General features: G+C 38.2%; 3 protein-coding genes and 1 pseudogene across 7 annotated transcripts in view; 2 read left to right on the forward strand and 2 right to left on the reverse strand.

Moving 5' to 3' along the window:
- Positions 1–9,675: 9,675 nt before the first annotated feature.
- Positions 9,676–95,567, reverse strand: NCK1 (NCK adaptor protein 1). Of its 5 annotated transcripts, none has more exons than XM_043595328.1 (4): positions 95,403–95,567; positions 29,689–29,932; positions 12,579–13,291; positions 9,676–10,598 (listed from the first exon to the last, which is right to left on the reverse strand). In XM_043595328.1, the coding sequence occupies exons 2-4, from the start codon at positions 29,912–29,914 to the stop codon at positions 10,404–10,406; spliced, it is 1,134 nt and encodes a 377-aa protein (XP_043451263.1). In that variant the 5' UTR covers positions 29,915–29,932; positions 95,403–95,567; the 3' UTR covers positions 9,676–10,403. The 5 variants fall into 5 exon arrangements, with proteins under 5 accessions (XP_043451263.1, XP_043451264.1, XP_043451265.1 ...); XM_043595329.1 differs by having other exon boundaries at positions 95,438–95,563; XM_043595330.1 differs by having other exon boundaries at positions 95,353–95,550.
- LOC122491953 lies at positions 50,666–51,148 on the forward strand (annotated as a pseudogene).
- On the forward strand, positions 58,584–59,933 carry LOC122491950 (tripartite motif-containing protein 77-like). The gene is given in 4 exon segments (XM_043595327.1): positions 58,584–58,605; positions 58,608–59,015; positions 59,018–59,908; positions 59,911–59,933. Coding segments are annotated over 4 exon segments (1,344 nt in total).
- Positions 95,568–101,297: 5,730 nt separating the features above from the next.
- Positions 101,298–144,179, reverse strand: part of SLC35G2 (solute carrier family 35 member G2) — a 46,906-nt gene continuing 4,024 nt past the window's right edge. The window contains exon 2 of the mRNA XM_043595333.1: positions 101,298–102,742. Coding sequence (XP_043451268.1) covers positions 101,486–102,724 — 1,239 coding nt within the window. The 5' untranslated portion in view covers positions 102,725–102,742 and the 3' untranslated portion in view covers positions 101,298–101,485. The remainder of the gene's footprint in view (positions 102,743–144,179) is intronic.

The raw sequence follows: 144,179 nt of genomic DNA on the forward strand, positions 1-144,179 counted from the left end.
TATAAATCTTTTCATCTTGTAAAACTGAAACTCTGTATCTTCCTTCCCCTTAGCCCCTGGCCACCACCACTATACTTTCTGCCTTTATGATTTAGACTACACTAAGTATCTCATATAAATAGAATCATGCAATGACTTGTCTTTCTGTAACTGACTTACTTCACTTAGCATAATGTCATCTAGGTTCACCCATATTGTAGCATATTGCAGAATTTCCTTCTTTTTTAAGGCTAACTCATATTCCATTGTATGTATATACCACAGTTTGTTTATGCATTCATTCACCCATCAGTGGACATTTGAGTTGCTTCCACCTTTTAGCTATTGTGAATACGCTGTTATGAATATGGGTATAGAAACATCTCTTTGAGACCCTGCTTTCAATTCTTCTGGGTGCTGTATCTTTTTATACTGTGTGATGTATACATTAGTGGGAGAACACGGATTTTAGAGTGCCGCAGATTTTGTTTCCAGTCTCAGAACTTATTTGCAATATAACCTTAAGAAAGTTAATCACTTATTCTTTCAACAAACATTCACTAAGGGCCTACTGTATACTAGATCTGGGAATTCAATAGTTCCTGCCCTAAACCAAAAACTTACAAACTAGTGAGGAAGATAGGTATGGAACAAATAATAAATCAATATTGAAGATGAAGTGACAGAAATATAGGAGCATTAAGGTAAAATATCTAACCTAGCCTGGGGGATTAGAGAAGTCATCCTGAAGGAAGTGACTTTTAAGCCGAGTAATAAATGCTGAAAAAAATTAGTGAGGCATGGTGTACTTAGGAAACTACAAGAAGTTTCATTCAAATAGAGAGCAGCAAGGCTGGGTAATGGGGCTCAAAGGCAGACAGAACCAGGATTCCAGACAGCTTTGAATGCCTTGTTGAAAGGTTAGAGTTCATTCTGAGAGCAATGAAGGTCAAAGGAGGGATTAAAAGCTCAAATCTGACCATGTTATTCCCTGCATTTGAGCTTTAAAAAGTTTATGACTGGAGTGGAGAAAACAAACAATAGAAGGGGCCAAACTGGAGGCAAAAGGACAAGGAGTAAACTATGTTGGTCAATGAGATGAGAGATGTTGTTGGCTTCCATTAGGTTTTCCTAGGTCTGTAGACAGAAGTGACTAAATTAAAAAGATGAAGGAGGTAGAACTGACAGCTGTCAGATTTAGAATGGATTAGGAGGGTGGAGAGGGAGAACATGACTTTCAAGTTCTAGGTTTGAGTAACTGGGTGGATGACAGCACCTCAATTGAAATAATGGAAAGGAGGAGGGAGAGGTGGTTTAAAGCCAGGCAGGGTTGAGGGTGGTACAGTAAAAGGTTGCATGTGTTAAGCTTGATACACTGCAACTTGAGATGCTTATGGGGCAGCTGAAGTCTAAGTATGTTAACGATCTTTGTCTCAAGTCTATGGGGGTGTCAAGGGTATGGCGCCATTTCCCCTACCTTCAGCATTCCAGTGGTAGCTGAGACCAGGAAGTGGGTGAGAACATTCAAGGAGAGTATGTAGATTAAGGAGACATGTGGATGTGCTCCTGGAGAAGAGTCACATATAAGAACCAGCACAAGAAAAAAGAAACAGGGAGAAAAAATAGGTCACAGAAATAGCCCTGGAACAAACTATGGTCCTGGAAATGATGAAGGATGGAGAAATTAAGGGGGAGTGCAGAAGCGTCACTGAATTGATCGTTGAAAAATGTCCCCTGGATTTAGCACCAGGAAGGCTATTGTAATCTCACTAAGAGGAGTTTCAGTGGAGAGCCTGGATCAGAAGATAGTTGTAGGTTGAGAAGTGGATGGGAAAAGTAGTACTCCTTTGATGTGAAGGGGAAGAAAGCAACTCCATAAGCCTCATGTTCTCATTAACACAATAGACAATATTTTACATAGTAGTTGTGGGATTAAAGAATACAGACAAAACAAATTAGCCCAGTGCCAGGAAATCAGTAGTCTTCACAAAGCTGTATTAACCATTTGTAATATTAATAATGTTAACAATAAACACAGGGGTGGCTGGCTGGCTTAGTCAGTGGCAGATGTGACTCTTGATCTCAGGGTTGTTGGTTCGAGCCCCACATTGGGTGATTACTTAAAAATAAAATCTTTAAAAAAATACAGTAAATAGTTTACTCTAATTAAACTAGCCCTTTGGTTAGCTCTGCTAGCTAGCCCTTTCCAGCTCCCCATCTTATGGTTTGGCCCCTGGATCAGCAAAGAAAGGCTTCCAGTTCAAGATCTCTATTAGAGGGTAGTAGTTAAAAGAATGGGCTCTAGAGACACAATCGATTGGCATCTGGGATCTGCCACTTACTAGCTGTTTTTTAGGCAAGTCATCTAAACAGTCTGTTTTAGCGTCCTCAATTATAATAGTACCTAATTCCTAGCACTGTTGTGAGGACTAAGTGAGATGGTACACTTAGAATGGAGTATAGCAAAGTAAGTCTACAGTAAATATTATATACATATATATATATATATATATATATGTATGTATTTTACTACATCATGGTCAAGAACACTTGGTGGATACTCTCCTCGATCCCAGCAATGTGAGTCAGTGGCCACATCTGTGTCCTGACCTCTGGTCACCAGCTGATTGTACAGTCTCTCACTGCTCTCCTGGCATCTGATACTGGTTCCCTTTGCCTTTGGGTCTGGACACACCCCAACTTGGGAGTGCTTCATATACGCTGGCCTCACCACCTGTCCCCAGTTTTATCTTTGTTCTCCCAGTCCTGGTTTCCTAATTCCTCTATCCTAAATCCCCTTCTGCCCACAATCTCCATGTGTTAAAAGCTAACAATAAAAGTCAACGTGTACTGGGTATCTACTATGTGCTGGGAATTTCCACAACGTGTACTGGGTATCTACTATGTGCTTAAAGACTTTCCACAACCATAAACATTTCCATGTTTTATACAACAGACTTGCGAGGTAAGATTTGATTTCCAACTTTTCAGATTAGGACAGAGGGCTCAGAGAAATGTATTTACTGTATATCAGAGAGCCTGTCAGGGATGGAGACAGGAATTCCAACCAAGGTTTGCCTTAACTCCACGTCCCCATCATTCACCTTACTGTCCTGTAATGTGTTTGAGGAGCACAGTGTGGTGAGTGATCCCAGAGATTAGCAATGGTTTTAGGGAATAGACAAATCTCAATAGGGAATCCTAAGGATCTACCAATTTAGATTTGGGTCAGAGAGATGCATTCAGTTTAGCATTCCAGCTGGGAGAATGGCATGAGCCAGGCCCAGGGATTGAAAAGTTGCAGGGAATACAGGAGAAAGGAAAGGAAAAGGTAAGTAAACAGAAAATGAGACAGAAAAACACTTATTTACTTATGCTGTGAGGGAAGGAGAGTTATTCATCAGACTTTGGGTCTTAGGATAGTTAAGCACTGTGAGTCCCTGTTAAGATGCCTGTCTGCCATGCTGACAAGGCAGTATTGCCTACAAATCCTTCACAAGCCACTGCAAGGAGAGTCTCTGTCTTGGGCTCAGCACACTCAAGGGCCACTGAGGGCTAATGCTACCTGCCTGCCACAGCTTTTGAATGACAGTCTCTTGTCAGGACCGGTTCATGACTCAAGGAACTCAGACCATCCACCTCTGCTTGAGCCTGCCATTAGCGAGGACTTCTGGAGGGCTGTGCTTCACCTAGTTCTTATCCTAGCCTAGACTAGATATCCCCACTCTGATCTTGCCTTTCCTCTTCAGACTTTGAGGTACTTCTTTCTATTCCTTCTCATTAGCTGGTTGTGGTCTCTTGTCTATGCAACATGCCCAAGCCAAACTATCCTTTAACCTGTTTCCTGCACTTCTCAGGTTAATGTCTACTGCTTTCCAGAGTTGAAGGATCATCTAGGTCTGAAAACGAACTGCTGGAAAAACAAAACTATTTCCTACCATAAGCAAGTACAGTCTAGAAATAGGAATTTTTTTGTTACACTATTTGCCACTCAACTATTTGATATTTAATTATGGAAGAAAAGGAAAGGAGATAAGTTTTTATGGAAAGGTAGAGAGGCAGTGGGCAGGGATTAGGAGGTTGATGGTCAAAGAAGAGATCTCTAAAAGCCCTCTGAGTCCTGTAGGGCAGGGACTAGAATGAAGCAAGGGGCAGTAGGGTGCAAAATTTGAAGCACTCGCTGTTAAGGTTGTGCAAGGTAGGTCCTGGTGCCCTGGCATAGACTGCATGATCAATTACTTCATTCCAAAAACCATTCCTTGACCTTCTTGGCACAGAGTAGTTCCCTTCCCTTTTCCGGGATTTCTAAGTATCTAAGTCCTGTGTTTTTAGTACATCTAACATTTAGTTCTAATCCAGTCTCAATTTTTTTAAGTTTATTTATTTTTGAGAGAAAGAGTGGGAGAAAGGCAGAGTGAGAGAGAAAGAGAAAATCCCAAGCAGGCTCTGCACTGTCAGTGTGGAGCCTGCTGTGGGATTCGAACTCAAGAATAGTGACATCGTGGGGCACGTGGGCGGCTCAGTCGGTTAGGCATCTGACTTCGGTCACTCATGATCTCAGGATGTGTGAGTTCGAGCCTGTCAGGCTCTGTGCGGACAGCTCCAAGCCTGGAGCCTGCTTCGGATTCTGTGTCTCCGTCTCTCTCAAAATTACACATTAAAAATTTTACAAAAAAAAAGAAGTGAGCATCGTCATACAATTTTCAAATGATTATGGTTACTGTATTTTCACTCAACCACTGGTATAACCCCAGTGAGTTGTCAATGATTCTATTAAGTGGAGCACACTATGCTCGAAGGTCAATTTTTTTTAAAAAATGTTTATTTTTAAGAGAAAGCGCAAGCATGAGTGGAGGAGGGGCAGAGAGAAAGGGGGACAAAGGATCCGAAGCGGGCTCTGCGCAGAGCCTGATGCAAGGCTCAAACTCATGAACGGTGAAATCGTGACCAGAGCTGAAGTCGGACATTCAACCAATTTAGCCATCCAGGTGCCCTAAAGGTCAATTTTTTTTAATTAGAGGCTTCCTTTAATCACCCTATGTAAATTAACACCTCACTCTTACTCTCAACCCCCACAACCTGATGATCTATTCTTTCTTTAGAGCACTTCTCCATCAGGCATCACTAGAAAGGTAAGTTTTATGACAACTTTTAGACAACTTTGTCTATTTTCTTCACTATAACATTGCTAGCTCAGAACTCTTGATACTTAAGCATTCAAATATTTGTGGTGAGTTGGTTAGATGGATGGATAAATATCTCCAAAAGCTAAACACTGACACACAATCATACACAGATGTAACGGTTCAAAAATTATTTTTTTCATCTTGGCACCAAGTGATTAGCATATGCCCCAAGGAAATCAGTATTTGTTTTCCGTAACATCCTCGTTATCTATAATCTAGAAAACATATCAAAACAAGTAAAATTTGGCATTACACTCTCCTAGAAACAACAGGCTTGAATATTCAGGGATTACAAATTTCTTCCAAAGAATTCAAGAAAATCAATTAATAATCATTCCTTCAAAATAGAGAACACGTCAGTGTTATTCTGGAACCCACCCGTCCCCATAATTTCTCAAAGGCTATCTGCAACTTTTCCAGATACAAATTTTTGTAGAGCCAGCCCAGAAATTTATTTAAACCAACTAGATATCTTTACCTTAGATGTCCATTTTGTCTATTTATGTTTTCCTACTTCAGTCATTATGATTCCAAAAGGTACCAGAAAACATGAAATAAAGGAAATTGGCTACTCTTTTTATCTTCTGTGGTTATAACTACAAACAAAATTAGCAACATTACAAAATGCTGAGTCCAGCTTTACCTAGTTTTAAAAACAGCTTAAAAAGTAATTTGAGAGAAACATTTAAAAACAAGTCAGACCGGTAGGTAAATTAAATGTGCTATGCCACTGTAGGCAACAGGCCAATTCTGAAATATTTGATAATGAAAGTGTTCTGGCCAACAAACATTTTTAAAAGGGCACTTTGGCTTAAAACATTTACCTCTATGAACACGGCCAATTATAATTGAAACTCCTTCTGTCCTTCAAAATCTCACAATTTCATTTTAGGTTCTACTCCTTAAACAAAAAAGTCTTGGCAAACGGTGTACACTTTCAGATCAAAAGAACATCTCGTTAGTAAACTAGAAAAATGTATTTCGGTTCCTTGGTCACTTGGTTTAGGTCCTGTAACAACAAGAAATTAGGGTGTGGAATATGCATAGCATACTGGTCTGCACGTGTTTAGAAGATGAGAGAGTTGAATCAGATAAACTTGCTGAACCAATAGAACCAGCTTATGAGAACACAGAAGCTTCCTACTTGCCCAGAGTAGAATCAAATAATGGTTTTCCCTAGCAGTAATGTTGTATTTTTTTAAAAAGTCCACTGGATGCTCTTCAGAACATAAAATGAAGATGTCATTTCTCTTGTATCAAATGTCCTTTAAGGAAGAAATGACTACAGTTTTAAACCATGATATTAAAGATGAGTAAGTTAAAGCATGTTGTAATACTACATTTCTAATTTATTTGGACATTGCATCTGAGGTGTTTCTGGAAAATGTTTCCAGATTCTAAACCAAAAAAATCCATGTTACAGGAAAGATAGGGTCTAACAAAAACTACATTTGGAAACATGAACGGGGGTGGGGGGGGTAAAGGTTGGGAAGTAGATTATTAGAGTTTTTTGGGGGGGGTTGTTTTTTACCATGTACATCAGTAAACATAAGGGGACCATTCACATTAGGTTCTATCCAATAGTCACCTTGTGGGAATTCAACTCTAGGATTGCCAGCTTATTATTCAAGGTAAACCAGAATTCTGAATTTTATGTGAAATTCCCCAATTTTTAAATGTTAACAATGACTTTTTAAAGCACTGTGTGGGCTGTATTCCTATTTGGCTGTACCCTGAACAGGGCACCTGCCCAAGATGTGGGAAAGGGGTAGTGATGAAATTTGGGACTTTTCAACAAGGAAAAAGGCTGGGCTTGCATTGAGGGGCAGGGGAAAGAGGTTTCCTAATTCTCACAAAAGTACTTAAGCTGACAGTAGTGCCCCTACTTCTTTGCAATCTCTGGATTAGATGACAGAATGAGAGCATTAAAGCTGGAGATAATTTATGTGCCACAGATCTAGAAGGATGGTCTTTTCCTAACAACCCAAGTTACTCATCTGCTAGGCCTTTTTCTTCTTCCAGCAATAGCAATGGATTAGTCTTCCTGTTTTCAGTGATACACCTGTGACACTGTCTTGAATTATGCTACGCACCTGTGTTACTGTTCATAGTAAAAGATACATTATATGTGTTCATATATATCCAGCTGAATCCTAACAACTTATGACCAATTAACAGCTACTGCAAAAAGCTATTCATTATTGAACTTATATAAAGTTCTGAAATAAGTTCTTCCAGGATTTTGGAGAAGTTATTTATAGAAGTGGGTTGGGCAGGGTTATGTGTGTGTGTTATCTGTGTTTAAATTGATGGCCAAGTGTCTCCTTCTATGTGGAAGAAAATTTCTGTAATACTGCTCTTCCCAGAACTCTCCTTAGTCTAAAGCAAGCACACAGAGGGCAGTGTGGTATGATACAGGATGTACCAGGCTGGGAATAAGGAAACCTGGTTTCCAATAAAGTCCTGCTACTAGCTAGCTATGTACATGTTTTCTAAGGTTTTTTTCCTTCTTCTTAAAATTGCTCCAAATAAAATTCACGCTTATAAAAATAGCCACTGATGTAAAGACCGGTTTAAGACTTTTAAAAAACTGATAAAAACATTTAAGTACAAAATTCCACAGTTCCCAGTGAGGTTTTCATCCCATAATAACAAGAGCACACGATAGATATTATTGGCTCATCATCTCCCTGGCATTTGCAGGCCACCTGGTGCAAATCCACCTGGTCTTGAGAAACTATAGGACTTGAAAGAAGAAAAATGTGGCAACAGCAAAAGAAAAGATGAATGATGATACCTTTTGTATCTGTGTGGAATAGGTTTTCTCTTGTCTGCTTTAACAAATGGGAAGAGTTATACAGCCTGCTCTGCCTGCCTCACCTACTGGATGCTGTTCAAGCTCTGTTTTGTTGAACAATCAGATGCCCAACTCTGATGAGCTGAAGATGAGTAAACGCAGTGCTTGTTAACATGGTCACAGGGGCTATCTGGGAACTCTCTAGTTATTATAAATCTAACTGTGGCACAGAAATGTGCAATCTACTTCCACTGTTACTCCATTCCTAGCTGCTTTCTCAAAATCCTTAACATAACCTCAGCAGAGTTTGCTATAAATAGTTGGTGACTGTGATACAAAGTATTAATTGATTTAAAAAAAAAAAAAAGACTGGGGGAAAATGGAGAAAAAGAAAGCATTGTCAAATGTTTAAAATTAAATAAAAAGTTGTTTACTACCTAGTCATATTTATAACCACTTTAAAACTATTCTCAACTTCAAGTGATTTTATAGCAAAAAAGGTATGTATACATGACTTTTATTTCCATTACACTTGTCCACTATTAATCTTAATAAAAAAGGGAGACTGACAAAGATAATGAAATATGAACTGAAAAGCTTTTAAAAGCAGATGTGATGAAAATGAAATATTGTACATCCATGTCTTAATTATATTTGCAGACTCCTGTTACTTAGTGGGAAAAGCCAGGGCTGCCACCCAGTGGCAATGTAAGTCTTTAAATGATTTTAAGAATTAAAGAATAAAAAATATTTAAAATAATTTTAAAAACACAAAACCAGAAACCTCATGAATTGGACAACTTCAATTTTAACATCAGTAATTTTGTTGTATGAAATGCTTATCTAGAACATACTGAAGAACAGAAACATTTATTTGCTTAGGCAGCACTGGGGAGTTTTTGAAAATATCATATGATTTCCTAGTAAGTTATATGGCTTTAGTAAGCATTTTAATTAAAATACTGAAGGTTAGGGGGCGCCTGGGTGGCGCAGTCGGTTAAGCGTCCGACTTCAGCCAGGTCACGATCTCGCGGTCTGCGAGTTCGAGCCCCACGTCAGGCTCTGGGCTGATGGCTCAGAGCCTGGAGCCTGTTTCCGATTCTGTGTCTCCCTCTCTCTCTGCCCCTCCCCCATTCATGCTCTGTCTCTCTCTGTCCCAAAAATAAATAAACGTTGAAAAAAAAAATTTAAAAAAAATACTGAAGGTTACTTTGCCTAAATTTAAATTCCAGAATTAATAATGCAGGGTTGGGGAGCTAAGACCACAAAATACAGCTGTTTTCTTTCTTCTGTGACCTGCAGAAGTAGATTCAATACTCCAGAGTAGTCTCCCAAAACTTCTGCTTGTTAGTAAACAAAAACCTAATAGAAATCCCTGCAAAAGTAAGATTTTAAAAATAACTTTCTCTAACCATTTGGCACATTCCATTTTTTCCTCAGGTATAATCAATTTTAGTATCTCAGTCGACAAAACTCAAAGCTAAAAGGAGGAAATGAAAATAGTAGAAATACCATGCCTGGTAATTACTGATGTTCAGAGGTGGGAAGAAACCAAGTAACTCACTGCCTCCTATTTTCCCAACATTTGGCCACAGCTTTTTTTCACACTGACATAGATATCAACATACCCCAAAACAAGATGCCTTGGTAAAATAACAACAGAGAAAGAATAATATAACACTAAAGCATCCACTTAGAGTTTGAAAAGCTAAATATCTCAGACACTGTTTTATTCTCCTGAATAACCAGTTAAGAAAGAAGCACCCCCTCAAAAAATCTTAGAAATTCAGATTTTTGTTTCCAATAGCTGTAAATTAAAAGTATACAAGACATATTTTCTAACCTATATCCCATTTGTTTTGCTTTACAATGAAGACAATAATTTTTTTTAAATGGGAGACACAACATACTTGATATTTACAATGGCTTACAACAAATACCTGAAAATAATTTCTATTTTCCATTTATTATTGCTATTTAGTCACAGAAAAGATCAACATTCTCCATGAAATTTATTTTAGCATATGCCATATAATGATATAATAATTTCATATGAAGAGAAACCACTGCGGAAATGACTAACATGGTCCCTTACAGGGAAATAAAGGAAAAAAAAAACCCAATAAATTCTTCCATATAAAGACTTCTGATCTGCATCATTTTCTCAAAATATAAAACCTTAATATTAGAAGCAAAAAGAAAAACAGCAAAGAAAACAATAAAAAAGAAGACCAAGGATAAGGAATTGCTTTGTGCAGATGCTTTGCATATGTAGTATATATGTATGGGCTGAGTTATAATAAAAATACTTATGTATTATAGTCATTCTCATGTAGAGTTAGAAAGCAATTTCCAATCAAGCATGACTGGACTGACATTTTCTCAGTCTTCAATTACGTGACGAATTATAGCTGTGTAGCAGTCACTTCTGGTCAGTATTATCATGACAAATGCTTGATAAGATACAGTTTTTCTCCTTGTTCACTTGTAAAAATTGGTGCCTTTTTGTAATGTTCTACAAGTTCTTCCATGGTGCTGAATTTACGCTGCCCAATACAGTAGACAGTCTCTTTTAGTTGAACTTTAAAATGCTTGTTTTTCCCTTGTGCTTTTAGTGATACAGAGAAATCATTTGGCTAAAAGAAAAAAACAGGTAGGGTAAACATTATGAAAGACATCTATTACCATTTTTATATTAAACTAATAATAGCTAAAATCTGAGCACTTACTAAGGCTCTAATTAAATTATTTACATAGATTATCTCCTTTACAACTTCTAACAAACCTATTTTAGAGATGACAAAATTGAGACCAAGAGAAACTAAAAATCATCCATCTAGTTAATAAGAGAGCAGGATTCAAACTCAAGCAGACTCCAAAGTCTCTTAAATAATATGCTCTAACACCCACCAGCAAATCCTTTAGTTTAACATCTGGGACACAAGAGCTAGCTTTTCTCCTATCAGACTATTGGAGCAACACATGAGAAAACGTGGGCTAATAGTAGCTATCCTACAGACTGAGATAATGCTCTGAATTCTCAGACAGTAAGACACTAATGAGAAATCATAAACTCAAATGCCTACAAGGGGAAAAAGACATGTAAACAAGTCAGAGTGGACAGACAAGGAGGAACAACAGTCCATGGCCAATCCAAAGGCCAATCCACTTAGCTGTGATTGCTGCTTTATAGGAATATAGGCAAAGTTGGCAGGCCCTCCAATTTCAAAAGGAAGTCTGTCATCTGAATTTTTATAATAAATCTCAATATTTAAATACAAATTCAAATGTTTAAAAATATTGCTCAGGTCAAAGAAAATATGCCTTTTTGAGACCTTTACTTTAAAAATTCTACTGGTAAAATGGTGTATTTTGGCTAATATCCGTGCTCAATTACCCACCACAAGAAAATACATAGTATTCTGCAATCAAGCTACTTTCTGAGTTTTTTTGTTTGTTTGGTTTTTTTAACCTAGCACTTTCCTGAACAGTCTAAAAGCCTCCATTTATATAGTTACTGCCAAAGTTTCGAACAGTGGGCTTCCTGGAAATACCCTATTCGTATGGTTACTCTTACTACCTGCTCTAGGGTCGCTCCCTTCCTAACCCCTATTACCCACTGCTTGTCCTAGAAAGCAGGACCAGGTCAGGCATCTAACAGAAAACAAATCCCACCACTCTTCCCTATCATCAATCCTGCTCTTCCTGAGGGGTTACATTTCCTGAACTTTATATCAAGCAGTTCAATTAGCCTTGATTTCTCCCTCTTCTTTCCTCCCTCCCTCTTAAATATAGACACATCATATGAGTGTGCACACACTCACACCAGACAGGTTTTCTTCTGACTTTCAGTCTTTTGCACAATCACACCTTCACCTCTGTACAACCAGATACACAGAAACAAAGCCAATATTAATGATTTGAAAAGTGGAAAAGTAGTGGTATCCTTTTAAAAGGAAAAATAAAGACCATTTTAAACGGAAATAAGTATCATCAAATTTCTAATACCCTAACCAAGAGCCCATATAGCTATTTTCTTTCAATTTTTGTGGTTTTATAGTTTTACTGTTTTACTAGTGCTAGAATAAAAATATCTTTTATTGCAAATGCATTTCAAATACATTGAGTATTAAAATAGGTTTTTCAGGTAAATAATAAGTGTATTCCAACTTCCAAACAACCAATTTATGAAGAAACTTAAATCTCAATTGTTTTAATTTATGGATTTTCTTTACTAGAAGGATGACAGTGCATCCAATATGCAATTTAAGACGTTTTCCCAGTTTAGTCTACTGCATTGCTTTACTCTGAATGAAGAATCCAGGGTTCAACTTTCTCCATTTTTCAGTTTAATGCGACAGAAGGTATTTCAGAAATGCAAGACCAACAGACTTAAATAAGGCCGAATAATCCAGTGAGGTATCACTGCTGGGGTATATTTTATTCAAAATAAGGTTGGAAACAACACTGACTTTAGCTTTGGAACATGTTAAGTTTATGTCCCAACTTACTGCCTGGCTAATTTTAGGGAAGCAACTGAACCTCTCCAATTTTCTATTTATTTATTTTTTACTACTCAGAGCTCTATTTCCATTTACCTTTGAAAACCAACTTACCGAAGATTCACTATCACGAATGAGGAAATCACCTTCATGCCCTCTTTCATTTAATGCCATTTCTGCTTGATGCCTGGTGACCTTCCCATAATACCATGGATTGCCAGCAAATTTTCCAGTGAGTGAAGGCCTAATGTAATCACATTGCGGAGGTGATGGTTCCAAACCTGAGGTTAATGGATTATTCTGCATAATGGTAACATAGTTTTTTGGCACCAGACCAACCATTCCATTGATCTTCCTGCATTTCCACCATTCAGGGTCATTTTCAGGTTTTTCAATAACATCCATTACATCTCCTTTCTCAAAATTAAGTTCTTCATCATTGGATGAACTGAATGGGTAAAGAGCCTGTACCACATGCAACACTTGCCCAGTATTTAGGTTATTGACAACTGCTGCTAATTTCTCTGACAGGGAACCCACATGGTCACCCAAAGGACTGTCGCCTTCCTCAGTTACATAGTTTGAAGGGAACCATCCAACGTGTCCATTGTAGCTACCCCGCCACCACCCATCACTGCATTTCTCCATGACAATAACCTTTGTCCCTTTTATCAATGATAATTCATCTTCTCTCTCTGCCATGTAGTTAAATTTCACATAAGCAGGCATATTGAGGTCATAGAGGCGTTCCCCTGGGTCAACAAAGCTTTCATCAGCAGGAGATGCAGAATCTGGCACACTAGGTTTTCTTTTCACTTTTCCAATGCCTGTTGATATAAAAAAGAGTAATAAGAGATTATAAGACAATGATAACCGAAAAACCCAATTCATTCATTATTAAAAAATATCCTCAACTCTGTAGTTCTTTTAAGCCTTTAAAGTTAGATAACAAATTTCTTTCTTCTTTTTTTCCCCTTTCTTTTTACATCTCCATGACTTGTTTATAACTGGAGGTTTGTACCTTCTGACTTTCTTCATAAATTCTCTTTTCATAACCAAACATGTAAATGCAGTTATTGTATGACAGTTTACCTTCTCATCTTTTCTCTCACCAAAGGTGCTGAGATAATTGTGTAACATAATGACAGTTTTCCTAAATTAACAAGAATTCTTCCAAATGTAAATATAGATTATTTCTCTCACATCTACAACATAAGTAATGAAGGCTCCACCAAACCCATATTATTGTTTTATTTTATTAACCTTGATTCTACAATTAGCTGTACTGAAATAGAACAACAAATTACAACTTGATATGCAATATAAAATTGTAGTTATGTCTGGGTACTCCTTCAATTTGCTTTCTTAGTTCCCAGACCCATGTTTCCCTATTTACCTCATTATGTTTATTTTAAAATAATATATTATTTACTTGTTTGTTTCCTTCACACTATTCACAAGTATGCTCCTCAAGGACAGATTTTTTTTTTACTTTGTTCACAAATATCACACCAAGAATCTTAGAAAATGTTTAGTACATGGTAGATGCCTAATATGTATTTGTTGAAAGAAGTGGGAAAAGCACCAAAGAATATTATCACCCTAAATAAATGCTACATCAACTTTGGTCATGCATTTTCACTGCTGATCATTTCTTACACATAATTTTGTGTTGTGTTTTTACTGACAGAACTGAGGCATTTAAAAAGTTTCTCAAACCTTCTATTTTAGAACTCTTTATTACCCTCTTTTTCTTCATGCAAGTTTTCAACCTCCGATCCTTCTGGGTTCTTAAATACCATTGTTCCTGATGCTTTTGGGACTCTTGACCATCCTTGCTTTCCTCCTTCTTATTCCCTTCTACTGTCTAAAATCAAACTCAGACCACTTCTATTCCAAAATAAAGTTACTTCAACTCTGCTACTCCTCTTGAACTACACCATTCTTTAAAGAGGTGTCTCCCTGGGGTGCCCGGATAGCGCAGTTAGATTAAGCGCCACGACTTCGGTTCAGGTCATGATTTCGCCATTCGTGGATTCAAGCCCCATGTCGGGCTCTGTGCTGACAGCTCAGAGCCTAGAACCTGCTTCAGATTCTGTGTCTCCCTCTCTCTCTGCCCCTGCCCCTGCTCGCACTCTGTCTCTCTCTCAAAAAAGAAAGAAACATTTAAAAAAAAACTGTTAAAAAGGTGTTTTTTCCTTCAACTTAAAAAAAATTTTTTTAATGTTTATTTTTGAGACAGAGACAGAACACAGGCAGGGGAAGGGCAGAGAGAGGCAGGGAGACACAGAATCCAAAGCAGGCTCCAGACTTTGAGCTGTCAGCACAGGACTGACACAGGGCTCGATCCCAGGAACCATGAGATCATGACCTGAGCTGAAGTTGGATGCTTAACTGACTGAGCCACCCAGGTCCCCCTCCTTCAACTTCTTCACCACTCAAGCACTCATTCCCTAACTCCTTATGATCTGGTCCTTTAATCTTTACCATTCTACAAAATCCACTCATTAAACCATTCTTAGAAAAACTGTGTCATTTCTTTATTGCCAAATCAGTACCTTTTAGAGTCCTCATTCTTTTCAAACTCTTTATGTGGCAACCAAGATCACAGATTACTCTCTCTACTGTTGTCTCTTTTAACTTCCCTAAAAGCCTCCTGCATTCCCTAGTGACTAAATATTCTTGTGTGCATCTGTCTGGGCTCCTCTAAACCTTGTTATAAAATTGCATCACACTTGTTTCTTGAAGACAGAAAACTAGAAAACTAGATCTTAGTACCTTTGTATCTCCAGTGCCCACACTAGTAATAGGAACAAAGTGAATGTTTGCTGAATGAAAAAGTGAATGATTCCTTATAGTTGAAAAGTGTTTCCCAAGATACAGTGCCTGGACTTCCACTCTACTTCAAAGAAATCTTATACTTTCATCTTCCATAACTTCTATATAGAAAGCTCCAAGGTCTCTTTGCAGTTTTAAGCTCTTTCTGGAATTCAAGCACTACAATTCAGACATTGCTATACCTCTACCAGATTGTACTCTTAGCACCTCAAGTACAACACTCTTTTCCAAATGAAACTAGCCTCTCCCATAACCATAAATCAACTCCCTCCCTCCCAACTTCCTTACTTGTGGTATTCATGATATCATCCTGAAAAATCCTCACATCAGAGATTTCTGACAGAATAGGGAATTAATTCTAGGGCTCCATCCATCCAAAAAACTAATTAATGAGCTGGCAGATACTGTCAGAATAAACTTTTGCAGTACTCTGGAATCTAGTAAAAAAAAAAAAAAAAACCTTAGAAAAACCTTACAAAAACTAGGGCAAGGAGCAGTGAAAAAAGCTGCTGCTCTGAAGTAAGAGAATGCTGTGGCATTTCAAATTGCCTGCCCACAATGGCTTTGAGGACAGCAACTGGCACTTCTAATGCCAGAGGGAGCTTATTCTCAAAGAATTGTGATTGTGAGTTTCAACCTGTCTGGCAGCCATGTGAAGGACTGGCACAATGGCTTGCCTTGGTTTCACTGGACCTGGAACATTCCCATTCTTTTACTGAAATCATTTAATTGATGCAGCACGTTGGGGTAAGGGACAACGACCAGGATAAGGAACAGACAGACTGAAGGAAGGAAAAGACAGAACAGCACCTTCAGAGACCACACACGACAAAGAATACAGAGTTTACAAAAACAGTTTAGGGAAGTCACTAAACAAGCAAACAACAATGCACAATTAGAAGCAACATCAAACCTTAGGAAGGGGGTAGAATCTGATACTAGAAAACTGTCAACCAAGAATTCTATAATTAGCAAAACTGCCCTTTAGAAATGGAGGAAAAATTAAGACACTCCTACATAAACAAAAATTGAAGGAGTTTGTTACACTAGACTTGTGCTACAAGAAATGTTAAATAAAGTCCTCCAGGCTAAAATGAAAAGACACTGAAAAGTAACCTGAAGCCATATGAGGAAATAAAGAACAACAGTAAAGGTAGCTCCATTCATAAATATAAAAGCCAGTAGTATTAGACTTTTGACTTGTACATCCTTTTTTCCTATATGATTTAAGATACAAATGTAGAGGGGCGCCTGAGTGGCGCAGTCGGTTAAGCGTCCGACTTCAGCCGGGTCACGATCTTGCGGTCCGTGAGTTCGAGCCCCGCGTCGGGCTCTGGGCTGATGGCTCAGAGCCTGGAGCCTGTTTCCGATTCTGTGTCTCCCTCTCTCTCTGCCCTTCCCCCGTTCATGCTCTGTCTCTCTCTGTCCCAAAAATAAATAAACGTTGAAAAAAAAAATTTAAAAAAAGATACAAATGTAGAAAACAGTAATTTCAAATCTAGGTAAATGGGCACCCAATGTATAAAAATGGAACTACAAAGGAATAGTTTTGCATACCAGCTAAATTTCCATTAATTCAAACTTGACTGCTAAAAAGTTAAGATGTTAATGGTAATCCTCACGGTAATCACTAAGGAAATACTAAAACATATATAGAAAAGAAATGAGAAGGGAAAATGGTACATCAGAAAAAAAAATCAATTACAAAACAAGACAGTAATACAGGAAATGAGGAGAGAAAAGGCCTAAGACCTGTAGAAAATAAAGAGCAAAACAGCAGAAGGCCTTCCTTATGGGTAATTACTTTAAACATAAATGAATTAAAATACTGGATTAAAGGCACAGACACTGGCAGAATGGATTTAAAAATAAGATCCAACTCTATGCTGTCTATAAGCACTCACTTTAGATCCAGAGATACAGACAGGTTGGAAAATGAAAGGATGGAAAAAGATGGTCCATGACAGTGGTAACCAAAAGAGAGCTGGGGTGGCACAGCTGTCTGTTAGTATCAGACAACACAGACCTCAAGACAAAAGTTGTTACAGAAGATGAAGACAGACATTATATATTGATAAAAGGGTCAATCCATCAAGAAAACATAGTCATTACAAATATTATACACGCCTAACAAGAGAACCCCAAGACATATAAAGCAAAAACTGACAGAATTAAAGAAAGAAACTGACAATTCTACAATATAGAGACTTTTTTAAAAGCACAAGAATGCAAAAATCATGGCACTAAACCGACTGCATCAAGGACACTTATTTACAATATGAGAGCTGAAACAAAAAAGGCAGAGCATCACCTTGTTCAACCTCAGCTGACAACATGTGCATCAGGCAACTCAAAATTTCTGCCACTCTGCACAAGTCCACAAAGGCATCACAACTATCGATTTGAGGGCTTATAAATAAGTTTTAACAAGGAGCCCAATTCACAACTATGGAATTTGCAAAAACAGGGTTAATCTAGACTAGCAAACAATATAGCAGCATATTAACAGAAGTGTACATCATGATAAAGGGTAATTTGTCCCAGGAATGTAAGAGTAGTTCAACATATGAAAATCAACATTATATACTACATTAATACAACAGAGGGAAAAAACCCACATGATCATCTCAACTGATACAGAAAAAGCAATGGATAAAATCTAACATCCTTTCACGATAAAGAGTATCAGCAAACTAGGAATATAAGGCAATTTCCTCAACATCATAAAGGGCATCTATTTAAAAAAAACCTACACTTAACAACACACTCAATGGTAAAAGACTGAAAGCTAAGATCAAGAACAAGACATGGATGCCCTTTCACCCACCTCTATTCAACACTGTACTAGAAGTGCTAGCCAGGGCAATTAGGCAAGAGAATGAAATAAAAGACATCCAAACCAGAAAGGAAGAAGTAAAATCATCTTTATTTGCAGATGACGTAACCATATACAGAGAATATCCTAAAAAAATCCACACACAAAAAATGTTACATTAAACAAATTTAGCAGAGTTGCAAGATACACAAAAACCAGTTGTATTTCTGTACAGCAGCAGTGAACAATCTGAAGAGGAAATTGAGGAAACAATTCCATTTATAATAGCATTAAGAATAAAATACATAAGTTAAATTTATTAATCAAGGAGATACAACACCAGTATACTGAACACTACAAAGTACTGCTGAAAGAAATTAGACTAAAAAAATGGTAAGACATTCTGTATTATGGACTTGAAGGCTTAATAGTTTTACATGGCAATAACTAACCAAAGTGATCCACAGCTTCCATGTAATTCTTACCAAAGTTCCAATACTTTTTACAGAAATGAAAATGCTGATTCTAAAATTCATATGGAATTGCAAGGGACACCAAATAACCAAAACAATCTTTAAAAATGAAAATAAAACAGAAGGATTCACACTTCCCAATTTCAAAACTTACTACTCAGCCAAAGTATTCAAAACAGTATGGTACTGGCACAAAAGGACAGACATATAGACCAACAGAATAGATCTGAGAGTCCTGAGATAAATTCCTACATCTGTGGTCAACTAATTTTCAACAAGGGTGCCAAGACCATTTATGGGGGAAAGAATAGTCTCTTTAACAAATGGTACAAGGAGAAATGGATATCTACATGCTAAAGAATGAAGTTAGACTCCTATTTCACAAACAAAAATTAACTCAAAATGGATAAAATACTCAAATATAAGAGTTAAAACTTTAAAATCCTCCAAAGAAAACACAGAGGAAAATCTTCATGACCTGTGTATTAGCAATGAATTCTTAGATTTGACCCAAAAGCATAAGCAATAAAAAATAAATAAATAGGGCACCTGGGTGGCCCAGTTGTTAAGCATCCTACTTCGGCTCAGGTCATGATCTCACAGTTCATGAGTTCGAGTTTCACATCGGGTGAGCATGAGCCCCGCTTTGGGTAAAGCATGAGCCCCAGGTGAGCCCCATTTCTCTCTCTCTCTGCCCCTTGCTCACTTGTGCTCTCTTTCTTAAATAAACAAATAAATAAATAAATATTACAGTCTATATCCAGAACATCTAAAGAACTTAGAACCTAGAAACAAAAAGAACCTATTTCGACAATGGACAAAACACTTGAAGAAACATTTCCCCAACAAAGATATACAAATGCCCAAAAAGCACATGAAAAGATGTTCAACATCATTAGTCATTAGGGAAATACAAATCAAAACCAAAATGAAATACCACTTCACACCTATTAGGATAGCTATAACCAAACCAAACCAACAAAAAAGGAAAATAACAAGTGTTGGTGAGGATATGGGAAAACTGGAACCCTTCTTACACTGTTGATCAAAGTGTAAAATGTTACAACTGCTGTGGAAAACAACGTAATGGTTCTTCACAATGTTAAAAACATAATTACCATATGATCCAGTAATTCCACTCCTAGGTATATACTCAAAAGAACTGAAAACAGATATTCCAATACTTGTACGCAAATGTTCATAGCTTCCCTATACACAATAACCAAAAGGTAGAAACAACCCAAGTGTCCATCAACAGATTAATGGATAAACAAAACACAGTACATACCCATTTAATGGAATATTATTCAGCCATAAAAGGAATGAAGCACTGATATATGCTACAACAGATAAATCTCAAAAACAGAAGGCCAAGTGAAAGAAACTAGACACAAGATAACATATTTTATGATTCCATTTACATGAAATAGCCAGAATGTAAATCCAGATAGACAGCAAGCAGATTATCAATTACCATGGGATAAAGAGATAGGGTAATGGGTAGTGACCGCTTAATGGGAATGGGTTTTGGGGGGGGGGGGGGGTCATAAAAATGGTTTGGAACTAGATATGATGGTTGCACAACACACTTTAAAAAGATTCATTTTGTTATATGATTTATACCTCATACAAATTTTCTTTCTTAAAAAGATTCCTGCATCAAATCCTTATTCCCTTTCTGCCAACACTTTCTATTCCCACTATTTGCACACTATTTCAGGCCCATTTTGTTGTGCTTGAGTCTTCAATACCCTCTAAACTAGTTTTCTTACTAATCCAATCTGTCCCACTTCTACCCATCATCCATATAACTGTAAGTATAGTTGCAATCAGATGATATTATTGCTCAAAAGCCAACAGTGGCTCCTCATACCTATCAAATTAAGAGAAATACTCTTCCTAGAATCTATAGCCCTCTCCAGAATGTCCTCACCCTTCCTTTCTAGGCTTATGGTATAGAGTAATGAAAACAGCATCGACTTTATATGAGCCTTTGGGTTCAAATCCCAGCTATACCACTTACTGTGGAAACTTGAGCAAATGATTTCATTTTTCTGAGTTTAGAAATGGAGAAAACACTACTTACCATGATAGTGTTGTAAGAAGTGAATAAAATATGGTAAAGTAAGAGCACAGTACAGATATAAATGTTAAATAAAAGATTCTTCCCATAATGCCCTGCAATTATCCTGTATCTTTCTTCTCTACCCAGTTCTCCCAGCACCATTTGCTAAAGAGACGGTCTTTTTTCCACTGGATCCTCTTTCCTGCTTTGTCAAAGATCAGTTGGCCATTCATTTGTAGGTCCAATTCTGGGTTCTCTATTCTGTTCTACTGGTCTATGTGTCTGTTTTTGTGCCAATACCATACTGTCTTGATGATTACAGCTTTGTGTAGTAAAGGCTAAAGTCTGGGATTGTGATGCTGCTGCTTTGGTTTTCTTTTTCAGTATTACTTTGGCTATTCAGGGTCTTTTGTGGGTCCATATGAATTTTAGGAATGTTTGTTCTAGCTTTGATAAACTATCCTAAATCTTAATAAAAAAATGGGTCACTTAAGTCCCCTGAATAAATAACATTTCAATCTTCCTTTGCCTTATTTGCTAGTTTCTTCCCAAAACCTTATTAAAACATCTCCCTATCAAAAACTTACCCATTCAAGAAGTGCCATTTCAAATTATTTTATTCATTTCCCATGTTATGTTTTCCAACATACTTCATTTCCCACCATCATCCGCCAATGATGTAAGCTCTCCTTTTTAAAGCACCCAGCACCCTGTACTTCTGAGGTACTTGTATGACAAGCATACAAGTCTTTTAAGCTCATCTACTAGAGTCATCAGCTTCCAGAAAGGAGCATTCCATGTCTCACTAATCTTCTGCATTTCCTATGCTATTTAGAACTGTGTGCATACCAGATACTCAATAAACGTTTGCTACATTGATTAAAATTGAAGAGTGATATAAATCCAAATTTTAAACTTGAAGCTAAAGGCTAGTTTCAAAATGATTTTTTTTTAATTCTGAAAAAGATGTCTAAGACTAATTATACACTGTCAAAAAAAGAATGAAGAATTTTTGGACAGACTCATGGAAAACACTGAAAACAACCTATTTTAATCTCAGAGGCCAGAAATATTTCAGGGAAAAAAACATAAGCTTAGAATATTTGTTTTTCTATGCAACACAAAACCCTCTGTCTCTCTTGTGAGCATTTCTTCAACCTCACACTAATGCTACAGGCATATAAGCTCCTCAGTACCCAAAAAAACTCATGCTCTTGAAAGACTCTGAGCCTTTGCCCACAATGTATTTTATTTCAAACACTTGCCACCCTCATTCCTCAAGACTCAAACAAGGTATCTTCTTCTCACTGGAGATTTTCCCTATCTCCCCAAAACAGAACAGATATATTTCTCCTTTGTGGCATTACTGCTCTTTGTAAATATTTTTACCACAATGTTCAACCCTCTGTATACCCATATTTATTTCTTTGAGATCAAAACACCATGTTTTTAATCACCTATTTCCACTGTCTGGCCCATATTAAGTGTTCCATTAATGTTCATCATGGGAATGACTGACAAATGTATGTATAATCAAAAGCTTGCCTTTTCCACCCTCTGCTTCCAACTCTTTGGGAAGAACCTGTTTATTATTGCCCTCTCTCTCTATTTGCTAAAAAATGGTCCTTCCGATTTCTTGTTAACAATGAGAAAATGCATGGAAAAGTACTTTACAAAATTATACAAACGTAAAATATCAGTTTCTCTTAATTTCTCAACTATGTTATAATCAGCAATAATGAGATCATTCCACAATAAGCAAGCTCCCTCAGATCAAGGTATTACCTTTTCTAAATTCTTCTCAACTTCATAGTTAGTCCTCCACAATCCTCCTAATCTTAGTCTCTTTTGTGTCAAATCCTACTAATCCATTGCTTATCTGACTCTAATTCTTCCTCTACTCTTTAGTCATAATGGGTACAACCAGGAAAAGTCTAAGGAAACCCTAAATTTAAATTTTAGTCCTGCTATTTACTGGTCAATTTGATCTTGGTCAAGTTATTTAATTTTCTTTAAACTCCAGTTTCCTGGTTTGTGAAATGGTGGTGTGTGGTAAATACCTACTGCATAAATTAAAAAAAAAATTTTTTTTTTAAGTTTATATGTAAAGCACTCAGCACAGTGCATAGCACATAGCAGGCACTCCATTAATCAATAGTAGTTATTACTCCTAGTGCTTCTGGCACTTAATTTTTCAAAAACACTTATATATTTATTATTGCATTTTATAGCTAGACCTGGCCAGAGTTGGAAGGGAATGCTCAGGTCTCAGCACTGAGGATGTGCACAATTCTGAGGCAGTCATTTTTGATGTGGGAAACAAAGGCAGAAGGAAATGGCAGATAAAATTAAATTTCCTTATAACCTGCAGCCTACTGACAAATACTTGAGGCTGGCAGAGTAAAAAACATTTCTCCAGGAACTCCCTAATATCTTAACGTTAATGCTTTGCTAAAGAGAAGAACAATGCTAGCTTGACAAAAAAAAAAAAACAAAACAAAAACCCTAGGCCTCCAGTATCCTTTGAGTCTTCTTTAGCAGAAGAAAATCTCTTTGGAAACGCCCTTTTGACTTTACCTCCCCCAACTCCCAAGTATATAACCAGTCACGGTCCCAGGGCAGCTCTTTCTGCCCACAGGTCCAGTCCCCGTGCTTTAATAAGACCACCTTTTTGCACTAAAGACGTCTTCAAGAGAACTTTCTTGGCCATCAGCTCCAAACCCTGCCACCACTCCAAAACTTTATCAATTTTTATCATTAGCTTTTTAAAAAATAAAACCACAAGTATTAGTATAGCTTCCAATCTTCCCCTCACTCTTACCCACTGGTCTTACTTCTTTCCTCCTATAGTACTGTTTCTTGACCAAAACAATGTATTATTAACAAAGTTTTTAAGAATCTAATTTTTAAGAATCTAGTTGAGCACTGTGAATATTCCAGTCACATGACAACTGTCCTCTTCCTAAGGCAAATCTTTGTACCCATAACTACGTTTATGTAACCTGGTTTGCAGATCCTTGATACTGCAATACTGGATGCCAGTATTTGGAAGCATCTAAGTTTTCTCAATACCACAGTTCAAGTATGTATCTATCCAAAGTGGACAACTATGTCACATGTTTTATTTGGCCAGCACACACACACATGAAGTAGCTATTTGCATCCTTTCACTTGAACTGCAAAGATCTGAATTAATGTTATCATGAACTGCATTGAAATTCTTTAGCACCCACATTATCACAGCAGCTCTTGATGTGTCTTTTACTGATATAAAATCCTGCCAAGCCAGGTTCTCAGCAATCGTTTTAATTCCCTGTAAAATTTTTACATTGGGGAGCCTGGGTGGCTCAGTCAAGTTGGACATCCAACTTCGGATCATGATCTCACGAGCTTATGGGTTCGAGCCCCGTGTCAGGCTCTGTGTTGACAGCTTAGAGCCTAGAGCTTGCTTCGAATTCTGGGTCTCCGTCTCTCTCTGCCCCTGTCCCATTCATGCACTGTCTGTCTGTCTCTCTCTCAAAAATAAACATTAAAAACAATTTTAAGTAACTAAAAATTTTAAATTAATTCAAATTAATTAGAATTTTACATTAATGTCTGTCCTGATTCACCTTGTTTATTTCTCAGTTTTTACCTTTCAAACATATCTGAACCCAATGTATTATTTTTCCAGCATTAGCTCTTCTTTATTTTAAGCATGTCACTTTTCCTCCATCTAAATCACTGACTAAATAAATGTTCAATAAAAGGAAGCCGAAGAAAGTACTACTGATCCTTCTAATTCTTTAAGGAACTATATAGTTCTGTTCTTACGTTCCTACTTCTTCAAAACTAGTTCTCTTTCCCTCATGGATTTTCCCCTGATTTCTATCACATGTAAAACTCATCAGTGGTTTACCAGGATTATAAGACTTTCGGAATTAGAAGGGACTTCCCAGGATCATCTAGTCTTGCCTAACTCTCTCCTTCACAAATAAGGAATAAGAAATCAGGGAAGTTTAGTTATATACCTTCAACCACATGGCTAAGTAAGGGGTACATCTGGGAGCATAACTAGGGAATTCTAAATACATATAAATGGTGTTCTTTTCATTACAAGTTTATCTGACAGAGAGAGAGAAAAAAGTGCATGTGCCCACGAGCAGGGAAGGGACAGAGAGAGATGGAGAGAGAGATTGAGAGAGAGAGAGACTGAGAGAGAGAGAGGGAGAGGGAGAGAGAGAGAGGGAGAGAGAGAGAGGGAGAGAGAGAGAGGGAGAGAGAGGGAGAGAGAGAAAGAATCCTAAGCAGGCTCCACACTATCAGTACAAAACCCAACTTGGGGCTCAATCCCATGAACTGTGAGATCATGACCTGAGCTTAAATCAAGAGTCCAATGCTTAACCAACTGAGCTGCCCAAGCACTTTTCCCATTAAAGGTTTTTATTTAAATTTTTGTATTTTTATCTGTTCATTTCATCTATATGAAATAAAATAAATTATTGTTTTTGATTATTCTGTTTTACCTAAAATCCTGAGCCCTCTTTTTTTATTCTAGCCACCACACAAAGATACACTGTATCTTCTACTGCAAAGCAAAATAAATTCAAGCCTTGGCTTGCTGCAGGTAATGAGAAAAGGAATACCTTGGTTATAAACCCTGACCCTCAGTCTACAAACATATTTAAGATTATCAACTTTCTAAGACAAAAGAGTAAATGATAATGTTATTATTGAATTGATGGTATATAATGAATCACCATCTTAATGATACAATATATTCTTTTTATACCATTTCTATAGTTGATTTATGGTCAACATCATTTACAACCAAACTGAGACATGAAATCCACTGTATTATCAATATTAAATAACCACTACCATCTACCTCCTCACCATATAAGTTCCATGAGAGTCAGTATTAGTTTTTCATTCTATAATTTTTATCTGGCTTGCAGTTGGCTCTCAAGAAAAATATGTTGATAAATGAATGAATAAATTAATAAGCTTTCTAAAAGGAAAACTAATCCAAAAAGTGGATCTAAAAATGTATTAACTTCCCAAAAAGTAAACAAAGGAGATCTATTCCAGAAGGATTCACTTGGCCACCAAAGTTAACTGAAGAAACAAATGAGTCTTAATAGTACAATTACAGTATTCTTTTCAACAAAGTACTTGCTCCTTTTCCATATTGCCCTTTCCCTGAAATCTCTCAACAGGTTACTCTTTGTTTCCCTAGATTCCTTATGCATAAGAAACTTCTACAACAACTCCTCTGTTCATTTTTCTAGAAACACCAAGCAAATGTTCAAAGAGATCAAATCAAGTTCACTATCGTAAGATCATAAAAAGGCCATCAGCAAATATACACATTAGGCTCTTATAAGTTAGTATTAGTATTACTTTATAAAATGAACTCAAAAACAATCCCAATAATTCACCATGCTTTTCAGTATTTTCATTTTCTTTGGATGCAGCTGCTCTCCAACTCATTTCAAAATATAAAATCTCACATTTACCAAAATAGCAGCTTCTAGCAATCTTACATTGATTAAATCAAAACATTCCTTTTATTGCTGCTTTATTCAATATTATTTTCTACACTGTTTCTCTAAAATCTAGGTAAAAAGTACTAAAACAATATTATGTTAATTCAAATATTGAGACTGAAGGAACTTGCTCACCTAATCCGTTCTTTTCTTCACATTTTTAATATGCTTACAATTTAACACTTCAAATGTCTATGCTAAGTTCAAAGTTACCAAATTAAAACTGCAAACTCATTTATATCCTTTTCCTACTTATAATTTAAACATTGGAACTAAAGCATTTTAAAACTATTTTACTTATCAAGTCAAAACTAATATTTTATGAAGTATCACCATTTAGCTTATGTATCATAGACAATACAAAGCACCAGCCTATTATATAAATGCACCTGGTTCTCTCCATACAGTTTTTCTTTAAATTCACTAAAGTGAAATATCTAACTCAAAAACTACAAGAAAAGTATGGATTTAATAAACAGATGAACTTACTGAAAAAATCTTTAAAGACGTTTAACCAATCCATTTTGAATAAAAATCCCGTGTTCTCTTTTGTCAGTCTGTTAACACAGCTCAGGATAATTTCAGTGAGCTTCCTGGTCTGTTCTGCAACACTGAAACTCCCCACACCCAATCCATGTGACTTGGCCCACACCCAGGGAATAGAAAGCCTTTCTGAGGCTTCTCTCCTTCCAAAACTCTTTCCCCTCTGAACTAAAACAGAACCTGTAAAACAAGTATATCATCATGGCCACAAATGTTACCTTATTATTCAGCCTTATTTTGGAAGAAGGTTTAAAGCATGTATTTTCAGTAGTTGAAAATATATTCATGCATTCACGCTTTCCTTTGTTTTCTCCTTTTCTTTCTTAACTTTCAAACAAAGTCTCCACCAGCATAATCATTGTCAAACAAAACCATTAACTACATGGGACATTTAAGTTACCAGAAAGGGGGTTAGAAATACAAAGAGAAGGCAATCTGATACAAAAGGTGGATATACATCATTATATAGGAGAACTAAAAATCATTACAATAAAACAAATGCTTTCAAGGACCCTGCAATATAGGCAGCAATAAATGTAATATAGTAATAAAGTTAACAGAGATATCCTAGAACTTAAAGTCTTGCCAAAATTATCTTAATAATATCAGAAAATAGTATACAAGGTTTCCCAGGAGTGTTAACAAATAATAAAAATTCTATCTAGTTAGGCTTTTTATATACATATATAAAATTGTTTTTTTTTTTTTTTTTAATGTCTATTTATTGAGAGAGAGAGAGCATGAGCAGGGAAGGGGCAGAGAGAGAGAGGAAGAGAGAGAATCCCATGCAAGCTCCACACTGTCAGCACAGAGCCCCATGCAGGACTGGAACTCATGAAACAGGAGATCATGATCTGAACTGAAATCAAGAATCGGACACTCAACAGACTGAGCCACCCAGGTGCCCCTATCTAGTTGGGCTTTATAAATTTATATGCAATAGTATCTAAAAGTGGGATATTTTTCTTCTTTGCTCTATGATATTAAGGTTTTTTGCAATCTTTTGTTTACACATTTGCTCTAGTCCCAGGATACCAGTATCCTTTAAAAAGGAACAAAAAAGTCTATCTAGGTGTAGCCCTAGTCCTTTCTGTGTCTTCATCACTATGAGGCATACTTTCTTGATAGAAGTTACCTTAATTTTCCCCAATACTTCTGATCTACATGCTTTAAGTAAGTGTCCAATATTTACAAAATCAGAAGTATTCCTGATTCTAACTCTGGTGTCTTCAGCTAGTCAAGGAAAGTCTTCTGATTTGTCTTCCACTTAAAAAACGAATACTAAAAACTAATAAGGGTGCCTGGGTGGCTCAGTCAGTTGAGTGTCTGACTCTTGATTTCTGCTCAAGTCATGATCTCATGGTTCCTGAGTTCCAGCCCCACATGGGGCTCTGCGCATGGGATCAAGCCCTGTACTGGGCTCTGCACAGAGTGTGGAGCCTGCTTGAGACTGACTCCCCACCACCACCCCCCGCCCCTCTCTTTCACTCCCCGCCCCTGCTTGTGCTCTCTAAAATTAAAAAAAAACCCTTAATTAAAAAAAAAACTAATAATAATGGTCTCATTTGTAAAACCTTAAAATCATAATAAAAGGTAACCTCAGATACACAGTTAAAAGTTACAGTGAAAATTCAGATTAATAACTCGTTATTAAACTACCTTTAGAATACTGGAAATGTTATTATCACACAAACCAATATTCTAACATTTTATATTTACTTTGAGTTATACTATATTTTAGTTTTTGCTATTTGTCTTCTATTGCTGATAACTGAAAGAACACTCTAGTCTAGAATAACAATGTTTAACAAGAAATAAAATACAAAGCAGTCAATAATATTTCATATTTGTTAATCATGCCACATTATTCCCAAAGTATCTCTGCAAGGAAAAATTTTACTTTCTCTTCTACATATAGACAAAGAACCACTAAGTAACAGCATGTTTGCCTGAATACCAAAAATGAAATTCTGTCCCTCCCAATTCCTTCCTGTCAGCCAAGGAGAGTTTAAATTAAAAGAAAAAAGAGGCCAGTCCTCATCTGTGCATATTTCCTTCCTATCAGCTCAGCCAAGCCCAGTGTGAAATGGGTTCCATTATCTCTGGTCCTAATGGAGGGCTAGTAAAAACAAACTACAGTTAGAGGCAAAAAAGAAAAACAAAATAGGAAAGACATCAGTTTGGTATATGCTAATCTACAGTAATGATTCACAATTTAAAACTCTCATCAAATGGAAGAATAAAATGATGGTTTGTTTTTGAGAGCAAAATTCAAAATGTAAGCTATTAAAGGTTAAAATACAGCAATATGCCAAGTTAAATAAGTTGCCTTAACGCCATGGAAGCAATTCTAAATCTCCCTCATTTATCCTTGTCTCACTTAAATGCAGAATCTACTTACACTCCAACAGGCACTCATGGTTCAAGGAGTACAGGCTAGAAGTCAGTTCTGCTAGAAGTCAGTTCTGCTATTTAGCACCACTCTGGTTTGGCCCTTGAACATCAGCTAGATTTATAGAAAATACCCATTAACACTTATGACCTTTAACAGTCTTCTGACTTGAATACCTGCTACAAGCCAAACTTACCTGGCCTTCCTGAAATTCTAGTCCTGGTCTTCTCTAGTCAATTCTGCCCAATGCTGCCAAAATTCTGTACAAAAAACCAAGCTCTAGCATCCATTTAAAAGAAAGTATTGTTGGGGTGCCTGGGTGGCTCAGTCAGTTAAGCATCTGACTTAGGCTCATGTCATGATCTCGCTCATGGTTTGTGAGTTCAAGCCTCGCGTTGGGCTCTGTGCTGACAGCTCGGAGCCTGGAGCCTGCTTCAGATTCTGTGTCTCCCTCTCTCTCTGTCCCTCCCCCGTTCATGCTCTTGTCTCTCTCTCAAAAATAAATACAAATTAAAAGAAACTATTAAAAAAAAAAAAGTATTGTTGGTGTTTTAATACAAAATAACTTACCTAAGGTATCCTTTAGGTTTTTTACAATAGATGCTTTCCGAGCACTGTTTTTCCTTTCCACATAGTTAGAAGGCACAAAACCCGTTTTATTCATGGAGTTTCGAACTCGCCACCAGGATTTAGAGTCATCCAGAAGCCATAATCTCTCATTCTTCTTAATGTCCAGCTCTTGTTCTTGTTGGGCCACATAATCAAATTTGGCTATTACCACCACTTCTTCTGCCATCTTTCAGCAGCTTCAGCACTGTAACCACATAGAAAACATTTTTTATGAGGTTTAATTAATTAGTAGTAGTATACATGCTTTTCAAATGAGATACACCAAAACCCTAGAGCCCTGAAAGGATTAAAGGAAAAATACGAAAAAACACACAAAAAAACAGGCAATACTAATACTAATCAAAACAAAACTAGTGTAGCTATATTAATAACACACAAAAGGACTTTAAGGCAAACCATTACCAGTAATAAAGAAGTTCACACTACAAAAACTAGTTCAATACATAATACAAGATGTTATGAAATATATTTAACAGCTAAACTTATATGTACCTATTAACATAGTTCCAAAATAGATTGATAGAACCACAGGAAAAGTAGACAACTCCATTATCACAGAGGACAATTTTTAACATACTTATCTCAGTATAAATCAAGGAGACAAAAAAAATTAGTAAGGCTAGGTAAGAACTGACATCAAGGGGTGGCTGGGTGGCTCAGTGGTTAAGCACCAGACTCTTGATTTCAGCTCAGGTCACAATCTCACAGCTTGTGGGATGGAGCCCCGTGAGGGGATCCATGCTTGATAGCGCAGGGCCTGCTTCCTATTCTCTCTCTCCCTCTGCCTCTTCCCTGCTTGCACATGTGCACTGTCTCTCTCTCTCTCAAAATAAATAAACTTAAAAAAAAAAAAAAACTGACAGCAAAACCATTAATCTGATCTAATAAACATACACATATATTACTTCCAAAGATAATACAAATGGAATAAACATACAAATTGATCAAATGTTAGGCAATAGAGAAAGTCCCAGTAACTTTCAAGTACTTGGTATCCTACAACCATATTCTCTGACAACCATAACAAAAAGAGCTTTTTAAAAACCTCCTGTTTGGTGGGAACCCTCTTGCACTGTTGGTGGGAATGCAAATTGGTGCAGCCGCTCTGGAAAGCAGTGTGGAGGTTCCTCAGAAAATTAAAAATAGACCTACCCTATGACCCAGCAATAGCACTGCTAGGAATTTACCCAAGGGATACAGGAGTACTGATGCATAGGGCCACTTGTACCCCAATGTTTACAGCAGCACTCTCAACAATAGCCAAATTGTGGAAAGAGCCTAAATGTCCATCAACTGATGAATGGATAAAGAAATTGTGGTTTATATACACAATGGAATACTACGTGGCAATGAGAAAGAATGAAATATGGCCTTTTGTAGCAACGTGGATGGAACTGGAGAGTGTGATGCTAAGTGAAATAAGCCATACAGAGAAAGACAGATACTATATGGTTTCACTCTTATGTGGATCCTGAGAAACTTAACAGAAACCCATGGGGGAGGGGAAGGAAAAAAAAAAAAAAGAAGTTAGAGTGGGAGAGAGCCAAAGCATAAGAGACTGTTAAAAACTGAGAACAAACTGAGGGTTGATGGGGGGTGGGAGGGTGGGGAGGGTGGGTGATGGGTATTGAGGAGGGCACCTTTTGGGATGAGCACTGGGTGTTGTATGGAAACCAATTTGACAATAAATTTCATATATTGAAAAAAATAAAATAAATAAAGCTAAAAAAATAATAAATAAAAAATAAAAACCTCCTGTTTGGAAACTTCTAAAACTTTATGAGTCAAAGAAGAAATTATAATAGAATTGTGAAAATATTTAGAGAAGTAAAGTAATAAAAAGACTATATAGCCAATCTGTGGGATGCAGCAAAAGGACTATATATAGAGAAATCCTAGTTGTAAATAGTTACATCAGAAAAATCAGAAAACTTTAAATTTTTTTTTTCAACGTTTTTTATTTTTGGGACAGAGAGAGACAGAGCATGAACGGGGGAGGGGCAGAGAGAGAGGGAGACACAGAATCGGAAACAGGCTCCAGGCTCCGAGCCATCAGCCCAGAGCCTGACGCGGGGCTCGAACTCACCGACCGTGAGATCGTGACCTGGCTGAAGTCGGACGCTTAACCGACTGCGCCACCCAGGCGCCCCTGGAAAACTTTAAATTAATGAACTGAGCATCTGTCTTAAGCAGTTAGAAAAGTAAAATATAAAGTAGAAAAAATGAAGTAATACAAATAAAAGTAGAATTTAATGAAACAGAAAACAATGATGTAGGAGAAAGGCTCAATAGAATACAAAGGTAGTTCTTTGCCATGACTAAAAATGGACATAGTTTGGCAAGACTGATAAATGAATAAAGGAAAAACATACCCAAATACCAAGAATGAAAAGGGAGTCCTAATTATGGATGCTTCAGACATTCAAAACACCTGGCAATACTATAAGCAACTTTATTAATAAATCTGAAAACTAAAATGTGCAAATTTATAGAAAAATAAAAACTAAAAAGGTACTAGCATTCAATCTTAGTCATTAAGAAACCTTCCCATAATGAACATCCTGATGTTCATTAAAACCACACAGTTTTATAGGCAAGTTCTATTAAAATACAAGGAATTGTAATTCCAATGTACACAAACTCTTTCAGAAAAAAGAAAGGAAATTTACAAGTCTAACTCACTCTTGAACTTACTAGTTCAGCTCCCTACTTTCTTCAGAGAGATCATCATACATAAAAAGCTATCTCTGGCTTAGCAAGCAAATAAATTCAGCTTTTGGGTTTGGATATTGAATAGCATTCTCCTTTCTCAACAATGAAGCAAGTTGTTCAATGTTCTCAAAGAAATGCATTTTAATCTAGAATTCAACATTCACTAGCATTCAAGTGTAGATAGTTTTGTGTTTTTAAGGTAGATACTTTTTGGGGGGCAATGCAAGGCCTCAAAACCTACCATATATTCTTTGGAAAGAATGACTCAAGTATGTAAAGCAGTGAAATAACTAATAATGCTAAAATAAGAGGATGATGTAGTATTAAAAAAACAATGAACAGGGAGAAATCAGAAAAATCAACTTGTATTCCTGCAACTTTTCTGTATGAAATTACTTCACTTCCAAATAAGTTACAACCAAGTCTAAATAATTACTAGCACATGATGCAAAATATACAGCAATGAGTGATAAATTTTCTGAGGCAATAAAAAGCAGAGGATTTTTTTTTTTTTTTGGGCATACTTAAGCACTGACTCTGATTCCTTCCCTGTGGGAACCTGCATGTGCGCACGCGCGCGCACACACACACATACACACACCCTTATAATTAATCTATAAATTTAATGAAATTTAATTGTAGGTCCCAGTGGAATTTATTTTGAAATGTGACAAACCAAGTTTAAAATTTACTTAGAAGAGTAATCATATAAAACCGGCAAATGATATTTTATTAAATTTAAGATTTGGTGTGATGGCGCTGTAGGTTGTATACCCAGAACTTTCTCATTTCCTCACAATATCTCAATTATCCTTCTAATTGTCACCTCACTATTATTGTTTTAGCCATGCAATTGGGGAGGACTGACTCTAGCTTCAAAGCTGTATTTGGGTTAATCAAAGTCATTCCTTCCCATCAAAAGGATAATAAATAAGGGAATTCTATAAACACTCCACACACATAAATTTGACAACTTAGAGGAAATGGACCAATTCTTCAAAAAATACAAATTATCAAAACACACTCATTATGAACTATATAATTTGAGTAGCCCCATAACTATTCAGGAAATTAAATTCATAATATAAAAACTTTACCCCCCAAAAGAAATCTTCAGGTCCAGATGACTTCACTCAAGAAATCTACCAATTATTTAAAAAACTTACACCAGTTCTACATTATCTCTTCTAGGAAATAGTAGAGAGAGAAATATTTCCCAATTTATCTTTGAAGTTGGTATTACCCTGATGTCAAAACTAGACAACAACAGTATGAAAAAATGACCAACCAATATCCCTCATTAATATAGATGCAAATATCCTTAAAAAATATATAAGCAAGTGGAATTCAGCAGTATATAAAAAGAATTAATATGCCATGATCCAGTAGGGTTTTTTTCCAGGGATACAAAGCTGGTTCAATATTCAAATATTAAACAGTATAATTCACATTAACAAGCCAAGAAAAATCATATGAGTATATTACTCAATGCAGAAAAAGCATCTGACAAATTCAATACCCATGATAAAAGTTCTCAGAAAAACAGAAATAGAAGGGAACTTCCTCAACTTGATATATGGGATCTACAAAAAACCTACAGCTAACAACATACTTAATGGTTAAAGACAGATATCTTCCTCCTACAATCAAGAACAAGGTAAAGATATCCACTCTCACTACTCTTATTCAACAAAGTGTTGCAAGTTTTAGCCAGTTCAGCAAGGCAAGTAAAGGATATAAACAACACACAGATCAGAAAAGAAGAAATAAAACTCTCCTTATCTGCAGAGGACATGACTGATAACACAGATTCTAAGAAAGCTACCCAAAAAACCCCAAAAAAACAAAAACAAAAAAACTCCATCCCAGTACTAACTAGTGAATTCAGCAAGGTCCAAGGACACGAGATCAACATGCAAAAATCAACTGTATTTCTATATTCTATGAAGGAACACATGGACACCAAAATTAAAAATGCAATACCATTGGGGCGCCTGGGTGGCTCAGTCAGTTGAGCTTCAGATTTCGGCTCAGGTCATGATCTCACGGTCTGTGAGTTTGAGCCCCGCGTTGGGCTCTGTGCTGACAGCTCAGAGCCTGAAGCCTGCTTCAGATTCTGTCTCCCCCTCTCTCTCTCTGACCCTGCCCCATTCATGCTCTGTCTCTGTCTCAAAAATAAACATTAAAAAAAATTTTTTTTTAATGTGATACCATTTATAATTACTAAAAATGGGAAAAAATGAAAGCGGTACAAAGCTAATAAAACATGAAGGAGACTATATGTTGAAAACTACAAAATGCAGATGAAAGAAATTAAAGAAAATCTAAAAGTGTTTTTGAAATGGAAGACACAGAGTAAGGACACTAATTTTCCCCAAATTGATACACAGGTTTACATTATTCTTATCAAAGTCCCAGCAAAATTTTTTTGCTTATATACACAGTATTATTCTATAATTTGGATGGAAGGGCAAAATAACTATAATAAGCTAAAACATTTCTTTAAGTCAATATAAAATGATTTGGGGAAACTTATTATATAGATATAATAGTCAAGTTGTATAATATCAGCAAAGAAATAGACACGTATAACAATGGAAAAGAGAGCCCAGAAACAGACCCATAACAAATATGCCCAGCTGGATTTTGATCAGGTATAAAAAGTAATTCACTGGCTGCGGAATGGGGTTTTCTCAACAAATGTTGCTAAAGCAAAAGAACATTAATAGCCACCACCCAACCCCTGGCAAAAAAGTACAACACCTAATCTCACATTTTATACAAACACTAACTCAAAATGAATGACAACCTTAGATGTAAAACTATGAAATTTTAAGAAAAATATATCAGGATACAGAGCTAGGCAAAGAGTTTTTAGACTTGACACCACAAGCAAGATCCATAGAAGGAAAAACTCAATAATAGAAAAACAGAGGTAGAAAATGAACAAAAGACATGAAGAGACATTCACTGAAGAAGATATATAGATGGCAAATAAGGACATAAAAAGATGTTCATCATCATTAGCTCTTAAGAAAATGCAAATTAAAACCACATTGAAATGTCACACACACCTACCAGAATGGCTAAATTAGAACAGTAACAATACCAAATGTTGATAAAGATATGTTGAAACTGAATCACTCATACACTGCTGATGAGAATATGTTAAATGATATAGATGCTCTGAAAAACAGCTTGGCAGCTTCTTGTAAAATAAAACATGCAACTGCCACACAACCAAGCAACTATACTCCAGGGCATTTATCCCAAAGAAATGAAGTCTTACATTCACACAAAAACTTTTACCTAAATACAAAACAACTTTATTTGTAATAGCCCCAAATGGTAAACCACTCAGATGTCCTTCAACAAGAGAATGGTTAAATAAACTGTGGTACATTCCATACCATGGAATATAATTCAGCAATAAAAAGGGGAAAAAAATAACTGATATATGCAATAACCTGAATGTAACTCCAGGGAATTATGCTGAGTGACCAAAAAAACCCCCAAATTAACAAAAACCAAAACCCAAAAAACACCAATCCCAAAGTTACACACTGTGTAACTCCACTTATAGGATATTCTTGAAATGACAAATCTATAGCAATGGTGAAGAGATTAATGATTGCCTAGGGTTAAGAAGGGAATGGGAATTGGGAGGGAAGTGGGGTGGTTTTAAAAGAGCAACATCAGGGATTCTTGTGATGAAAATGTGTATCTTGACTATATAAATATTCATATCTTGAATGTTATACTGTACTATACTTTTGCCAGATGTCACCATTGGGAGAAACTAAGTAAAGGAGACACTGGATCTCTCAGTAAGTTGTAAGATTTCTTATGACTGCATATGGATCTATAATTATCTCAAAATTAAAAGTTAAAAATAAAATACATTGATTAGAGATAAAAAAGCAAAACAAAAAATATAGAAATAATATTTTCACACTCCTGATGTAAGGAAGTCTTTTATTACCATGATTCCAGTATTAGAAACTACAAAACGAAATTTAAACTTTTTTACAGCAAAGGACAGTACCTACTGCTGCTGTAACAGATTATCATAAACTTAGTGACTTAAATTACCTTACAGCTCTGGAGGTCAGAAGTATGAAATGGGTCTTATGAGCTAAAATCAAAGTGTCAGCAGAGTTGTGTTCTTTCTGGTGGCTGCAGGGGAAAATGTACTCCTTGCCATTTCCAGCTTCTAGAAGCTGCCTGCATTCCTTGGCTCATGACTGCACCACTCTGATCTTTAGTGTGATCCTCACATCTATTTTGCTCACTTTAACCTTTCTGCCTCCCTCTCATAAAGACCTTTATAATTTACAGTGGCCCCATAAAGGTAATCCAAAATAATCTCCCCATCTCAAAATCCTTAACATATGCAAAGTCTCTTTAACTATATAAGGTGACATATTCGCAGGTTCTGGACATTAGAATGTGTACATCTTTCAGGAGCCTTTATTCTACCTACCACCAACATCAAAAAACAAAGTTAAGAAACTAAGTTTAAAAACTGGCAAAGAACAGGGGCACCTGGGTGGCTCAGTTGGTTAAGCATCTGACTTCAGCTCAGGTCATGATCTCACAGTTTGTGAGTTCGAGCCCCGCGTCAGGCTCTGAGCTGTCAGCACAGAGCCTGAAGCCTACTTTGGATTCTGTGTTTCCCTCTCTCTCTCTGCCCCTGCTCCTTCACCACTCATACTCTGTCTCTCTCTCTCTCAAAAATAAACAATTTTTTTTAATTGGCAAAGAACAAAAAAGCAATTATGGAAAAGAAAGGAGTCAAAAAGTACTGTAAAAGATCCACTTGAATGTCCTCATATAAAGAAATGAAAACTAAAATTGAGGCATTAGTCTTTACCTATCAGAGTAACAGAAAATAGCCCAAGTTTATTCAAAGCTCCCCCGAATGTACAAAATATGCCTTCTACTACTTACTGGAATTGTAACTAAAAATTGATATAAAGGTTGTATCTTTTAATTATGGACATTTTCAACACATACATAGTAAGGAATAGTATAACGAACCCCCCACCTATCACCCAACTTCAATTATCAATATTCTGCCTTTGTGGTTTATTTATCCCCCCAATTTTTGGTGGGAGTGTGGAAATCCTATGATCTCACCTATAAGTACTAAGAGATAACACATACCCCATGAAAATTAGCAACTAATCAAGGGGCTTTTACCTTTTCTGCCATGGGCCTTCACCCCATAGCAAAAAGAAAGTTAAGTCTAGTAAAACCTATTACTCTTACTCAGAATAAGGTTTTAAATGCATAAAAATACAGAAGATTGCAAATACAATAAACTATATTGAAATTCAGCTATCAACATTTTTTTAACACTTGTGCCGTTAAAAATATAAGTGCTTCTTTATTAAGTTTAAAAGCACCTCCAACAATTCTTTCATTTCATTCAGTTTTGCTAAGTGTATTTTATATAAAAAAAAAAATTTATAGTTGGTTTGAACCAGGATCTAAACTAAGTCTGTATACTGCACTTTGGTTAATGTTTTAAATCTCCTTAATCTATATAACACAATTCTCTTTCCCCACTATTTCCATGCCATTTATTTGTTGAAGAAGCTGGCTTCATTTGTTCTAGAGCACTTCCCACATTGTGGATTTGACTGAGGTGCATCCTCATGGTGTTCCTTTATCTTCCCTATCTCCTATAAATTGGTAATTTTATCTAGAGGCTTTACTCCCCTGACCCACCCCAGGTTCTATTATTGTTTTTGTAGGAATACTTCAGAGATACTCATGTGTACTTATTGGCATAAAACTGGAGGCACCCTATATCTGGTTGATGTTTAAAATGAATGGTGGATTCATAATATCAAACTGATTCACCTATCATCAAGCTCCCCATCAAACCTTCACCTAATGGTTTTATCAGCCATTGATGATCACTGCCCAGATCTACTATCTCCAAAATGATGATTTGCTAGCTCAACCTGCTTTAGGAAACTGTGAATGTTTTACTAAGAACATTTATGATTACGCTAATACACAGACCCTAACAGGAAAGACAGAATATATGCTTCTGTGTGGTTAGAACACCAACTGGATATAGCAGGAATATCTGCCCTTTATCTTTGACATAAATCTTTCCAGTCATGTATCTTTTTAACTTGGTTATTACATTTTAGGTACAAAAGTTTTCAAGAAAAACTTCACAATAATTGTCAAAATTTTAAATGCACATTTCTTTGAATCAGCAACTACATACTACAGGAAAAAATAATGCAAGTATTTAAAGTTATGTAGAATGTTTGCTGTTTCACTGCTATGAAAAATAAGGAATGAAATGTACACCAAGGGGCACCTGGCTGGCTCAGTCAGAAAAGCATGCAACTCTGGATCCTGGAATTGTAAATTTGAGCCTCACGTTATGTGTAGAGATTGCTTAAGGATAAAATCTTTAGGGGAGCCTGGCTGGCTCAGTTGGTTGGGTATCTGACTTCGGCTCAGGTCATGATCTCACAGTCCTTGAGTTCGAGCCCCACGTGGGGTGGTGTTGACAGGTCTGAGTCTGGAGCCTGCTTCAGATTCTGTCTCCCTCTCTCTCTGCCCCTCCCCCACTCACGCTCTCAAAAATATATAAAAACATTTTAAAAAATTAAAAAAATAAAATAAAATAAAACCTTAAAAAAAAAAAAAGAAATGCACACCAAGAGTGTCTAAATTATAAAGTACTGGTATGGTAAAATGGCCAATAAATATTAAGTAAAAATGCAAATTCCAAAATAAGAGGATTATAATCTACTTTGAAAAAAATTCCAATTACAGATGTTTGTATAGGCATTAAAAAGTTCTGGGAGGGGGAGGCCTGGATGCCCTTAGTCAGTTGAGCATTTTGGCTCAGGTCATGAATCTCGCTGTTTATAAATTTGAGCCCTACATCGGGCTCTCTGCTGTCAGTTTAGAGCCTGTTCCAGATCCTACGTCCCCTCTCTCTGCCCCTCCCCTGCTCATGAGCCTGTGTGCTCTCTCTCTTCCTCTCTCTCTCTCAAAAATAAACAAAAAACAAAAGTTCTGGGAGGATATATTGCAAGCTGTAAAAGTGATAGCCTCAATCAGTGAGTGGTAAGGTGGGTAAAACTTAGTCCGTACGCCACAGATCTGTGTGGTTTGAATACATATTACTTTATTTTTTCATGTTTTATTTATTTTTAAAGGAGAGAGTGCAAGCGGGGGAGGGGCAGAGAGACATGGGGACAGAGGATCCAAAACAGGCTCTGTGCTGACAGCAGCAAGCCTGATGTGGGGCTCAAACTCTCAAGCCGTGAGATTATGACCTGAACCAAAGTCAGAGGCTCAACCAACTGACCCACCCAGGCACTCCTACTTTATTTATTTATTTTTTAATGTACTATAAAAGATAAAACTAATGGAAAACTACCTAATAGGAACTGGCAGCCAAAATACAAAGTAGGGGTGAGGAAAATTGGGAAAAGTATGACAGAAAAAGAAATGTAAGAGAAATAAGGGTATGAAGTAAATTTGCTTTATAGTAGAACCACAACTAACACCTAAATAATTATAACATAAAGCAAAATAAAACAAAAACAAAAAAAGAAAACAGACAAAAACAAACAAAAAAAAACACTAATAAGTTAAATTTCCTCTGAAGATCATTTCTTCAGTTAGGTAAGAGTTAATTTGAATTTAGAATCCAGACAGTAGGAAAAACGATGTATCTTTAAATATGACAAAACATCGGGATAGCTAGTGAGGCCAACTGAAAAAGCAAAGTAATGCTTCCTATCTCATGTGTACCCTGAGGCATAAACTAAGAGTAGAATGGGTAGAAACATTTGCACTATTTTAACAGCCATTTCTCTCTTGATCTCTTTTAGCCAAGCTTAGTTCAAATCATATAAATTGAATATAATGTGAAAACAGGGAGTAAATTCACAAACCACATTTACCAAACTAAATGTTTCACTGGAGAAGAGGCTGTTTCTCAATTAGAGGCCTTTCGTGGGGCACCTGAAGTTGGCTTGGGCACTAACTCTCATTAATTTCGGCTCAGGGCATGAGCTCACAGTTCATGAGATCCAGCCCTGTGTCAGGCTCTGTGCTGACAATGCAGAGCCTGTGTGGGATTCTCTTTCTGCCCCTCCCCTGCTCACATGTGCTCTCTCAAAATAAATAAATAAACTTAAAAAAAAAAAAATAGGAGCACCTGGGTGGCTCAGTCAGTTGAGCATCCGTCTTTGGCTCAGATCATGACCTCGCTGTCCGTGAGTTCAAGTCCCACATTGGGCTCTGTGCTGACAGCTTGGAGCCTGGAGCTTGTTTCAGATTCTGTGTCTCCCTCTCTCTCTCTGTCCCTCCCCCACTCATGCTCTGTCTCTCTCTCTCTCTCTCTCTCTCTGTTAAAAATAAACATTAAAAAAAATTTTTTTAAGTAAATACGTGGGTGAATATAGTAAGATTATTTTTTATCTTCTAAATTCTTTAAAACATGCATGGCTCTTGAGAAGGAATATTATAATACCATCATGGGGGTTCATATGTATAATTCATATGATAATTATTATATAAAGTGGGAAGGGCAACGGGACCTATTTGGTTGTAAGGTCTTATGGTCTTTTTTTCCCCCCCCCCCCCCAGGGAACATTTTGCTTTTTATTTTATTTTTTTTTTTTTCAATATATAAAATTTATTGTCAAATTGGTTTCCATACAACACCCAGTGCTCATCCCAAAGGGTGCCCTCCTCAATACCCATCATCCAGTGAGGTCTTATGTTCTATTTGAAGTGGTAAAATATAAATTCTAGATATAATATGAAAAGTCAAGTATACATAGAATATTATAATCTTTAGGGCAATCACTAAAAAAATTGGACAAAGATATAACCAAAAACCAATAGATACAATAAAATGGATACTAAGAAAGAATTCAAATAATCCAAAAGAAGACAAGAAAAACCTCCACAGTAAACAAATAATTAAACACAAATATATCAATAATTACACTAAATGGTCTTACACTAATTAAAAGACAGAGAGGTAGTTAGATTCAATTAATAAAAGACTATTAGAACCCCATTTTAAACATGATAGCATAAAAGTAAAAGATCATGCAAACAGGAATCAAAAGAAAGGTAAAGCTGCTATATAAATATCTGACAAAGTAGATTTCTGAACAAGAAAAATTACTGGGTATAGAAACAAGAGATAATGAGAAAAAGGTCAATTCACCAAAATGACACAACAATTTTAAATGTATATATACTTAACAGAATTGCAAAATACATAAAGCAAAAATTATTAAAACTGAAAGAAGTAAACAAATCCACTATTCTTGGAAACTACAACTACTCTCAGTAATTCACGGAACATGTATAATAAAAGCAGCAAAAAAAAAAAAAAAAAGATTTAAACAATATCATCAACAAAGAGAATCTAACTGACTTACATAACACTATACTTAACAGCAACATAAACATCTTTTCAAGGGCACATGGAATATTCACCAAGACAGATCATATTCTGGACACTAAAATAAACCTTAATGATTGTAAAAAGAATTGATATTGTACAGCATACATTCTATGACCATGACAGAATTAAACTAGAAACCAGTGACAGAAAGATAACTGGAAAATCTCTAAGTATTTGGAAATTAAATACTACACTTCTAAACAATTCATGTTATCAAAGAGGAAAACTCAAAGGAAATTAGTAAATATTTTGAACTAAAAACAAAACACAACATATAAAAATTTTTTTGGTGCAGCTAATAAAGTACTTACAAAGAAAGTTATAGTATTGTCATTAATAAAATGTTAGAAAACAAGTCCCAAATCAATAATGTAAGTTTCTGCCTTAAAAAACTAGAAAAAGAGCATGTTAAACCCAGAGGAAACAAAAAGACATAATAAAGACCAGAAATCAGTGAGACTGTAATAGAAACTAGAGAAAAACCATTGAAACCAAAAGATGTTCTCTGAAAACATCAACAAAATTGATTAACTCTCTAGCAAGAATGACCAAAAAGACAAATTACCCATGTAATGAAACATAAATGAAAGAAACCTAAAACTAAAAACATAATGAAATACTGTTGCTATGGTCTGAATGTTTGTGTCTCCCCAAAATTAATGTTGAAATCTTAACCTCCATAAGGTGATAGTTACTATGAAGCAGGGCCTTTGGGAGGTGATTAGGCCCTAAGGATAGAGCTCTCACGAATGGGATTAGTACTTTTATAAAAGAAATCCAATACAACTCCCTAACCCCTTCTACCATGTGAGGATACAAGAAGCTTGCAACAAGGAGGAGGGACTCACCTGACCATGCTGGCACCCTGATCTCAGACTTCCAGCTTCCAGACCTGCAAGCAGTAAGTTTCTGCTGTTTATAAGCCACCCGGCCTACCGTATTTTGTTATTATCAGCCCAAACATAATGATACAGAAACTGGTACCAAGAATTGAGGGTACAGCTGTAACAAATACTTAAAGATGTGGGAGTGGCTTTCAAACTGGATAATGGACAGAAACTGGAAGTACAGGCTAGAAAAATTCTACATTGCCATGAAGAGACCATTGAGGGTAAATTCTTCTGAAGGCTCAGAAGTGGGAGACATGTAGGGAAAGCCTCAATCCTTTTAAGAGAATCCCTAAGTGGTCATGAACAGAATGTTGACTGAAATACAGTGTTAAAAAAGAGACAACGGGGGCACCTGGGTGGCTCAGTTGGTTGAGCTCAGGTTATGATCTCGCAGTTCATGTGTTCAAGCCCTGCGTCGAGCTCTGTGCTGACAGCTCAGAGCCTAGAGCCTGCTTCGGATTCTGTGTCTCCCTCCCTCTGCCCCTTCCCAGCTCATGCTCTGTCTCTGTCTCTCAAAAAAGAATAAACATTAAAAAAAAAAAAAAAAAAAAAGGGAGACAATAGACCAAAAATGGAGTCCCTCATACTAAGCCCCTTGTCAGAAAACTAAGACTCAATACCTAGCATAATTGCAGTTTCAGTCTCTCCCAGAAATGTAACCTTTAACCAGTCGATCTGAAATTACCTGGTCAGCACCAGTGAGGTACCCTTCCATCCTCCACCCTACCCAGCACCCTTCCATCCTCCACAGGAAGGTGGCCTCTTTGCTAGAAACGTCCTTTTCCTGCCTTTCTCTACCAATAAAAGGCTTTAATTTTGTACAGCTCTTTGGAGTTCCTTTCTATCTGCTAGATGAGATGCTGCCCAATTCATGCATCATCAAATAAAGTCAGTAAGATCTTTACATTTACCCAGTCGAATTTGTTTTTTTAACAACAGTAAAGGCCAATCTGTAACATCTCAGACAGAAATAAGGTAAAAGTTATTGGAAACTGGAGGAAAGGAGATCTCTGTTAGAAGATGGTAAGGCGCTTGGCTGAACTGTATTCACATCCTAGTGTTTTGTGGAAGGGTAGAACTTGTGAGGATGAAACTGGCTATGTGACTGAGGCCATTTCTATGCAAAGTGTTGAAACTGTGGCTTGGTTTCACTTGAGTGCTTACAGTAAAACATGAGAAGAAAAATATCTTAAAGATATAACTGTTAATCAAAAGGGAAGTTAATTTAAAAGGTAGAAATTCTCAGTCTGCTGTACTGCCAAAAAAAAAAAAAAAAAAAGAAGAAGAGAACGAGCGAGAGAGAGAAAACACATTCAGAACAGAACACTACGAGTGTGGCAAGAGATTCTTTGATAGGGATTTGTAAAGGTGTGAACATGGGATTCAACCAGCCACCCCAGCAGGAAATAGCCAATATGAACTGGAAGGAGACAAAGATGAAAAAAGACTGTCAGTGTTCTTAGATTTAATAGGATGCAACATACAGATATGCCACTGCAAATGTGAGATACTCTTCAAGACAAGGGAAGAAGGACCCAAAAGGTGATTCAGAGATCATTAAGGCCACCTCCCCCAACTCAAAAAAGAAGGCCATTACCTGGGTTTCAACAGGCTGGAAGACTGCCAGCCCGAAGTCATGGAGGCCAGGCCAGTAGAGCCATTGGCATGTTATTCCTTAAGGAGCACTGTGCCTCAGGCTGTGCCCAGAAAAGCCATGGACAAAAATATTTAAAAATTTAACATTTTTAATGGTGAAAATATTTGAACAGATACTTCACCAAAGAAGACAGAGGTTTCCCCCACTACCTGAAAGTACAGCATTCCTATGAAACTTTTCACAAGCAAAAATGACATACAATGTATCCCCTTCTTTCTGAAAGTTCAAGTCACACCATTTTGCTTTTACTAAAGAATATCTCACGTACTAAGCGCCTGTTTTTGACAACCAAAAGAAATCCAAAGAGGATTTTCGCTTTTACAGAAAGTCATTACCATACTAATGTAGGTCTTTAAGTGGCATAATGTGAACTTTTGGAAAGAGGGGATAGTGTACAAGGATGACATATAAACTCATATGAAGATCCTCTGCATCATTAGTCATTACAGAAATGCAAATTAAAACCACAAAATGATATCATGACACAGCAAATTAAATGGCTTAAAAAGATAAGGGAGGTAATAGGAAAGGAAGAGAGGGGAAGGGAAGGAGGGGACATACAGAAGGAGAGGGGGGGTGGGAGGAGAGGGGAGAGGGGAGAGGGGAGAGGGGAGGGGGGGAGAGGGGAGGGGAGGGGAGGGGAGGGGAGGGGAGGGGAGGGGAGGAGAGGAGAGGAGAGGAGAGGAGAGGAGAGGAGAGGAGAGGAAACACAACAGTACCAGGTGTCAATAAGGATGCAGAGCAATGGGAACTCACACATTGCGCTTGTGGGGATGCAAAACAGTATAGCCACCTAAAGGGTAACAGTTTGGCAGCTTCTTAAAAAGTTAAACATAGATTAACCATATACAATGTCCTTGAAACAGACTCAAAAGGCTACGTATGACATCCTGGACTACAAAGCGTGAGGGGGTGGGGCGCCTGGGTGGCTCAGTCGGTTAAGCTTCTGACTTCAGCTCAGGTCATGATCTCACGGTTCCTGGGTTCAGGCCCCGCACTGAACAAGGCTTTGTGCTGACAATTCAGAGCCTGGAGCCTGCTTCAGATTCTGTGTCTCCCTCTTTCTCTACCCCTCCCCTGTTCGGTCTCTGTCTCTGTCTCTCAAAAATAAATGTTAAAAAATTTTTTAAATATATTAACAAAAAAAAGCATGAGGGGGTGAAAAACTGTTCTGTATTTAGATTGTGGCAGTGATTATATAACTGTGTCAAATCTCAACCACACTCTAAAAAAAGTGTGAATCTTCCTGAATGTAAACTAAAATATTTGGCAGAAAATATTCACTGCTCAGTCTGATACTTTAAATGGACTTGTTTATATTCACATATGATTCTGTATCATCATGCAATATACATTCACTAAGTTTTGCAGATCTTCAAATGCTGACATTTTATTATAAAATATCATTGCATTCATACAGCCTCTAGAATCTCCAGAGTAAAAATGGAAATTAACATCTCTGTATAATGAAAATAGTCTGGTCTTGTAGACTCTTTAAAAGGTATGTTAGGAACCTCTAGAGAATTGCTAATCTAAATATAGTAATAATAACATCAGGCCAAACACCTAAAAATATATTCTTCCCCCACCTACTTTTATATTTTATACATTTATTGGGTATATTTATATATTAATGACACTAAGTCTGTCAAATCATGTTACCAATCATATTGTGTGTGATATGTAAACTATGAGGAAGAGTACAGTTTGCTATGTATATAGGCCATGATAAATATGACCATTTTTGGCAAGGCAATTGTTACATTCTGAGAAGTATGGAATTAGCAAGTGATAGAAAAAAATTCTAAAAAGAAATCTCTCATGCTAATACCAATGCAATTTTAGACTCTCTTATAGTTTAACACATAACTTGACAATTTCCTGTTTCTGATAAAAATCAGCAGAGTGACAATACCCAAGTGACTAACTCCGGAAGTTTGGTTGGGTTACAGATCTTTCAGTAAACAATGAAGGGGGAAAAAAAAATCCCCAAATACCTAACTTCAATATGCTGTAAGTAATGCAAAAAGACAAAGCAATTCATAAAATGATTTTATTCTATTCAATGTTTTAAGCCCTGCTATCTTGTCAAGTAATTTTGATTGTTAAACACTCTTACAATGAAACAACACAGGTAAGAATCCCATCATGGGGAAAATAAAAGATTACAGGCTAGTCTGAAATAAAGGCTCTTAAAAAAAAAAAAAAATCAGGACTTTTTCTTTTTAAACAGGTCAAATAAAATGCCACCTTATTCTGTTTAGTTTTGCAAATATCACTTTGAACATATCCCCAATAGAAGCAAACAAAAAAAAAAAAACCCACAGGCAATAGTTCTGTGCATACCAAAATTAATTCAACAAATATTTACTAAGTAGTTTTTACAGACTAACAGGACACTGAGCTAATAAGGCCTGAGAGTAAAGAAAGGTATATCAAGCAAAACATGTTCTCAAAATAATCAACTGTAATTCTATTTTTCAACAACTTATTTAATGCTTTACTACTCCCTCAGCTATCACAAAATTTTACTTATTACTCTGAATTATAAGCTGTATCAAGATCACCTTAAGAACATATCACCATTTTACACTCTGAAGAATATTACATTTTATATAATCTAAAGAAGAAACCATTATACATTACCACTAAAGTAAAAGGAATAATCTTGCTAATATTACTAAATGATAAGTAATTGTGGTATAAATCACCAATTATGAAAAAAAGTAACATAATGAAGAATTTACTGGCATAATTAATACAACAAATGTAAACACATTAACTGATTTAATCCTTATTGTACTACATGGCAATTAAACCTAAATGGGTTGATAATCAACTATACTCATGTTTTTAATATGCATTTTTTAAACTGTGATACATATGATGGGCTGAATTTTTTCCCCTCCAAAATTCAGATGCTGAAATCCTATCCTCTAGTACCTCAGAATGTGACTGTATTTGGAGATAAGGTCTTTAAAGAGGTAATTAAGGTAAAACGAGGTCATTAGGGTAGCTCCTAATCCAGTAGGACTGGTGTCATTATAAGAAGAGCTGATTACCAGGGCACCTGGGTGGCTCAGTCGGTTGGGCATCCGACTCTGGCTTAGGTCATGGTCTCATGGTTCGTCCGACTCTGGCTTAGGTCATGATCTCAAGGTTCGTGAGTTCCAGCCCCACGTCGGGCTCTGTGCTGACAGCTCGGAGCCTGGAGTTCGCTTTGGATTCTGTGTCTCCCTCTCGCTCTCTCTGCCCCTCCCCCACTTGTGCTCTGTCTCTGTCTCCCAAAAATGAATAAATGTAAAAAAAAAAATTTTTTTTAGAAGAGCTGATTAGGACACACACTATGCAAAGACCATATGAAGACACAGAGAAGACAACCATCTACAAGCCAGAGAGAGGCCCTCAGAAGAAACCAATCCTGATGACAACTTGATCTTAGACTCTAGCATCCAGAATTTTGAGACAATAAACTTCTGTTAAGCCACCAATTTGTGATACTCTGAAGGGCAGCCCTAGCTAACTGATACAATACACATAAAATTTATCATCTGAACCATTTTTAAGTGTCCAGTTCAGTGGCATTAAGTACGTTCATCATGTTGCACAATTATCACCACTATCCATCTCAAGAACAATTTTGATCTTGCAAAACTGAAATTCTATACACTTTAAATCATAAGTCCCCTATACAGCCAAACTACCAAGTAAAATTAAGTGTAAGAATAACAGTCATTTTCAGACAACCATTCTCATAAAATTTAATTCCAATTTACACTGACTTAGGAAACAACCAGACAATGTGTTCCAGCAAAACAAAGGAGTAAAGCAAGAAAAAAGAAGACACAGAATCTAGGAAGCAGGAAAAGCAATGAATAAAGGCAAAAGGAATTTCCAAAATGCTAGCAAAAGTAAATTAAGATCAGAAGCAGATCTAGAATAAACAGTCCAAATTGGAGGATTCCAAAAAAAGAAAAAAAACTGGTAAAATTATCTGACAGATTAGGCTATTTATAGAACTGTTGGAATATGGGAGGGCTTAGCTATAAGTTCAAAGACAACAAAGAAAATTTTAAATGTAAACCATATAAATTTCTTATAAATTAAAAAAATTACACAAGAAGTAAAATTTAATCATAGCAGATGGGTCAGCTATAAACAATATGTATGTGTTTTATATAGTCATAATGATGAAAATCCCGAATATGAATATACAATTTTAACTAAGACAATAAGGCTAAGAAAGGTTAAGAAAATAAATGGGGGCACCTGGCTGGCTCAGTAGGTACAGCATGGGACTCATGATCTCAAAATTGTGATTTCGAGCCCTAGCTGGGTACAGAGATTGCTAAATAAATAAATAAATAACCTCATTAACCTTAACAGAAAATCAGTAGGTGTCTAAAATTAATCCATCAGGAGATAAAACAATTACATGTTTTTTATTTATCAAAGTAATAAATGAATATAGTTTAAAATGTCAAATAGTACTATAAGGCCTCTAACAAAAGTTAACAGTCCTTTGTTCTCCTCCTTTTTCCTCCTGCTGGTCTCAAGAAGTCATCACTTTCAACTTTTTACGCTGTTGCTTCTAAAAGAGCTCAAAAAATTTTAAAGTGATTACTTCTTGAGGCAAGGGGGTAGAAAAAGGAGAGCAAAGGTCTGCTATTTTTGTTACTAGGCCTTTTAGCACTATTTGACATTTTAATTTTTTTTATATTTATTCATTTAAAAAAATTTTTTAATGTTTATTCATTTTTGAAAGACCGTGAGAGACAGTGCAAACAGGGGTGGCGCAGAGAGAGAGGGGGACGCAGAATCCGAAGCAGACTCCAGGCTCTTGGCTATCAGCACAGAACCCGATGGGGGGCTCGAACTCACGAACTGTGAGATCATGACCTGAGCTGAAGTCGGACACTTAACCGACTGAGCCACCCAGGCACCCCAATGTTTACTCATTTTCAAGAGAGAGAGAGAGAGAGAGAGAGAGAGAGAGAGAGAGAGAGAGAAGTGCAAGGTGGGGGAGGAGCAGAGAGAGGGAGACACAGAATCCAAAGCAGGCTCTATCTAGTCTCTGAGCTGTCGGCACAGAGACCGACACGGGACTCAAACCCATGAATGAGAGATCATGACCTGAGCCAAAGTCAGATGCTTAACCGACTGAGCCACCCAGGTGCCCCAGCACTGTCTGACATTTTCATCTATGTTCATATATTACTTTGATAATTAAGAAAAAATTAGAAAACCTCACTGATCCGTTAAAAATCAAACTTAAGTCAACCAAAATGGTGAATAGCTAGCTAGCTGACATTCAAGCTGTACGAGCATCCATTTTCTCTTCTTTTCATAGTAGTGTTTCAGCTTCCTTCTGAGACCCTATCCTCTCCATCCCTGCCCCCATCCACCAATTCTATTTTGACATTCTTTAGGTGGAGTTCCAACCCAGGGGTAGTATATGCAATCAAGCACAGCTAATCAGAATATTAAATCCCCTTATTTCCTGTGACTAGTGAAGAATGGGCTTAAAACAAGTTGTTCATTCAGAAAGTTTCTTAGGATGTCTACATAGGTTACTGGGAAAGCACTCTCTCTTTTCCCAACAGACTTAAACCTGAAAGCAGAGTAAATGTCACTATACAGAACCTGACAATGAAGCTGAGAGGTGCACAGAGATTAGATTCTATTTTTTGAGCCCCCAATTCTAATTATTCCTCAACCCAGAATCTATCCCTGGATATTTCACTTCATAAACCAAAATTACTTTTCTGTTAAAACAAACAAATAGGGCCAATATACGATAACGAGCACCTGAACTGAAAGAAAAAATAGAGTATCAAATTTGGTTTTTTGAAGTTTGTTTGTTTACATAATCTCTACACCCAGCGAGGGGCATGACTCACAACCCCAAGATCAAGAATGCATGCTTTCAACTGAGCCAGACCGGCATCCCTAGAGTGTCAAATTTAAAGGAAAAAAGGCACACTCTGTAAGAAAGACTTCAGAAGTAAGAAAAATGCAAAAGCAAGGATAAAATAAACTAAATGGAGATTAAGAAAACCCTAATAACAAGTACAGACATTCCCAAATTTAACAACTCTGTGTGTGTGTTACGTGTAAACACTCTGGACCAGGTTTAATGAAGGCTAACACTGGACTCTTTCATTGCCTGATTGCTGCCTCATAGCTCGCATGCATGCTCCCAGAAAGGGCCTGTCCCAGTTGGCTCTGCCTTATCGCCACAGCGTCCCCACCTGGCTGAAGTTGATGTCTGCCGACGTGAAGGAACAGATCTACAAACTGGCCAAGAAGGTCCTGACTCCCTCATAAATCAGTGTAATCCTGAGAGAGACTCATATGGTGTTGCACAAGTACATTTTGTGACAAGCAATAAAATTTTGAGAATTCTGAAGTCCAAAGGACTTGCTCCTGATGTTCCTGAGGATCTCGACCATTTGATTCAGAAAGCTGTTCGAAAGAATCTTGAGAGGAACAGAAAAGGATGTTAAATTCCCACTGATTCTGATCGAGAGCTGTCTTCACTAGTTGGCTTGATATATTATAAGACCAAAGGAGTCCTCTCCCCGCAATTGGAAATACGACTCACCCACAGCCTCTGCCCTGGTTGCATAAATTTGACTATGTACTCACGCAATAAAATCATTCTCTAACTAGAAAAAAAAACTAACACTGAAAACGATGTGGATCTTATGAACAACCAAACCCCTGATTTAACCAAGCTTTCACCTGTCTATTATTTATCTTTTCAAGGCTCTACTATGTGCAAGACACAGTATGAGCTATCCAGCTTACAAAGATAAGTCTGTCCTGAAAGAGCTTACAAGCTAGTGGAAAAAGTTCTATTTCTTGCCAATACTACTTCATCTGTAATGCTGACTTACATTAAACTTATTCTGCTCACATGAGCATCACAAACTATGCCAACTGCATTTGTAAACTGGGTCTAATGTACTGCGAATGTTTATATACATTTAGATACACCTTTGACTAAGCCAGTAAAACCACCTGTCTTCACTTCTGGTTTCCAGATTCCACCAATTTTAAAGTGTAATATAAAAACAAATGGTCTGCCTTTAACTCCAAAGGCCTTAAGAACAAAAAGTATAATGGTCCTAAGGAGGCAAGCTAGGTACCAGTATAAAAAAGACAGATCCAGAGAAGCAGCATAACAACTTTATACCCACTAGTTCTAAGACAAAAGCCGTGCATTCTGGTTTTATTCTCTTCCCATAAGTTAATGCCAAAAAGGGAGCCACTAATATTTGGAGAATGGGGGCGCCTGGGTGGCACAGTCGGTTAAGCGTCCGACTTCAGCTCAGGTCACGATCTTGCAGTCCATGAGTTCGAGCCCCGTGTCAGGCTCTGGGCTGATGGCTCAGAGCCTGGAGCCTGCTTCCGATTCTGTGTCTCCTTCTCTCTCTGCCCCTCCCCCCTTTCATGCTCTGTCTCTCTCTGTCTCAAAAATAAATAAACGTTAAAAAAAAATTTTTTTTTTAAATATTTGGAGAACGGTTTTTCTACTCACTTGTGCCATCAACTGTGGAGGTTCTGCGAAAAACAAATAATCTTCCTGAGACACCGAAGTAGTGATTTCATTCAGTCTAGACTGCCTCTAACCTCTAAGTGCTGGGGAGAAAGACCCTCATAAACAAACCTGTCCTTTACCTAAGGGGAATGGAGCTCCACTAGGTGACTGCACCCTCAAAAATAAAATGGCAGTCAGAAACTAGAGAACAAAGGTCATGATAATAAAAGTAGATTTAGGTTAATCTCTTACATCTTTGTCACTATTATCTCTAAATTGATTCCATATTTGGCTATGTGGGCTGTAAAAGAAAAGGAATGAGAGGTATGTCTAGATTTTCTACCTCACCAGCCAAGTTGACAGAACCCCCAAGAGGTTTTGGGTGAAAACAGCTTGGGGGGGGGGGGGGCGCATGTTGGTTAGGTATCTACTTCAGCTCAGGTCATGATCTTGCAGTTCAGGAGTTTGGGCCCCACGTCAGGCTTGCTGGTGTCTGCGCAGAACCTACTCCAGATCCTCTGTCCCCACTCTCCCCCACTCTGTTCTTCCCACTTGCACTCTCTAGCTCTCTCAAAAATAAACATTAAAAAAAATTCTTTTAAATGTTTATTTATTTTTGAGAGAGAGAGAGCACAAGCAGGGATGGGACAGAGAGAGGGAGACACAGAATTTGAAGCAGGCTGGAGACTCCAGGCTCTGAGCTGTCAGCACAGAGCCTGACACGCGGCTTGAACCCATGAGCCATAAGATCATGACCTGAGCCAAAGTCGGATGCTCAACCGAGCCACCCAGGCGCCCCAAAAATAAATAAACATTTTTTTTTAATTATTAAAAGAACAAAAGAAACTACAGCCTCTGAGATCTGATTCAAAGAAAAAAGGAGTATAGGAACCAATCCAGGCCTGAGAACAGAAAACCCCACACCACTCTCACATTAAGTGAAGTAATACTCCACAGGTACTTGCAAACTGTTAGATTACCACATACAAAGGCCTAGGTCTTGAGGGTTAATTCTCTTCCACCATCAGTGAGCCATCTAGCTTCCTCAGGCTATCCCTAATCTGCAGGGCTGGGAGTTGTGTCCTAGGACTATTCAAATACTACTTTGATAAATAAGGATCTTCCAAGTCCAGGATCTGCACCTGAAAGTGACTGCCTCCTTCAACTTTGTACCCTAGGCAACTTGCTTGCCTTGCTCTAGTCTCAGCTCTGCTCTACTGCTCCTAGAAACAAAACATGCTTAACAAACAAGAGTTGCCATTAAACTGCCTTGCCATTAATTATGAGTCAAGGAATGTCATATTAACTTCCTTGAAACTCCATTTTCTTATTGGTAAAATGAGAGAACTGAATCAGATTGTATCAAAAAGTCTCCTGAGTTATATCAAAACTATGATCATATCAAAACTATTGACTAAATTTCTCCTTAAATTATATGGACTAAATAAAACCAGATCTGTATTGTGTTTTCTAATGTTTTCATCATCTTAGCCCCTTGGTATTCTAGTCTTTACTCTTTAATATACTCTTAATTACCAAATCTCTTTTAAGTGTCATTCCAAGTCATGTTTCCAAAGTTGTACATATTTCCAAAAGAATACACACAGCACAGGGGACAGTGAAACTATCATTTCCCCATGCTATATAGTACAAATAAGGTTTACATTATACCATCACATTTAGGAACCATATTCTCCTAACATATACTAAAACTTGTATGTAACGTGAAATTCAGGACATATTTAACATGCAATTAATCATAATATGAGTATTTTCACATTAACTGCTATACTTAATTCTAATTCTCCCTCATGTTCTCCATGTGCTTATGTAATTTGTATTCAAAAATATTTTCAGGGCTTTACCACTTAAGTCTTACTATTAAAATTGGCTTATATCTTTATCTTTTGGCTTATGCATGCAATAGGACCTACCAGAGAGTTACAGAGAACCAGTACACTATCACTTAAAATTCCTAGGGGTGGTGGAGCCTGGGTGGCTCAGTCAGTTGAGCATCTGACTCTTGATTTCTGCTCAGGTCATGATCTCATGGTCGTTAAAATGGAGCCCCAAGCTGGGCTCTGTGCTGGTAGCACAGGGCCTGCTTGGGATTCTCTCCCTCTTTCCCCGCTCCTCACCAGCTTGTGCTCGCTTGCATGCATGCTCTCTCAAGATAAATAAACATTAAAAAAAATAACGAGGTGTGAAAATGCTTTCTAAAGTACAGTACTTATCTACTCCGTAGGCACCTCACATTTATCCCTACAAAGTTTCTGCTTCTGTGCTCTATAATTCAGTAAACAGTAACACTATCAATCTAGTTATCTGGATTAATGAAACCCTATTCAGTCAATCCCTGCATCTCAATTCTTGTCCTTTTTACCTCCTTCATAGGACTCAAATGATTCCATGTTATCTCCATTCTCACTACCATCACCTTAGTAGTAATGAAGGCATTTGCCTCCTTAAGGTGTCTCTTGCTTTCCAGTCTTATCCGCTTCCAGTTGGAAGCATTTGGTTTTCTTCTTAGGAAAAAAAAATTATCAGAAAACAAGAATTCCTTCTTTTATGTATCTGCTATCTAGACTTAAAAACTAAGTAAAAGGTCTCATATGTGTTTATTTTGAAGTATAATCTGAAAAACAAGGGAAAAAAGACTAAGAACTCTGAAACTATAATGAAACTCCCTTTTGTAAAGTTATGAGAAGATTCTGGGAAGATGGTGGCATAAGAAGCCCTCCAAATTTGGTCTCTCCACCTAGACAACAATTGTACTAGCAGAATCTGTCTAATTGAACTATTTTACAATTTTGGAGACTACCCCAAGGCTTGAAACTTCCAGAGGAAGTCTTGGACTATTAACTTTGGTTAATTTCAGCTAGCTCAGCAATGGCTAGTAGTAGCATCTTCCACTCCCCAGGCCCATGCCACGTAGCTGTACATTAGTTCCAAGAGCAGCTTTCAAGAGTCAAAATGAGCAATAAGGATCCTGTCATCCATATATCAGGGATCTGTGTTCTGACAGTTGAACGATGCTTCTGATGACTTGAGGTGCTGACAGAGGCATATACGTGCGCGCACGCACACACGCACGCACACACACACACACACACACACCAATTATGTAAGCCCTTTTCCCTCAGGCTGAAGAAAATCTAATCTACAGGGCTGGAGTCTTTTTTAACCTTCTCCTTTCAGGAGCCTGACACTAAAGAACTAGTAATAAGGGTATTAAGAAAGTCACCACATGTATCCAGAAAAAGGCACAAGCTCAGTGAAGACCTGAGGAAAGCTTAAGTTTATACTTCAAAGTGGTTCCTGGCACAGAGAAAGTTTATGACAATAAAAACAAAAACCCAGGAAACCCTGGGGAAGAGATGATCTGATTTTCAGACTTACCACATTATTAAATTCACACAGTTTTCAACAACCAATGTATCACAAGGGATACAAAGTAACATGTAAGTATGATCCATTCAAAGGGAAAAACCAATAGTAACCATCCTGGAGAAAGACCAGCTGACAAACTCACCAGACAAAGACTTTAAACAAATATCTTAAAGATGCTTAACTAACTAAAGAAAGTAAAGAAAATGATGTGTGAACAAAATAATAGTATCCAAAGAAATAGAAAACCTAAGAAATTCTCCAGCTGGAAAGTACAATTACAAAAAGGAAAAGTTCACCAAAGGGATTTAAAGACAGATTTGGAACAGGTAAAAGAAAGTATCAGTGAGCACGGAGACAGGGCAATTGAAATTAGCAAGCCTGAGGAACACACACACGAACAGACACACATACACACACACACACACACACACACACACACACACAAATGAGAGAATAAAGGATCTGTGGGACACCAGGAAAAGAACCAACAGATGCATTGTGAGAGTGCCAAAAGGCAAAGAGGGACACTAAGGGGAAAAGAGATTATTTGAAGAAATAATGGCTGGGGCGCCTGGGTGGCTCAGTCGGTTGAGCGACTGACTTCGGCTCAGGTCATGATCTCATGGTTTGTGAGTTCAAGCCCCGCGTCAGGCTCTGTGCTGACAGCTAGGAGCCTAGAGCCTGCTTCGGATTCTGTGTCTCCCTCTCTCTCTCTGCCCCTTCCCCACTCATGCTCTGTCTCTCTCTGTCTCAGAAATAAACATTAAAAAAATTAAAAAAAAAAAAAAAAAGAAGAAATAATGGCTGAAAATGTCCCAAATTCGGTAACGGACATGAATTTAAACGTCCAAGAAGCTCAACAAACTCCAAGTAGGATAAACGCAAGAAATCTATACTGAGACATACTATAAATGAAAATATTAAAAGAGAGAATCTTGAAAGCAACAGAAGAAGTGAATGATCACATAAAAGGGATCCTCAATAAGATCACCAATAGATTTCTCATTAGAAACTTTGGAGGATGCAGGGCACCTCGGTGGCTCAGTTGGTTAAGTGTCTGACTTCGGCTCAGGTTATGATCTCACGGATCGTATCAGGCCCTGACAGCTCAGAGCCTGGAGCTTGCTTCGGATTCTATGCCTCCCACTCTCTGCGCCCTTCCCCCACTCATGCTCTGTCTTCTCTTTCTCAAATATAAATAAAAACATTTTAAAAAATAATAATAAAAAAAAAAGAAACATTGGAGGAGAGAAGAGGGTAAGTAGAGTTGACCCTTGAACAATGCAAGGGTTGGGACCCTGTCACAGTCAAAAACCCATGTATTCTGGCTTCCCCAAACTTAACAACTAATAGCCTTCTGCTGAACAAGAAACCTTACTGATAACATAAACAGTTGATTAACACATATGTTGTATGTTATATGCATTATATACGGTATTCTTATAATAAAGTAAGCTAGATGAAAGAAAATGATAGGAAAATAAGAAAATCATAAGAGAAAACACATTTACAGTCCTGTAGTATAAAAAATCTGCATAATAGGGAGCCTGGGTGGCTCAGTTAAGTGTCCCACTTCGGCTCAGGTCGTGATCTCACATTTGTGGGTTCAAGCCCAGCAATGGGCTCCACATGGACAGCTTGCAGCCTGGAGCCTGCTTCAAACTGTGTGTGTGTGTCTCTCTCTCTCTCTGTCTCTCTCTCTGTATCTCTCTCTCTCTGCCCCTCCCCTGCTTGCACTCTGTCTCTCAAAAAATAAAACATTAAAAATAAATTTTTAAAAATCTGCATAAAAAGCCAAGGAAACAATCAGCAAAACTAAAAGGAAACCAACAGAATGGGAGAAGATATTTGCAAATGACATATCAGATAAAGAGCTAGTATCCAAAATCTATAAAGAATTTATCAAACTCAATACCCAAAAACCAAATAATCCAGTGAAGAAATGGGCAAAAGACATGAATGGACACTTCTCCAAAGAAGACATCCAGATGGCTAACAGACACATGAAAAAATGCTCAGTATCACTCATCATCAGGGAAATACAAATCAAAACCACAATGCGATACTACCTCACACCTGTCAGAATGGCTAAAATGAACATCTCAGGCAACAACAAATGTTGGCAAGGATGCGGAGAAAGAGGATCTCTTTTGCAATGCTGGTGGAAATGCAAACTAGTGCAGCCACTCTGGAAAACGATATGGAAGTTCCTCAAAAAATTAAAAACAGAACTACCCTATAACCCAGCAATGCACTACTAGATATTTACCTAAGGGATATAGGTGTGCTGTTTCAAAGGGGCACATGCACCCCGATGTTTACAGCACTGCTATTGACAATAGCCAAAATATGGAAAGAGTCCAGATGTCCATCAACAGATGAATAGATAAAGAAGATGTGGTATATATTTACAATGGAGTAATACTCAGCAATCAAAAAGAAATCTTGCCATTTGCTACTATGTGGATGGAACTAGGGAGTATTACGCTAAGTGAAATTAGTCCAAGAAAGACAAATATCATATGACTTCACTCATATGAGGAATTTAAGATGATGAACATAAGGGAAGTAATAATAATATAAAAACAAGGAGAACAAAACATAAGAGACTCTTAAATACAGAGAACAAACTGAGGGTTGCTGGAGGGGCTGTGGGTGGGGAGATGGGCTAAATGGGTAAGGGGCATTAAGGAGGACACTCGTTGGGATGAGCACTGGGTGTTATACATAGGGGATGAATCACTGGAATCTAGTCCTGAAATCATTATTGCACTATATGCTAACCAACTTAGATGTAAATTTAAAAATAAATAGAAATTAAATTAAATTAAAATTAAAATTAAAAAGTAACAAATCTGCATATAAGTTTACCTACACAGTTCAAATCCATGTTGTTCAAAGGTCAACCGTAGACTGACATATTCAAAATACTGAAATAAAAAAACTGTCAACTAAAATCCAATGTTCGACAAAACTGTCCTTCAAGTTCTTGCTCAGAAAGGAAACAGCATAGATGAGAAGGGAAGCTTCTCTTGCCCTCTCCCACCCAAATCCTCCTCTTCCTGAACCTGGACAGTTTAGGTAGAGATACAGAACATGGGTTCTGGGTGGTGGGGGCAGACAGGACCAGGCAAGAGAGCTTCCTGGAGGAGAAGACTGACAGGAAGAAACATGGATTCTACTTTTGTGCGCTGCGCCCCAGTCTGCTTATCTGTTCCATCTGCAAGGACTATTTCACAGACCCTGTCACCATTAACTGTGGACACAGCTTTTGTACTCCGTGTCTCTGCCTCCTGTGGGAAGATGCCCAGCATCCTACCTGTTGCCCTGTATGCAGGGCAGTATCTCCACGCATGGACTTCAAAAGCATTATTTCTGCTGAGGGACAAGCTCATGCTAAAAAAGAATCAGTTGCCAAGCAGTTACCAAGGTCTGCCAGGCAGGTGTGTTGGATACACCAAGCACTAAAGAATATCTTCTGTCCAACTGACAAGAGCCTGCTGTGTTTGCAATGCTCTCATTCGCCAGGGCATACCACTCACATACACTGTCCAGTTTCACAGGTCGCTGAGCACTGCAGGGAGAAACTTCTGATGCAAATGAAATTTGGAAAAACGGGCAGAGAAATCAGAGAAATATAAACAAAGAGTACAACTTACTTAGAGTATGGCAGGGTTTTGTAAATCTAAGGATGGTGATGATCAAGGCTGAATATCCTAAGGTGTACCAATACCTCCACAAAGAAAAGCAAAAACATTTAGAGAGCCTGGCAATTGAAGGCAAGATAATTTTTCATCGACTCTGGAGAAATGTAGCTAGAATGCTTCAAATGGGGAAACTCCTGAAAAGAATCTATGAGGAGCTGAAGGAAATGTGCCTCAAAGCAGATGTGTACCTGCACCAGGATTTGGAAGACATCATGAAAAGGAGTCAGTTAGTGCAGGCGCACTTGCCCCAGCCTGTGGACCCACAGCCCAGTGAGTGGACAATCACCGGGATGTCTGAAAGGCTTAACAACTTCCGAGTGTATATTACATTTGGTGATAACATAAGGAATTACCGTGTGCCTCTGTTTGAAGACCTGAGACGTTTGCAGTGCTGTCCCGACCATCAAGACCTGCCCCGCAGTCCAGCGAGTTCACAGTATAAGCCTTCCTGGGCAGCTCAGGCTGCCTTCACCTCTGGCAAATATTACTGGGAGGTGGATGTGGGAAACTCTCAGAATTGGATTAAAGGACTTTGCAGGGAATCCTGGACAAAACACCATGACTTGCTGCTCAACTCTGAGGGTATCTTTCTACTTCTGTGTGTCAATGTGGATAACCATTGCCGTCTCTTCTCTGCCTCCCCGCCACTGTGCCACTACATTCCAAGACCCCAGGGCTTGGTAGGGGTGTTTTTAGATTATGAATTTGATATAGTAAGCTTTGTTAATGTTGCCAAAAGTTCCCTCATTTGTAATTTCCTTTCCTGTTCCTTCTCCTTCCCTCTCAGACCTTCATTTGTTATGTAACCAAATGATCAGTAACAGCTCACAAACCTGACCAAGGTCTTAGCAATTTTAATAGCTGGGGAGGGTTCTATCCTGGTGACTTCTTGAGTGGGGAAAATCACTGATACCTCATGGTCTTGAACTTCATTTTACCTTCAGGAGATACATTTGCTGTATTATTTTTTAAAGTGGTGACACTGTGAAGGATGTACATTTGTCTTTTCTATTTTATTGAAATAAAAGTAATCGCTTTAAAAAAAAAAAAACACTGTCCTTCAAAAGTGAGGGAGAAATTAAGACATTCCCAGATAATACTAGACAATAATTCAAGTCATATTAAGAAATAAAGATCTCAATAAAGGTAAATACATGAGCAATCATAAAAGATGGAATTATTGAAGGGAGCCTCGGTGGCTCAGCTGGTTAAGCATCCGACTTCAGCTCAGGTCATGGTCTCACGGTTCATGGGTTTGAGCCCCACATCAGGCTCTGTGCTGACAGTTCACAGCCTACAGCCAGCTTTGGATTCTGTGTCTCCTTCTCTCTTTGTTCCTCCCCTGCAGGCACTCTGTCTCTCTTTCTCAAAAATAAAAATTAAAAAAAAAATTTTAAAGATGGAATTATTGAAAATACAGTCTGCAACTCTGTTTTTTGTTTTTGGTAAGATTTAAGACACTAATAAACAATTTTTAAAAACACTAGTCTAAATTACTATTATTGTAACGTTGGTTTGTAACTCTACATTTTTCCTTTCTAGAGAATATATGAGACTAATGCATTAAAACCCAATTTCTGCCATTTGCAATAATAATTGTTTCGATACACAATGTTTAAAGATGTATATCATTTCATCAATGAATGGAAGGGGATGAGAATGAAGCTTATAATAGCAAAGTTTTTCTGTTATCAAAGTTAAGCTGGTGTAAATTCAGCAAAAGTAACAGGATATAAAATCAACACAAAAATCAGCTGCATTTCTAACACTAACAATGTTAGTAAACACTGTCAATGAACAATCTGAAAAGAAAACTAACAAAACTATTTACCATTTACAAGAGCATCAAAAAGAATAAAATCTTTAGTAATAAACTTAATTAAGGATGGGAAAGACTTCTACAATGAAAACTACATTGTGAAATGTAATGAAAGAAATTAAACAAGACATAAGTACACAATACAGTTAACCATAATGTAAACTATGGACTCTGGGTATTATGATGTGTTAATGTAGGTTCACCAATTGTAACAACTGTACCACTCTGGTGGGGAATGCTGATAATAGAAGAAGCTATGCATGTATGAGGTAGGGAGTATACGGGAAATCTTGGTATCTTCCCCTCAATATTGCTGTAAACCTAAAACTGTTCTTAAAAAAAAAAAAACACCCACAAACCTCAATTTAAAAAAAAGAGTAGAGGGAGGAGCCAAGATGGCAGAACAGCATGGAAGTTTTTTGTGTGTCTCGTGTACATGAAATACAGCCAGACCAACACTAAACCATCTACACACCTAGAAAACTGATTGGAGGATTAACACAACAATCTGCACAACCTGAACCAGAGAATTCAGCAGGTATGCGGTGCAGAAGTGAATTTGGGGAGTGAGGAGCAGGAAGGGAGGTGCTTTTGCGAGTGGAGAGAGGACGGAGACTGGCGGGGTCGGGGGGGGGGGGGGAGGGCAGAGAATATGGGAAAAGCACCTCTCCCCAAAAGCAGCTGAAGAGAAAGTGGAAAACTGGAAACAGCCGCAGGGGCTAAACTAAAAAGGGAGAAAGGAGAAAGGAGAAAGGAGAAAGGAGGAGAAAGGAGACGATTTAAATTCCATTAAGACTGTAAACAAGGGGAGCGCAAAGGCTGCAATTCCACAGCTTGATACCTGGCGGTGCTCTGGTGGGAAGGGCGAATCCCCAGGAACAGAGTGGGGTCCGGGAGGTTCTCAGGCCACACAGGGAAAAGCGGTTCCACTGCTGGAAGGACATTTGGTAGAGACTGTTGAAGCCCCCTGATCCCAGCAGACCCCAGAAAACGGCCACATTCGCTGGTGCTGAACAAGGTCGTTAAGGGTGAAGCCTGGTGCCAGATGTGTGTTGTGATTTCCCATAATCCCTGAAACGCTGCTGCTACACTATCTAGCGAACTTTTTCTGGGGCGGGCTGGCACCTGGCCACAGTCTCATGGCACTGGCAGCAACAGGGTCCAGCAAGCGTTCCTGGATGCAGCCAACATTCAACCATTGCTCATTCGGCCACTGCTCGGTGAGACCCTTCCCTCAGAGGGGCAGAATGGGTCAAAGCCACAGTCCTTCAGAAGTAAGGGGCTGGGGAAAACAGCCGCATCTGAGACGAAACTCAGGAAAAAGGTACTGCCTGGCGCCTGGTCACAGACAGTGAAAAAGCGGGAGTGGACGAAAGGTGAAGACAGCGGATGAGTGTACAACTAATGATCCCGGAGAACAGAGTTCCAAAGCTAGAGACTGGGCAGCTGGGTGGTGCCATTTTCACTGCTCCCGCACATGCGCATACGCAACTACAGCACCGCAACACTCTACCCCAGTAGGCTAGCAGCACCATCTAGTGGAGAGCGGAGCTGTTAAACTGAGCCCCGCCCAACTGGGCCAACTTCGCTCTTCGAGAACACAAGTCTCACTGCCTGCCTAGTTTATGGACTATAAAGTGCTACACAGTCTGACCTCTAGGGGAAAACGAAGTAATTTCGGTCATACTTCAATCTGTTAGCAGGTTCATCTATTCAATTTTTTTTTCTCTTTTACACTTCTTTTTCTTGAATACAGAAAGAGAAAAAATTCATTTTTATTTTCAATTTTTATCAAAAATATTTTTCTTTAATTTTTATTACTATATTTTTATTTTTGTGTAAATTTTTTCAAATTCTATTTTACTTCCATCATTTTATGTTAGTCTACTTCAGTGTATTCAACTTTTCAAATTTTCAAACGACTTCCTTTTTTTTCTATTTTGTCCTTTTTTCTCTTTTTCGTTTCTTTTCTTTTTCTTGAATACAGAAAAAGAAAAATTCATTTTTATTTTTAATTTTTATTAAAAATATTTTTATTTTTTTCTACTACATTCTTCCCTTTGTGTACATTTTTTCAAATTCTATTTTACTCCCATCATCTCATTTTAGTGTACTTCAGTGTATTCATTTTTTCAGATTCTCAAATGACTTCCTTCCACCCCCCATTTTTCCCTCTAATCTGTCAAACCACTTTCAACACCCAGACCAAAACACACCTAGGATCTAGCATCGTTTATTCGATTTCTGTGTGTGCGTGTGTGTTTTTAATATTTTAATTTTAATTAAAATTTTTCTACCTCATTCATTTCTTTTCTTCCTTCAAAATTACAAAAATGAAGGAATTCACCCCAAAAGAGCATGAAGAAACGACAGCCAGGGATTTAACCAACAAAGATACAAGCAAGACGTCTGAACCAGAATTTGGAATCATGATAATAAGAATACGAGCTGGAGTCGAAAATAGATCAGAATCTCTTTCTGCAGAGATAAAAGAAGTAAAAAACAGAATGAAATTAAAAATGCGATAACTGAGCTGCAATCACGGAAGAATGCAGCGGCGGCAAGGATGGATGAGGCAGAAGAGATAATCAGTGATACAGAGGACAAACTTATAGGGAATAATGAAGCAGAAAAGAAGAGGGAGATTAAGGCAAAAGAGCACGATTTAAGAATTAGAGAAATCAGTGACTCATTAAAAAGGAACATCAGAATCATAGGGGTCCCAAAAGAGGAAGAGAGAGAAACAGGGGTAGAAGGGTTATGTGAGCAAATCATAGCGGAAAACTTTCCTAACCTGGAGAAAGACACAGACATCAAAATCAAGGAAGCACAGAGGACCCTCATTAGATTCAACAAAAAACGACCATCAACAAGGCATATCATACTCAAATTCACAAAATACTCAGGCAAGGAGAGAATCAAGAAAGCAGCAAAGGAAAAAAAGTCCCTAACCTACAAGAGAAGACACATCAGGTTTGCAGCAGACCTATCCACAGAAACCTGGCAGGTCAGAAAGGAGTGGCAGGATGTATTTAGTGTGCTGAATCAGAAAAATATGCAGCCAAGAATTCTTATCCAGCAAGGCTGTCATTCAGAATAGGAGGAAAGAGAAAAAGTTTCCCAGACAAACAAAAATTAAAGGAGTCTGTGACCACTAAACCAGCCCTGCAAGAAATTTTAAGGGGGACTCTCTGAGGGGAGAGAAGATGAAAAAATATATATATACATATCTATCTATCTATCTATCGATAGATAGATAGATAGATAGATAGATATATCAAAAGCAACAAAGATTACAAAGAACCAGAGAACACCACCAGAAACTCCAACTCTACAAGCATCATAATGGCAATAAATTCATCTTTCAGTACTCATTCTAAACGTCAATGGACTCAATACTCCAATCAAAAGACAAAGGGCAACAGAATGGATAAGAAAACAAGATCCATCTAGATGCTGTTTACAAGAGACCCACTTTAGACCTAAAGACACCTTCAGATTGAAAGTAAGGGGATGGAGAACCATCTATCATGCTAATGGTCAACAAAAGAAAGTTGGAGTAGCCATACTTATATCAGACAATCTAAACGTTAAATAAAGACTGCATCAAGAGATGCAGAAGGGCATTATATCATAATCAAGGGGTCTATCTACCAAGAAGACCTAACTATTGTACACGTTTATGCGCCAAATGTGCAAGCACCCAAATATATAAATCAATCACAAACATAAAGAAACTCATGGATAGTAATATCATAATAGTAGGAGACTTCAACACCCCACTCACAGCAATGGACAGATTATCTAATCAAAAAATCCACAAGGAAACAATGGCTTGGAATGATACACTGGACCAGATGGACTTAACAGATATATTCAGAACATTTCATCCTAAAGCAGCAGAATGCACATTCTTCACGAGTACACATAAAACATTCTCCAGAGAAGAGCACATACTGGGACACAAATCAGCCCTAAGTAAGTACAAAAAGATCGAGATCATACTGTGCATATTTTCAGACCACAACACTAAGAAACTCGAAATCAACCACAAGAAAAAAGTTGGAAAGGTAACAAATATTGGAGACTGAAGAACATCCTACTAAAGAATGAATGGGCTAACCAAGAATTTAGAGAGGAAATTAAAAAGTATATGGAAGTCAATGAAAATGATAACACCACAACCTAAAACCTCTGGGACGCAGCAAAGGTGGTCATAAGAGGGAAGTATATAGCAATCCAGGCCTTCCTAAAGTAGGAAGAAAGATCTCAGATACACAACCTAACCTTACGCCTTAAGGAGCTGGAAAAAGAACAGCAAATAAAACCCAACACCAGCAGAAGACAGGAAATAATAAAGATTAGAGCAGAAAGTAATGCTATCAAAACAAACAAACAAACAAACAAACAAAAAACAACAGTAGAACAGATCAATGAAAACAGAAGCTGGTTCTTTGAAAGAATTAACAACATTGATAAACTACTAACCAGTTTGATAAAAAAAAAAAAAAAAAGGACCCAAAAAAATAAAACCAAGAATGAAAGGAGATCACAACCAACACAGTAGAAATAAAAACAATAATAAGAGAATATTATGAGCAATTATATGCCAATAAAATGGACAATCTGGAAGAAATGGACAAATTCCTAGAAACATATACACTACCAAAACTGAAAGAGGAAGAAAAAGAAAACTTGAACAGACCCATAACCAGTAAGGAAATCAAATTAGTAATCAAAATCTCCCAAAAAACAAGAGTCCAGGGGCAGATGGCTTTCCGGGGGAATTCTACCAAGTATTTAAGGAACAGTTAACACCTATTCTCTTGAAGCTGTTCCAAAAAATAGAAAGGGAAGGAAAACTTCCAAACTCTTTCTATGAAGCCAGCATTACCTTGATTGTAAAACCAGAGACCCCACTAAGAAGAACTATAGACCAATTTCCCTGATGAACATGGACACAAAAATCCTCAACAAGATATTAGCCAACCGGCTCCAACAATACATTAAAAAAATTATTCACCTTGAGCAAGTGGGATTTATACCTGGAATGCAGGGCTATTTCAATATCCACAAAACAATTAATGTGATTCATCACATCAATAAAAGAAAGGACAAGAACCATATAATCCTCTCAATAGATGCAGAGAAAGCATTTGACAAAATACAGCATCCTTTCTTGATAAAAGCCCTCAAGAAAGTAAGGATAGAAGGAGCATACCTCGAGATCATAAAAGCCATATATGAACGACCCAGCGCTAATATCATCCTCAGTGGGGAAAAACTGACAGCTTTCCCCTTACGGTCAGGAACAAGACAGGGATGTCCACTCTCGCCACTGTTATTCAACATAGTATTGGAAGTCTTAGCCTCTGCAATCAGACAACACAAAGAAATAAAAGGCATCCAAATCAGCCAGGAGGAGGTCAAACTTTCACCCTTCGCAGATGACATGATACTCTACATGGAAAACCCTAAAGATTCCACCAAACAACTTCTAGAACTGATTCGTGAATTCAGCAAAGTTGCAGAATACAAAATCAAAGCACAGAAATCGGTTGCATTCCTATACGCCAAGAATGAAGCGACAGAAAGAGAAATCAAGGAATCGATCCCATTTACAGTTGCACAAAAAAACAGAAAATACCTAGGAATAAATCTAACCAAAGAGGTAAAAAATCTATACACTAAAAACCATAGAAAGCTTATGAAAGAAACTGAAAACGACACAAAAAAATGGAAAAAGATTCCATGCTCCTGGATAGGAAGAACAAATATTGTTAAAATGTCAATACCACCCAAAGCAATCTACATATTCAATACTATCCCTATCAAAGTAACATCAGCATTCTTCAGAGCTAGAATAAATAATCCTAAAATCTGTATGGAACCAGAAAAGACCCCGACTAGCAAAAGTGATCTTGAAAAAGAAAACCAAAGCAGGAGGCATCACAATCCCAGACTTCAAGCTATACTACAAAGCTGTAATCATCAAGACAATATGGTACTGTCATAAGAACAGACACTCAGATCAATGGAACAGAACAGAGAATCCAGAAATGGATCCACAAACATATGGCCAACTAATCTTTGACAAAACAGGAAAGAATATCCAATGGAATAAAAACAGTCTCTTCAGCAAGGGGTGCTGGGAAAACTGGCAGCAACATGCAGAAGAATGCACCTGGACAACTTTCTTACATCAGACACAAAAACAAACTCAAAATGGATGAAAGATCTAAATATAAGACAGGAAGCCATCAAAATCCTCGAGAAGAAAGCAGACAAAAACCTCTTTGACCTTGGCAGCAACTTCTTACTCAACACGTCTCCAGAGGCAAGGGAAACAAAAGCAAAAATAAACTATTGGGACCTCATCAAAATAAAAACCTTCCACACAAGAAAGGAAACAATTAGCAAAACTAAAAGGCAACCGACAGAATGAGAGAAGATATTTGCAAGCAACATATCAGATAAAGGGTTAGTATCCAAAATCTATAAAGAACTTATCAAACTCAATACCCAAAAAACAAATAATCCAGTGAAGAAATGGGCAAAAGACATGAATGGACACTTCTCCAAGGAAGACATCCAGATGGCCAACCAACACATGAAAAAGTGCTTAACATCACTCATCATCAGGGAAATACAAATCAAAACCACAATGAGATACCACCTCACACCTGTCAGAATGGCTAATATTAACAACTCAGGCAACAACAGATGTCGGTGAGGATGCAGAGAAAGACGATCTCTTTTGCATTGTTGGTGGGAATGCAAGCTGGTGCAGCCACTCTGGAAAACAGTATGGAGGTTCCTCAAAAAACTAAAAATAGAACTACCCTACGACCCAGCAATTGCACTACTAGGCATTTATCCACGGGATACAGGTGTGCTGTTTCGAAGGGACACATGCACCCCAATGTTTATAGCAGCACTATCAACAATAGCCAAAGTATGGAAAGACCCCAAATGTCCATCCACAGATGAATGGATAAAGAAGATATGGTATACATATACGATGGAGTATTACTCGGCAATCAAAAAGGAATGAAATCTTGCCATTTCCAACTACATGGATGGAACTGGAAGGTATTATACTAAGTGAAATTAGAGAAAGACAAAAATCATGACTTCACTCATATGAGGACTTTAAGGAACAAAACAGATGAACGTAAGGGAAGGGAAACAAAAATAATATAAAAACAGGGAGGGGGACAAAACAGAAGAGACTCATAAATATGGAGAACAAGCTGAGAGTTACTGGAGGGGTTGTGGGAGGGGAGATAGGCTAAATGGGTAAGGGGCACTAAGGAATCTACTCCTGAAATCATTTTTGCACTATATGCTAACTAATTTGGACGTAAACTTTAAAAAATAAAAAAATTAAATTAAAAAAATTAAATTAAATTAAAATTTAAAAAAGCGTAAGAGGCACCTGGGTGGTCAGTCAGTTGAGCATCCAACTTCGGCTCAGGTCATGATCTCACAGTTCGTGAGTTCGAGCCCCACTCTACGCTTGCTGTTGTCAGCCAGAACCCACTTTGGATCCTCTGTCTCCCCCTCTCTCTGCCCCTCCCCTGCTCACGCTCTCTCTCTCTCTCAAAAATGAATAAACTTTTTTTAAAAAGAGGAAAAAAGAAGACATAACTAAGTGGAAAAACACCCATGTTTATAGATTGGAAGACTTAAAACTGTTAAGATGTTAACATGTTAAGATGTCAGTCAATACTATCCAAAGCAATCTAAAGATTCCATACAATTCCCAGAATTGCAAGAAAAAAATTAATCTTCAACCACTGCATGAGTCTCTAATTTTGTTATATTAAAAACTGATAGACAAGAAGTCAAAAAATAAATAAGGATATAGAATACTTGACTAGTAAAATGAGTAAATTTAAGTTGACAGCTGTATAGAGAATCTTTCAGCAAACAAAAAAATAAGGATATAATTATGTTCAAGCAAAGAACATTTTCAAAAATTGATCATGCATTAAGAGTCACAAAGACACAAAATAATTTCAAAGAACTTATACCTACGACTATAATCTCCACCCATAATATAATATTGATATTGCCAATAAAACATTTTTAAATGTTTGGAAACTTAAAAAGGGACTCCTAAACAAACCAAAAACAAAAAAGAAAACCACACTAGAAATGATAAAATAAGAACTGAGCAACAATAAAAGTACATTATCAAAATGTGTAATTCAACTCAAATTATAGCCTTCTTGTACATGTAACTAAACAGCATGAATGAATATGCTTAACTAAGACATTTTTTTTTTAATTTTTTTTTCAACATTTTTATTTATTTTTCGGACAGAGAGAGACAGAACATGAACGGGGGAGGGGCAGAGAGAGAGAGAGGGAGACACAGAATCGGAAACAGGCTCCAGGCTCTGAGCCATCAGCCCAGAGCCTGACGTGGGGCTCGAACTCCCGGACCGGGAGATCGTGACCTGGCTGAAGTCGAATGCTCAACCGACTGCACCACCCAGGCGCCCCTAGACATTTTTAAAAAATATTTATTTTTGAGAGTGGAAAAGGGGCAGAGAGGGGGACAGATGATCTGAAGCAGGTCCCCACTGACAGGAGAGAACCCAAGGTGGGGCTCGAACTCATGAACCATGAGATCATGACCTGAGCTGAAGTCTGACGCCTAACCAACTGAGCCACCCAGGCACCGCTTAACTAATACATTTTAAATCAAGAAACTAGAAAAAGACAACTAAGTAAATCAAAAGAAAGCAGAAGTGTATTAGTCATGTTGTTGTTTTTTTTTCTATATTTATGATGGTCTGACATAGCAGGGTCCTTTGGACCCAGAGAGGGACTCTCCCTCCCAGGTTTACCTAATGCCTAGATGACAATTTGCCTGAGAGCACATTTCTGATACATAACCAAGTAATCCAAAGCCTATACCCCCTACCTATCATCTCCTTTCAAAAATTCTCACATACTAAACCTGTATTCCCACTGTTCTAACTCACCCTGGGGCCAGGTACTAGACAGCTAGAGACAAATCCTATCACCCAGAGCTATAAATTATTCAAATTATCCAAACCTCAACTTGCTCAGGCTTGCCTACCCTGCCTCATCCATTCTTCCCACTTAACCACAATAAAGGCTCTGGACATGCTTTCCCCTTGCTCCTTCTGCATCCTGACCAACCTTGGTGCTTCTCCATGTGGCACCATGATGTGGCATGGAATGCTGTGCCTCCAGTTGCTAGGAAACTGAGTAAAACCTTCTTCCTTCTGACAGTCATTTCTATTCTGTGGGTCTTACTCTACCTGATTAAAACATCCTGGTTATATTTCAAGATAATAAAAGGAAACAAAGAACAGAAATTAATAAAATGGGAAAATCAGAAGAAAAAAAAAATCCCAGAGAAGGGAAGAATTTCTCAAACCTAAGAATCAAAAATTATTACCTAAAAGGAAACAAATAAACATGGAAAAGATTGAAAAAGGAGTACATTAAATCCTCTTCTTTCCTTCAAATAAGTTGAGAGACTTAATCTACACTGATTTTAAGTGCAGAGTTTAATAAAGGGCGCCTGGGTGGCTCAGTCAGTTAAACATCTGACTTCAGCTCAGGTCATAATCTCACAGTTTGTGAGCCCAAGCCCCATGTCAGGCTCTGTGCTGACAGAGCAGAGCCTGGAGCCTGCTTGGAGTTCTGTGTCTCCCTCACTCTCTGACTCTTCCCCACTCACACTCTCTCAAAAATAAGTATTTTTAAAAATAATTTTTTTAAAAACAGTATAGAGTTTAATGAGTCTTTTTCTGGAGTGGGAGGGGGGGTGATTAAACCATTTTATTGAGGAACTTTGGAGAAAGGTTCAAGGGGAGGAGGACAAGGAGATCGTTATGTCCCTGGCCCAGGCAGATCTTCCCAGCTTCGCAGTCGCTGAAAGATCTAATGAATCTTAATAAATGTACAAAATACATTTTGTGTTACATTTGTGTAACTTATACCACAATGAAGCTCTAAAACATTTTTATTGCTCAAAAAGTTCCCTTGTGCCCCTTTATAGTCAATCCTCTCCCCCTAGCAACTACTGATGGGCCTTCTGTCACTATAGTTTGCCTTTTCTTGAATTCCTTATAAATAAAATCATACAAGTGACCATATTAAAATTTAAAACTCACGTTCCTCAGATCCTTGTTATCAAAAACATCAATTTACTTTTTGAAAAATATAATAAAAAAGCTTACTAAAACTGAAAAAATTCTAGTAGGATTAGGATCACTGCAGAATACACACAGCAACTTATCAGACATAAAGCTGATCAGGTGGCATAATGGGATTGGGACTCTAGCACTGTGGAAGGCAGCAGAATTTACACTTACTTAAATGATATTGCCTTCCCTATCCATAGTGTCCCTCAACAGTACCTCTGCCCAGAACCATCATCCAATGGCTTCAAAATGCTTGCTTCATCAAAATCCATCTCAACATCACCCCAAACCAAAAGATATATTTAATGGTGAAGCATATGACCATGGCATATTCACCTTCATGCTGTCGGTCTCTCCTCTGATACTAGCTCTAACAGTAGTCTCCTACTGCTGTGTAACAAATTGCCATATATTTAGTGGCTTAGAACACACATTTGTTATCTTAAAGTTCTAAAGATAAGAATTTCCAAACAGGTTTCACAGAACTACAATCAAAGCCTGCATTCTTTCAGGAACTCTAGGAGAAAATTCATTCCTTCTCTATACCAAACTCTAGAAGCTGCCTGTATTCCTTGGCTCTCAGACACCTCATGACAAATCTCTGCTTCCATTATCATATCTCTTTCTTAGACTGACATTCTTGCCTCCCTCTTATAAAACAAAGCTCTTTGTGATTACACTGGGCCCACCCAGATAATTCAGGAAAATCTCACTATCTACAAAGTCTCTTTTGTGACATATTCACGGGTTTAGAGGATTAGGATATAGACATCTTTGGGAGATCATTATTCTGACCACCACACCTGTCATAAGCTCAAGCTAATAGTTCCAGGTAAGTTTTGACTTATTCCCCACACAGAACACACTGGGATTCGTTTGCTTTCTGCTCTGGGGCTCTTTTGAGGCCATGAAGTGAGACAGCACAAGGAACCAACCCACTTGGCTGGCTCTTGTGTGGAATCTTAAAGTGATGAAGAGAAGGCAAAAGATTTTATACTACCCCAGGGCAATTGCCAACTAATGGAGAACAAAAGCAGGCAACAGTTTACTCCTATCCATCCATGAGGAGACAATTTGAGAAGCACCTATATTCTCAGAAGTTCCCACTACAACTGAGCCCTAGTTGCCACAGCAGTAATTCAATAATATATTCTCGTACTAGCTTTCCTTCTTATTTACCCTGGTCCTTTATTCTTGTTCCCTAGGATCACCTGTCAAATAAATTACCTGCACATAACTCCTTGCTTTTAGACTACTTTAGGGGAGGTGGTGGGGAGGAAAACTAGTGAACACAGTTAGGTAAAGAGTTTTAGACACATCGATGGGAAACACAATGATTTAATAAAATGAAAGCTATAGGGGCGCCTGGGTGGCTCAGTCGGTTGAGAGTCCAACTTTGGCTCAGGTCATGATCTCACTGTTAGTGAGTATGAGCCCCGTGTCGGGCTCTGTGCTGACAGCTTGGAGCCTGGAGCCTGGAGCCTGGAGCCTGGAGCCTGCTTCGGATTCTGTGTCTCCTTCTCTCTCTGTTCCTCCCCTGCTTGTGCTCTGTCTCCCCTTCTCTCAAAAATAAATAAAGATTTTTTAAAATTTAATTGATAAATAAATAAATGAAAGCTATATGCAAAGTAAGGGATCTAGTCTTGATACTATCATTCTAAAATGGGAGTCAAATCTCTTCCCCAAATTTTATTTATCAATTGAAAAACAAATAGTTTAACTTCTATGATTATAGTTCATTTCACCTCCAATTTTTTATGATACGATGTACAGCATTAAGATTGCTTAAAGAGGACAAGAGAAAGACAGAGTTGTGAGATTATCACCAAAGAGGCCATCCAAGGAAATTTTTGAAATAAGCCAGTCAGAAGGTAATGTGGTTTGGATTTGAAAAGCAACAGAGAAACCAGTACCTTCATATACTGCTAGTGGGAATGTAAAATGGTACAGCCACTTTGGAAAACAGTTCAGCAGTTCCTCAAAGTCTAAACATAGTTTAACCTTTAGCCTAGGAATTCCATTCCTAGTTATATGGCCAAGATAAATGAAAACATATATTCACATAAACACTTATAAAATGAAGTTGGACCCTTACCTTACACTATAAACAACAAGAACTCAAAATGCATCAAAGACACAAATAAGCTGCAAGCATAAATCTCTTAGAAGAAAACAAGGCAAAAGCATCACAACACTGAATTTGGCAGTAATTTCTTGGATCTGACTCCAAAAGAACGGGCAACAAAAAAAATAAACTGGACATCATCAAAATTATACTCTTTTGTGTATCATGTAATGGGAAATAATATTGCAAGTCGTACATATGATAGGGGATTAATATCCAGAATACATATTGTTTATCTCTCTCCCCCACCCTCCTTCCCTCCCTCTCTCTCTGGCTCTCCCCCACTAGAGCTGTCTCTCTCTCACAAAATAAATAAACAAACTTTTAAAAAGTGGTATATCTATACAATGGAATATTATTTAGCAATAACAAGGAATGAAGTTCTGATACATGTTTTAACATGGATGAATCTTAAAAACATTATGGTAAGTGACAGAAGCCAGTCACAAAGGACTACATATTTTATGATTCCATTTACATGAAATGTCCAGAATGAACAAATCCATAAAGACAGAAAGCAGATTAATGGTTGCCTAGGGCTGGGAGTAGGGAAAGCTAAAGAGTGATGACTAATAGGAATGTGATTTCTTTAAGGGGTGATGCAAATGTTCTAAATTGTGGTGATGGTTGCAAAACTCTGAAAATACTAAAAGCCACTGAATCGTACACTTTAAATGGGTGAATTGTATCTCAAAAGAGTTTTTTTTTTTCTTTTAAGCCAATAGACCAACAAGTGACTGAATGGAATTGTAAAATGAAGCAAAGGGATAAATAAAAGATAACTAAGAGAGGACAGAAACACCAGAGTTTAAATTCTTGCTCTGCCATTTATTATCTGTGTGACACTGAGCAAGTTACCTAAACTCTCTGAGCTTCAGTAACATCTACCTATGGGTGGCTATGAAAACTAAACAAAATACATAAAACACTTAGTATAGTAACTGCTATATGGCTGTCCTTCCCTCCCTTGTCCTCCTACCTAATGCTAAAAATTCCACCACCAATTGTATGAATATAAATTCAATGATACTTATATGTGAATTTTACAATTAGGAAGCCATGTCTCCTCTGGGTAGCAAATAACCTAAAAGTCACCAATTATATTTTAATGGCAAAGCTATTTTATTTTATTTTAATTCCAATATTGTTAACATATAGTATATTAATTTCAGGCATACAATATACTGTTTCAACAATTCCATACATCACCCAGTGCTCATTACAAGTGCACTCCTTAATCCCCATCACCTATTTCACAGATCCCCCTACTCACCTCCCTTCTGTTAACCATCAGTATGTTCTCTATAGTTAAGAGTCTGTTTCTTGGCTTGTCTATTTTTTTTCCCTTGCTCTGGTTCTTTTTTTTTTTTTTTAACGTTTATTTATTTTTGAGAGAAAGAGAGAGCACAAGTGGGAGAAGGGCAGAGAGAGGAGACACAGAATCCAAGGAAAGCTCCAGGCTCTGAGCTGTCAGCACAGAGCCCAAGGGACTCGAACTCATGAACCATGAGATCATACCTGAGCCAAAGTCAGATGCTTAACCAACCGAGTCACCCAGGCTTCCCTCATTTGTTTTGGTTCTTAAATTCTACATGTAAGTGAAATCATCTGGTATTTATCTTTCTCTGCCTTTTTTTCACTTTGCATTAATGCTTTCTAGCTCCATCCATGTCATTGCAAATGGCAAGATTTCCTTCTTTGTAATGGCTGAATAATATTCTATTGTATCTATATACCACATGTTTATCCATTCATCAGCCAATGGACACTTACATGACAAAGCAATTCTCAACTGCTAATTCACAGCAAGTTAAAACCCAATGCAAAGGAAAGATAAATTTAAACAGCTCTTTTCACCAATTATCTCTCAACTTCTTTTTGTCTCCCCTTGTGTCTTCTTTTTTTACCTATTTGCCTTTTACCTTACCCTTTATTCCAAAGTTTTATTCTTAGACTGCTACTGATCATGAGAAAGGCAACATCTTACTTTTTTCCATTATAATAGATGTTAAGATATGAATATATTTCATATATGACTGATGATACAAGATATGATATAGTACCAAACTCTAATCAGCTAACCCACCCAAGTACCCTAAACAAAAAGATGAACAAACTTTAAAAGGTAAGAATAAAAAGGAATGCAAGAAAGCTTCCATCTTCCCTTGTGTTAATGACTCTCATACTTGTTCAACTGGAGATAGAATCCTGCAACAATTGGAATTTCTCCATACTATCCACAAGTGAAGTTCCACCACCAAAAAGAGTCAGATGCTTTAAGCTGGTATTAGTGCAATTTGACATATTAAACTATGGTTCCAATTTAAATATACTCTACTCTTTATTTAAATATACCTCCATTTAAATGTTAAATAATAATTTATTCAAACTATCTTAAAGGACAATGACTTTCCAAGGGGCATGTGCATTATAAATGCTTCCAGAATAAGACTGAGTAAACCTATATGGTTAAGAAAAATAACCATTGTGATGACACAATTCCTACTAAAAACATTTCAACAAAAATTCTTAAGTGATATCTCTATATAAGCTTTTAGTACAATTTTAACTTACTATAACATTTAAGAATATAACTCTAAAGTTGCTACAGAAGCCCAGTACTTTTTTCTCCCTCTGCAAACTCCTTAATGCTCCTTAATCCCTAACTGTACTGTCCCATTGTATTTTACTTCAAAATGTTTATTGGACATGGTGCATGAATTAAGTATATTGTTTTTAATACAATATATTAATAATCCTCACAACAATCTTAAGAAGCAGATATTAATATCACCATTTTATAACCTTAATGAAAGGTAACACTTTAGAACCTTCAAATACGTATCACAAGGAATAGCCATACTAGAAGCACCCAAGCTAACCATCACTCTTTCCTGAAACTCTTTTCTGGTTTCCTTAACCCTATACTAAATCGGTTCTCTTCCTCCCTCTCCACCTACTCCTCCTGGTCTCTATTTGTGGCTCCTTTTTTCTCCCCTTGAGTCATTTGCTCTTCTCAATGTATACCCTCTCTCCCAACAGATCTTCTATTTGTGTGTGTGTGTGTGTGTGTGTGTGTGTGTGTGTGTGTGTGTGTGTGCGCGCGCGCGCGCGCACAGAACGGGCAAGCATGAAGGGGGGGAGGGTGGAAAAACGGGGAGGGGGGAGGTTGAGAGAGACTCTCAAGCAGGCTTCACGCTTAGTGCAGAGCCTGACACAGGCTCAATCCCACAACCTTGGGATCATGATCTGAGCCAAAACCAAGAGTCAGACGCTTAACTGATTAAGCCACCCAGGTGCCCCAGATCATCCATTTTTATGGCTTCATCTTATCACTATTGGCCGGATGACTCCCAAGTCTGTAATTCCAATTGTGTTCTCTAATCCAAACTACTATTCCTCAACATTTCTTCTTTCAATACCTCAAATTCAACATGCAACAATCCTAACCAGTTATAATCTCCAAAAAGCCAACTTTTCTAACCTTCTTACTCACCTCTGGTAATCACAAAGCATCATCATCCCATTCACCCAGACTCCCCCCTTAAGTCACACGGCAATTTCTGTTGTTTTCCTTTGAAATGTCCCTCATTCATCCTTTTTGGTTCCACTGATATAGACTCAACTAAAACCCAAGTCCTCAGCAATTCATCTAAATTATCATGAGCTCTTGGTTATTATTCACTCTAGTCTCTCCACTTTGGTTTGTGTATAATAAATAGTCTTTCATTCATACAACACACTTATGAAATGACTAGCATATGCTAAGTACTGGCTGGGCAGCAGAAATTGAACAGTGAGAAAAAAAAGACATCTCTTTCTAGCAGAGGACACAGGAAAAGCAAACAAAATGTTCACATAAAAAATTACAGATTGTGACAAATGCTATGATACATACAAACACATTGCTTTCGTAAGGGACAGAACTAGAAGGGCTACTTCAGAAATTTAGTTAGAGATGGAATTTAGCTGACATTTTAAGATGAAAAGGAGACAGTCATGTAAATATTTAGAGTTCTCTAAGCAAAGGAAACCACAAAACACATAGGTTCCAGGAGGGAAAAAGCCTGGCGTGTTTTGAGAAATGACCTAGTCTAATGTGGCTTGAGAATAATAAAGGAAAAAGTGATACAAAGTAAGGATGAAACAGACATAGGCCAGTTTTGTTCTATGCATTAAAAAAAGTCCTTAGGGGTACCTAGGTGGCTCCCTCAGTCAGCTAAGCATCCGACTCTTGGTTTCGGCTCGGGTCATGATCTCACACAATTCGTGAGTTCAAGCCCCACATCAGGCTTTGTGCCGACAGTGCGTTGCCTGCTTGGGATTCTCTCCCTCTCTCTCTGCCCCTTCCCTACTCACTCCTTCTGTCTCTCTCAAAAATGAACCTTAAAAATAAATTTTTTTAAATAAAGTTCTTAAAGAGTTTTAAGCAAGAAGTTCTAATCTAGTATACACTGTGACAGAGACTGCTAGTGCTCATTAAGATCTGTGTTCTCCTTTCCTTCATTAGCACATTGCTATACTACATTTCCCAGTCACCCCTGTAGTTAGGTGGGATCATGTGACTCAGTTCTGACTAATGGAATCTGGGTGAAAGTGATATATGCCACTTCCAATATGGGAACTAAAAGCTTCTTCTATATTCCCTTCTCTTTTCAAAACAACCCCAAAAGCCACATGGTGGTAACAGTGATGACTTAAAAAGATATAGGAGCCTCTTTCCCTGAATGACTGCATGGAACAGAGGTATCCCAACTCCTACTCCATTACACATATACACTAGACTGTAATGTGAGAAAGTATTAGAAACCTCCACTGTGTTAAGCCACAAAGATTTGTTGCTTACTAGGGCTGTTAGCATACCATGACTAATACAGAAATCTTAAAAACATTTCTCTGCCTGCTCTATCAAGAATGAGTTAAAAGGAAAGAAAAACCACAACTGATACATTTCTGTCAAGACTCAACAACCACCCAATGAAAAAACAAAGAACTTAGACATTTCTCCAAAGATATATAAATGGCCAATAAACATAGTAAAGGATGCTCAACACTGCTTATCATTAGGAAAATGCAAACAGAAACCACAATGAGCTAAAACCCTATACCCATTAAGATGGTTACTATCAGAAAAAAGAAAGAAAGAAAATAACAAGGGATTGGTAAGGATTTGGAGAAATTGGAATCTTTGGGCACTGTTGATGGAAATGTAAAACGTGCACTGTTGGTGGGAATGTAAAATGGTAGAGATCTTTCCTAGAGATATAAATCTGTAAAGCATCCACCTACTGATACTACTTAAAAGTCACAGGACTGAGTATAAGAGGGAAGTAATTCCAGAACAAAGTTCTAAAATGCCAATATAAAAAACTAAGCAAAGGAAAGATATCACTTATTCAACTCCAAATTCCTTGCAAATTTCCTAAATTAAATATGCAGACATCAGGCATTCTATTAATTTCACTGTCATACAGCTACCAATGCCTTCTTACCTGGTACAATCTGGACTTACTGCTCTTTTATTAGATAATCAGCATTCAGGGAGTCCTCTTAACTATCACCTTAGGATTCCCTTTGTCTCTCTAAAATCTGATTTCCTGTTTCCTGTATCTTTCACCTTCTCTTTTATGGAGGTTTCCTCCTTCCTTTTGGTGGGTAGAACAAATCACACATTAGCTTTCTGAGAAAGGAAGTAGGGAAGAGAAATTTGTGGAGACCTTGCATGTCTGAAAATGTCTACACTCTAAACTTATGCTTAATTTGACTGGGAAAACAATTCTAACTTGGAAATCATTTCCTCAGATTTTGAGAGCATTGCTCACTACCTTCTGGCTTGTTGAGTCTGCAGTTGAGAATACTGAATCTCTGTAATGACTCATTTCCCCTACCTCTGGATGTTCTTTGTTCTATGTACTTCAAACTTTCATGAGGACATACCTCAGTGTCTATGTGTACTCGTTAGTTATTGCTCCTGGCTTCAAACCTAGTTCTCTACTCTGTAATGTTGGGAGGCTGGAACCCTATAAATCACATATCTCCTTTGCTAGCTGACTCCCTATCAGACTCTGTATTCTCCATACAAGAAAGACACTAGAAGACTAAAGGAGGGAACAAGGAGATACTCCTTCAGGTCAGCATCAACCAACAACCATCAACCAACAAACTTCACTCTGGCAACAGCAATGATTCCAGCAGCAGCAACTGGCTCCAGTTAGCAAATTTTTTTTTGCTTTTGTGCTTTTCCTGCCATTCACAGACCACCCTAAAATACCTTTACTTTCTGAGCAGGTAGCAACTCCTCAGAAGTTTCAGTTTTGGCTCCTCCAGACCACTCTTCATGCTTCTAAATTCTAATAATCCCAAGATCATCTTCCAGCCCTAGAAGCTAATAATTTACTTCTTATAGTTACTATCTGTATGATACCTGAGTATTCCCTTAGTGCCTTTTCAGTTCTCCAGTTATCTAGTGTATTGGTTTTTGAGGGCTGCTATAACAAAGAAACACAAACTAGGTTGGCTTACACAAATATCCATCTCACAGTTGTGGAGGCCAGAAGTCCAAAATCAAGGTACTGGCAATGTTCTAGGTAACTAGGTAAGGATTTGTTCTAGGACTCTCTCCTAGCTTGTGGTAGCCTCAAGCATTCCTTGGCCTGTAGATGGCCATGTTCTCTCTATGCCTGTCTTCATCCAAATTTGTCTAAATTCCTCCACTGTTATTAAAGAATGCCAATCATATTGGATTAGGGCACACTCCACTCACCTCATTTTAACTTGATTTACCTCTGTAAAGTCTGTATTTCCACATAAGGTCACATTCTGGGATGCTGAAGGACTAGGACTTCAACATATCTTTTTGAGGTGACACTATTCAACCCATAATATAGCTAAACAACTCTTTAAATTCTGTTATAAGTAATGTGGTCTCCATTTTCCTGACTAGTCCCAGATTGAAGGTATGCATTTATTTTCATCCATTTTCCTGAGTACCAAAAGGCCTCTCAATTTGTAAAATGAGGTTCCTCAACTCTGGGGATTTTTCTTCATTATTTCACTGATAATTTTTCTCCACTCTTTTCTCACTGGCATTTCTGTTATACGGAAATTCACCTCCTGGACTGACCTTTTTTCTTTTTATAACCTATTTTCCATATTTTCCTCTACTTTATTAAAGATCTCTACTTCAACTTCCTTTCTTCTACTGTTTTTTCTTACTATTATGCTCTAATTTTAAAGAATTATTTTTTGTTCTGTTGCAAAAAAAAATTTTTTTTTGTAATTGATCTCATGTTAAAAGCTTACTTCATGCACCTGGTGATCCTTGATTGCTCATATTTAAAAGTAGGGCCCTTGAGGCAGCCTGGCTGGCTCAGTCAGTAGAGCATGTGACTTTTGATCTCAGGGTGGTGAGTTTGAGCCCTATGTTTAGCATAGAAATTACTTTAAAAGAAATGAATAAGTGAATAAATGAAATAAATAAATGAAATAAATAAATAAATAAATAAATGGTCCTGGGCTGGAATGGTTACAAGTAGAGATCATCATTCAGGTCATCATGATCTAAAGCCAAAAATCAAAACAAAACCAAGTAAAAATTTGCTTGGGTTGAGTGAATTATAATTATTAAAAGTTAATAATGGGCTCTTTCCATCATTTTAGAACCTGTGGAGGCCTGCTGGGAACAGGACTCCTAAAACGACAAATATATCTGGAAGGCTGTGGTCTAAGGCCATTTTTGCTGGCCATAAGCAGGTTCTCTGAAAGCAGAGGGAACACACAGCTCTTCTTAAAATTGAAGGTGTTTATGCTCGAGATGAAACTGAATTCTTTCTTGGCAAGAGATGTGCTTAATGTACAAAGCAAAAAACACAGTGACTCTTAATGGCAAACTGAACAAAACCAGAGTAATCTGTGGAAAAATAACGTGCTCACAGCAACACTGGCATGGTTCATGCCAAATTCTGAAGCAACCTTCCTGCTAAAGCCATTGGCCACAGGATCCAAATGATACTATACCCCTCAAGGATTTACATTTACCAAAAAATAAAGGCGTAGATTTGTTCTCGTTTAAAGAAAAAAAAGAGTAAACATGGAAAATGAACCAGACCACAAAAATGTCTAACAAGAGCCTCTGTGCCAAGACTACTGAAGAAGAGCTGAATAAATCTTTCAATCTTGAACCTTCAGTTTCAAAATTCTCTTACATGGATCTAGACAAGGAACTGGAGTTTAAAAATGATGTGACTGGGGCAGCTGGGTGGCTCAGTCAGGCATCCAACTCTTGATTTCGGCTCAGGTCATGATCTCATGGTTCATGAGACTGAGCCCTGCATGAGAGTCCATGCTGACAGTGAATCCCTGCTTGGGAGTCTCTCTCTACCCCTCCCCCACTTACAAGTACATTCTCTCTCCCCCAAAATAAATAAACTTAAAAAAAATAATCTGATGACAAGGAGTTTGATATCCCTTACAGCTGATACTCCTCCAACATTGGAAAGCATAATCAGTAAGACTGATGATGAAGAGGAGTCTTTTATTCTTGAGGATCTTACATTGTTAAACACTGATACTACTGATTCTCACTTCTATGATACTTCATCTGTAGCAAGTTCAGATAGTGGTGACAAGACAAACTTAAAAATGAAGAAGAAATTACCTGATTCTTTTTCACTCCTTGGATTAGGCAACATTCACTACTGAAGGGAATTTCTGCCCAGATAGGGTCTGTAGCTAACAAAGTGGATGCTGGCTTGCCTACAGCAATTAGTGTCCAATCTAATAGCAGCACATCTCATGAATTGGCTTAATATGTGATCAGAATCAAGCTTTGCAACTAGGAAGCACTAGTGTTTTAGGACAGTATGGAACCATCTCTGCCGTCAGTATCAACAACGATTACTCAAGACTTCTCTGTGGCTTTGCTAAAGGACCTACCATGACATGGGATTTGGCCAATGGAAAACTTCTAAGATCAATAACAGATGTTCATCCTCCAGGAATAGCAATATTGCATATTAAGTTTATAGATGATCCAACTCTTGCAATCTATAATGACAGCAGAGGCTGTTTTTGCATTGACATTAAAGAGCAATGGGAAAAAGAACATGTGAGTCTAGGTGTCTTTTAAGTGGTTCCAAGGGTGAAGTTTGCTGTATTGAGCCTCTCCATTCTAAGCCTAAGTTGAAAGATCCAGCTCATCTCACAGTTTTTTCCTTATCAGCCATGGCATTCTTTTCTTAAAAAAATTTTTTAATGTTTATTTACTTTTGAAAGAGAGCACAAGCAGGGAGGGGCAGAGAAAGAGGGAGACACAGAATGCAAAGCAGTCTCCAGGCTCTAAACTGTCAGCACAGAGCCCGACACAGGGCTCGAACTTTGTTTTTTTTTTTTTTTTTAATTTTTTTTTTCAACGTTTATTTATTTTTGGGACAGAGAGAGACAGAGCATGAATGGGGGAGGGGCAGAGAGAGAGGGAGACACAGAATCTGAAACAGGCTCCAGGCTCCGAGCCATCAGCCCAGAGCCCGACGCGGGGCTCGAACTCACGGACCGCGAGATCGTGACCTGGCTGAAGTCGGACGCTTAACCGACTGCACCACCCAGGCGCCCCAAGGGCTCGAACTTTCAAACCATGCGATCATGACCTGAGCTGAAGTTGGACGTTCAACTGACTAAGCCACCCATGTGCCCCATGGCCATGGCATTCTTAACAAAGATACTGGTCATTGGATTGAAACAATCCCTGAAAGTGTGGATGACTTTTCCTTATGGATGGATGTATTCTTCCAGTGTTCCATAGCTGGCCTGACATTTTGTGGCAGTGCATAATTATGTGAATCCCATGCTTGCCTTCTGCAGAGGAGATGTTGTTCATTTTCTATTGGTTAAGAGATGAAACTGAAGCAAGATATGTTACTAATAAGCAAAAAAAATCTTCACCTATACTATGATCTCATCAACCTTACTTGGATAAATTCATGCACAGCTGTACTCTTGAACAGACAAGTTGATTGACCAGCAGACTCAAGAGGAATTGGAAACAGTGGAGATCTCAAAAGTTCAGTTGGTCTGTTAACAGCAGCCATTTCAAATCACCAGCTACCACAGGAAATGTCAGCCAGGCACTGGCTTTGGTTGGAGAAGGCTTGTTATCAATCTACCAGTAGCTATGGTGGTCAAATCTTTCATTTGGAGACAAAATCTGTTTATGTGACGATAAGCTGGAGAGACTGGGTCATCTCCTGAAACAAGACTGTCTTACAGAAGTCTTAAGCTCTTGCATGGTCTTTCTGTGAAGGAAAACGAAAAGAGTTGTGGGATTATCAGGGGATACCAGTAAGTGAAAGGCTATTGTTCCAAATAAGATGATAGAAATCTATCCCACTATGTAGAAAAAGCTCTGAAAGAGTGTCCAGACCAGGGAAAAATCTAAGCGATGGAGCAGCATTTTCAGGACAGGATGCCTGTCATAGTTGATTATTGCTTGCTACTACAGCGGAAGGATGGTTTATTTAGCCAGATGTAAGACAAATAGAATTCAGGGGTCAAGGAGTGTTTTTGGAGTGCTTGAGTCATGTATTTTAAGTGATAAATTGGCAGGGATGACCCCCCGGGTAATGAAAGATTTGATTGTTAACTTCCAAGATAAAAAATTGATGGAAAATGCAGAAGTCCTCATTGTACATATGGGTATCACCAGCCTAGATATTCAGCAGGTGTTTAAGAGAAAATTTATTAATATACGGAACATCATTCCTTTATTGATTATACTTACCTGACTGATTTGGCCTCACTTGCCTTCCATCAACCCCAATTATTTACTGAGAACTTCTGGTAAGATGTTTCTTAAACTTGTCTTTGTCAATGTATTTCTTAGGACTGTTCTTTAATTAAAGCTAGATTATGAACTCTTACAAATCATGAGTCTTCTATTTCTTTGACATCCCACAGAGCATTTAGCATAAAGTTTACATTTGGTACTTGTTCAATATGTTTATTATATGTATATATATGTGTATATATAGTAAAGTAAAATAAAATAATAGTAAGACCCTAAAAGCTGATTGTGAATTACTTACAGTTTTTCCTCTGGGGCTAGTTAAAAGAAGCATCCTGTAAGTTCCTACCTGATAGCCAGAATTCTGGGAGCCAAAAAGGAGAAGAGGCCTTAATAAGGGTCCCAACATTGAGTACATTTACTTCAGGTAATTCAGGTGTTTTCCATGGGACACCTCATCTTCAATTATGTCTAGTGCCCACCCCTCTCTCAGAGACACTATTTTGTCCTTTACAGAGGATAAATCTTCAATCTCCTGCTGAAGCAGGAAGAGGACAGGCACTTAGCTATACAAACTGATGAAGCGATCTAGGTTTGAGCAGCTTTTTTTCCTTTTTTTGGTAATACCTTACTGAGATATAACTCACATACTATACAATAACCCATTTAAAGTGTACAATTTAATGGTTTTTAATATATTCAGAGTTGTGCAACCATCAACACAATAAATTTTAGAACATTTTTACCCCACCAGAAAGAAACCCATACCCTTGAGCAGTCGCACAAAACACTACTTAGCAATCAAGTGGAACCTGGAAATGAATTTGCATTTATAATAATCCTTATAATAATCCTTTGATTAGGTATCATCCCGTATTACAGAGGAGAAAAAAATGAGGCTTATAGAGGTCTAACCCCAAACAAACAGTGATGAAGCCTACAGTGGAATTTAGGCTGACTCCAGAATCTCTAAATTAGAAAATAAGATGTAGAATATGAGCGTATTTTTTAAAAGTGAGCATGAGTTTGTATATTCACAGAAATAATTCTGGAACATACAAAAAATAACAATGATAAATACTAAAACAAGATACCATTTATAGGAATTAAAGATAATTATACAAGCAATCTGTGATGAGACTGCTGATACAATTAAGACTAAACAGGGGAGCCAGGTGGCTCAGTAGGTTAAGCGTCTGACTTCAGCTCAGGTCATGATCTCACAGTTGGTGAGTTCAAGCCCCACACTGGGCTCTGCGCTGACAGCTTGAAGCCTGGAGCCTGCTTCCAATTCTGTGTCTCCTTCTCTCTCTGCCCCTCCCCCACGCTTGCTCTCTCGCTGTCTCTCACTCTCTCCGTCTCTCAAAAAATAAATGTTAAAATTTTAAAATATAAAATCCAATTAAGACTAAACATAATTGAGTTTTTTGGCAGTGGAACTTAAAGAAAAAAACTTTTTTTTCCCTACAACAATGTAATCCTGTTTCTCCCATTTTGACATGTGGCTCAAATGAAGTCTCCCTCTCATTTCTGGCATCAGGTAGAAAAATACATACATATATATATATACATACACACACACACACAATGTGTATATATATTACTGCCTAGAACAGCCTCTTGCCTAGAGCCAAAACTATTTTGCCAGTTATGATTTACCAACTAGAGAGGGCTGATGAACAGGGCTCATTTTTTTTTTAAATTTTTTTTTAACGTTTATTTATTTTTGAGACAGAGAGAGACACAGCATGAACAAGGGAGGGTCAGAGAGAGGGAGATACAGAATCTGAAACAGGCTCCAGGCTCTGAGCTGTCAGCACAGAGCCCAACGTGGGACTTGAACTCATGGACCGCGAGATCATGACCTGAGCTGAAGTCGGCAGCTTAACCAACTGAGCCACCCAGGCGCCCCAAACAGGGCTCATTTAAAATAAGACTTGAGCCTACTGTCATTATGACAACTGTCCCTCTTCCCATTACTAAAAGTACTGGTGCCTAAATTCTGCACTTAAGTGACAAAGACAAAGAACAATGTATCTATGTATATATTGCATGTTCCATGACTTATTTCTTCAATATTTTGCCATCCTACTCCTTGAGATTTTACATTACAATTATCCCACATCGCTGATAATTGAGTAGAACCTACCAATTCTTAGTCATAACTTCCATGATGTGCACTAGACTAAATTAAAATAAACAGCTTCAGGAAGTTCCAAAATTGTAAACTTAAGCTTGAGTGGGAGTAAAGTAGTAGTAGTCTAGAAACAGCTTTATTAAAGGAAATCAGAAACTATAACAAGGGACAGGGTAAGCCAACTTTTCTCTCAAGGACCAGATAGTAAATATTTTGTGCTGTGTGAGCCACAGTCTCTGTCACATATTTTTTTTCTTATAACCCTTTAAAAATGTAAAATCATTCTTAGCTTAGGACAATACAAATAAGGTTTTTGAGAGGTTTCAATCAAAATAGTGGATTTAACACTTAATTTTTTTTTTGAAGACAATTAACACAGAAGGCAAAACATACAGGAAAGCAAACAATAGCAACAAATTTTTGTAACCAAAAAGAGACAACTGGTAACTACCTCAGCGAATTCCAGAAAGGTGAAGCCTAACCCAGTAATTGAAAAACCCAATTTATACCTTGGAAACCTCAAAGGAGTCAGGAACTAGCAGCACCTGCTACTGCTTAAACTAAGAAAAGAGGGAGTTAAGTAAGGAAGACTGGGTGAAAGCTAAGAAGTGGTTAAAAACTTAGAAGTTTCCTCCCCAAATCTACCTGATGGTTGGCTACCTAACTCTGAACTGGAGGATCACCAGATATAATTAAAGATCTGTGTACCCTACCAAATGTGGGGAATGAGAAACCAGTCCCTTACACCAAAAAAAAAAAAAGGCAGTCAAAACTTTAGCCTTCAAACAGAACTGTGTTTTCCCTTAAGAAAAAAACACCTTCAGGGTTTTCTCAAAAAAAAAAAAAAAAAAAAAAAAAAGGCTCACTTGGACCACCATGCAATAAAGTTCAAAGTCTTTAAGTCCCCATTAATTCAAGCTTTCAATCTCACAATAACATCCAAGGATTACTGACACCTGAAGCAAACCTCCAACATAAAACTTAGACCAATTTAGAAGAGAGTCTCCAAGAACAAACAAGAAACAAGGGGAAAAAAAAAAGACAAAAAGAAAACAAAAAGACATTTTATAGTCTCAGAAATTAGAGAAGAAAATGTATCTATGAAACTAGCACAGAATGCTCCTTATTAAAAAAAATTTTTAAGAGAACAAAGAGAGTTCTTGGGAAATCAAAATCTTGCTTGCAAAAATGAAAAATTCAACAGAAGGCTCAGGAAATAAAGTAAACCCCTCATATAGAGCAAACAGAGTAGGAAATGAAAAATAAAGGAGAAAAACAAATACTGAAGGAGTAGTCTGATATACAAATAGACTAGCAGAAATAAAATTTTCAGAAAGAAAAAGGAAGGAGAGGAAACCACTGTTACAGGAGAGGAAACCACTGTTACAGAATAAATTGTTTCCCCCCTCTCCACATCCATCTTGAAGCTCTAACTCCCAATGTGACTGAATTTGGAGAAAGGGCTTTTAGGAGGTGTCATAAGAGTGGGGCCTTAATCCAGTTGGACTGATGTCCTCAGAAGCGGAGCAGGAGGAGATAGACTACTCTCCTTACAGAAAAGCCTTGTAAGGACATAGTGAGAAGGCCGGTCTACAAGCCAAGAAGAAATCTCATCAGAAGCCAACCTTGATAGCACCTGGATTTTGGACTTCTTACGCTTCAGAACTGTGAGAAAATAAATTTCTGTTGTTTAAACCACCCAGCCTCTGGTATTTTGTTATGGTAGCCCTAGCAGACTAATATAACGATCAATGAAATAATTCAAAAGAATTTCCCATAACTAACAAACATAATTTTGCAGATCTGGCTGGAACAATGAATGTCCAGGAAAACGCACAAAAATACATGTACACCAAGTCACACCCTCATGAAATTTCAGAATACAAGAGATACAAAATTCCAAAAAAAGCAAAAAAATTAGGATCAGGAATCAGAATATCCTAGAAATTCTCAAAAGGATCACAAGCCAAAAACAATGGCGAGGTCTTCAGAATTCTGAAAGTAAATTATTTCCAACCTAAATTCATCACTCACCAAAATCACGTGGGAAGACCAAAAAAAAAAAAAAAAAAAAAAGATCTTGCATTCATTCATGTGAGATCTCAGCCTTTAACAGCAATCTACTGTGGGGTCAAAGCGACATTATTCACAGGAATTAAGAGATTTAACACAGGAGAAAGGCAAGGGGGATCACTAGCCTTATGGCAGAGAGAGAAATCACCAAAACTGCCATGGACAAGACAGAAAGCTGCTCCGAGCACGTTCAAAAATTGGTAGACAAGAAAATAATTATACTCCCAGATACATACACAAAAGAAATGAGTATGTCCACTGAAAGACTTGTAAGTAAATGTATATAGCAACTTTATTCATAATAGCTAAAAAAAAAAAAAACTAGGAACAGAGTATCCATTAATGGTGAATTTTTAATTGTAGATTTCATCAACAGAATACTACCCTTGGTAAGAAAGACCCCACTACTGCTACATCCAACTTCATAAATGAATCTCATAAGCACAATATTAAGCGGAAGTAGTCACCCACAAAACATGTATAGTGTATGGTTCTATTGATATATTTAATTCAAAATCAGGGGAAAATAACCTGTAATGATACAGGTCAGAACAGTAATTAACTTTTGGGGACAAGAAATAATGATAGGGAGGACATATGACAGAGCCTTCTGGAGCACTGGAAATGTTCTATACTTACCTGGGTGATGGATGTATGTCTACAAATATAAAAACTCATTGAGTTATACAATGAAATCTGTGTACTTTGCTATTTTAAAAAATTTATGGGGCGCCTGGGTGGCGCAGTCGGTTGAGCGTCCGACTTCAGCCAAGTCACGATCTCGCGGTCTGTGAGTTCGAGCCCCGCGTCAGGCTCTGGGCTGATGGCTCCGAGCCTGGAGCCTGTTTCCCATTCTGTGTCTCCCTCTCTCTCTGCCCCTCCCCTGTTCATGCCCTGTCTCTCTCTGTCCCAAAAATAAATAAACGTTGAAAAAAAAAAAATTAAAAAAAAAAAATAATAAATAAATAAAAAATAAAAATAAAAAATTTAACCATATTTTCTCTAAAAAGTTTTTAAGGAAATTAATGACATTTTCAATTGCATCCGGTAACAGGAATTAATCAAAAGGGGGGGGGGAATTAAGGCTTTATACACAAAGATCTGTATTTCACAATTATTTACACTACGGAAAAAAACACCTGGAAATAACATTTAGTAAATGAGTGCCACACAAATGCTGGACCTCTCTGGTGTGAGAGAGAAATTATTTGGCCTCTTTCTATTAGCAGCAGCCAAATTTAATACTAATTGACCTAAGGGAGCCATCTGCCCATAGGGAAGAGCATGTTCACAGGTTCCAAGACCAAAAAAAAAAAAAACAAAAAAAAAACACAACAAAACCAAACCCAGCCTGGCAATAGAAGGCCCAAAGAGCAGCCTAAAGGAAAGGGAAAATGGCAAGAGATGCAGCTAGAAGTGGGCAAAAGCCAAATAATGGAAGGCCTTATAGGCCTTTTTAAGAATACAGAAGGGCACCTGGCGGGCTCAGTCAGTGGAGCATGCGACTCTGGATTATGAGGTTGTGAGTTCGAACCCCACAATGGGTGCAGAGATTACTTAAAATCTTTAAAAAGAAAAAAAAAGAATATGAAAAGGAAATGGGAAATAAAAAAAAAAAACCACAGAAAAATTAAAGTGACTTCCCTGGGCAGCACAACTGGGGGGGGGGGGACGGGGGGGAGCGAATGGGACTGTACACAAAGTATTCTGAATGTTTCTAAAAAATAAAAAATGTTATCAAGAACATGTAGTACCTGTAAGCAATCAAAAATTTCTAAGGAAATTTTTCCAATGCCTTGTTTAATTAATAGAATATTTCTGTTGTAAATATAAATTTTTATTTTGCTAGAATACTCAAAATACAGGGCATATTAATTCTTTGTTGTATCAATTATTTGAGTTGATCTAAATGTAACATGATTTGGAAGTATGTATTGAAATTTTTGGAAGGCCAATTCTTTTTTTTTTTTTTTTTTTTTAATTTTTTTTTCAACTTTTATTTATTTTTGGGACAGAGAGAGAGAGCATGAACGGGGGAGGGGCAGAGAGAGAGGGAGACACAGAATCGGAAGCAGGCTCCAGGCTCTGAGCCATCAGCCCAGAGCCCGACACGGGGCTCGAACTCACAGACCGTGAGATCGTGACCTGGCTGAAGTCAGACGCTTAACCGACTGCGCCACCCAGGCGCCCCAAGGAAGGCCAATTCTTAAAACAACAACAATAACTAAAAACCTTTTTAGACATATCCATTTTTTAAAAGCCATATTCTCACTGCTTTATTCAATTGGTCTGTCTGAGGAAAAGCAGAAATTATTCATACCATACTTCCATCCAATTCAGCAATCCTTAAATACAATTTCAGGAATACAGAACAAGATACTATTTCAACAGTTTATTTTAGCAGATTACTTATTTTTAAATATTTATTTATTTTGAGGGGGGAGGGGCAGAGAAAGAGAGAGAGACTCCCTCCTATCTGCGCAGAATCTGACATGGGGCTCGATCCCAGGACCGTGACACCATGACCTGAGCTGAAATCAAGAGGTGGATGCTTAACCAACTGAGCCACCCAGGCACCCCACAGCAGATAATTTATTTAAACAAATAAAAAACATGCAATTATAGGGGCACCTGGGTGGCTCAGTTGGTTAAGTGTCTGACTTCAGCTCAGGTCATGCATGATCTCATGGTTCATGAGTTCGAGCCCCACGTTGGGTTCTGGGCTGACAGCTCAGTGCATGGAGCCTACTTTGGTTTCTGTGTCTCCCTCTCTCTCTGCTCCTCCCCTGTTCACGCTCTGTCTCTGTCTCTTTCTCTCTCTCTCTCTCAAAAACGAATAAACACTAAAAAAAATTTTTTTAATAAAAAATAATTTAGAAAACAATTATAAACCAGGAAATAAAAGAAAAACAGCTTCTAACCTGTTTCAAACCAAAAGAGGAAAACATTCCCTCCAAAGATATTTCACCTGACAGTTTTCTGTTCTACATTACACCATTTAACTCTTACTACATAAATGTAAAAAAAAAAAAAAAATACCAAGGCAACCCTATGCTGATGCTATTAACAGAAACTTTAGAGCCAAAAGGAGAAAAAAATGTCAAGAACAAATATAAAAAAGCTTTGACTCCCGAAATGGAAATGTTTGCAGAATACTTTGCTCAATAAGCAGATTGCTCAATAATCTGCTTCCTGACAGATGAACAAGATGACAAAGTAGAAAAATGTAAAAGTGTTGCTGTTCTAAGAATCTAAAAGAGAAAAAGAACATTTAGCTAGATCATTAAATATAGTTATGTGATAAACCCTGCAGATTTCCTCCAAACCATTGCAATGTTCACATTTACTCTGAAGACACCCAAACATTCAGTCTCTTTGAGTCAAGAGAGTCAAGCAAACTAACCTTCAGTAGTAATAGTTCTAAGAGATCCACTCATTTTTTAATGAATCATGGACTCAACTATAGAGATGACAATATTATTTTTGTTAATGCTGTTAATACAGCTAACAAGCATAGAAAAAAGACTTTAAATCAGTTTTAATGATTAAACAATCCAAGTCATAAAGACTCCACTGCCCTTACGTACAGGTTTTGAATCTAAATGAGAAGGCATAAAAACACAAAGTGCAAAGTAATGTGAAGCAAATAATACAAACTACATTGCAAAGTATGAGAAGTAGTATAACTTCATAAGAAATTCACAGAAGAGCACCTCGGTGATTAAGTGTCCAACTTTGGCTTAGGTCATGATTTTGAGGTTTGTGAGTTCATGAGTTCCAGCCCCACATCCAGCTCTGTGCCGGCATCACAGAGCCCGCTTTGGATCCTGTCTCCCTCTCCCTTGGTCCCTCCCCCACTTGTTCCTTCTCTCCCTCCCCCCTCTCAAAAATAAATAAACATTAAAAAAAATTCAAAGGAAAAACAATTTTTAAAGAATACAAAGAACTTGGGGCACCTGGGTGGCTCAGTAGTTAAGCTTAACGGCTCTGATTTTGCCCCAGGACATCATCTCACAGTTCCTGGGCTCAAGCCCCACATCAGGCTCTGCACTAAGACTATGTGATTCTTTCTCTCCACCCCTCCCCTTCTCACGCTCTTTCTAAATCAACTTTAAAAAAAAAAAAAAAAAAAAGAGCACTTGGGTGGCTCAGTCAGTTAAGCATCCGACTTTGGCTCAGGTCATGATCTCCTGGTTTCTGAGTTCTGCCCTGAATTGGGCTCTGGGCTTGTGCTGTCAGAACGGAGCCCACTTCAGACCCTTTGTCCCTCTATCTCTGCCTCTCCCCTGCTGGCACGTGCATGCATGCACACTCTCTCTCTCTCAAAAATAAACATTAAAAAAAATTAAAATTGAATAAAAAAAAAACAAATACACAGAAGTTGACTTAGGAAATCAATGTTTGGGCTTCAGCTCTGCCATCATCACTAGATGTGTGAATTTTAGTGTAGTTATTCTGTATGGATTTCATTTTCCTTACCTATAAATCAAATGGTTGGAATTCCAATGTTCCTGCCATATTGCTTCATATCATGACACAAGCCCACATAAGATTAAAAAAAAAAAAAAAAAAAGGAATGATAAAACAGTAAGGCTATGGGTTCAAAGGAAAGCAACAACACAGGGAACAGAAAGTTCTGGAAGGCTGCACTGACTTCAGGACTAAAAATTAAATTTCAACAAAATAGGATTTCATTTGCTACTTTGGTAATAATCTGGGGGGGTTTGAGGGGATTTCTTTTAAAGAATAAGAAGGCTATGGATAGGCAATCAAATTTTCAACAGATACAAAGGTAGACAAACACAAAGTCTAAATGAGAATGAGAGATTAGTTTAGTTAGGATGGACAGCTCCCATAGAGAAATACCACTGTCATATGAAAAAAAGTAGGCTTTGAGCAGACTATCAGAAGATGAGGAATTCTGAAGTATACTCTGTAGGTAACAGGGAGCTATTGCTGGTTTCACAGTGACAGATGTGCTGGAAGCATTATTTTAAGATTAAGGCAGAAGGCAGAACATACTGAATAGAGAGAAAAGGTAGGCAGAAAACCTAGTTAAAAGCTAAAGGAAAAGATATACGAAAGAAATTTCCAAAAAAATGGTGGATGAAAATTTGCCAATGTTATATTAATGAAAGATGTCAAAGACACAAGGTTTGTGTCTGGATAGCTGAAAGTATGGTATACCAAAACAAAGCATATGTGGAATCAGTAAAATGAGGATCATCCAGATAGAATCATTGCCTTAAACAATCTTTAAACATCAGTTGTCTTCCTAAAACAGCACAGCCAAGTACTTACAAGGAATTTGTTAAATGCTTAGTGATTTCACGGAGTTTCCTCCAATTTTACTTAGCAACTATATAATCATTTAATCTCCTGATGTAGGTAGAGAACATTTGGTATCTTTCCATATTATAAAGGTAAGTAAATTGTGAAACTTGTTAAACTGTGATACTATAAGAAAAAAATGGACTGTATCCTGTATTTATTTTTTAATATTTATTCTTTTTGACAGAAAGAGAGAGAGGAGAAAGAGAGGGGGACTGAGGATCAGAAGCAGGCTTTGCACTGACAGCAGTGAGCCAGATGTGGGGCTCGAACTCATGAACCGTGATATCATGACCTGAGCCACCCAGGCCTTTCCAACAAGTGATTTATAACAATAATCACATCAAATCTACCTTGAGCTTTTTGGCAAGAATGCTCTCAAAGGTCCAAAAGAAAAATAAACCCATAGGCATAAAGTATCATTCAGTATCTAACGAAACATTCTGTGTATGTGTGAAATTTTATTTACATGGACCTGAAAGCACTGGTGAAGCCTGGATTAAAAGATAATGTGCAGAAAAATAAAGCGGAAATTTAAAATGTAATACGTGAACAAGGACAACTAAGTCTTGAGTACTCTGCAAATAGCGTTTACAGGTATTATAACTATTTCCTCCAGATCACAATTTTCCCAAAAAAGAAAATTCGAGTCTGTGATCAAGATGGAATAAAACTACTATTAAACAACCAATGCTTAGTTCTTGAGTTACTATCAAACTGTGAATGGGAGCCTATTTAAGAACTGAACATTACTGACAATTATCAAACAAACAAAACCTTCTTGGCTTATTTCTCCATTTACTTTGTGACCTCGATGAAGACTGAGATTCTAAAAAAAAGTGCTTTCCAAATGCTTAACAAATTGTATGGTTGGTTTTTCATAAATTTACCAAAGTAGGCCTTCTAAAAATGAATACCTCTTGCAACATTTACCCGTTTTGATCAGACAGTGATCTTCTTCGCTCACCATCCAAGATGGGATTAGAAATTCTCAACTTCATTCTTTCCTAACTCCTACGGTTTCTTACCAAATCTAACGGGTAAAATTATTTTTAGGTGACCAGCTCATCCGTTCGACATTAACTTTAGCTCCTATAATGTTACAGTTCTCAGCCCTAAAAAAAATCCATCTTCCCAAGCTTCTAACTGCAAATTTAACTTTTATGGAAGCGCCTAAGAAAACAGTACAAAACCAACTATTGAAATTTCTTTCTTTCTTTTACCGGGTATATTACACTTAAAGTCAAAAGCTCACAGCGCAAGCAACAAGCAAACGTACGTATATACAGCAGGACCACACAGTTAAAATAACCCAGATTTCCCGAGAACGAGGGAAACGGCGGGGGGGGGAGGGGAGGGGCACAGGGCGCATCCCAAGGATGTCCACCCTCAACACAGGTTGCGGCTCCTTCCCCTTCTCTAGCGCTGGAGATGAGCGTGCCCCTTCCCTCCTCTACCAGGTCCCTACCTTCCCGGCCTCGGATTACGCCACAACAACCAACAGGACTTTTTAGGGAGGAAAAAGAACCGGGGGAGCGCGCACGCCGTACACTCGACCTCCCAGCCTCGCAAGAGCGGCCGGCCCGAGCGAGGCCTGGGGCTGCGCCACCCGGGGCACTGACCAGAGGGTCTCGCGGAGCCGCGGTGCAAACGCCCAGGCCCGGCCGAGCGGCCTCCCCGCCCCCTCCGGCTCAGCTCCGGGCCGGCAGACGGCGCCCGGGGAGCTAACTTCGCAGGAGAAGAGGAAGCGACGCAGCGAGTAACAGGCTGTGTGGACGTACGGGGGAAGGAACCGCTGTCTGCCGTCTGCCTGTCGGCAGGACTGTCTCACCTTCCCTCTGCCGGGTCCGTGCGGCCCCAGCTCACCTGAGGAAGGCACCGGGACGCCGCCGCGGCCGCCGCGATGGCCGTTACGGCACGAGGCCTCCGCTCTGCCGCCGCGTAGCTCTCGGGAGAGGGGCGGGAGGCGCGCGGCGAGCGGGCGGGGCTCCAGCACCGACTGGCCGGGAGGCGGCGGGCGGATCCGCGCGGGCAGGAAACCCCCTCCCGGCACAATCCGATAGGCTCAGTCGCTCCCTTCCCTCCTATCCCTGAAGGGAGGGCTGTCTGCGCCGCGCTCGGATTGCTCGTGTCCGCATGTCAATCAAGCGGTGTGTAGGGCGTGGAGCTAGCTGAAGCAGCTCCGCGGAGAGAGAGCGAGAGGTTGGGAAGCGCTTGGCCTGACCCTGACTCTTTTCGCTTTTGCGTCTTCGGTTGCTCTGGCTGATTACTTTGGGCCTTTCTTCCTCAGTGCCACATTAGGGACTCCATAGCAGAAATTATTGCTTCCCAAGTTAAGCCCCAACTGTTCTGGGAACTCCCTTCTGGTTTCGGCACCTGAAAGAGGGTCTTGCCAGCAGATTTTTAAGGGCGGGGAGCAAAAACGAAAAACAAACCAAACGGCCTGAAATGACGACTTGAGAGAAAAATAGAAGACGTATGGTTAATTTGAGCCATAAACCGAAATAAGCTGAGTCTGAGGGCCTTGTAAGTGCCCTGGTGCGTGGATAGCTTTCCAGTCTCTGTGGTAGCCATTCTGTGAGGAGGACAATGACCTTCGGTGCCAGGTGTGCCCATTCTTGGGGACGCAGCCCCAGCCACCTGCCGGGTCATCAATAAGTTGGTTCTCCCCACGCCGGTACTGCAGCCCCTCGCCCTCAGCGGGTATTATTCCTCCCGAACCAACTCTGTGGCTCCGCTTCCTTGCCTCCTCAAGGAAGCTTACTGTGTTAGGTACCTTTCATGAAGCACTGGTATTTTCCCCACCCAAGCTATTAAAAGAGCTTGTCCGTATCCGTACCTAAATGGTAAACTCTATTAAGTCAGGAACCACGTCAGTATTGTTTTTCTCCACTGCCTAGTACTTGATAGATCGTTAAGTAAATATAGTTTAAGTAAAAATTAATACATTTTCCTATCCCTTCTTTAATCCTGGCCCTGACCATAACTCCCAAGAGTTCACACTTTTCTGCATTTAACTTCAAAATTATTCATTTGAGTGCTGATATGTATGGTTTGGTTGCTATTATTTAGGATCACAAGGTCAAGCACAAATCACCTGTTGACCCCTTCCTGACTTCAAGTTGGCTCCAGCAAGTAAACCATGAAACTCTTGACAACAGCTATTCTATGTCTATATCCCATTATTAGCATCCAAAATGAATAATGGAAGTGAATTTTAAATTTATTCTAAGGGTCTAAATACCTTTGCATATTTTATAGTGGCTGTTGCAGTTATATCCCCTCCCAAAATTTGTATGTTGAATCCCTAACCTCCAATGTGATTGTATTTGAATATAGGGCCTTTAAGGAAGTACTTAAGACTTTTTGAGATGATAAGAGTGGGGACCCAATCCTATAGGATTAGTGTTCCTATAGAAAGAGATAACAGAGAGCTTGCTATCTCCACCATGAAAGGACAGTGGCAAGGGGGCCATGTGCAAGCCTGAAAGACAGCTCTCCCCTGTAATTGACCATGCTGGCATCCTGATGCGGGACTTCAGCATCTAGTTGTTGGTATTTTGTTATTGGAACCCAAGCTAACACAATAGTTTTATTTGTTGATACGTCTTATAAAGTTATGGATTGAGATACTATTATACTCATTTTTGAAGCTGGAGAAAGGATTGTTCAAAGGTTAAAGCTGTTTCTCCAAAATCATACAACAAACTATTAGCAAAATGTGGCTCAATTCAATTCTACTTACATATGTGACATGTGATGCGGTTGGAGGTGTTAATACAATACTACAGGTAAAGTGGTTCTTGCCATCAGGTAGCTCTGTCTTAACCACTGCCTTAAGTAGGGAAAATAAACCCAGAAAAATATGCTGAAGTCGTAAGTTTAGATTTTATTGTGTAAGGGAATATGTATGTCTTGAGTTCTGTGTGTCACCTATTTAAACAATAGAAGAAGTAAGAGAAAGAGCTTTTTGAAAAGGCTTTTAGTTCCCTATAAACATGTTTGTTTTGTTTGTTTTTTCCTTTTAGTGGTCCTTCTTCAAGTTTCCTCATCACCCATTCTTACCAGGACATCTTAAAAAAAAAAAAAAAGAAAAGTTCAAAAAAATATGAAAAGGAGGAAAAAGTTGAATAAAAATAATGATGAAACAAAAAAGCATTGAAAAAGGGTAGATAGGCAAAAATCATGTATGAAATTGCATTATGGTGACTTAGAAGGAATGGAGTACATGTTGTCATGGGGTGGGAGTTGTCCCAGAGACTTCCTTTCACACACTCTCTCTCCCCAACTTCCAAACATAAACATGCGCATGGCTTCTTCTTCCTCTCTTTTAGCGGAACTCAAACCAAAAATGGGAATCACCCCTGCTAATTAGTGCTGAGTGGACCAGGCACTAGCCAGAATCAGATGACAACAAAATTTGGGCCAAAACATATGACCTCTGGACTGGAAATGGGGCTTTGGAAATGTAAGCAATAGCAGGTCTAGGATAAAAACATGCAGGCAGCTCGCTTCATTAATCCCAAAGGAAAGGATTTGGAAAGACAAGGAAGGGAAAATCAAGCCTCCATATCTCAAGACCTTTCCCAGGAGACTTGATAGCTTATAGTTAGAAATGATGAGACAATGATCTGCTTGAGCATCACTGCTGGGTAGGACAGTTTAGGACAACAACAATGAAAAAAAGCCCTACCTGCTAATCAACAAAAAGTAACTAATCACAAGCTTGACTGTGAAGTATAGAAATTAGGGGACCCTGGTAACTAAATTTAATATCTGGACTGAGTATTGTTATGCCTTTACGGGAATTAACTTCAACAAAAATTTATTGAGTCCTCTCTGTGGTAGGCACTACAATAGGTGCTAGAGATCTGAAGATCAGTCTTAAACTGAAAGGAGCTCAATCCAGTGTCACAGAATGAGCTTTAAATATATTTATTATTAATATATTTAATATTATTATATTTAATAATATTAATTATTTATTACATTATTTAATGTATATATTTAATACAGCTATAGAATATATTTAATACAGCTATAGATACGTACAGGGGAGCATTAAGCCACAGGGAGAGTTGTGTGGTCAGGCTAGTCAGGCAAATAAGAAGGCAAAGAAGAGAAGGGTTTTCCACATAGAGGGGCCTGCACTGAAAAAGGTATTACACAATCAAAAAGGTATTACACAATATTTCTGGAGATGAAGATGACTAGAAATGTAAGCACTAGCAGGTTATAGAAATTAAGGACTTGATTCTATAGATGATAGGAAGCCATCAAAGGGTTTCTTTTGTTTGTGATTGTTTGTTTTCAGCACTTTAAAATTTCATTCTGTTGTTTTCTGGCCTCCATTGTTTCTGATGAAAAGCTATCTGTAAGTTTCATTGTTTTCCTGTATGTCTTCCACCACCCCCCCACCCACCCCCCCACCCCCGGCTGCTTTTAAAGTTTTGTTTCTAGGTTTTTCAGCACTTGCACTATGTTTCTAGGTGTGGCTGGTTTTCTTTGTATTTATGCAGCTTAGAGTTCACATATTTCTCTAGATCTGTGGATTGCTGTTTGTTGTTGCTGTTTCCTTTTACCAAATTTAGAAAACTTTTGGCCAATATTTCTTTCTGCCCCTTTCCCTCTCTTTTCTGAGACATTTACATTTATGCTAGACTTCTTTGTCCTTAGTACCAGTTATTCTAGGCTTTGTTCATTTTTTTTTTTCAAATCTTTTTTCTTCTGTGCTTCAATTTGGATAATTTCTTCAATTTAGATAATTGAGATCCAGTGTCTGGTAATTCCTGAAAATCTGAACATTAACATTTTCCCCAAAGCACAGTGACCCTATTAATGACTGCGGGTTCCTTTGAGGAAAGTTTAGAGACATATTAGTCAAGAAGACAGAAATCACAAGATATTACAACAGAGAGAATCTGATATTGGGTACTGAAGGACTGAAAAAGCAAAAAGGGAGCGCTGCAGTAGACCAGAAGGATAACTGTACAGAGCAGCTATGACCATTAGGGCAACTGAAAAAGAGGGTCAAGGCTGGACTATAAGGTCTCAGACACTCAGAGGAATGACCCAGCTGAGCAGTAGCTCAGTTCCCTGAAAGGATGCTGTTTAACTGGTCCTCCAACCACTGAGAGGGATAAGATGAAGCTGGTTGGGGATGGAGGAGTGCCGAAAGAAGCTCAAGGCTGAGATCAATTGCTGCTGCTGAAGCAAAGGACTGTTGCTTACCGCTGGGTAACAATGACAGAAACTGCAAACAAATAGAAAGGTGGAAATCCTTTCTCCCCTTCTGTCCTCCAGTCTCCCTCTAATGGCTTTTATTGGTGGGACCTAGTGAGACACCAGCTGGCACAGGAAAAATGTTCTTTGCAGGGTCTGAGCCATTGCATCACAGAGGAAAGTACAGAAGGGTGAATTTGGAGCTAAGATACCTCCATAACAATATCTTAATAACCATATTAACATTTGTTGTGCTAAATTAGTAAAAATTGCCCAAATTAGACCCAAATTAATACTTTTACAGACTTGTATGCTTTTATACTGGTATGCTTATATGCTTTTACAGACTTGTATGCCCCTCTGAAAAGAATTTCAAGTTACCATGTTATAACAATTTTCTGCTATACTGTGATTCCTGTTACTGTCTTTAGTAAAGAGTACCTTTACAGCAGCTCACATATGTACTTGCTACAAAATCATAAACGAGGACAGTTTTGGAAAAGATTTGTAAAACTGAGGATAAATAGACCCTGCCCCCACATTACGTCTCCCACAATTAGGCACAAAAAGGCATAGACCAAGTAGAGCTGTCAAGAATCCAGTCTTCTCCCTACTTCCCTTTTGTATGCATTACTTAATGTAGCCTTAGCAAAGAGAAGACAAATTTCCTATTTGAAAGTAGGACAACCACTATGGTCATTGAAAAAGCAACACTATTCCTTTGTTCCCTCTTTCTTGCCTCAACTCAAGCTTCCTTACCCAACCCAATCACCCCTAGTTTTCTTTTTTCTTTAAATGTTTTTTTTTCGGGGCGCCTGGGTGGCGCAGTCGGTTAAGCGTCCGACTTCAGCCAGGTCACGATCTCACGGTCCGTGAGTTCGAGCCCCGCGTCAGGCTCTGGGCTGATGGCTCGGAGCCTGGAGCCTGTTTCCGATTCTGTGTCTCCCTCTCTCTCTGCCCCTCCCCCGTTCATACTCTGTCTCTCTCTGTCCCAAAAATAAATAAATGTTGAAAAAAAAAAAATTTTAAAAAAAAAAAAATGTTTTTTTTTCCAAATGTATATTTATTTTTGAGAGATCTCAAGGAAGGGCAGAGAGAGGGAGACACAGATCTGAAGCAGACTCTGTGCTGACAGTGGTGAGTCTGATGTGGGCCTCAAACCCACAAACCGTGAGATCATGACCTGAGCCAAAGTCAGACACTCAACCAACAGAGCCACCCAGGCACCCCTCACCTCTAGTTTTCTAATATAAATAGGTGACAAAATAGGGCTTGGTATTAAGCATTTTACCTTATTGTGTACTTTTCAAAAATGCATATTTTTGAATATTGAAGGATTTTTGTTGAACACTTGTAGAACATGGGGCATGAACATTTTTTTAGGACAACAGACGTTCCATTCAAAAGGGGTCATTTCCTCAAGTCTTATGTTCTTTAGTGATGAAAGTTAACATTCTCCTACCACAATTACCTTTTGTTAATAACAGTAAAGACACTGGGTTCATGATGTTTCACATATTTATTAATATTTGTTTTTGAATATATTAGACTAGAATTTTCTACATCTGCATATATTAATTATATATTATATAGCATTCTGTCACTTATACAACACAAAACATTTATAGGTAAACATTAAAATGGCAGTGTACCTATGAATAAGTGAATGTTAACAAAATAATAATCAAGTCTTCACTTGATGGGAGAGTCTAGGATTTCCTGATAATCCTGCCTTCTTAAATTCCTCCAATAAAGTTTATAACCAGCAAGGACAAAAACACTAATCATAATGATTACCCCTCCAAAAACATCATAGACACTAGGAAATATGTGTAACACTAGAAGCTGCAAGACCATAGCTACTACAATCTCCAGGTGTTGCACTGTGCTGACCAAAGCTGGATGGAATTTGTCCAAGGCATAATAAACTCCTAAGAATGCTGCAGTAGAACAGACACATATGGCAATGAGATAACTCCAGGTTTCTCCATCTAATGGGATGATGGGTTCTTGAAGAACAAACATAGTAGATATTCCCCAGATTGTCCCAGTCCAACCAAAGGTAAATAGTGCAGTCCACATGCTAATCTTCTCTTTAATGGATCTGTATACTATCATGGAAAGAGCAGTGGTCAGTCCAGCCATCACAGTCATAGTATACCCAAAGGCTTCTTTCCAGGCATTTAACAAAGAATTGTCTTCATCAACAATGTTGGGGATCATGACAAGACAAACACCTAAGATGCTGCAAACAACAGTAGCCATGTCAACATAAGCCATTTTCTCATCCACAAGTAAAAAAGCCAGAATGGCACTGAAGACTGTGGTTGTGGCTCTCCACATAGTGGTCCCATTGCTGGGAGGAACTATTGAAAATGATGTATAAGCACAGGTGATAGAAATGACATTGCATACACCATAAAAGAAGAGTCGTAATCTGTATCCACTGGGTCCAAAGGGCGCCTCCTGGTAGTAACACACAACTAACACAGACAAGACCTGCAAGACAGAACGGATAAAAATCAGTTCTAGAGATGGAACTTTAGAACGGTCAGAAACAAGCCTAGTGATAAGAGCTACACATCCATGAGCCAAAGCAGATCCAAACAGCACTATCCACATTTTTCTGGATTGAAAAATGTTTTTTTCTGCAAAGCTCTGGAATTGTCCAATATCATCCGTCATTGGGTCTTCCGTTGGCGGAGGTCGAGTATCCATGGTTCCAAAGAAAGTTCTTCCTTTTCTTTTCATTTCACTCAGTAGGCCTTTCTTTGGATTTTCTTCCATAAAATTTCCATAGTCTTCATTGATTTCTTCATATCCATCATCCCCAGGCTGGGGATAATGAGAAGTATATTTCACCATCACAGTGTTGGGATGTATTTTCACCCGTTTTTTAACTGGATGTTTTTTGGAGGGAGAGTTATCCATTTCTTCAGATAAGCAATTCTATTTAAGAAAAAAAAGACAAATGTACATATTCATTCAGTGGAAATTTAGTTTTAATTTCTATTATAATCATACACACCAATTTAATAATAGAAAGTAGAGGTTGTAACAGGAGTTTTTAAAAAAAGTAATAGGAGGAGAAGATCTGGCTGTGCCTTATCAGATGTAGGAGGCCCAAGGAAACTGTCTGCACTTTTTTCACTTTTATTCTATGTCTGCCCCTATTTCTCATTCTGCTTATTCTTTGTCTCGTGCAGCCCCGTTGCTTATGTTTACACCTCAAACAACTGATATTTTCCCATCTTTTCATTCCTACGTGTTTCTCCACTCATCCAATAAGAAAAACACAGAAAAGTAAATAACAACTTAGATAAAATCTTTCCTTTCTACTGTGTTCCTTGTCTATTATAAATTTTAAATGGATAAGTCCAATGTTTTTTGAATAATCCCTTCTGTATAATATCACATTTAGCTCTATATTACTAATTATTGTCTTTTAAACATTTATTCTGGGCTCCCCATACATATTTAGATAGTCAAAAATTAGAAAATAAATAAAATGGGGGTGCCTGGATGGCTTGGTCAGTTAAACATCTGACTCTTGACCTCAGCTCAGATCTTGATCTAGGGGTTATGAGTTCAAGCCCCACGGTGGGCTCCGTGCTAGGTGTGGAGGATACTTAAAAAATAATAGATAAATAAATAAACAAACAAACAAATAAATAAGTGGATTTAGTGACAGTCATGCATTGTTGGTGTGTATTACATCTCTGATGAGCAATTGGTTAATATGTTTTAAGATTTTGACTGAAACTACTCTTTAACTCAGCAATATCACTTCTTTTTTTTTTTAAAGGAGCTTCAAGGTTTTTTTTGTTGTCGTTGTTGTTGTTCACTGTTTATTTATTTATTTTTGAGAAAGCACAAGTGGGGAGAGGGGCAGAGAGAGAAAGGAAGACAGAGAATCTGAAGCAGGCTCCAGGCTCTGAGCTGTCAGCGTAGAGCCCAATACAGGGCTCGAACCCATGAACTGTGAGATCACGACCTGAGTCAAAGTTAGACACTTAACCAACTGAGCCACCCAGGCACCCCTCAGCAATATCACTTCTAAGATTTTATCCTGAAGAATTGACCACAAGATGCTTTTTATCTTATGTGTTTAAAAAAAGGAAAAATAATACATTTTTATATGTGCTTATATAACATACAGAAATTATGGAAAGATGCAAAGTAAACTAACAATTATTAGGGTAGAACAAGGAACAAGAATGGAGGAAAACATTTTTACTGTATACTTTTTTGTATTTTTATTTTTGAATCACAATATTGTTCAAAAAATTAGATTATAAACTAAAACAAAATGTTCTGCTATTTTAGAAAAAAAGCATACAAAAAATTATGGGAAAAAATGTATGAATAGGAGGGTTCATTGTAGCTTACCCCAATGTCCCTTCATAAATTAAAATACTATGCTATACACCCATTAAAAACAAGACAGATCTTTATTGACACTGAAAGATGTCCATGACATTTTGTTGAGTAGGAAAAAAGCTTGTTGTAAGGATTAAATGAGATAATGCATATAAAAAATTTGGCACAGTGCAGGCACATCATGAATCCTCAGTAAATGTTGACAAGAATTCTGTTTCCTTTTACCTATAATTAACTCTCTTAAAACACTAGGTATCTTCTACATTGTTTCTTTCTTCAAGACTTGTATCTGTTCACTCAGTTCTCTTTTCTGTTCATTCTCTCTCTTTTTCTAAGAACAATTTCCTATTTCCTTCCCAATGATTTCTCCCTTCTAAAAAAAAAAAAAAAAAAAAAAAAAAGAAACCTTTTTATTTTTTTGTCCTCATAACATACTCCCTGTCCTTGCCAAAAACTCACCAGTTCCAGGATCTTAAACCATGGTCTAGAAATCAAATCCTATTTTGTTCTTTGACACCATCTGGGTAGCCAACTGTTTCATTCCTCTTTACTCTTTTCTCTTCTAAACAACACCATCTTCAGTTGGAAGAAGTCATTTTAAAAAACACCACCTGTACATCCAAGTTTTTCACTTTCCTAGCCTGGACCTCCTACTTACAGTCATTCCTGCATATTGCTATCAAGCCAATATGATGTTCTTTTCTTCCAACTTTTTTTAAAATTTATTTTGAGAGAGAGAGAGAGAGAAACAGAGCGCACACAAGTAGGGGAGGGGCAGAGAGAGAGAGGGAGGGAGAGGGAATCCCAAGCAGGCTCCACACTGCCAGCACAGAGACCAACGTGGGGCTCGAACTCATGAATTGTGAGATCATGACCCAAACCAAAGTGAAGAGCCAGACGCTTAACCAACTGAGCCACCCAGGTACTCCTTTTTTCTTCCAACTTTTACCATGTTGTGACTTCAGCTTCAATAATCCCAAATTGAATAGTCTTCATCTCCCACATAGATTTTCCTTCCCTAACCTCCTCATTTTTGTTTGCGATACCACCATTTCTCCAGTTCCCCAAACTAGAAACCAGGGAATACTCTCAATTATCCTTTTTGCTGTTATACTTCCATTTGGTCATCAATCTTACTGTTCTTGTCTTTGAAATATTTCTGATTTTTCCTTTCTTCTCCAATTCCATTTTACCTTTGTGATTCTGGATCAGGTTATTGTGAATTCCTATCTAGAATATTGCAACAGCATCCTAACTAGACCCCTTAAATCCTAACCCTTCTCCCTTAAAATCCGTCTATATTATACCACTGCCACTTAGGCTGTCTTTAAAAGATTCAAAACAAAACAAAAATTTCCCTTAAGCTTTCCCCACTTAAGAACCTACAGTGATTTCTTTTTTCCTGGCTACCTCACTGAATCTCAACTCTTTTGCTTGGCTCTCCAGACCCTACCTCATCTAGCCCCTATCAGTACTTGACTCCTTAACACACATACTGCTGTGATCAGTCCAGTGCCCTCCCTGACCTCACTCCCTACATGTACATGTCTAAGTCTTTATACTCATGAGTTTCCTCTGCTCCAACTTTCTAAACACTGCTCATTTTTTAAGAAGGGCCAGTCCAAATTTTGCCTCTTAGAAACAAGCCTTCCCTGGTCACTCTAGCCTCTTATTTTTTTTCCTTTCTTGTTTAACATCTGCAGTTCTTCTAATTTTTGTAATCTAATCATTTTATTATTTAGTTGTCTCAAGTCGGTGGCATTTCATCTCCAGCTACTGTACTCAAATTTCTATCTTAAAATCTCCTTTCCTTGCGGGGCACCTGGGTGACTCAGTAGGTTAAGCGTCCAACTTCGGCTCAGGTCATGATCTCACAGTTTGTGAGTTTGAGCTCTGTGTCAGGCTCTGTGCTGACAGCTCAGAGAGAGGAGCCTGGTTCGGATTCTGTGTCTCCCTCTCTGTTCCTTCCCACGCGCATTCTGTCAAAAATAAAGATAAAAAAAAAAATTTTTTTTAATCTCCTTTCCTTGCTAGTCAGCAAGTATCTTGATGACATCTCTGTTAGAACGCATAACTTCTCATGTGCTACCCATTGTTAAAGTTTTGTCTTATATCCATTAAAAGCTTTCTCCTTCCCATTGCAGGCCAGATTTATAGCTCCAGGGGCACGGACAGGGAGAGAATGTGTTCTGCCATTTTGCTCCTTCTCCCATTCCCTCCCTTTGGAGTCTGTGGGACGGTGGTGACTCTGCCTCTGGGACACCTCTTCCATCTCCCTATTCTAGGCTCTAGCTCCCCTGGTATATTGGCACAGGGAGAAAGGAAAAGGAAAAGAACACATGTTTTATATTTGCTCCAGTTATGTGGCTTTTTGATGTATAAACTTGGCTGTGCCGAACTACATTCCCTAGTTATTTAATCGAAACTAATCTGGGTGTTGCTGTGAAGGTATTTTGCAGATGTGAGAAAAATCCCTAATCAGTGACTTTAAGCTAATCAAAAGAAAGTGTACTCTGTATGGGCCTGACCTGATTGGGTGAGCCCTTTAAAAGAGGGCTTAGGCTTTTCTTGGGTTTGGATATTCCAAATATTTAACTCCCTTAGGGTTACAGCCTACTCTTGATCTTCTTTCCTCATTGCCAGTGGGCAAAGCTTCAGCCTGTGCTCATGGGATTACAACATGTTCTTGATCTTCTCTTCCTGACTGCCTGCCCTACAGGCTTCAGACTTGTTTATCCAGTCCCCACAATTATATTAGCCAATTCCTTGTAATAAATCTCTTACTGATTCTGAGTCTCAGGTTGAACCCTGATTATGACAACATGTTGGAATTCATTCTTTGATTGTTGTCTTTGTTTCTCTGTTAGCTCTGATAGGTCACTGATACTTTCTAGGTTGTAGGTATCCAAATTCAGGCTATCTTGGGGAAATTTTGTAAGGCCTCCCCAGTGCATAAATCCCTGATGTGACAGCACCTCCTCCCCTAGGGCTTATGGCCCACAGATTTTTGCTGCTAGGTCCTTTTCCCTGGAGGACCTCTCTCTTTGGCAGGCACCAACAGTATTTACCGGAAACACATACCTCACCACTCAGTGGAGTGTGCCACTGTCCCCTTCTCTCCAACTTTATTTCTCTTCATTCAAACAAGCAAAGGGTAAATTAAAATGTGCTATCTAAGCAGACTTAGAAATGGAGAATGAGAAGGCACACTCAATCATCATACATAACGATCTGGTAACCTTTACCCTCAGTCAGCTATAAGAGGGGACTTGCCTCTCCTTTCTCCCATTAGGAAAAAGCATAACGTTTTTCTTAAACCAAAGACCATAAAGATAATATGATCCCTGTGACAGATAGTATTTTTCAAAGAGAACCACAAATCTAATATCTCCTATACTACATGTTTGGTTGTGTTTTGTTTTGTTTAATGTGAATTTGACATTATTAAATAGAGAGGTAGGGTCTATATCCCCTCCCATTAAAAGTAGGTAGGCTTCCGTGACTGTTTCAACCAATAGAGTATGGCACAAGTGGCATATTGTGACTTCTGAGGTGAGGTCATAAGAAGTGAAACCGCTATGCCTTCCTCTGGTAGCTCTGAGGCTACCAAGGTGTGAGGATGCTCAAACTAGCCCATGTAGAGAAACCACATAGAATGGTTCTGAAACTATATAAAGAGAGAGAAATGCCTGGCCACGCCCCAGCCCCCAGCTGCTCTAACCCTTTGCTGTTCCAACTGTAGCCACCCATCTGATTTCAAGTATATAAGAGACCCTGAGTCAGAATCTCCCTGCCAAGTCCTTTCCAAATTCCTGATCTACAGAAACTACGACAGATAATAAAATGATTGTTGTTTAAGTTACTCAGCTTTCGAGTGATTTGTTACCTGTGGTAGATACCTGGAACACCAGTTATCCAGTGCCTTCCCCAGTATTTTAAGGAATGGGAAGGAGTAGGGATCTCAGTGATAATTAAAGGAAAGGCCTCTTATATCTGGCCCTAACTGATGGACTTTCAAAAGTGGAGCATTTTGCCCTCCATTGTAAGATCATGGACACTAATTCCAAGATAAAAGTTTTATTCTACATCCTATTAGGCATACATTAGTGTATTTAACTTTAGTCCACCTGCATACTTTAAACTATTATTCGCATGGTGAAATTTTTGTTCATTTCTATTCATGAATTAGTTTATGACAGATATATTACTGGTATCTGTCAACACTATTAAATTTATATTGTGTCCCACTGATTCAAAAACCATCTTATAGGGGTGCCTGGGTGGCTCAGTCAGTTAAGTGTCCAACTTGATTTTGGCTCAGGTCATGATCTCACAGCTCATGGGATTGAGGCCCACACTGACAGCGTGGAGCCTGCCTGGGATTCTCTTTCTCCTTCTCTCTCTGCCTATCCCCCGGGTGCATGGGAGCTCTCTCTCTCTCTCTCTCTCTCTCTCTCTCTCTCTCTCTCTTCCTTTCTGTCTCAAAATAAATAGTTTTTAAAAAATACAAAAGCAATCTTATACTAAAGAGATACATAATAATCTTCAGTCTCTCTAGTTTTGATTTAATTATAGTTTTCATAAAAAAAAGTTCTTGAAAAGAACCTGAAATCCTGACTAGTTCTTACATTTTTGCACATGTAAGTCAACATGTATTCACTTCAATCAATATTAATTGAGGTACCATAAACTCAGCATCATGCTAGGCTCTATAAATATAAAGATAAAATAGGCATGGTTCCTGCACTCAGAGAGCTCATAGACTAGTGGAAGAGACAAGTAAAGTCAAATTTATTATTTTAATAAGTTAATAATGCAAGCAACTATATGAAGTTCAGGGAGATGCTGGAGCACATACAAAGGGCATCTAACCCAGATAAAGGGGAATCTTAGCAAGTTTCCAGGTGAAAAGGATACCTGAATTGGGACTTTATGCATATGTGACAATTCGTCAAGTAAAAAGGAGGAGAAAAAAATTTTTTTCTAGAGATAAGAAATTTAAAAGTCAGAAAAGTTGGTTTTTAGTCCTGGCTCTGCCACCAACTAAAGTAATAATTATTCTATTTCAAGAGAAAGAGTTTTAGATGGTATTCATTGGGATCTTTTGATTCAACTCTCTTTAAAATCAGTTTGTGTTTTTTTTAGATGTTTATTGATTGATTGATTGATTGATTGACAGAGAGAAAGACAGACAATCCCAAGCAGGCTCTGTGCTGTTAGTGCAGAGCCTGACACAAGGCCAAAATGCTTGACACAAATGGATTAAAAGGATGCACAGTTTGGTGTCTGCTTGAACAATGGGGACAAATCAGTGTGGTCAGCCTGAAACCAATATTTTTTTCCAAAAGAGGCTCTGTTTCCTAAGCTACATTCCGCAACATAAGGCCCATGATTAATTCTCTCCTAAGGTTAAGAAAATTAACACTGACATCCCTACTGTCTTGGTAGGACTCCTTGGGTCAATACCCTTATTATACTTTAAGCAAATGCTACTTGGTAGTGAGAGTTTCTTTCTTTAGTGACCAGACTGATCCCTACAATGGTGAAAAGTATTAGCTATAAAACTGGCAACTACAATTTGATTATAATATTAGTGGTTTAAATGTAGGTACTAATGTAACATTTGACACATATGAATAAAATTGGCTTTTAAATAAACAAAAAGAACTAATAGGTTAGTACCTTAAACCTGAGCAGCCTCGCCCTACAATAGCTTATTAACCCAATTTGCTTTGACAGTCTTGCCCCTGAGTGAAAATGATCACCTAACCGATCACCTAAAAGGGAGGACACAACAACTACCTTTCCAGGATATCGTGAGACATTAGGACATGCACAGGTTCTGTGCTGTTAAATGTACCTCCTGAGAGAAGCCATTCCTCCCTCCAAAATGATGATGGGGGCCCATGTTCTGAGGCCCCAAAGGCTGTCAGCATGATTCTACCCATCCTTAGGCTGAACCCTGGCTGGCATAACTCTTAACACCCCTCTTTGAATAAGGATTCTTCTCCCTTCCCCACTGCAATTCCTAAAGTCAGGGTGGCTAGAGGCAGCATTTAAGTTTGCTTGTAATTTATTAATACTCCTTGAGCCTGCACCTTTGTGTGCAAAGGCACACTGCTTTAGAGAAAAAAGAACTTGCTTCTAAACTCCCATCTCTCAAACTAGAAAATCACTTCTTAAACTAATAGAGTTTGAGAGACAAGAATATTGATAATAAGTGCGAAATAACAGAGTAGAAGATAAAGGACATGCCTTTTCTTGCATCAGGCACACTTAGGAAGTGAAGAATTTATCAGAAGTAATTGCCTTTCTTATAAGGTGTGATAATATTCATGTTGCATGTAAGTAGCAAATAATAAAATCAAATCATGAAACTGAACAGTTTATGAAGATGTAAAAGAGGGCCTAGAGGAAAAGTTAATTGTATAAGACTTCAATCAAATACTCAGGTTATATAGGAGCCCACCATAGGCAAATTTGACAGAAGAATAAATAATAAAAGAGGAGGCATATAGTCTCCTATAGTATAGACATATACTACAGTCATATAGTAGTCTCCTATGGTGAACCAACTGAATATTACCTCTATAAAAATATAAAAGGAAATTTCTGGAGCAAATTCTGAAAATCAGATGTATTACTTAGGACATATATACTATAAGTAGTGGCAGAACTTGTAATAAAAATATCACTCATATTGCAACAGTTTATTGCTTGACAAAAAAGAAGTCCATCGACCTCTCACTTAGGAAAACAAAATGTAAGGCAAATAATCATTTCCCCTTTTGTAATACTTAGATTAAAGCATCCTTGCAATGAGCTATCAGAAAGAGACTAAGAAGACAAAGAAAACCTTGATCGAGCCAGACACCACAACAATATTTTCAGCACTCTAACAGAAACAATCAAAATAGGATAAAAGCAAGAATGGAAAATCAAATAGAATAAAGAAAGGCAAAACTAATGGCTCTAAACTCTAGTGAAAACAGAAGAAAGAAGGAAAGGTGGAAGAAGTCAGTAACAGTAATAACATCAATAGGCAGGTATACTGATATTTACATTTGTATAGATACTGTGCTAAGCACTAAACATGGGTTAACTCAGCTTTGAGAGGAAGTGAAACCTTAGGAGGTTTAGGAGTAGGGAAGCATTGAAGAAACAATTAAAAATTTGGAGAAAGCTAATGGCCTACCTCACTTTGAACTGAAAGAACTTAAAAGGAGGTAAAAGAAACTAATTTGGTAGACATTACTGAACACACTCCATGTGAAGGACACCAGGTAGGCTATGTGGCACAGAGCAGGTCAGTAGGTTCTATTGTCGAAAAGAATGTGTGCCAGACGGTTGTTTAGAACTTTTTCACACAGTACCCAAAATTAGTCTCTCCTCCCTATTCTGCTCTCCTTTCCTCTTCCCAATTCCCTCCCTCTTCCCCTACTTTACATTCTCAGTTTGACTCCTGTCTCCCACAGGAGCCCTGTCTGACATTCTAGCTTGGAAGTAGCTGTTTTCATGCAAATAATCTCAAGAAAAATATTTATCTCATTGCCTTAATGACAAAGTATTATCACCATCAGGATCACATTCTGCTTTCATAGTAGACAAAACTATTTTTATTTTCCAAAAATCATAAGTTTTCTGATAGGTAATAGGAGTGATGATGACAAAATATCTGTACGGAAAGTAGGAGAAACATCTCAATCACAAGACCACTTCTGCCACAGAGAATCCCACCTGAAAACCTGGCTTCTTGCCATCCAAACTAGTTGTACACATTTTCACTCCTTTGGGCCTTTTCCCTGTGCCACTTGGTACTCAGCCTCTGCCTCCTTTTGTCATTTTGTTCTCTTTGTGTATGACAATGTTAAGTTTTAAAAAGTAGTGGTTCCTGGGGCATCTGGGTGGCTCAGTCGGTTAAGCATCCGACTTCAGTTCAGGTCATGACCTCATGGTTCATGAGTTCAAGCCCCGTGTCAGGCTCTGTGCTGACAGTTTTGAGCCTGGAACCTGCTTTGGATTCTGTGTCTCCCTCTCCCTCTGCCCGCCCCCCTCTCTTTCTTTCTCTCTCTCTCAAAATAAATAAACATTTAAAAAGTTAAAAAACTAAACTAAAATAAAAATAAAAAGTAGTGGTTCCCCCATGTGTATTTGGTGGGCAGGGTTGGGAGCAGGAGAGGACAACCTATGTGCCCGAACAGATGAATGGCTGAAGAAAATGTGATATATTCATACAATTGAATATTATTCAGCCATAAAAAGGAATGAAGTTCTAACAAATACTACAACATGGACAAACCTTGAAGACATTATGCTAATTGAAACAAGCCAGACACAAAAGGATAGCTGTTGTATAATTTCACTTAAATGAGGTATTTAGAATAGACAAATTGTTAAAAACAGGAAATAGATTAGAAGTTACCAGGGCCTGGGAGGATGGGAAATGGGGAATTATGCTTAATAGTTACAGAGTTTCTGTTTGGGATAAGGAAAATGGTTTGGAAATAGTGACAGTTGCACAATATTGAGAATGTAACTAATGGCATTGAATTATATACACTTAAACATGGCAAATATGGTAATTTTTGTGTTATGCATATTTGACCACAAGTTTTAAAATTAGAAAAGGCATGGGCACCTGGGTAGCTCAGCTGGTTGAGCAGACTTCGGCTCAGGTCATGATCTAGCAGTTCATGAGATCGAGCCCAGCATTGGGCTCTGTGCTGACAGCTCAGAACCTGGAGCCTACTTCAGATTCTGTGTCTCCCTCTCTTTGCCCCTCCCCCGTTTGCACTCTGTCTCTCTCTGTCTCTGTCTCTCTCTTTCTCAAAAATAAATAAAAGCATTAAAAATTTTTTTAATTTATAATTTAAAAAGGCGGGGGTGGGGCGGTGTGTGAGGGAGTTGTGGTTCCTCCTGTGTGGCTTGGAGGTGAGGGGGGAGGCAGTGCTAGGCACTGGTATTTTTTAAAACCTCCCTAGTTATCCGAATGTATAATTTCCTTGTGCAAGAACCACCTGAATAAATTATCCAAGGGCCCTTCTGGTTTTAAGATTTAACGAATGTGTTACTGCATAACTGAAGAAGACAGTAGCACAGGGCTAGAAAGTTACAACAAATCAAAACAAAACAGATAGTGAAGCCAGACTGCCTGGATTTGAATCTTAGCTATAGAACTTATTAAAATTATGACTTTCAGCAACTTGTTTTAACCTCTTTGCCTATTTCTTCTGTAAAATTGCGATAATAATATTACCTCATAGGGTAGACTGAATATTAAATCGGTTAATACAAAAACTTGGTATCTGACATCGAGCAAGTGCTCAATTAATTTTAGTTTTTCTTTCACATTATTCTATCTGCCTGGAATGATCTGGTCCTCCTTTTTGTCCTTGTCTATCTATTGAGTTCACATCTGTGCTTTAGTGGTTTGCCCAAGTGTTACTTCCTCCTTTGCAGTCTTCCTTGACCTCTCCCACCTTTGTGCCCTCACTATCCCTACATTCATTTGTTTCTATCCTATCTTTCCCACCAGATGGTACACTTCTGGATAGCAGACTTTCATGCCATTTTATCTTCAGCTCCTAACACAGTAGCTGGCACATCCTGGCACTCAGTAAATATTTGTTGGCTGGAATGAAATGGATTTGAAAACCAAGAGGGAGACATGGAAAAGAATAGGGAATGATGTTAAGACTACTGACATCTCAAATAGCAAAAGCGAACTTGAGAAAGAAGAACAAAGCCGGAGATGTCATGCTCTCAGATTTCAAACTACAGTACAAAGCTACAGTAATCAAGACCCATATATCAATGGAATAGAAAAGAGATCCCACAAATAAATCCACACATATATGGCCAATTAATCTATAACAAAGGACACAAGGGTATACAAGGGGGAAAGGCAGTGTCTTCAATAAATGGTAATGGGAAAATTGGACAGCTACATGCAAAAGAATGAAACTGGACCACTGTCTTACACCGTATACAAAACCAAATTCAAAATGGATTAAAGACTTGAATGTAAGACCTGAAACCATAAAATTCCCAGAGGAAACCGTAGGCAGTAAACTCTTTGACACTGGTCTTAGAAATATCTTTTTGGGCTAGTCTTCTTAGGCAAGGGCAACAAAAGCTAAAATAAAGGGGATTACATCAAGCTAAAAAGCCTTTGTACAGCAAAGGAAAGCATTAACAAAACAAAATGGCAAACTCCTGATTCAGAGAAGACATTTACAAATCATACAACCTATAAGGAGTTAAAATCCAAAATATATAAAGAATTTATGCAACTTAATATTTAAAAAAATAGGTTGAAAAATGGGCACAGGACTTGAGTACACATTTTTCCAAAGAAGACATACAGATAGAAAACAGGCACATGAAAAAATGCTCAACATCACTAATCATCAGTGAAATGCAAATCAAAACCATAATGAGATATCACTCATACAACCCACATATAATCAGATTGGCTATTATCAGGAATGCAAAAAACAGTAAATGTTGGTGAGAATGTGGAGAAAAGGGAACCCTCGAACACTGTTGGGAATGTAAATTGGTGCCACCACTATGGAAAAATGGTATGAAGATTCCTCAAAAAATTAAAAATATAACTACCATACAACCCAGCAATCCCACTTCTGGGTATTTATCTGTAGAAAACAAAAACACCAATCTATGTTCACTGCAGCATTATGTACAATAGCCAAAATATGGAAGTAACCTAAGTGCCCATTGATAGATGAATGGATAAAGATGTGGTGTGTATATATATATATATGGTATATGTATATGTGTATATATATATGGTATGTATATATATATATGGTATGTGTATATATATATATATATATATATATATATATATATATACCAATATGACTCAGCCATTCAAAAAGAATGGAATCTTACCATTTGTAAGACTGGACCTAGAGGGTATTATGTTAACTGAAATAAGTCAGATAGAGAAAGACAAATATGATATGATTTCACAAATCTAAAGAACAAAACAAACAGATTCATAGATACAAGAAACAAACTGTTGGCTACCAGAGAGAGGAGGAGTTCGGGGTGGTAAAATAGGTAAAGAGTATTAAGAGAAACAAACTATTTTATTTATAAAATAAATAAGTCATGAGGATGAAAAATACAGCATAGGGAATATAGTCAATAATATTATAATAACTTTGTATGGTGACAGATGGTGGCTAGACTTATTGTGAGGATCAACTTGTAATGTTTAAAAATATCAAACTGCTATGGTGTATACTTGAAACTAGTAGAATATTATATGTCAAATATACTTCAATAAAAAAGATAAAGGAAAAAAGACTACTGACATCTCTATAGGATCTCGTAGGCCCAGATATCCACTCAATCATTAACAGTCTTGGGTGACTGAAAGCCTTGCTTCCCTTGATAACACTACAGAAATTTTCCCTATTTTCTGCCTTTACCCTCTGTATTAGTGAGGGTTCTCCACAGAAACAGAATCAATAGGATGTGCATATATAGCCATATATTGGAGAAATTGAAGGTTCATTTCCAGACCATCCCAATAAAGCAAATACTGCTATAAAGCAAATCAAACAAATTTTTTGGTTTTCCCATGTGTATAAAACTAATGTTTACAGGCACCCTGGTGGTTCAGTCTGTTAAGTGCCCAACTCTTGATTTTGGCTCAGGTCATTACTGCATGGTCATGATCTCACATTTTTAAAAAATGTTTATTTGAAAGAGAGAGAGAGTGAGCAGGGGAGGGACTTGTCTCAGTGTTGATGGCTGCTGACAGATCAGATGGTGATTGCTGAAGTTTGGGGTGTCTGGTGCAATTTCTTAAAATAAGACACTGAAGTTTGCTGCATCTGTTAACTCTCATTTAACAATATCTCTGTAGCACGTGATGCTGTTTGATAGCATTTTACCCACAGCAGAACTTCTTCCAAAATTGGAGTCATCCCCTCAAATGATCCAGAGACTAAGTTTATGTGATATTCCAAATCCTCTGTTGTCATTTCAACAATTTTCATGACATCTTCACCAGGAGTAGATACCATCTTAAGAAACCACTCCTCTGCTCATCTATAAGAAGCAACTCCTTAGCCATTCAAGTTTTATCATGAGATTGCAGCAACGCAATCCCATCTTCAGGCTCCACTTCTAGTTGTCTTGCTATTTCTACCACATCTGTGATCAACTTCCTCCACTAAAGTCTTGAAACCCTCAAAGTCATCCACAAGGTTAGAATCAACTTCTTCCAAACTCCTGTTAATGTTATTTTGACCTCTTCCCATGAATCACCAATGTTCTTCTTTTTTATTTTTAGTTTATTTATTTATTTTTGAGAGAGAGAGAGACAGCATGAGTGGGGGAGGAGCACAGAGAAGAGACAGAATCCCAAGCAGGCTCTGCACTGTCAGCATGAAGCTGTATGTGGGGCTCGAACTCACAAAATCGTAAGATCATGACCTGAGCCAAAACCAGGAGTCAGACGCTTAACCAACTGAGCCACCCAGACACTAATTTAAAAAAATATTTTTAACACCAACAATAAAGCAACAGAAAGAGAAATTAAGGAATCAATACCATTTACAGTTGCACAAAAAACCATAAAATACCTAGGAATAAATCTAACCAAAGAGGTGAAAAATCTATACACTGAAAACTATAGGAAGCTTATGAAAGAAATTGAAGAAGACACAAAAAAATGGAAAAAGATTCCTTACTCCTGGATAGGAAGAACAAATGTCAATACTACCCAAAGCAATCCACATATTCAATGCAATCCCAATAAACTTGCACCAGCATTCTTCTCAAAGCTAGAACAAATAATCCTAAAATTTGTATGGAACCAGAAGAGATGCTGAAAAGCCAAAGTAATCTTGAAAAAGAAAACCAAAGCAGGAGGTATCACAATCCCGGACTTCAAGCTATACTACAAAGCTGTAATCATCAAGACAGTATGGTACTGGCACCAAAACAGACACTCAGATCAATGGAACAGAATAGAGAACCCAGAAATGGACCCACAAACGTATGGCCAACTAATCTTTGACAAAACAGGAAAGAATATCCAATGGAATAAAGACAGTCTCTTCAGCAAGTGGTGCTGGGAAACCTGGACAACGACATGCAGAAGAATGAACCCAGACCACTTTCTTACACCATGCACAAAAATAAACTCAAAATGGGTGAAAGACCTCAATGTAAGACAGGAAGCCATCAAAATCCTCCAGGAGAAAGCGGGTAAAGACCTCTTTGATCTTGGCCGCAGCAACTTCTTACTCAACATGTCTCCAGAGGCAAGGGTAACAAAAGCAAAAATAAACTATTGGGACCTCATCAAAATAAAAAGCTTCTGCACAGCAAAGGAAACAACCAGCAAAACTAAAAGGCAACTGACAGAATGGGAGAAGATATTTGCAAACAACATATCAGATAAAGGGTTAGTATCCAAAATCTATAGAGAACTTATCAAACTCAACACCCAAAAAACAAAGAATCTAGTGAAGAAATGGGCAAAAGACATGAATGGACACTTCTCCAAGGAAGACATCCAGATGGCCAAACGACACATGAAAAAATGCTTAACATCACTCATCATCAGGGAAATACAAATCAAAACCACAATGGGATGCCACCTCACACCTGTCAGAATGGCTAACATTAACAACTCAGGCAACAACAGATGTTGGCAACGATGCGAAGAAAGGGGATCTCTTTTGCATTGTTGGTGGGAATGCAAGCTGTTGTAGCCACTCTGGAAAACAGTATGGAGGTTCCTCAAAAAATTAAAAATAGAACTACCCTACGACCCAGCAAATGCACTACTAGGTATTTATCCAAGGGATACAGGATGCTGTTTCGAAGGAACACATGCACCCCAAAGTTTATAGCAGCACTATCAACAATAGCCAAAGTATGGAAAGAGCCCAGGTGTCCATCAATGGATGAATGGACAAAGAGGATGTGCTATATGTATACAATGGAGTATTACTCAGCAATCAAAGAGAATGAGATCTTGCCATTTGCAGCTGCATGGATGGAACTAGAGGGTATTATGCTAAGCGAAATTGGTCAGTCAGAGAAAGACAAATATCATATGACTTCACTCAATGAGAACTTTAAGACACAGAACAGATTAACATAAGGGAAGGGAAGGAAAAATAATATAAAAACAGGGAGGGGGGCAAAACATAAGAGACTCTTAAATATGGAGAACGAACAGAGGGTTACTGGAAGGGTTGTGGGAGGGGGGATAGGCTAAATGGGTAAGGGGCATTAAGGAATCTACTCCTGAAATCATTGTTGCGCTATACGCTAACTAATTTGGATGTAAATTTAAAAAAAATAAAATTAAAAAAATATTTTTAAATTTATTTAATGAATGTTCTTAATGGTATCTAAAATGGCAAATCTTTGGGGCGCCTGGGTGGCTTAGTCATTAAGCATCTGACTTTGCCTCAGGTCATGATCTCACCGTTTGTGAGTTCAAGTCCCACATCAGGTGAGCATGTACCCCGCTTTGGCAAATCTTTTCCAGAAGGATTTCAATTTACTTTGCCCAGATCCACCAGAGAAATCTCTATGTAAGTCATCTATAACCTTATGAAATGTCTTCCTTAAATAAGACTTGAAAGTAAAAATTACTCCTTGATCCACGGGGTTCAAAGTGGATGTTGTGCTTTCTTTCACCGTACACAAAAATAAACTCAAAATGGATGAAAGACCTCAATGTAAGACAGGAAGCCATCAAAATCCTCCAGGAGAAATCAGGCAAAAACCTCTCTGACCTTGCCCACAGCAACTTCTTAACATGTCTCCTGAGGCAAGGGAAACAAAAGCAAAAATGAACTACTGGGACCTCATCAAAATAAAAAGCTTCTGCATAGCAAAGGAAACAACCAGCAAAACTAAAAGCAACCGACAGAATGGGAGAAGATATTTGCAAACAACATATCAGATACAGGGTTAGTATCCAAAATCTATAGAGAACTTATCAAACTCAACACCCAAAAAACAAAGAATCTAGTGAAGAAATGGGCAAAAGACATGAATGGACACTTCTCCAAGGAAGACATCCAGATGGCCAAACGACACATGAAAAAATGCTTAACATCACTCATCATCAGGGAAATACAAATCAAAACCACAAGGAGATACCACCTTACACCTGTCAGAATGGCTAACATTAACAACTCAGGCAACAACAGATGTTGGCGAGGATATGGAGAAAGAGGATCTCTTTTGCATTGTTGGTGGGAATGCAAGCTGGTGCAGCCACTCTGGAAAACAGTATGGAGGTTCCTCAAAAAACTAAAAATAGAACTACCCTACGACCAGCAATTGCACTACTAGGTATTTATCCACGGGATACAGGTGTGATTATTTGAAGGAACACATGCACCCCCATGTTTATAGCAGCACTATCAACAATAGCCAAAGTATGGAAAGACCCCAAATGTCCATCCACAGATGAATGGATAAAGAAGATGCGGTTGGGGCGCCTGGGTGGCGCAGTCGGTTAAGTGTCCAACTTCAGCCAGGTCACGATCTCGCGGTCCGGGAGTTCGAGCCCCGCGTCAGGCCTGGAGCCTGTTTCCGATTCTGTGTCTCCCTCTCTCTCTGCCCCTCCCCCATTCATGCTCTGTCTCTCTCTGTCCCAAAAATAAATAAACGTTGAAAGAAGATGTGGTATATATATATATATATATATATATATATATATATATATACAATGGAGTATTACTCAGCAATCAAAAAGAATGAAATCTTGCCATTTGCAACTACATGGATGGAACTGGAGGGTATTATGCTAAGTGAATTTAGTCAGAGAAAGATGAATATCATATGACTTCACTCCTATGAGGACTTTAAGACACAAAACAGATGAACATAAGGTAAGGGAAACAAAACTAATACAAAAACAGGGAGGGGGACAAAACTTAAGACATTCTTAAATATGGAGAACAAACAAAGGGTTACTGGAGGGGTTGTGGAGGGGGGGGATGGGCTAAACAGGTAAGGGTCATTAAGGAATCTACTCCTGAAATCATTGTTGCACTATATGCTAACTAATTTGGATGTAAGTTTTAAAAAATAAAAATTAAATTAAAAAAAAATAAACTAAAAAAAAGTGGATGTTGTGTTAGCAGGCATGAAAAACAACATTAATCTCGTATTATCTTCCATCAGAGCTCTTAGGTGACAAGGTGGATTGTCAATGAGCAGTAATGTTTTGAAAGGAATCTTTTTTTCTTAGCAGTAGCTCTCAATAGTGGGCTTAAAATATTCAGTAAGCCATTGTATAAACAAGCGTACTGTTGTCCAGGCTTTGCTATTCCATTTAGAGAACACAGGCAGAGTAAATAAGCATAATTCTTAAGCTCTCTAGGTTTTTCAGAATGGTAAATGAGCACTGGCTTCAACTTAGAGTCACCAGCTGCATTGGCCCCTAACAAGAGGATCAGTCTGTCCTTTGAAGCTCTGAAGTCAGACATTGACATCTCCTCTCTAGCTATAAAAGCCTTAGATGGCAACTTCTTCCAATAAAAGGCTGTTTTCATCTACAATGAAAATCTATTGTTTAGTGCAGCCACCTTCATTAATTAACTTAATTAATTAACTAGATCTTCTGGATAATTTGCTGCAGGTTCTATATCAGTACTTGCTGCTTCGCCTTGCACTTTTATGTTATGGAGATGGCTTCTTTCTTTAAACCTTATGAACCAACCTCTGCTAGTTTCAAGATATTCTTTTGAGAATAGCTTCCTCATCTTTCTCAGCCTTCAACGAACTGAGGAGAGTCAGAGCTTTGCTCTGGACTAGGCTTTGGCTTAAGGGAATGTTATGGCTAGTTTGATCTTTTTGGTTTTTAACATTTTTATTTTTTATTTATTTCTGAGAAAGAGTGTGAGTGGGGAAGTGGCAGAGAGAGTGGGAGACACAGAATCCGAACCAGGCTCCAGGCTCTGAGCTGTCAGCACAGAGCCTGACACAGGGCTCAAACCCATGAACAATGAGATCTTGACCTGAGTCGAAGTCTGATGCTTAACCGACTGAGCCACCCAGATACCCCATGGCTGGTTTGATCTTCTATCCAGACTACTCAAACTTTCTTCATATCAACAATGAGGCTGCTTTGCCTTAACATTTGTGTGTTCACTGAAGTAGCTCTTTTAATTTCCTTCAAGAACTTTGCCTCTGTATTCACCACTTGGCTAACTTTTTGGCACAAGAGGTCTACCTTACAGCCTATCTTGGCTTTCAACATGCCTTCTTCACTAAGCTTAATCACTTCAAGCCTTTGTTTTAATTGTTTTTAATGTTTATTTATTTTTGAGAGAGAGACAGAGACAGAGCACAAATGGGGGAGAGACAGAGAGAGAGGGAGACAGAATCCTAAGTAGGCTCTAGGCTCTGAGCTGTCTGCACAGAGCCTAACATGGGGCTTGAATTCACAAACCGTGAGATCATGACCTGAGCTGAAGTCGGGTGCTTAACCAACTGGGCTACCCAGGCACCCCTCGAGCCTTTGTTTTAAAGTGAGAGACATGCAACTCTTCCTTTCACATGAATACTTACAGGCTATTGTAGGGTTATTAATTAACCTAATTTTAATACTATACCTCAGGGAACAGGAAGGCCTGAGGAGATGTGGGGGAACAGCTAGTCAGTGGAACAGTCAGAATACATACAACATATGTTAAATTGCCATCTTATATGGACACAGTTCATGGCACCTCAAAACAATTACAATAATAACATAAAAGATCACTGATCACAGTTCACCATAACAAATATAACAATAATGAAAAAGTTTGAAATATTGTGAAAATTACCAAAATGTGACACAGATATTAAATGAGCAAATATTGTGGGAAAAATGATACCAGTAGACACAGGGTTGCCACAAGATTTCAATCTGTAAAAAATGCACAAGAAAGAAATGTGCAATAAATTAGGCATGCTCATATACGTATGAGAGATTTATTTTAAGGAATTGGCTCATGTGATTGTGGTGCCTGACAAGATCAGTATCTTCAGGGTTGGCCAGCAGACTGGAAACCCAGGGAAGAGTTGCAGTTCAAGTCCAAATGGTCTGCTGGCAGAAGCCCCTTCTTTTCAGGGGATAGTAGTCTTTTCTTTTACGGACTTCAACTGACTGGGTGAGGCCCACCCACATCATGGCAGGCAATCTACTCAATTCCACTGATTTTTTTTTAATGTTTTCTTTCATTTGTTTTTTTAAGTAGACTTCACACCTAGGGCAGAGCCCAGTGTGGAGCCCAGCACAGGGCTTGAACTCATGACCCTGAGATCAAGACCTGAGCTGAGATCAAGAGTCAGACACTTAACTGACTGAGCCACCCAGGCACCCCACAATCCCACAGATTTAAGTGTAAATTTCATCCAAAGACACCTTCACAGAAACATGTAGATAGTCTTCAGCCTGCCAAGTTGACACATAAAATTATCACAGCCTCATCCTCTGGTTGTCCTCCACATGCACAGAAATTCTGGCTATTTCAAACTACAGGAAACTCTTTCAAAATGTCATGCTATTTCATGCCTCTGGATTTTTACATATGCTATTCCTCCTTTATGGAATACTTTTTTCCTGCTTTTTTACCTTGTAAATTCCTGCTTATTCTTCAAGGCTCAGATAAAATACCACCTTCTCTGCAAAATTCTCTGGCCTACCTCTTACCTCCATCTATGTTATGTGCCCACACCCTCATTCTTTCATTATACCTTCAATAATAGAATTTACTGCACTGAATTACAACTATGTTTTTGTCTTTCTCTTCCACTAGACCCATGAGAGTTTTAACCCCACAGGTATTAAAATTAGGCATTTCTAATTTTTATATTTTCAGCACCTAGCACAGTGCTTGGCATCAGACAGGTGTTCAGTAAGTGCTGTTGAATGAATTAATGGACTATTTTTTTTTTTTAATGAAGCAAATTTTGTTAAGAACAAAGTTAAGTAACATATTTAAATGAATTTAAATCGCTCATATAACTCAAGTAAGGAACCGTATCCACTAAAACACTTTACAGTCCTTAATAATATTTCAAGAATACACATTACAGTGTGCAGTTTGGCTATTAAGATAATTTGTTTATTTAGCTTCTCTACCTCTGGGTCTGTTTCTGCTGATACGTCTCCCATATTTCTTTAATATTAAATTTCCCAGGCATAACTGGAGGTGTTCTTTAAGTAATGTGTATCTCCTTTTCTTAAATAAACCATTTTCAATCACTGAGGAAGGGTGCTGAAGAAACATGTCTCTCAGCATTTCCAGGCTGAACTTAGCTGCTATGTCTCTGCTTCCCAGTACACACTTCACAGCTTGGCCCAGTCAGGTAAGTCCCACCACCACAAAGTCCCTGCAGTCCCTCATCAGGCTTCCCTGGGCCTGTCAAAACAAGCTTCTGACTCAGAAGCTATTTACCACCATCAGATCTCTACATTAAAAAAAAAATTGTATTCTTATTATAAAAGCAATGTATTTTTATTGTACAAAATTCAGAAATGTGGAAAAGCAAACAAAAAAAATAAAACCACTTGTAATCGCCCAGAGATAATCACTGGTCCTTCCAGGCCTTTTTCTATTTGTGAGCATTTTTTTTTCCAAAAAAAAAAAAAAAAAAAGGCATCAAACACTAACCCCAGTGTTAACTTCCCCCATTCTACTTATCAATACATTGTAAATATTTTTCCATGTCACTAAATATTCTATAACATCATTTTTAATGGCTAGTTAACAAGGGCTTTGAACATAATAAGTCACTCATTAGCTTTCTGAGAGCTAAAAGGCAAATGGGATGACCACTGTCACTGATTCTTTGTGCAGGGATACATCCATAACCATCATGGGAAAAGCCACATACGTGAAAATGAACAGAAAAAATTGTGAAGTTTTCCCACTGAATGTAAGTGAAGAAATAGGTTTTGGTGGCTAGGGGAAAATTGTGAAAGAACAAACAGGAGATAAATCAAGATTACTCATGTTTGCTTCTTTGGTCTCCATTCACAACATCATCTATGGAGAGAAACTAGCTGAGACTAAAAGTAAAATAAAGTGTGTCTTCATTCATATTTTGTGTGTTTATTTAGGATCAACACACTGGTTTTGAAAGGATTTGCAGTAATCATTCAACGAGGGTTAAAGGAAAAATAAAACCACAGGAAATATCAAGCAGAGACACTTCCATACACCTGGGATGCACTCATTTGGATTGTTTGGTCCCGAATATGGCTCTAGATTCTCTAACTACAATGATAGCTATGTTTATTTAGCCCTATCTCTGTGCCAGGCATGTGCTAAGAACTTTATTTCTCAATTAAAGGTAAAAAACAACTCCATGAAGTAGGTATTATAATTTCCATTCTACATATGAAAAAATGGGTTCAGAAAGTTTGGGTGACTTGCCAGTTAGTGAGTGACATAACCAGTTAATGATATGAACAAAATTCAGATCCAGATCTGCCTTCCCAAGCCCTTTCTTCTGTACTACTCTGCAAAGTAACCATCCATGGTGGGCAGAATAATGCCCCACTCACATCCCCACCAAAATGTCCACATCCTAATTCCCAGAAGCTGTGAATACATTACCTTATATGACAAAGGGGAATTAAGGTTGCAAATGGAATTAAGCTTTTAATCAACTGAGTTTAAAATAGGGAGACTAGCCTGGATTATCTGATTGGGCCTAATGTAATCACAAGTGATTAAAAGTGGAAGTCAGAGACAGAAAAATCAGAGATGTGACAACAGAAGCAAGGTCAGAGTGATGCAATGTGAGAACTCAGCCTGCTGTTGCTGGTACTGAAGACAGAAGGGGGTCATAAGCCCAGGAATGTGGACAGCCTCTGAAAAGCAAGGAAATGGATCCTTCCCTAGATCCTCCAGTAAGGAATACACGCTGCCAACACCATGGTTTTAGTCCAGTGATATCCATACTAGACCGCTGACTTACAAAACTGTAACATAATATTCCTGTAGTTTTAAGCCACCAAGTTTGTGGTAATTTGTTATAGCAGCAAACAAAACTCATACAACCATCATTCTGTGAGTGTCTAAAGATCCAATTGTATTCTTAGACAGAAGACCCACACATTTAGTACAAATGTGAACAAAAAAATTGCCTGTATGTAAACCCATGAGTTTTCCTACAAAATAATTTCTGATCTTCTTAAGATCTACAAAACTGTTGGATAAGACTACAAAGTTCTATGGCACAAAAACAGACACATAGACCAATGGAATAGAATAGAAACCCCAGAACTAGACCCACAAACGTATGGCCAACTCATCTTTGACAAAGCAGGAAAGAACATCCAATGGAAAAAAGACAGCCTCTTTAACAAATGGTGCTGGGAGAACTGGACAGCAACATGCAGAAGGTTGAAACTAGACCACTTTCTCACACCATCCACAAAAATAAACTCAAAATGGATAAAGGACCTAAATGTGAGACAGGATACCATCAAAACCTTAGAGGAGAAAGCAGGAAAAGACCTCTCTGACCTCAGCCGTAGCAATCTCTTACTCGACACATCCCCAAAGGCAAGGGAATTAAAAGCAAAAGTGAATTACTGGGACCTTATGAAGATAAAAAGCTTCTGCACAGCAAAGGAAACAACCAACAAAACTAAAAGGCAACCAACGGAATGGGAAAAGATATTCGCAAATGACATATCGGACAAAGGGCTAGTATCCAAAATCTATAAAGAGCTCACCAAACTCCACACCCGAAAAACAAATAACCCAGTGAAGAAATGGGCAGAAAACATGAATAGACACTTCTCTAAAGAAGACATCCGGATGGCCAACAGGCACATGAAAAGATGTTCAGCGTCGCTCCTTATCAGGGAAATACAAATCAAAACCACACTCAGGTATCACCTCACGCCAGTCAGAGTGGCCAAAATGAACAAATCAGGAGACTATAGATGCTGGAGAGGATGTGGAGAAACGGGAACCCTCTTGCACTGTTGGTGGGAATGCAAATTGGTGCAGCCGCTCTGGAAAGCAGTGTGGAGGTTCCTCAGAAAATTAAAAATAGACCTACCCTATGACCCAGCAATAGCACTGCTAGGAATTTATCCAAGGGATACAGGAGTACTGATGCATAGGGCCACTTGTACTCCAATGTTCATAGCAGCACTCTCAACAATAGCCAAATTATGGAAAGAGCCTAAATGTCCATCAACTGATGAATGGATAAAGAAACTGTGGTTTATATACACAATGGAATATTACGTGGCAATGAGAAAAAATGAAATATGGCCTTTTGTAGCAACGTGGATGGAACTGGAGAGTGTGGTGCTAAGTGAAATAAGCCATATAGAGAAAGACAGATACCATATGGTTTCACTCTTATGTGGATCCTGAGAAACTTAACAGGAACCCATGGGGGAGGGGAAGGAAAAAAAAAAAGAGGTTAGAATGGGAGAGAGCCAAAGCATAAGAGACTGTTAAAAACTGAGAACAAACTGAGGGTTGATGGGGGGTGGGAGGGAGGAGAAGGTGGGTGATGGGTATTGAGGAGGGCACCTTTTGGGATGAGCACTGGGTGTTATATGGAAACCAATTTGTCAATAAATTTCATAAAAAAAAGAAAAAAAGTAATAAAGTCAAGGTACTGCTTAAAAAAAAAAAAAAAAGACTACAAAGTTCTAGGTCAAGTGACATGGACAAGATTATTTTGGCCTAAGATAGAAACTACTTGCTGCTTGCTTGCCCCCTGAAATACTGTCTGAAATGTCTTGTTTTTAAGAACCACATCCCTCAGGGCACCTGGGTGGCTCAGTTGGTTTAAGCATCTGACTCTTGATTTTGGCTCAGGTCATGATCTCACAGTTCATGGGATGGAGCCCCATGTTGGGCTCTGCACTGACAGGACGGAGACTGCTTGGGATTCTCTCTCTCCCTCTCTCTTTCTCTCTGCCCCTCCCCAACTTGCATAAATAAATAAATAAATAAATAAATAAACTTAAAATAAATAAATAAACTTAAATAAATAAATAAACTTAAAAAAAAAGAACCACATTCACATGGATCATCTAAAAAAGAGTGAATTGGGGCGCCTGGGTGGCTCAGTCGGTTGAGCGTCCGACTTCAGCTCAGGTCATGATCTCACGGTTTGTGAGTTTGAGCCCCGCGTCGGGCTCTGTGCTGACAGCTCGGGGCCTGAAGCCTCCTTCTGATTCTGTGTCTCCCTCTCTCTCTGCCCCTCCCCCACTCATGCTCTGTCTCTCCCTGTCTCAGAAATAAGTAAACATTACAAAAAATTAAATAAATAAATAAATAAATATTAGAAAAGTGAATTCTAAAACATCTCTTTTTTTAAATTTTTAACAAATCTTTATTTTTGTGAAAGAGAGAGAGGTACACAGAGTGTGAGCAGGGGAGGAACAGAGAGAGAGGGAGACACAGAATCCAAAGCAGGTTCCAGGATCTGAGCTGTCAGCATAGAGCCCAATGCAGGGCTCGAACTCACAAACTGTAAGATCATGGCCTGAGCCAAAGTTGGATGCTTAACTGAATAAGCCGGCCAGGTGCCCCAATTATAAAACATCTCTTAATGGTTGAGCTAACTGGCCTGCTGGATGTAGTTATTAAATGTTGAATCAAAACTTTGGTTGGATGCCATCAAATAGGATTTTAGATTAATAACCAATATTGGAAAACAAGTCTAACCAATTCTGGAGGCAGCAAATCTGCGTTTGAATTATGCCTCTATCATTTTCTACCTGTGCATACATCACCTAATTTTTCTAAACCTCAGTTTCCCCATCTGTAAGATTGGTTGATATTACCGACTTGAAAAGATTATTAATAAGGATTTAATGAAAATATAGATGAAAAGCATCTAGAACAGTTCCTGGCACATAACAGGTGCTCAATAAATACTAGCTTTCTTGCTTCCTATTTGTCAAATACTACGAAGATTTTAACATTAGCATAGAAGAGAGGCTTATTTTCCTCTCTGCTGTTTCTATAGCAAGAAGGTTATTATATACAGGTTATGAATTGCTAGATTAAGAATTTTTTAAGGATAAAATCATGCATTCAGGGAAGTATGCCCGGAGGCCCAGCTTGAAATCTGCTCCTCCTGGGGCGCCTGGGTGGCTCAGTTGGTTAAGCGTCCGACTTCAGCTCAGGTCACGATCTCGCGGTTCGTGAGTTCGAGCCCCGCATCGGGCTCTGGGCTGATGGCTCAGAGCCTGGAGCCTGTTTCTGATTCTGTGTCTCCCTCTCTCTCTGCCCCTCCCCCGTACATGCTCTGTCTCTCTCTGTCCCAAAAATAAATAAACGTTAAAAAAAAAATTTTTTTTTTAAAGAAATCTGCTCCTCCAGCCCTTCTACAGATTTCAGAAACTTCAGATTCCTTGTATTATATCTCTTTCTGATTTAAAGAACTTCTGTTACTTGTAACTAAACCCTGTCTCATACGCATATACATTAGCATACCATGTAATGTTTAAAATTGAATCCCATCAATCAAGGAACCTTTTCTGCCTATTCTGCTCTTAACAATACTTATTTTAATACAGATGCTAATAAAGCATTAATATTTTGAAATTTATGGAAAAGTATTCATTCACACATAATGGTGGTCTAATGAATCAAACACTGAAGATAATGCCTTAAATTATTTTCTTGATGGCATAGGATGATATATAACAGGAATTCATAGCAGACAATTTGTCTACATTTTGATCCTCATGTGGTTATTGTTTGGGGAAAATAGCCTACAATTTACCAAGAAAGCTAGAGTAGATATTTGAAAGAATCAACCAGAATTGGTTGGCAGTCTGGCATAATAAGATTTCCTTGAAGATGGGTAGACAGCACTTTGAGCTGATACTGAAGAAATACATGTCAATTATGGTAAATAAGGACCTAGGGCTGCTAATTACAGGACAGAATCTGAATAACTCCTTCAAGCCATTTTCTACTGGGAACCTTTTAAATTTTATGTGATTAGTTAGATAGCTCTCTGGAAATGCAGTTATCAAGATAATTTGATTTCTTTTAACTCCCTTGCACACTCTATCTACTCTCTCAAACACTTTTTTTTTTTTTTTTTTTTAAGTAGGCTCCACACCCAGCATGGAGCCCAATGTAGGACTTGAACTCACAGCCCTGACATCAAGCCCTGGGATCAAGAGTCAAATGCTTAACCAACTGAACCACCCAGGTGCCCCTCCCCTAAGCATTTCTACTCAAATTCTACTCAGAATTCATCTAGGCCCACCTAGCAAATTCCATGCCAAGGGGCAAATATTAAAATTCACTCAGGGGGCGCCTGGGTGGCTCAGTCGGTTGAGCATCCGACTTCGGCTCAGGTCATGACCTCATCGTCCATGAGTTCAAGCCCCACGTTGGGCTCTGTGCTGTCAGTTCAGAGCCTGGACCCTGCTTCGGATTCTGTGTCTCCCTCTCTCTCTGCCCCTCCCCCGCTCATGCTCTGTCTCTCTCTCTGTCAAAAATAAAAACATTAAAAAAAAATTCACTCAGACCTCTGATTTTTTTTTTCAATGTTTATTTATTTTTGACAGAGAGAGAGAGACAGCACAAGCAGGGGAAGGGCTCTGTGCTGACAGCAGAGAGCCCATTGTGGGGCGTGAACTCACGAACAGTGAGATCATGACCTCAGCTGAAGTCAGATGCTTAACCAAATGAGCTACCCAGGTACCCAGACCTCTGATTTTTATTTATTTATTTTTTTTTTAATTTTTTAACGTTTATTTTATTTTTGAGCTAGAGAGAGACAGAACGTGAGCAGGGGAAGGCCAAAGAGAGAGGGAGACACAGGATCCAAAGCGGGCTCCAGGCTCTGAGCTGTCAGCACAAAGCCCTAAGTGGGGCTTGAACTCACAAACTGTGAGATCATGACCTGAGTCAAAGTTGGACACTTAACTGACTGAACCTCAGGTGCCCCCAGACCTCTGATTTTTAAAGTGCTCTTTCTGAAAAGGCTCAGAGCCACAGAAAAGTTAGAAGCTGCCATTGTATGACTCCACCTCCTCCCACATTCATGCTGGGCAGAACTTGTCAACACATCCCAAGTGTTCTGGATTGTGCACAGCCCAAGGTGGCTCCTTTAATCTGCCGCATCCACTCCCTCAACAGATTCAGGTCCATCTAAAGGGAGCATGCCAAAGTCAGGATCTCCTTTGTGGCCTGGGAGTTCCATGAATAAGAGAGAGAGAGTTCTCATTAATATTTATGTTCCTAGCACACATAACACATTTAATAAATGCTCATAGGGGGAAAAAAAAAAAGGTCAGTCCTGAACTGCATTCTACAACTGCTCCTAGAACTCTGTCCCATCTTGCTATCAGTTCTCACAGTCTCACGGGTCTGCTGCTCATTCTACTTCTGTCCTGATTTTACTTTTTTTTTTAATTTTTAATTTATTATTTTTTTATTTTTTATTTTTCAACATTTATTTATTTTGGGGACAGAGAGAGACAGAGCATGAACAGGGGCGGGTCAGAGAGAGAGGGAGACACAGAATCGGAAACAGGCTCCAGGCTCCAAGCCATCCGCCCAGAGCCTGACGCGGGGCTCGAACTCCCGGACCGCGAGATCGTGACCTGGCTGAAGTCGGACGCTTAACCGACTGCGCCACCGAGGCGCCCCTGTCCTGATTTTACTTTTGAGATCGTCCTCACACTGTTATCTTTGTCATTTAGCTGCAATTTTGACTCTCTGTGTTGGGACACTGGCTCTACATCACTGAGGAATCCTTCCTGGTCTGGGTTGCCCTTGAGTCTATGTTGGCCCCATGCTGGCCCAGAATTGTCAGAAGAACCCAGCAAGGATTCACCTGGGAGAAGGGACAACGTCTCTGCAGAGTTCTTGGGTTGAGAGAACTTTCATTTGTGCTATCTCATTGAAGAGTTTTCAATCTAAAAATAGGAAAGCCCTTGAACCTCATTTTTCATATCTCCTTGTCATTTGAAGCTGATCCTGAACTATCCAGCAAGGAAGAAATAAGGAAATGGCAATATGATCAGATTGAATGAGTGGAGTAAGCATATTCATGGAAAGACTGACATTAAGTATTTGGAATATAAAAGACCAAAAAATTATTGGTGTTACTATTTTTTCCATTTTCAAAATGTTTTGGTGGCTAGAATAAGCTATACTTTGAATTCCCTTAAGGGCAACAAGTATTAATATATTAGACATAGCTTTATGAAATAAGGGTAGTATCTTCCTTTATTTCAAAACACTTCAGTCATCATCTAAATATTTACCAGAAGTTTTATGACATTTTATTAAACTCTGTGTTAAATATGATTGCTTAATTAGTACTTTTCATTTATACTAGCCAGAAGTGATTACCTTCCACATTTTAGATTTTTTGGAGTAAAAAGATACATTTTTTAATGTTTCAAAGTTTTTATTTAAATTTTATTTACTTAACACATAGTATATTCATTTCAGTAGAATTTAGTGATCCATCACTTACATACAACACCCAGTGCTTGTCACAAGTGCCCTCCTTAGTACCCATCACCCATTTAGTCCACCCACCCCCCACTATCCTCCCATCCAGCAACTCTGTTCTAATTTTAGAATGGACTTTAAATTGGCTATAAACTTGAGTATTTCCCATATGATTTGTAGACATGACTATATGGTGGAAACTCTTTAGGTACCCTAAAAGTGTTATTTGGGGGGTTGCTGGGAATGAATTCTGGTCTTTATGTTCACATTATTTACCAGTAAGAAACATCTTGGCTCAAAAATTAGTAGGATATGAAAGTCTTTCATGCTACACATAAGCATCTTGTTCTTGAGGGAAAATAATTTACTTTTAGAGTCTGAGGAATGGCAAACTTGTTGCATTCTGGAATCTGGTATTAGTTCTCTCACCTTGACAGCCCAGCCCTTAGATAAGGCTCAGTTCTGTACTACTAGAGCAATAGCTAGCTTTTGTTTCTATAGCCACTGACTGCACCTCCTGACCCTGATAACCATCTTACAAATGCATCTTCTTGCTGAGAAAAATCAAAGGAAGAAAATCTGGGTGGCTCAGTTAATTGTCCGACTCTTGATTTCAGCTCAGGTCATGATCTTGTGGCTTGTGAGACCAAGCCCAACGTCAGGCTCTGCACTGACAGTCCACAGCCTGCTTGGGATTCTCTCTCTCCTAGCTCTCTGCTCCTCCCCTTCCCCTCAAAATAAGTAAATAAACATTAAAAAACAGAAAGAAAGAAAAATCAAGGGATGAATGTAGAAGAATAAATCCAATTGCCCTGTCACCACTATACTTTGCTGGTGACAGGTCAATGAGGTGACAATTCCTGTGAGGTTCATTCCCTGCAGTGCTAATAAATGTACAACAGCACCAAAATTGCATGACAGCTCACCCATTCCAGGCTAGAAATAGATTTGAGGCACACAGACTCAACGATAAGCTCTTCAGCATGTTAGCTAACATAAGCTCAACAAAGAGATACTTAGGCATGAAAGAAACCTTATTCTGCACTGAAAAGCAGAAGCTGCCCAAGAGGGTATGGGTTAAGGCTGCTTTGATAGGGCTAAGCCAGGCTGAAGCCAGGGGTATAGCAGGATGGGCTGGGGATGAAGGCTGCTTAATTGAACTAGGAAAGGCAGTGGACACTGGATTCCAAAGGGGGCCCGACTGGGAGGAGCAAGGGAGCTGGGAGGAAGTGAGCTAAGGTGTGGGATATGAGAACATAGGAGAGAGACCTGAGGATTTTTCTGGGCTATGTCAGTCTAGGATATATATCCTAGACAGTTTTTTTCCTGGAGAGGAGAAAATTACAGCTAAGAGACTTGGAGATAAGGTCAGGTAAAGAGACAGATTTGATGGGATGGGTGTGGAGTCGGGGCGGGAGACAGAAAGGAGAAATGGGAGAGATGCACCAAACAGGAGGCTTAGCCCAAGTTTGAGCTGGAGACTCAGTGGACAGTTCTAGGGCAGAAAGTTACTGAAGGGATACTCGGGGATTATCAACTGTGCAAGAGCTGCTAGGAATCAACAGCTAGCTCTGGGAGGAACAAGTGAGAAAAGAAAAGAACTAAATAAGCAGAAAGTGGAGGGGAAAAGGGGTGGAAAAGGGGAAGTAGGGAAGGGAGTTATTAATCTGGTGAGAGCTAAGCTAAACATTCTCTCCTGCCATCAGCTTGGAAGCAACTGCACCTGTTGCTGTGTAGGCAAAATCAAGGTGAGGAGCCTGGTTCCTCTATACTCAATTGTGGTTGATGACTTTAGTAGGCTGTAATGAACTATGCACACCAAGAAAGGAAAAAGTTAACTGAGATTGAAAGAAAGCCTTATTTGGCAGTTTTCAAACAAGCAGGTTGATTTGGCTTGTGTGAAGGCAATGATGCCTGATTTGGAGCAGAGCAATTTATGTTGTACCATTTTAAAATCCAGTCTGGCACACTCTGATGAATATGTCGGCTGGCAGCTAAGAACTTGCTGGAATGTAAGAGTCTTTCACCATTTATAATCGACACTTCCCTTTCCAGGGAAGAGCTTTTCTAATCTCTGAAGCAGTGGACCTATCAATTTGCATAAACTATGACATTCTCAGTGAACACTGAGAATTTGAACACTGTGAATTTGAAAGATGAATTTATCCTCTACCACTTACTTTTCTACTGTCTTTAAAAAAAAAAGCAGCATCAGTCTGCAGTGAATCAGCACCTTTAAAAATCACTTGTGCTGAGTAAATCTGTTAAGAGTGGCAGGGAGCCATCCTTAGAAGGGGGAGGGGCAGGAATAAAATGATCCTTTTCTATTTTTGTACATGCCTAAGTGGTTAAACCACCAATTAATTACATTAGATGCTAATTAAATGTAAAACAGATTTTAGGGCTGTTCTGATTTGCTTGTTGAAGTATGATTGCTTGCTTATCCTTCACCTAATTCTCATGAGAAAGTATCAAACAGTCCAGGTGAGTTCAAAGAAGCCTACCAACCCCGCCCCACCCCCCCCACCCCCCCAACCCCCACCACCACAGGACTTGCACCAGTCCCTGAACAAAAAAAAAAAAAAAAGGAACACCAAGGATCAACAGAGTCTACTCTCAAATCCCTCAAATGCTACATACACTACCTGGTCACATTTGCCCTGTTCTTACTGCTGTTTATCCACGAGAAAGCCAAGCCTGAAATCCCTCTTGAGGCTAAGACATATGAAAATGCCAAATGAATCAGATCAAAATTTCACAAATTTGGTTTCATTTAATCATATCTGATTCTGCACACTATAGACATCACTCTATGAAATTACATCAGTCATATATACCATATACTATAATTCATTAAACTCAAATAAGAAAAAACAATTAAGAAATGGGACCAAGGGTGCCTGGCTGGCTCACTCAGAAGAGTGTGTGATTTTTGATCTCGGGGTCATGAGTCTGAGCCCCACATTGGGTGTAGAGATTACTTTTAAAAAGAAAAAGAAAAAGAAAGGGTGGCCAAATGTCATCTTGCTCCAAACCTAACCAAAAATCATATTTTGAGTGAAACCTGACAACACCTGGTTGGTTAAGCTGCATACCTAGATTTATTAAAATCACTCCCTTAAATGTCTATTAGAGAATACACACACATATTTATAATACTACTGCAAAGTTGAAAAGAGACTTTGCAAAGTCTCATCATTAGCAGAGACGCTATATATGAAGGACAAGCATAGTATAATCTATCTCAGTAAGAGTTATTTTTACCAGCAACATGTATCAAAATTTTAAATGTGTGTACTCTTTGACCCAGGAATGCCATTTATAGGAATGTATCCTAAGGAGATAACTAGTGAAATATATAAAGATGGCATGCAAGGATATTCATCATGGCTTTCTTTACACAATAAAAAAAATTGAAAATAGCCTCATTAACCTTTAATGGGGGACTGGCTAAATGAAAACATCAATGCAATATTATGCAATCATCCAAAAAGAGAATATATGCATACCTGATGACATAAAAAAAAACTTCATGTCACATTGCTAGTAAAATAAAAGGCATAAAAAATTATTCATAGTATGATTTTTAAAAATATAAAACAATTTATACTGTGGATGGTAGAACTTCAATTTTTTGGTACTTAATACTTTTTAAAAAATTTTCTAAGTATGTGTTTACTTCAAAACCAGGGTGTAGGGGGATCAAGTTATTTTCATCAGAGGAAAAAAAAATCATTATTCTATATTTCAGTCAGACCAGAATAGTCACCGAGAAAGCCAAATGTAGCTCTTGTGTGTCTGTCTGTACCTTCTGTTGGAAGCAAAACTGTGGATAAACAGTATCACAGAATTTGAATGGATGGTGTCTAGAATACAAACCAAAACAGAAGTGAAACACTACATAAACTTAGGAGGATGCCTTTATCATACATAGTGTTTGAAAGTAATTCATTGTGCACATTTGTGTGTCTATTACCATATTTTCATGGCTAACAAAAAATAATGATGATTCCAAATGGCAACAAATAATATAACTACCATTGGTTTTTTTTTTTTTTTACATAAGTTACCACTCCATAAGTCTTTGTGTTGGGGAAATCTGACCTGAACAGATGGACCTCATGCTGTTTTCTAAAACATAAACAGATTTCTGATCTTCTGGACCAGGAAATGAAGTCAGCACTAAAACAACAGACACTATCATCCATCTCCTAAATTCAATTTCAATTTAAGAAGCTCCTAATAAAAACAATATTTTCCTCTTTAGAAAGTGATAAGTTTCTGTCTTAATGGAATGTGTTCTTGACATAGTAACAAAACATAGTGAGAGATTAGTGGCACTGGAGATAGTGGTTGACTGAACCCTGAACCAAACCAATTTTGGAGAATTCCTTCATTGTGGTTTTTGGCCAGTGGTAGCATTTGGCTGTCTCCACCCTTCATTTTCCAAGTTTCTCACAGAAGGGGCATCCCTGAGGACTGCCACTCTACCTGCTTAAATCTTCATCTCATTAGCTAAAGGGCCCTTTTTCCTTACAATATCTTCACAGGAGCATTTTCACAAATAGATGCCCCTGGAGACTCAAAAAAGGACTCTCTGTCAAGTAATTAGCAGCGTGTCAGAGTTTTTGGGGTTTTTTTCCTGCTCTACCACTTTCCAGCTTTGTGACTTAAGGCTGTGAGGAAGCTGGTGGGGCCAGCAGGAAAGAGTCTGAGGAGGAGTTGGGGCCAAGGAGGTGGCCCATGAGGCCAGGGTATTGGTTATATAACAGGAGAATGAACCAATAATTAACCTGGCTCTGTCTGCTAGGATGGTCTAAAAGTGATGACACCCCAGTGTTAATAACCACACCTAGCACCTAGATCTTGCATTGTCTACTAAAAGGAACCATGGCTTCCTGAAGAAATAGCTTTTGAAATGACTGCAAAGGTTGGGTAAGAAAAGTACAAGATAAGCCTGAAACATCTTACACCAGAAAGTACTCCAAGATTAAAATAAGAGATGTCAAAAGAACCCAAGAACCAGCTTGAGTGAGATTTGAAAGGCCAAATCTCTGACCATTTATTTTAGCATTGAAATCAATAATGACAGTCTGTTATAACCCATTGAATAAAACAGAAATCTACAAATCATGCTGGTGTAAATAAGTGAATTAATAAATAAATAAAAAGGAAGACGAGAAAACTCTTCCTTATATAATAAAATATCAACTAATGAATAAAAAATAAATGTTGGAGGGGCACCTGGGTGGCTCAGCCAGTTAAGCAACTGACTCTCGATTTCAGCTCAGGTCTTGATCTCAGGGTAGTGAGTTCAAGCCCTGCATTGGGCTCCACACTGGGCATGAAGCCTACTTAAAAAAAATAAATAAATAAAATAAAAATTGCAAGTACTGTTTCTACTGAATGCATAGGGCTTTTGCACCATCATACAGTTGAAAAATTATAAGTCAAATCATTTTTAAGTCATGGACCATCTGTATATCCTCTACTGCATCTCCAGTGGACAGACAGCATTGACGCTGTTTGAACACCTACAATGACAGGAAGCTCACTCCTTCCCAAGGCAGCCACCTGGGAGTCATACTGATCGCTAGAAAATTATTTTTTTAACATTGTGTCAGAATCTTTCTCCATATAATTTCCAGAGGCTGTTCCTATGTATTTCCTCTGGGGTCACTGATCAATTCCATCTTCCACATGACAACATTTCAATATCAGGAACTATTTCCTGCCTTCTACCTTCCCTATTGCAAGTCCCCCATTATGAGTTTTCTCCAAACTGAAAACCTCTTTTTTTTTTTTCAATTATTTCATGTGTAACCATGGTTTACAGTCCTCTCACCATCTTAACCACTCTTCTCTGAACATACACCAGGTTTTTATAATCTCTCCTATTCAGGAGACTCTGTTTCTATGGGGGCAGCCTGAGATCACACCAGGGATTCTGGCAGCCTCATGCATTCATATTTATTCCTTCATTCAGTCAATATTTACTGAGTGCCTATGACGTGGAAGGCACTAGTCTGAGACATTATGAGAGATAAGATTAGGAAGACATAAGCTTTCTCTTAAAAATGCACGTTAATTTGGGAGAAACAATATATAGTTACAAATGCCACAAAACAGACACAGAAACTTCTATATACAGTAAAAGGAAGGAACATCAGAGTTAGACCAGAGTCTAACATCAGAGTACTAAAGGACAACGCTAAAGTCATGACAATGCCACACTAGGCCTATTTTGTTTTGGGACAGTAAGAGAATTGATAAAAAGCAGAAGGTTGGGGTTTAAGCTACATTAAAAGAGAAAATTCCAAATTAAGAGAATTATCATACAGATCCAGAAGACACAAAGTGTTTATATAGTCCATTTTGCCATTGAAAACTCTGACAAAAGAATCAAAAATCATTTGTCCAGAGTGATTTAGATGCAGCTCTATAAAGGCAAAATAAACAAATAAATTAGACTACTACAGGCTTATACCAAGTGCTTTACATGTAATGTTTTACTTAATCCCACAAGAACCCTAACAAGGTAGGCACTAATATTATTTGCTCTTAAAAAAAAAAAATTAAGTGAACCTCAGCCAGGTACAGTGACTTGCCCAAGCTTCCAAAGGTGTTAAACATGACATCCAGGCCTCACATCCAAACCCTCAGCTTCCAGCCCAACTTGAGGCCATCAACCCCACAAAGCAATCTCTGGCAAATCTCTAAACACCACCTCACAATGCTCCTGGTGAGTTAATTGGAGAAGCCTCTCAGTAACCAGTTGTTCCTCCCTGTGTTTAAGAATACTTTAGGTGCACCTGGGTAGCTCAGTCGGTTAGGTGTCCGACTTCGGCTCAGGTCGTGATCTCACGGTTTGTGGGTTCGTGCCCCATGTCGGGCTCTGTGCTGCCAGCTCAGAGTCTGGAGCCTGCTTTGGATTCTGTCTCCTTCTCTCTTTGTCCCTCCCCTGCTTGCGCGTTCTCTCTCTCAAAAATTAATAAACATTAAAAAAATTAAAAAAAAAAACACTTTCTACTGGGGGGCACCTGGGCAGCTCAGTTGGTTGAGTATCCAATTCTTGGTTTGGGCTCAGGTCCATGGTCCCATAGTCATGGGATCAAACTCCGTGTTGGGCTCCATGCTCAGCATGGACCCTGCTTGGGATTCCCCCTCTCTCTCTCCCCTCTGCCCCTCTCCCTTGCTCACACTCTCTCTCTCTCAAAAAAAAAAAAATTAAAAAGAAAACACACTTTCTACAGGACTCTGTTAGAGTCCTTGCCGTATGGTATTGCTGTGAGTTGCATATGTAACTTATGAATTATATAATCACCAATAAAGTGTTACTGTTCCAAGAACTCAACAAATGTTGGGAGTCCTCTGGCATAGCTGGCCTGCTTTGCAGAAAGTCACCCTCTTAACAGAGACTTCTAATACTGGATCTGATTAGTTGTGGCGCTGAGCTTTGGTAATCATACTCCTGCAACCTGACTCTATCTTCTATCTCCTAACCCTAATTTAAGGGAATCCAAGAAGTAATGTGAGTATCTGGCTTTGGTTCACCACCACCCTCAGAAGCCTTACCATTGGGATTCTCACTCCCATTTAGAACAATGGCTCAGCTAGAGTTACACAGAGACCAGGGCAAAATAAATGGGAAATCACCTAATATTTCTTCGTTCCTTCAACAAGTTCTTAAAGTTAAAGTCAAAGTTCAGTAAACCTGCTAATATTTTGGGATCTTAGATAAAAGTAAAGAGATACAAACCAAGTGATTTTGATACAGTCAGAAAATGATTAAATGAACTTTAGTAAAGATGACAGGTATATGAATTAAGTTCCTATACAATCTTAACTATGAAATAGTGTTAAGTGCCCATTGATCACATACAATTCTATTACAGCAATGACTGTAAGAGAAACCAAAATTAATAAACAATCTAACCTGTGTAATGGTATATAAGCCAAAATTTTAAAATTATATATGTATTTTAAAATTTATAGGGCAAAATAAACTTTTGGTCCTCAGAAGAAAAAAAAAAAACTGTGACCTCAACTTATCTCTGACATTTCCTACCAAATAGAAGGCTATTTCCTGTGTCTAGACTAGAAGGTAGATGGATGAAAAGTAAGAAAGGAGAGATACTAGAGTGATCATCATTTTCCTTTCCATACCTAAGCCAGGAGCCAGCAGACAGTGACTGTTGATGTAACACTTTAGTTACTTGGAGAATCATTACTAAGGGCAGGATGGAAAAAAAAAATGTGTGGTGATAATAAGGGTACTTTGCCTGATTTTACAATCAAAATAATGCAGGAGAAACATGAAATAAGAAGGAAGATATAGTAGTGGCCCATAACATCCTGGAACTATGATTTATCAGAGTGTTTAAGAAATACCATCCATAGTGCAAGGTGGCCTCAGCAAGGAAGATGAAACAAGACTCTCACTGCCAATGAAGTGCTTAAAAGCATTCAGGGGCACCTGTGTGGTTCAGTCAGTTCAGCGTCCAACTCTTGATTTCCTTTGGCTTGGGTTATGATCTCACAGTTTCATGGGTTTGAGCCTGGAGCCTGTTTGGGATTCTCCTTCTTTATCTGCCTCTCCCCTGCTCGGGCTCTCTCTGTGTCTCTCAAAATAAATACATGAATGAATGAATGAATGAATAAATAAATAAATAAATAAATAAAATAAACGTGAAAAGGGGTGCCTGGGTGGCTCAGTCAGTTAAGTGTCCAACTTCAGCTCAGGTCATGATCTCATAGCTCCTGAGTTTGAGCCCTAAGTCAGGCTCTGTGCCGACAGCTCAGACCCTGGAGCCTGCTTTGGATTCTGTGTCTCCCTCTCTCTGCCCCTCCCCCACTCACACTCTGTCTCTCAAGAAATAAATAAAAACATTAAAAAACTTTTAATAAAAAATTAAAAATGTATTATAAAAAGATAAGCTTAAAAAAAGTGTTCAGAGGGGCGCCTGGGTGGCGCAGTCGGTTAAGCGTCGGACTTCAGCCAGGTCACGATCTCGCGGTCCGTGAGTTCGAGCCCCGCGTCAGGCTCTGGGCTGATGGCCCAGAGCCTGGAGCCTGTTTCCGATTCTGTGTCTCCCTCTCTCTCTGCCCCTTCCCCGTTCATGCTCTGTCTCTCTCTGTCCCAAAAATAAATAAACGTTGAAAAAAAAAAATTAAAAAAAAAAAAGTGTTCAGAATAAAAGGCTTGGTTCATTAGAGTATGATTAATGACATCATCTTTTCGTCACCAACAAATTCCAATGCCAAACTGGAAAATTATATTTCTACTCAGGTCACCAGGAGGCAAAGACTCTTCAAGCATCTAATAATCGGGGGTGGGAGGTGTGTCTAATCCTCATGATAACCACAAACTGTCAGATTGCTAGATAGGTCAACAACTGCTGAGATTAGCTAGGTCTGAAGCATGGATAGCAAAGCTATTCAAGTTAAAAGGTAGTGGAGAATTCAGCTATTCACACCTGAATTAAAATATTGTGAACCTTACAAAAACTCCAATCAAACTTAAATTTAATAATTGAATTATTTACATCTTTACATTTTCTCATTAATTTTGTGTCTTTGAAAAGACTCTAATTTATGTAAAAATATGGAAAAAGGTATGATTAATCAACCTCCCTGCCAGTCTCCCAAATACTATTTTCTCTTGTGACTGAATTCACTAACTCCCATTTCTATTAGGTAAAGCAAAAATGTTAACCATATTAGTTAAATGAAACCAGTGTGTGACCATTGCCCCTCTTCAGGTCATTTGGCCCCTCTACTTACAACTACCCACCTCTTGGCTGCAGCCGATTGATAGATCTACCAACACAAATAAACAAAACTTAATAAATCCTATTTAGAAACAGAATTGATGATATCTAAATATAATATGGTTCTAAGTTCTACTCCTTTGAAAATTTAATTGTGCTCTTTCCCTCACCAGAGAATATTTTTATAATCTTGGGTTGGGGAACTAGAATAGTGTTCTCAGTGTAACACCAAGGTGAAAAATCACAAAGAAAAAATGGACTGGTTTGACTCCATGAAAATTTAAATCATCTATAAAAAAAAAAACATACAAAAATGTAAATGACTAATTAAAAACAACAATAGCAACAAAGGGTTAACATCTTTCATACAAGATGGGCTCTTAAAAACTCAAAAAAAATTGCACAAAGCCCATGAATAGGCAATTCACACAAAAAAATACACATAACCAATAGACATATGGAAAGATGCATATATGCACATTTCTATAAAAGAAAAACAAGAATTTAAAAAAGAGTGAGATACCTGTTTTGCCTCTTAGGTGAGGAAAACAGGAAAAGCTGATTATCTCTGGCGTGAATGAAGAATCTAGAACATCATGCACTATTTTTTGCAGGGCAAATTGTTATAAGAATTTTGGAGAATAGACAATATGCACCAAAATGTTAATTTTGCACCAAAAGTATTAATTCTCTAGCCTATAAATTTCATTTAAGAATTTATCCTAAGGAAGGAATATCATTACACAGATGTATATTAAAAGAATATTCAATATGGCATTGTTTATATTATGCAAAAGTTGTAAATAATCTGAACTTAAATAGGATGTTGATTAATTCAATACTTACATGTATCAGATAAGAACATATCTATAGCTGTGTGGAAAAAATACCAGAAAAATACATAGTGTATGATTCTATTTATGATACACCAAATTTAACATGCACATTTTTTCACATTCGTAAAATTAAAATGCATCTTACAATTGACAGCATCTTGGGGCGCCTGAGTGGTTCAGTGGCTTAAGCGTCTGACTTCGTCTAGGTCATGATTTCCCAGTTCATGAGTTCAAGCCCTGCGTCAGGCTCTGTATCGACAGCACAGAGCCTGAGCATGCTTTGGATTCTGTGTCTCCCTCTCTCTCTGCCCCTCCCCCACTCATGCTCTGTCTCTCTCTCTCTCTCTTTCTCAAAGACAAATAAACATTAGGGCACCTGGGTGGCTCAGTTGGTTAGGTGTCCAACTTCGGCTCAGGTCTGATCTCACAGCTCGTGAGTTCAAGCCCCACATCGGGCTCTGTGCTGACAGCTCAAAGCCTGGATTCTGCTTCGGATTCTGTGTCTCCCTCTCTCTGTCCCTCCCCTGCTCAAACTCTGTCTCTCTCTCTCAAAAATAAATAAACATTCAAAATAAATGTAATTAAAAAAAAAACAATTGACAACATCTTACATTCAATGAAATGTATCATTATTTATAAATTTAATAATCTGGAAGTCTTTATTCCAAACCGATATGCATAGTTACCTGTGGAGAATGTCTTACTAGAGGGTTTTATTTTCTATTCTGATGTTGATCTCATTTTTTATAATCAGCTACATCTTAGGATTTATTCCATAATAACCATAAAATTATTCCCATTTTGCTGTTCTAAAAGGTTTTTAAATCCCAGGAAAAAAATAATACAGAATAGCTCATCAATGCTCCAATAACCGATCTTTTGTTTTTTGGAAAAAGTTATTTTGATCCATGACAGATACCAAAAAATAGTATTTTTTTTTTAATTTTTTAAGGTATTTGGCCAAACTTATGTGTGCACATTCTTATGAATTTCAATGACATCAATTCTTAATTTGGCTAAAAAGTAGACTTTGTCATATTTTCCTTCTTATACAAATAACAAAATACAAAAAGAATAGCTCCTTTTTAAAAAGATTGCATACTAACAGTTTAAAAATACTACAGGGGCGCCTGGGGGGTTCAGTCAGTTAAGCATCAGACTTTGGGTCAGGTCATGATCTCATGGTTTGTGAGTTCTGTGCTGACAGCTCAGAGCCTGCAGTCTGCTTTGGATTCTGTGTCTCTCTCCTCCTCACCCACTAGTGCTCTATCTTTGTCTGTCTCTCAAAAATAAATAAACATTTATTTATTTATTTATTTATTTATTTTTATTTTAATGTTTATTCTTGAGAGAGAGAGAAAGAGACAGAGAGAGCATAAGCAGGGGAGGGACAGAGAGAGAGGGACACACAGAGTCCGAAGCAGGCTCCAGTTTCTGAGCTGTTAGCACAGAGCCTGACGCGGGGCTCGAACTCACAAGCTGTGAGATCATGACCCGAGCCAAAGTTGGACACTTAACCAACTGAGCCACCCAGGCGCCCCCTAAAAAATAAATAAACATTAAAAAAAAATGTTTTTAAATACTACAGACTAGGGGCAGAAGCGTCTGACTCTTGATTTCATTCAGCTCAGGTCATGATCCCAGGGTTGTGGGATTCTCTCTCAATAGGGCCCCTGGGAGGCTCAGCTGGTTAAGCGTCTGTCGATTTCGGCTTAGGTCATGATTTCATGGTTCATTAGTATGAGCCCCGAACTGGACTCTGCGCTGACAGCCTGTTTGGGATTCTCTCTCTCCCTCTATCTGCAACCCTGCCCCTCTCAAAATAAATAAACTTAAAAAAAAAAAAAGAAAAGATTCTCTCTCTCTCTTCCCCCTTTGGCCCTCTGCCTGGCTTGCTCTCTCGGTCTCTCTCTCTCAAATA

Source organism: Prionailurus bengalensis, chromosome C2 (assembly GCF_016509475.1).
Source record: "Prionailurus bengalensis isolate Pbe53 chromosome C2, Fcat_Pben_1.1_paternal_pri, whole genome shotgun sequence".
Taxonomy (NCBI): domain Eukaryota; kingdom Metazoa; phylum Chordata; class Mammalia; order Carnivora; family Felidae; genus Prionailurus; species Prionailurus bengalensis.

Bases quoted from the DNA above. Each gene is read 5' to 3' on its own strand.
- NCK1 (XM_043595328.1), bottom strand. From the start codon at position 29,914: ATGGCAGAAGAAGTGGTGGTAATAGCCAAATTTGATTATGTGGCCCAA. The intron at 13,292-29,688 runs GTAAGTTATTTT...TTATATCAACAG, and splicing joins AAACCTAAAGGATACCTTAG to GCATTGGAAAAGTGAAAAGA. The intron at 10,599-12,578 runs GTAAGTTGGTTT...TTTTTCTTTTAG, and splicing joins TTCGTGATAGTGAATCTTCG to CCAAATGATTTCTCTGTATC.